This window comes from Xenopus laevis, chromosome 6L (assembly GCF_017654675.1).
Source record: "Xenopus laevis strain J_2021 chromosome 6L, Xenopus_laevis_v10.1, whole genome shotgun sequence".
In the NCBI taxonomy this organism is placed as follows: domain Eukaryota; kingdom Metazoa; phylum Chordata; class Amphibia; order Anura; family Pipidae; genus Xenopus; species Xenopus laevis.
The window spans coordinates 60,253,490-60,394,621 of record NC_054381.1 but is presented as its reverse complement, the minus strand read 5'-3'; the positions used below and the strand labels follow the sequence as shown (position 1 = coordinate 60,394,621).

At 38.4% G+C, this 141,132-nt stretch overlaps 2 protein-coding genes across 3 annotated transcripts; one reads left to right on the top strand and one right to left on the bottom strand.

Moving 5' to 3' along the window:
• Positions 1–28,661: 28,661 nt before the first annotated feature.
• Positions 28,662–105,005, top strand: vopp1.L (VOPP1, WBP1/VOPP1 family member L homeolog). Its single transcript, XM_018267539.2, has 5 exons — positions 28,662–29,283; positions 81,427–81,485; positions 100,267–100,344; positions 103,173–103,309; positions 104,333–105,005. The coding sequence occupies exons 1-5, from the start codon at positions 29,233–29,235 to the stop codon at positions 104,512–104,514; spliced, it is 507 nt and encodes a 168-aa protein (XP_018123028.1). The 5' UTR covers positions 28,662–29,232; the 3' UTR covers positions 104,515–105,005.
• A 3,320-nt stretch (positions 105,006–108,325) lies between these two features.
• Positions 108,326–138,244, bottom strand: lancl2.L (LanC like 2 L homeolog). Of its 2 annotated transcripts, XM_041566092.1 has the most exons (11): positions 138,144–138,244; positions 137,533–137,670; positions 135,297–135,569; positions 131,659–131,776; positions 129,983–130,190; positions 127,597–127,744; positions 123,166–123,312; positions 120,780–120,962; positions 117,782–117,958; positions 111,341–111,413; positions 108,326–110,407 (listed from the first exon to the last, which is right to left on the bottom strand). In XM_041566092.1, exons 3-11 carry the CDS (start codon positions 135,489–135,491, stop codon positions 110,331–110,333), a joined length of 1,326 nt encoding a protein of 441 aa, XP_041422026.1. In that variant the 5' UTR covers positions 135,492–135,569; positions 137,533–137,670; positions 138,144–138,244; the 3' UTR covers positions 108,326–110,330. The 2 variants fall into 2 exon arrangements, with proteins under 2 accessions (XP_041422026.1, XP_018123026.1); XM_018267537.2 differs by lacking the exon at positions 137,533–137,670.
• Between the last annotated feature and the right edge of the window lie 2,888 nt (positions 138,245–141,132).

The following is a 141,132-nucleotide window of genomic DNA, read 5'->3' as shown; positions in this document are numbered from 1 at the left end:
AACAGGATTAATAAATAAAGAAAAAACAAATCCTGATCATGGCAAGAAATTATAATTGAGGAGAAAATCAGTTTAAACAAACTGCAGCAAAACGCAATCTCAAAAATAAATAAACAAGCCCTCACTTATAGTAAATGCTGGCGGGTACATTTTTTTTTTAGGCACCATAATAGTGATGTATATTAGGGATAATATGTTGTAGGGTCTACCTTTTTTTATACACCCCTCCACCCATGTCTTCTGTATATGTAGTATATAAAATATACCCACCCCTCCTTAAAGAAACAAATACATTGATAGAAGTTACTGAGCCTCACAGTCAAATTAAATAAAAGTTTTACAAACATATACTGATACTGAACATCCTGGTGGCCTCTGGGCTCTCTATGTTATGTCTCTAATGTTACACCCATGAATAAATCAAAAGATTTGCCTCATCCTGGCCTCAAAAAAAATGTCAACAAAAACCTGTTTTGTATGCTGTGTTAATAAAGCTGTGTATATAACATAAACCTTTTTAACCCTTTGCTCTTCAAAAGCCAGTGATGTTATAAAACGGAATGGTTTCTTCCCATACTCTCTCACTTGGGCATCACCGTAACAATCCAAAGTTTGTGATATCCAAAATTAGTGTTTGTAGTAACACTGCAATTTTCTATTAAAAAAAAAAAAAGTTTTTTTTTTTAACCCAAACTTAAAAATGTTGTGGTCTAATATTCAACTTGACCTTTTACAATATGACCCAAAATGGGAGAACTTGTATGAAGTGAGGCGATGCAGTGGCCTCTAGTGGACTAATGTAAAAATGAAGTCCAGTTTGTTGTTGCATTTCATTTTCCAGTATTTTGGCTTTATATAAAAATATTTTACACCTAAAAGGGGTAAAGGTAGTGTAAAATACATGATGTATACACATACATTGACTTCATGTGTTGCAATCACAGAGTAGGTATATTTATCAATGCATTTTACGTATTTTACTGCAGACAAATCCAGAAAGTTATGCCTTAATTTTTACTACCTGAGGGACCTGAATAAATTGTGGTCAGTGAATGAAAATTTACACTTCCTCGTGAATCAGGTGAAACTTTCAGTGTTCGGGTTTTAACACTTTGTTGCTCAGCGTCAAAATGATGCCCTTGACGATTTTTTTAGATGCAATTTTGATGCGTATAATGAAGCAAGCCAGGTCTGGGAACCCTGGAACTCACTTTGGAGGTAGCACTAGGGTTTTCCTCATTAGCCGCACTGCACGTGATTCACAAGTGGGGCAGGAAGGACAGAAGTGAATGGAGCACTTTTAAACACATGTACATTTTAAGAATGGGTTTTTTTCCTGCAACAGACTGGGACCTGCTGGACTCTTTCAGGAATAATCTATTTATTTACAAGACATCTCTTGGGGACTTGCTTATGCTCTCTGTATGTTTTTATTTAAAAATAGTTTCTTGCCTTGCACAGCATACACCCAACAACATTCTAATATTGGATCTTTTTTAAAGTAAATGTCTGCCTAATGCTCACCAAAAATACAACCCAAATTAATTTTGGGATGAAAAAATTCATGAGAAAATAACGCCAATGTTTCCCAGAGTGAGACGGAAATGCTACCAACCTGCAGAGTCATTTTTATTTTCACAATAAAGAAGATAAATAAAACCTTAAGGTAAATAGCACCTGAGTGCAATAGTGCAATGGGAACCTCTGCAAATGGAAAACCAATGATCAGATCAGCAGTAGAAACACACAGGCCTAAGTGGCTACTACATCTTTCTCTTTATTGAACATTTAGGGACAGATACTAAGAAAATATATATCTTGCACCAGCCCATTAACTGGGCACATGAGACTCCTATCACTTAGGCGAACGACCTCTGCAAAATCAAAAACTGAGTTAAAAAAGATTCTATGTACAGTCTTTCTTCAAATGTTCGATTTCACATCTTCAGTTCATATTTTACATTTATGTAATAGAATCACTTATGTAATGATTTCCTGATTTCATGTTGAGACCCTTATATGTTTTATGTCTCAGAACTAAAGCTCATTTTATTAACATACTGTATGAAACACTAATATCTCGAGCTTCTTCCAGTACAGGTATGGGATCCGTTATCCGGAAACCCATTATCCGTAAAGCTCCAAATTACGGAAAGGCAATCTCCCATAGACTCCATTTCATCCAAATATTTAACATTTTTAAAAAAAAATATTTCATTTTTCTCTGTAATAATAAAACAGTATCTTGTACTTGATCCCAACTAAGATATAATTAATCCTTATTGGAAGCAAAACCAGCCTATTGGGTTTATTTAATCTTTACATGATTTTCTAGTAGACTTAAGGTATGAAGATCCAAATTACGGAAAGATCAGTTACCTGGAAAACCTCAGGTCCCATGCATTCTGAATAACAGGTCCCATACCTGTACAGATCATTCTGGATAGCAGGTCCCATACCTGTATTTAGGTTTATTCCTTTAGAGAAGCTTGTGGTCTGTTAGTGTAGGAGCCAGTGGGTGCCTAGGCAAGACTAAAGCTAATAGCATACATGGTATTTGCTCCACCAGAGTGAAAACGCCAATCTGCTGCTATCTTTCCACTCACACAGGTTAGTTTTTGGCCAAAAAGAATCTGTATTTTCATGCTGAGATCCACCACATGTGCAGGGCACATGACAGCAGAATAGCTGTTTCATGGGGCCCGTACAGCAAAATGTACTGGGCCCCCTGGTCCCCGTCTACCACTGATCCTGCCCCAAGCGCCACCCCAATTCCCGCCCACCCCACATCACATTAAAAACCCCCTCACAAGTTATAAAAAGCCATTGGTGGACAGGGCCTCCTCTATAAATTAAAAAAAAAACAGTGGTGCCGGGCAACCCATAAAAGTTTTTACAAAAACATTGGTGGTCAGGGCCCCCTACAGGTTTAAAAAAAATCATTGGTGGCCAGGGCCCCCCATAAATTAAAAAATAAAAATTGTGCCAGGGCCCCCCATAAAAGTTTTTACACAAACATTGGTGGTCAGGGGCACGATCGAATATTTTAAAAATCATTGGTGGCCAGGGGTTCAATAAAATTATAAAAAAAAACTTTGGTGTTCAGTGGAACTTGCCTTAGGTTCTTCTTCAGCTTCTTCAGTTTCCTTTGGCTCTTTTCGTAGCTTTGGCTCTTTTTGTAGCTTCGGGTCTTTTCGTGGCTTCGGGTCTTGCTTGGCTTCGGGTCTTCTGCGGTGCAAGAACTTTACAGCACCGCCAGGCCCCCCTTTAGGCCCGGGCCTGGTACAGCTGTACACCCTGTGCCCCCAACTTCCACTGCAAGGCATAATAAGAACCTCTAGTGTCACCTCAGTGACAGCAGCAAACCATCCCTGATATCTTTAAGAGCATCATTTACATTCTTTAACTGTGATTCTGCTGATTTTGTGTAAGAGGGCACAATAGCACTCGCTAAACCAGCCTCGCCTTTTCCCTGTTAGAACACAGGAAATATTAGCACAAATATATGTCTGATTAGCACATATGCATGGTATTTACTGCATCAGGAGTCATAAAGCCAAAAAATGCCCCATGATAAAATGTGTCTGTGAAAATTTGTCATTGATTTTCACCATACAATTGTAATGGTGAACAGAGAAATTTCACCATAGTAAGTATGGTTAAAAAAAGACACATGTCCATCAAGTTCAACCTTTTTTATATATATATATTTTTTTATATATCTGCATTACTGCCAGTTCATCCAGAGGAAGGCAAAAAAAAGCTTCACCAATTTGCCTCAGAGGGGGAAAAAATTCCTTCCTGACTTCAAAATGGCAATCGTACTAGTCCCTGTATCAACTTGTACTATGAGCTATTTCCTATAACCCTGTATTCCCTCACTTGCTAAATAGCCATCCAACCCCTTCTTAAAGCTATCTAATGTATCAGCCTGTACAACTGAACAGGGAGAGAAAACCCCTTCCGAATATTTAGGCGGAACCTCTTTTCCTCTAATCGGAATGGGTGACCTCGTGTCAGCTGGAAAGACCTACTGGTAAATAAAGCATTAGAGAGATTATTATATGATCCCCTTATATATTTATACATAGTTATCACATCACCCCTTAAGCGCCTCTTCTCCAGAGTGAACATCCCCAATTTGGCCAGTCTTTCCTCATTGCTAAGATTTTCCATACCTTTCACCAGCTTAGTTGCCCTTCTCTGTACCCTCTCTAATACAATAATGTCCTGTTTGAGTGATGGAGACCAAAACAGTACGGCATATTCTAGATGGGGCCTTACAAGTGCTCTATACAGTGGAAGAATGACCCCCTCCTCCCGTGACTCTATGCCCCTTTTAATACAGCTCAAGACCTTATTTGCCCTTGATGCTGCTGACTGGCATTGCTTGTTACAGCCAAGTTTATCATCTACAAGGACTCCAAGGTCCTTTTCCATGAAGACATGATGTATTTAGGATATTATTATGGAGGAGGTGACACAGACAATGAGATGCAAAAGTGGCTGCTCTATCTTTATAGCATTTGGCCAGCTTGAACCTGGAGAAGTTTCTCTTGTCGAAAATCCAGTCTTGTGCTATTAGTGCAATTAGTAATGTGGCAAATATTCCCTGGAGAAAATATGCCTGGCAAATAGATTTGAAGAATTTCACCAACATGAACTTGGTTCTCCAAAACATCTCATGCCTTTAACTGATGTTGTGGTGAATTAAATAATTCAATATTCTTACTTCAGTAAATATGCCTCATTGTGTGGGATTAGAACTCCTTAGGCAACACCTGCCTTAGTATAGAGACCATAGCAGATAAGGGAATCTGGCTATATTTACCCCTGAGAGGCTTAAATTACATTTCAACAACAGACACAGTCAGGGCTCAGTTGACAATCTATCAATGCCTTACTACTACTTCTAAGCAGCATGTCAATTGGCCTTCATTTTTTCTTTTGTATAGTTTTTCAATTATTTGCTTTCCTCTTCTGTCCAGATTTTTAATGGGGTGTCACTGACCCCTTTCTAAAAACCAAATGCTCTGTCAGACTACACATTTATTGTTATTGCTATTTTTTCATGTTTTTTACATTCAAGTTTTTTCATAAATTAGAAAACATTTGAGTTGTTTGCTCATTCAAGGTATAGCTCACAAACTTGACCTTTGATAAATAACCCCCTAAAAGTTGATTTAAAGGTGAACATCCTCTTTAACTTCACACTTAAAAGAAAATTTAAATTAACTATCTGGTGCTTTTCATCTGATTTTCATCGACTTCGATTCGAAGTAAAAATCTTTCGAATATTCAACCATTCGATGTCTCTTTAAAAAAACTTTGACTTCAATACTTCACCAAATGAAACCTGCCGAATTGCTATGTTAGCCTATGGGGACCTTCTACAAACTGAGTCTTTACACATAGAATAAAAATCGTTCGATCGTACGCTAAAATCGTTCGAATCATTCAATTCGAACGATTTAATAGTTCGATCGAGCGATTTAACAGAAACGCTATTATAGTTTATATAAACAAGCTGCTGTGTAGCAATGGTAGAAATTGAAAAAAATGCTATATGGCACAGGTTAAATAATGGATAACAGATAACACCATTATGTTCTACAGAGTTTATCTGCTGTGTAACCTGAGCCTTTTCTCCTTTGGATGGCTGCACCCATGACTACACAGCATCTTATTTCTCTAAACAATTGAAGTGTTTCTGAAGCAAACACAGCCGTTCTACATTACATTTGTATTACTTAAAAACACTTTCATTTTTTGATGTTACTATTCCTTTAAAACCTTTAGCTTTAGTTTATAACTAGATTACAGATATGTAGGAAAACAAAAGCCATGGTTTCAAGGTTTGATGGTTTCTAGGACAGCAGATCAATGCTTAACACAAATCTCACACATACTGTCCTTTAAGATGAACTTGAACTTATGTACAGGAGAGCAAATTTGACCCAAATTGTATTCAAACTGCATGTTCGTTTCAAAAGTATAGGTTTTAGTACAGTAGTTTAGCATAGATTCAGTGTGCACTATATGCTGCTAAATGCAGTGCTCATTTCCATATCTCATACTTGATGTTGCTCATCCCCATACATTGTGTCTTAACCCCTTTTCCTTTTAGATTGTAAACTTTTTTGTAAGTATTGTATGTCTTGTATATTTAATGTATATGCCCATTTATCATACAACATGAACATTTCAGCACAATCATTGGTTCTTCTTGTATTTTGTTATGGCCTAGTAGTGTATTGCACAGTGGCAAATAACTGTGGAATGGCATAGGTTTTATTACTGAACTTCCTTTACTAAAGAAGCCAGTGTGAACGAGGCCTTGCGTTCCTGCTACAAAGACAACAATTTTGTATAAATCTGCTAGTGTTCAAAAGGTTGGAATCTCTAAAAAAAAAAAGCTTGTTTTTTTACAGTCTCATACCAACCTCTCCGATCAGTAATTGCCATAATTCTAAGCTGTACAAAACCTATTTGGGGAATGATCAGGAACCCAGAGTCTTTGATGGACTGGCCAGAACAATCACCAGACCTCAATACGATCAAACTAGAGAAAAAATGCCATACAAGCCAATGACATAAATAGCTTCAAAAACTGGCAGCTAGAATGCCATAGATTTGAACTGCTGCAATTGTGACCAATGTAAAATTCAATGAATGGAAAATGTATACAAAATAAAAAGTATATTATAACTTCAATGCACTGATCAATTACAGTGTCAATAACATCAAAATTGCTGCCTAGTTTAAAACTTCTGAACACTATTGTATCTTTTAATTTGACGGCTAACAAGCAAAGTGAAGTATGTTTCCGCAACATGAGGAATTTTCAGTCTGTTTTTTGCCTCCTAATTTCTATTTAGGTACTTAATCACAGTTCACTAAAACATTGCTTTTGTCAGATACATAACGACACTTCCAACACATGTGAGCTATGTCTAAAGTCTTTCTAAAAACTCCCACTGAGCATTTAAAGTTCTTCTTAAATGCCTTTCAAATACCCCTTTCCTGAAAATGTGAATGTGTTTGTTTTAGTACTTATTATCACTGGATCTCTGTACTGTATGAGGCATAATAATAATAATAACTAGCTTCTAAGGCTCTGTTCACCTATTTGATAACAGGCCTCCTTAATAGCTTTCTTTGTGTGGGAGGCAAGTTAAAGATGACTAAATGCTCACCAGGAAAGTTTTGCTGCACAAAACAAAGTCTCTAGTTAAAATTGGTTTCAAAGTATATTCTGGCACAAGAAATGACCGAATAAAAGCAGTGTTTAGAAATGTGCTACATTTCTGGAAAAAAAAGAATAACGTTTTAAATTAATCTTTATTAAGAAGTTCCAATTTTGATATGGCAACAATTGTATCCCTTTCTGAAATGTGAAATAATTACAAACTTGTAATAAAACATTTCCTATGGAAATACTGCACTGACTATACAGTAATATTCATGTGCTTCACAAATAATTTACCAATAAGCATAACAATATGAATGAGAAGGAGTGGACGGAGAATGATGGAGAAAATGTGATTTATAGAGGGCTCAGTGCAAGTGCAGGAGAGGTAAGGCCACAAAATAGCGGCCTTTAGAGCTGTATGTGTAAAGTCCTAGCTCTTTGCCTTTCCAGTGCCATGATTCACCCTTCTGAGAGCACAAGAAGCTGTGCTTGTGTGATATAAATTCCATGGCTGCACCTTGCCCCTTTTTTGAAAATGAAGGACGCAATCATTTACTCATTATAGCATGTGAATTGCCTTTGTTATCAATTTTGAGAACACAATAATTGTACCCATTTTAATAAATGTAAGAAAAGCCTTGGGCTGCCATGTATATTTATCCATCTTTATCTATTGTAGAGGCAGTCTACCCTTTCTTTTGGCGTGCTGCCATTGAATCAAAGTTTCTTCGACTCCAAATTCCATCTTCCTTTTCCTAGTCTTGCCTTGACTACTGAATTTACTGTATTTGTCTGTGGCCTGCAAGTTAACTGGCTGCCATGGTTTAATGACTTTTATTCAACATTGCAACTGTTTACATTTGCAATTCCTCTCCCACCCTACCTGCCAATTTGCTTACTTCTATAGGACCTTCTGGATTTTTAAACAGTTAAGACCTGGGAGCACTCAAGTATCTAAGGGTCAGATCTAAGGAAAAAAGTAGAAAAAGTTTAATGCTAGAATAAATATACTAATTTGGAATTATATTGTCAAAGAAATCTGGCTCCAAAGGAGTGCACAGTATACATAAATGAAACACATTCTTTAATAATCATCAGCATTGTTTCATTTAAATTATGTTATAATGACAGTACAACAGAAAAAGTTCATCTTTGCGTTTATTTATATCATCCTTTGTTCTTCTTCTGACTCAATGAGTGTTAGCAAAAAGAATATTATTTTATCTACTTCTGGATAGAAATTATTTCCCTATTGTATACAAACAATGTAATTCATTACAAGAATATCATCTAAGCACAAACCCGACTGATTGTCATTCATTACAAGTAAATCAATGAGGTTTGGTTGTATCAAACCACACAGTAGTTGAAAAGACTTGAGTGACAGACATCTATTGTTCTTCCTTTAAACAAAACAAATTGCAACATGTTGCTTTTATTTCAAACAAACAGATTAGTGGCTACACATTGTAACTGTCTAAAAAAGGGCTTAATTGTTTTCTGTAGGACAAGTGGGGATAAGGGAATATGTTTTAGCGACCTACAAGTGGGAGCTTATATTGTGTTCATTACAATAGTATTACCAGGGCACACACATGTTCATTTTAAAGCATAAATTCTATCGAGTCTTAGGTTTCGATATGGGCATGATTTAAAGGGAGTTTATATATTCTTCTGATACGGTTGTGTGTGTAAATGTGATCGGGACCTTATATTGTAACTTCACTGGAGCAGGGATTTATGTGAATAATGTATAGTTTCTGTCAGTGCTATATAAATAAAGAATGATGATAATCATAATAATAATTAAAAGCATAAAACTCAGTTTTACCACATTTAAAGAAAGCCAGAAATACTTGGAATTTGGGGTCCATTTACTAAAATGCGGTAAATCCGACTATAAGTTTCCGCATGTTATCGCTGAGAATATTTTTCCACCAGAATATTCGCAGTGACTAAGTTTACTAAACAGCGATGCGTTCAGAAGTCATTGCGATCACTTGCGGTAACTACATTAATTAAATGTGATGTAGCCCGCTCGCACAACCCTGACCTTCAGCAGTTCAGCGCCTGGTGCACGGTGTTGGAGGGATCGGCACCCTCGTCAGCAGACTATCCAAGAAAACACTGGCACTCAAAGGCAAGTAACAGCAGGGTTATACCCTTGCGTATTTATTCTGCAAACGTGCACTACATTAATGAACCAGTTTACGTTATCGGTAATTTTAGCCAGTTGCGAATTTTCTGGCGACAAATTAAGTTTTTGCAAATATTTATGCTATAAAATAGTCTTGTTTTATGGCGGTTATTATGGCAATTTTTACTGTGACATTTATGGCCAGAAATGCATCTACAAAACTCATAAACTTTATTGACTGATGATTATACCATCCAACAACATCACCAGAGTAACACCAATCAAACATGTCTGCATCATACTGTATAAACCCTTCTACCAATAGAATCATAGGAACAAGAAATCATACCAGTCAATCTCTTTGCTTCATATAAATGCACAGTTTAATGTAGCGAATCACAATGAAACCAAAAAAGTGTAGAGGCTGACGAATTCTTGGACTGTGATGCCGCTGTCAATAATACACTCTGAGCTGAAACTGCTGCTGTTGCAACAGATAGAAGCAGAAGCCAAAACATCTTATCAGCAATAGCTACAGATCTGTCTCCTGTCAGCAAAGAATGATGGGTAAAAAAAAACACTATTATGGGATATTTCCTGCACCTTGAGAATTTTCTGGCGAAAAAAATACTTTCATGCCACTACATAGGTGGCGGTAAATTTTTGCGAATATTATGGCGTTAATTTTGTCTTTAGCACATTTCGCTGTTTAGTAAACCTGGTGTACGTAGTGTTATTTTCAGCGAATGCGATAACTGGCGAACAATTATTCTTGCGCAAGAAAATTCGCAAATTTATATTTACCGCAGGTTAGTAAACTGGCGATAACATATTTGGCGAAAATTCTGTCTATATATTGTGCAAATATTTTTAACGCAAATTAGTAAACGGACCCCTTAGTGCCTAAAATTTGAATCCAAAAATATTCCCTTGCAAAACAAACCTTCCCTGATCAATTCCCCATGTAAGTGAATATGCAAGATTGATAACCATAGTGTCATGATGACAAATATTATGTTTAATCCTAGCCATATGCAAAGCCAAGAGATTTCCATCCCCTTTATGCACCTTAAATCTCAAATGTGATCAAATGTGATGGGAAGAAAATCTCTTGGCTTTGCATATGGCTAGGATCAATTAAATACTTGTGGATATTGGGTTAGACGACCTATATTACATGCTGCCATGAATGAAATGTTGTATAGGCCATTAACTTCTGACCCTACAGATTTTGTCTATATTGACTGGTTTGATTGAATTGGGTGTTCAGCATGGTCGGTTGACTAAGGATGAAGCTGATTTTCTAATAGCATCTGTGCTTTTCTATATTGTTAGTAGCAGGATATTGTTAGATCATTACACACCTGTACCTACTGTATGTGAGAAGCCCTAATCAATTGTTCGAGCATTTACATTTATTACATATGAAAGGTAATATGTCATTACGTTTCCAAGGGATTTGCATTCCCCGTTTCACTTGGTTGTTCCTTCTAATGAGCACTAAATGATTTATAAACATGCAGGCAATAAATATAGAATACTGGTTTCTTCTTTAACTCAGATGAAATGGTGAATTTAAATTCTGGAATTTATAGAACAAAAGATTATAGTTCACAACATTTTGCTTTTCTTTTTTATGGCCATTTCTTTGGCCATTTGATTAATTTTGACAACCATCTGTCCAAAAGTGCTCAGACAATACCAGCACCGATAAAGGACAGCATGAAAGCAGGTAAGAAAACTCAGGGGTCTCTCTCTCGCTCTCTCTCTCTCTATAGATATAGATAGATAGATAGATAGATAGATAGATAGATAGATAGATAGATAGATAGATAGATAGATAGATTTGGTCTTGTATTGTGCTTATATTTGCTCCATTAGTAAATAGTTAAAATAGTTAGATGATGTTGTTCTGTACTGGTGTTTCCCAGCTGTCTCGAGTCAGTAAAAAAGTGTGATGTCATGATATCTGTTCTCTTTAATTGCTACCTGCCTGTCTGTATCAGTTGGTGTGTACATTGGCACAAGACATTTGCACAACAAAAGCTCCATTAGTGGTTTCTCTGCTTACTTCATGAGCTAATGTGAATGTTTGTATTTAGATCTCTTGGCATCTGCAATGTGTCTTACCCTGTGTGACTCCAAGCCATCTGGAACATGCTGCAAGCAGAATGTCAATTTACTTGGACACATTGGCTGAACATTGTAAATGCTGTAAATCTTTCTGAAGGCACAGGACTCTGCAGTTTCAGTCTTAATATGCTACCGAGCCCTTGGGGGCTGTAGAAGTGCAAACATATTCTTTTCCTATGCTTCACTGTAATACAATAAGAATGATAGCAATCCAAGGAAAACACAGAAACAGTAATTTTCATGGTAAATTCAGACAATATTTTCATGCAAGGGAAAATCAATTCCTTAATTATCAGAGCCATAGTTGTGGCAGAAAATTATATAATTTGTGACAAAACATGGACCCATATAGGGACAAGGATATTTGAAACTCATTTAATGATGTACCCACTACTTGTTTGTGTAATCAAAGCAATTAATGTATTTATTTTTATAATTAAATAATATATATCAAATATATAAAATAGTCCAAATGGTGCACACCATATGCAGCAAAAAAACATGGGTGCTAGTACAAAAAATACACGTGACTAAGGACATTTTTGTTTGCCAACCAACCAGAACAAAAACGTTGAGTAATAAACCTTTGTTTTTGTGCATTTACATTTTTTGTTTGGTAATTTTTTAAATCAAAGGAGTGCTGTCCTTGGTCCTGTATATTTTTGTACATATATCAAATATTTAAATGTTGTATTTTCCCACAGCCCACACATTATTCTGTAGACCAGCAATATAAACACAGTGAATGTAATCTACAAACAATATTGCAGTGGAACCAAATGGGGCATGTGTTCCTGCACATCACATTACCTCCAAATAGACAAAAGACAGCACAGTCCAGTGAAATAAAGGCATATTGTATCTTCTCTGCCTAATTCATTGCCAGCCAAACTGTGGAATAATTGATTGGCTCATTTATTTTGTAGAACATGGAGATTCTTTTTCATGGTCTGTAAAGCTTAAAAATGTTTTAAATAGTCTGTTTAGAAGCAAAACTGAATAGATGAGGCACAAATCAATATTACTGCGAAATGCTTTCTTGATTTACTTTGAAATGCCACTGATCACCATGAAACAGCTGAAGATTCAGCAGCGCTCTAAAACATAGCTGTGTACTTGCTGCACATCATTAAGACTGAATGTTATAGCTCTGTTTAATCCTATTCAGATTTTATTAAAATAATTTATCAGTGCTGATGGAAAAAAAACCTTATGCTCTCTTCATAAATAGACATATGGATGCTCCCTACAAGAAATGTAATTAGCAAAATAAATAAATACATAGATATGATCACTGTGTATGGAAACACAACATTTCTGAGCCTCTGGTTCCCCTTAAATCCTGTAGCAGGAAACCAAACAATTCTTTATTCCTGGCCTGTGTGTGTAGCGATGGGAATGAAGGTGATCTGTCACTGAGCACAAGGGGTGGATTTTTTTAGCACTGTGGGGGCAGTGACAGAAATCACAGTCATTCGTGTGTCTGGACACACAGTTCAGGTGGGAATAGTCTTTTCTCCACCAATGTTTTTACGTCTTCATAAAAATCACATATTGTTCCATAGACAGTATAGACTGCCAATGCCTTCCAATTGCTGTTAACTAGCCATGCATATAATTTGATCTGTTGATTAGGCCCCTTAAAATCTAGTTTGCAGCTTCTCTACCCTCCATAACAGATACTTGGATTAAAACCGGCCAGATATCTTATGGTCAGGTTTCAAAATATTGTCAGATGAGGACTGCATATGCGTTTTATTGCAGTCCTCTCCCAATGGTTTTGCATGGGCTGCTCTTAAAATCCAATCGTTCACCCAGGGGCCAAACAATTGGATCAGCCCAATTTGGCCCTGTGCATATGTGGCCGAATTGGGCAAAGATCCTCTCACTTGGTGATCTTGCTAAAAAAAAGCTGATTTTGATGCATATGGTCAGCTTTAGTCGCTAGATATGTCTAACATAGATTTATTTGTCACTTCCATGTTAACCCTTTAAGTGCCACAGATTATAGTATCTATGATCTGTGGATAAAAGGACTCAAATGCCATAAATCCAAGATGCTACTATTTGCAGCACTTCCAGGTTGGAGAGAAGCAACAAGCAGAAGCAAGGTAGCAGCAGACATGTGGAATCTACGTGTCCTGCTGCTGCCCGCACTTCCTGGATCCCCAGCGATGCCCCCCCTCCACCGGATCCTGGGCAAAGACTTCTTCTTCGTGGGACCCCTCAGCTCCCTCAGATGGATTTTCAGCCTCTACCCCAAGTTAGTGTTACACACACACACAAACACACACTAATTACACTAATAAACACTTACATTCACACTTACACATACACAAATACATTAATGGGGGATCAGGTGGGTCACATTCATTCACACACATTATTGGGGGATCAGGGGGGTCACACAGCATTCACACACACTTGCACAAGCACACACATGCACATAACTCACAATTTGCCAAGTGTAGACACGCATATGCATGCACACAATTTAGTTTTATTGCCATTGTGAAATAGCAAATTCACTAACCACACTGTGCAATGCCTTTTGTATTTTAATTCAGTGATTATATTACAATTTTGGTGATGTTGGTGGATTTTTAGCCATTTTATTGCATTGTTAGCAATTTTATTGTTTTTTCTGCTATACATACGTTTTGTTCAATTGTTTCTGTCTGTAAATCCTTTAGTCAAGCTAAAATATTCAAACTGTGATTCTGACATCTGATTACACTAGACGAAAAAAACAAAGCTTTGATTTAAGTGGTTTTGTTAGATTTTAGTGATTTTATTTCATTTTGCACTGTTGTTTGTTACTTGTTTTTGCCCATGGAAATTTTGCCTGCTATATATCAATTTGGGTGCCTCTGTATGCCATATAGTTTGGTAAATCGATGCATATAGAGCATCAAACTGTTCGATAGACCCCTGGCGTTCATATTTAGAATTTCTTTTGGTACGTTACGAAATGTGGGGCATGTAATGGGGTAAAATGTAAGCTTTGTGACTATTTTCAGAAATTTCAGAAAAACCGCAATGTTCTGCATAGCTTTGCAGTTTGGTAGAAAAATGTATTTACCCATTTGGATTCATATTCATTTTTTTCTGCAAATATATGGTTTTCTAGGGTCTCCATATTGTTAAGGGGTCTTATGGCATACACCGGGTCAGGGCCGCCATTAGAAATCACGGGGCCCCGTACAACAAAATTTTTGGGGCCCCCTGGGCCCCGCCCACACTGACGACCAAGCTCCGCCCCATATCCCGCCCACATCGCAGTTAAAGGACCACACAGACATCAGCGCTAAAAAAGTAACCCCCCCCCCACACAAGTTGTAAAAAGCTATTGATGGTCAGGGCCCCCTTAAAAAAAAAATTGGGGCCCCAAAAAAAAAAAAATTAAAAATTTTTTTTTTAAAAAAAACATTGGTGGCAGGGGCCCCCTTTTAAAAAAAACTTGGGGCCCCAACAAAAAAAAATTTAAAAAAAACTAAAAAATAAACAAACATTGGTGGCAGGGGCCCCCTTCTAAGTTAAAAACAAATTGGGGCCCCAAAAAAAATTTGAAAAAAAATAAATTTTTTTTTTGAAAAAAAAAAAAAACATTGGCGGCAGGGGCCCCCTTATAAGTTAAAAACAAATTGGGGCCCCAAAAAAAAATTTGAAAAAAAATTAATTTTTTTTTGAAAAAAAAAAAAAACATTGGCGGCAGGGGCCCCCTTATAAGTTAAAAACAAATTGGGGCCCCAAAAAAAAAATTTGGAGAAAAAAAAATTTTTTTGAAAAAAAAAAAATGGTGGCAGGGGCCCCCTTACAAGTTAAAAACAAATTGGGGCCCCCAAAAAAATTTAAAAAAAAAATGGTGGCAGGGGCCCCCTTACAAGTTAAAAAAATTTGGGGCCACCAAAAAGAAAATTAATTTTTTTTTTAAAAAAAAAAAACCCAAAAAAAAACAATGGTGGTAGCAAGGGGCCCCTTACGAGTTAAAAAAAAATTGGGGCCCCAAAAACAAAAGTTTTAAAAAAAAGATTGGTGGCAGGGGCCTATAGAATATTAAAATAATACATTGGTGGCCAGGGGATTAAAAAAAAAAAACACAAACTGGTGTTCAGTAGAATTGAACTCATGGCTTCAGTACTTCAACTTCGCCTCCTTTCGTGACTTCGGGTCTTTTCACCGCTTCAGGACTTCGGCTTCGGCTGTTTTCGTGACTTCGGGTCTTTGCGCTGCTTCAGGACTTCGGCTTCGGCTGTTTTCGTGACTTCGGGTCTTTTCGGCGCTTCGTGACTTCGGGACTTCGGCTTTTTCCGTGACTTCGGGTCTTTTCGTCGCATCGGCTTCGGCTTTTCGGCACTTCCGCATTTGGCACTGAAGAGGCAAGACGTATGGCTCGGGCGCTCGTAAGGGGGGCCCGGATCTTCAAAAAAATGCAGCGCTGCCGGGCCCCCCTTCATGCCCGGGCCCGGTACGCTTGTCCCCCCTGTCCCCCCCTGATGGCGGCCCTGCACCGGGTGTTAATATTGCAGCAACACATATTTTGGTAAAAATGCATATTGGGCATTAAAGTGTTCAGTATAACCCTGGCGTTCATATTTAGGACATTTTATGCTGATATGTTACAAAATGTGGAGGGAATACAATGGGGTAAAATGCAATGGCCATTGTTAGAAATTTCCTTAAAAATGCTATGTTTTGCATTTCTTTGCAGTTTCGTAGTTTGCAGAAGAAAAATGTATTTACCCATTCAGCAGAATGTGTACTTTCTGAAAATATATGATTTTCTAGAGTCTCTGTACTGTGTTTTTTTCTTGGTAACTTATTCTATATGGGAGATAAGATGCTAGAAAGTGCAAGCTTTGAGGTGTTTTTCAGGTATTTAACCAACAATTTTGGTAAAGCACTAGAAAGTTTGGAGTAGAAAGACATGCTTACCCATTTTGGATTTGCTCGAATGTGTATTTTCCAAAATTATATGATTTGGGGGAATTAATGAATACAGTATTTCTGTGTTTCTACCCCTGCAAAAATGCAGTAAACGTGTTGTTTTTTCAGTAGCTGAAGTGACTTCCGGAACAATTTGTATGCACTGACTTCATTTTGGGGTCTCTAAAAGCCAGATACTTTGATAATCCTAGGCACAATGAGTATCAAACTATTCAGTGAACTCCTGAAATTCATATTTATCGTGTTTTTATTGGTACCTTATGCTATGTGGGAGACAAGATGCTAGAAACTGGAAACTTTGAGGCGATTTTTAGGTTTTTCATCAAAACCGACAATTTTGGCAAAGCATTGTAACTCAGTAGTTTGGAGTAGAAAGGCATGGTTACCCATTTTGTATTCATCTGAATGTGGCATTTCCAAAAATGTATGATTTGGGGAGGTCAACAACTTTTTTGATGTTTTTACCCTGCATAAAATGCAGTAAATGTATTTGGAAGCTTTGAGGCATTTTTAGGTATTTTCAAAAATATATGCTTTGAGGCATTTTTAGGTATTTTCAAAAATATATGATTGTGGGGGGGGGGGTCAACTTATATTTCTGTTTCTTCCCTGCAAAGAATGCAGTAAATGTGTCGATAATTCAGCAGCTGAAGTGACTTTCGGGACAATTTGTATGTGCAGACTTAATTTTGCGGTCTCTAAATGCCAGATACATTGGTAATCCTATGCAGAATGGGCATCAAACTGTTCAGTGGACCCCTGGCATTTAAATTTAGGATGTTTTCTCATGTTACCTAATGCTATGTGGGAGATACAAACTTGCAAAGCTAAAGTTTTGAGGTGATTTTTCAGAATTTTCAAATAGTTTTATAGAAACTGCACACAGCAAAGCTTTGATGTTTGTTAATTAGGGGTAAAAAGACACGGTTACCTATTTTGAATTCAGCAGAATGTGTACTTTTTCAAAATATATGGTTTCCTAGGGGAAACCTACTGTTCCAAGATTTTTTTGCTTTGGACTCTAAAGTATGCCGTATTCTACGTTAGTGCTTTGAAATTCAGCAAGTTACTGCTGGGAGTTTTTTTATCTATAAAATTCAGAAATCTCCATGAAACTATACATATCTGGTATTGGCATGTTCAAGAAACTTGATTCCTTCCAAACCAGCTGCATTTTTGTGCATAAAATATTTTTCTGGTATAAATCCCTGCATCATGAAAAATAGCATTTTTTTGGTATTTAGAGTTCCAAATCTTGTTCCATAAATGGAAATACACAGGTTCTTCTGGAAAAAAAAAACAAAAACAGTGTTTAGTTTTCCTAGGTAGACTAAAAATCCCCCCAGAAAATGAGAGAGCACATGTAGTATAAATGAAATGCAAAATTATGCTGGCACTTAAAAGGTTAATCAGGATTAGAATAACAGTTATCCCCCTAAAATGATGATGTATCTGACTTATCAGTCCTGTGGGGTGTTAATGACATGGTGGGCCCCTAGGCTACATCCACACAGGCCATCCCTTCTAGGCCACTGCTGGGTCCAAATGCATGCCAGGCACGTGCACCCATGCTCTCTACACCAGGTCCAGTAAGAGTGTCTGCCTTCTTCTCCCAGCAGGTGTGTCGGACCAAACCCAGAAACGCAAATAAAAATAAATATTAAAAGAAAATAGAAATAATAATTGAAAAAGTTAGATGGGCCCCTGATCACACTGGGCCCCTAGGTTATAGCCTAGAGTGGCCTGTGCATTAGTCCACCCCTGTATCAGTTTGTGGCTTAAAGGAAAACTATACCCCCAAAATGAATACTTAAGCAACAAATCACGTCATATTAAGTGGCATATTAAAGAATCTTACCAAACTGGTCTATATATTTAAATAAATCCTGCTCTTTTACATCTCTTGCCTTGAGTCACCATTTGTGATGGTCTCTGTGCTGCCTGAGAGATCACCTGACCAGAAATACTACAACACTAAGGGGCAGATTTACAAAGCTCGAGTGAAGGATTCGAATTAAAAAAACTTCGAATTTCGAAGTGTTTTTTTGGCTACTTCGACCATCGAATGGGCTAGTTCGACCTTCGACTACGACTTCGACTACGAATCGAACGATTCGAACTAAAAATCGTTCGACTATTCGACCATTCGATAATCGAAGTACTGTCTCTTTAAGAAAAACTTCGACCCCCTAGTTCGGCAGCTAAAAGCTACCGAACTCAATGTTAGCCTATGGGGAAGGTCCCCATAGGCTTGCCTGTGTTTTTTTGATCGAAGGATATTCCTTCGATCGTTGGATTAAAATCCTTCGAATCGTTCGATTCGAAGGATTTAATCGAATAATCCTTCGATCGTATGATCGTACGATTAGCGCTAAATCGTTCGACTTCGATATTCGAAGTCGAACGATTTCAGTTCCTAGTCGAATATCGAGGGTTAATTAACCCTCGATATTCGACCCTTAGTAAATCTGCCCCTAACTGTAACAGGAAGAAGTGCTGAAGCAAAAGACACAACTCTGTCTGTTAATTGGCTCATGTGACCTAACAAGTATAGTTTGTTGGTATGTTTGTGTGCACAGTGAATCATACTATCCCAGGGGGCAGCCCTTATTTTTTAAAATGGCAATTTTCTATTTATGATTACCCAATGACACATACTACTAAAAAAGTATATTATTATGAAAATGGTTTATTTATATGAAGCAGGGTTTTACATATGAGCTGTTTTATGCAATATCTTTTTATAGAGACCTACATTGTTTGGGGGTATAGTTTTCCTTTAATAAATGGGACAGTGTGTTGCTAATTTCATTGCACTAGTAGATTTTAGACTGTCTGTCTTCTTTATTGTAAGCAGATGCAGTATAACCAAGCAGATAAACATCAGGAGATACTTTTCTCCCAGCAGTAACTTAACCTTCTGAGGGCTGCCGGCCAGCCAGACAAACAAAAAATTCATGATACAGGTAGTAGAAAAAATATATATATTTTAAAGCACTCATAACATAACAATGTTATATTTTTTGTTTTGGTTGTGTATAATTTCTATTTTATGTTCCAGAGGAGCGTTAGACCTCAGCCCTGCCACTTACCTCTGACATACCATTGAAATGAATGTGCTCAGTTGCTAAAAGCAGTTAAATACATTCAGACAAACTGACACTTTCATCTTGGTTGATAAATGTGTTAGTTTGTTTCCTTTCCAGTTGGGAAGAATACTAAACTGCTGGAAATCCATAGTTTGATATTACATAACTCTTCACCAAAAGTGTATTTTAAGGAAAACTACCCCTTTAAGACAATCTGCTTAGTCAGGGGACAGACCCTACACATCATTATAGTTTTATCTTTATCACACAAAAAGGAGAGCGAAAACACTTGAAGTATCAATAAAGCTGACAAATATAAGGCATAAATCAGTAGTGCAAATTGTATTAGAATTATTTGTTGTCATTCTGTGGAAAAACGTACAGTAGAAACAGCCAATCTTAGTCATAATAGGAAATCTAAATCAGATTCTCTAGGGTATAGTAAATGTCAATACATAAAGCATGTCAGAAGATGTGATGCTTCAGCAAAAGTATAAGCCATCATGTGAAAAGACACAAATGCACAGAACAGATATAGGAAGACACAATAGAAGGCTTTTTCAAGCAGCTTAAAAATGGTAATTTTACAGAATAGGTTTTGTAATATACAGTCTTAGTAACACATAGCTGCTTGTTTGTAAACAACTTCTCAAGTAAACGCTGCCTGCTGATTGGCCGCCATGACCAGCAGCCTTATTATACTGGTCTAGGTCAGAAATGTGCAGAATCACATGTAGCTGTGTTTAGGTGAGAAGGAATGAGTTAAAGGAGAACTAAACCCCTTTGGCACTAAAATCCCTCCCCCCTCCCCTGTGTTGCCCCCCTTCCTCCTCCCCCCCTGGCCTACCTCCACCCAGGCAAATGCCCGTAAGTTGCTACTTACCCCTTGGTGCAGAGTTCACAGGCGCCATCTTCTCCCGTGCAGTCTACTTCCTGGATTGCCCGTGTTTGGCGGCACATGCGCAGTAGGAGTATTTGCCTTTTCAGCTCTACTGCAGCTCTATGTGCCGAAAGTCACAAAGTTTTCCGATTTCTTTTTTCGGAAACTCCATGACTTTCGGCTCATGCTCAGTAGAACTGAACTGACAAATGCTCCTACTGCGCATGCACCGTCAAACGCCGGGCAATCCAGGAAGAAGACAGCACCAGAGAAGATGGCGCCTGTGAACTCCATGGACAGGATACACTTTCTTTTGTTAGCCCAGCTCCTCACTTGTCCTTATCTTTTTCAGATGGGTGCACACCACTCCATGTGTTCACCTACACATGTTGTGCAAAGTATAATATAAAGAATTGGCAGCACTCCCAGGCCTTGTATAAAACCACCTTTATTCTTTCATGTATAGCAGCAGCTATACATGAAAGCTATACATGAAAGAATAAAGGCGGTTTTATACAAGGCCTGGGAGTGCTGCCAATTCTTTATATTATAACTCCATGGACAGGACCTGCGCTGAGGGGTAAGTAGCAACTTAGGGGCATTTGCCCGGGGGAGGTAGGCAAGGCGGGTGGAGGTAGGGGGGCAACACAGGGGAGGGAGGAGGGATTTAAGAGCTGAAGGGGTTGACTTCTTCTTTAAAGGAGAAGGAAAGGTTAAAACGAAGTAAGCCTTATCAGAAAGGTCCATCTAAATATACCAGTAAACCTCCAAAGTAATGCTTCTCTGAGTCCTCTGTCAAAAGAAACACAGCATTTCTTTCCTTCTATTGTGTACACATGGGCTTCTGTATCAGACTTCCTGCTATCAGCTTAAACCTCATTGCCCTGGGCAAGAGCATGCTCAGTTTGCTCCTCTTCCCCCACCCCCCCCACCCTTCTCTACTGTAATCTGAGCCCAGAGCAGGGAGAGACTCAGGCAGGAAGTAATGTCACACCATGTTAATACTGCAGCTCCTATTCTAAACAAACAGAGAGTTTCTAGAGCTTTTTACTCAGGTATGGTAAAACATTCTACAGAATAAATATAGCATTCTAGCTTGCACTATTGCAGCTAATCTATTGGCAATAAAATGCCTCTGTAGCTTTCCTTCTCCTTTAAAGCAGGAGATGGCCAGGCCCAGGGGTGGAGTAAGCGAGGGATGTGATGTCAGGGAAAGAAGCAGTTCACTTCCTTATCTTCTGAGCAGGTAGAAACATCCCACCCTCCCCCATTTTGCAAATTTTGTGAAATGTCAGGCGTTTTCTACTTTATGTTTCCATATTATCTATTAATAACTGAATATGGATGTTTTTATCAAAGCGCTGTTTGTTATTTTGTGGTTTCTGTATCTTTACACATTATAATTGTGAGAGTCTGTATTGTATTTATTTATGTTAAATTAATGCGAATCACTTGATCCAGGGAATGTTTCTGATCGCCATTGGGGTCAGGAAGGAATTTTTTCCCTCTTGAAGCATAATTGGCACTGGCTTCGGGCTGGGTTTTTTGCCTTCCTCTGGATCAAAACAGTGCACATATGATATTATATAAGTTTTATTTGTCACGGCAGCGGTAGGACCTTGACAGAGTACTGCACAGGTAAGTTTAGAAGAGGGAAAAAGGAGGTTCTCTCCTGTGACTGCACGGTGGATTGATTGATGCTAGGGGGCAGCCTGCTTGCATTTCCTATCATCGACACACTACAGATGCAGGTCCAGCAGCAGGGCTGCCGAACTTCTCTGATGTTGGCAGCACAGCATAGCAGCGACCTCTTGTTAAATTCTGGCTTTAGAATATTGCCTTGGATTAAGCTGGCAAGGTCCTATTTATTTGATAAAATGTGAATAAATGCTGTGGCCATTTTACGCCCATTTCTGTCTCCTGGTTTCATTAAGGTATGTAATAATGGGGTCCAGTGGGATAACTCAAGGCAAAGGGTCAAATTGAAGAGTCCCCTTGTCATGAGCAACATGCACCTATCTGAGTCAAATGAAGGCATATTTGTATTTAATCACTGGAGCATGTGTTTTGCCCTGATGCTGGGACACTAATGCTAATGACCTTTGTTCCTCCCTGTGGTGACTATGGTGGGCTCTATTAGGGGGACAGTTGTACCTCCTGCTCATCCGGTAGTTACACCTCTGACAAAAGATGAAAGAAACACAGAAATAACTTGAAAACAGAAAACAGGAAATTAATTGGTCTTACATAAGCATGCAAAATGTGATCCTTTTATTCTTACATTTTCTACAGGTTTTTGTTTATTGTATCAATAATGATCTCTATTGAAAATATGAAACTAAGCATAGTTGGTAATCTGATAGTATTATAACACTTGTATGTATAGTGTAGCGTTTGGGCTCAGGCTTCCTTTATACATCAAAGAGGCAATATACAGCTCTTGAATCATAAACAGTTTTCTTTTTATTGTACAATTTCAAAGTGGCTCTCCAGTCTCTTCAATAGTGTTTTTGGTATGCTTGTTTCATTTTTACAGTTTCTAAGGTACAGAGTCATGAAAACAGCTTTCCGCGGATGGATTAATAATGTACTCAAGAAGTTCTAAAAAAGGCCCAGAAATAAAAATAAGGATAAAAAAAGAGACGTAAAAAAATTTTTATGGCAATTAAAATGATTATAATAATGCATAGTAACATTGTGTCAAGGATTAGGTAGGGGGCACTGAAGAGACTAAAGGGAGAAGGCGAGTCCTTTAGGCAGGGACTGGCTGTGTCCACAGCACACAAAGGGAAAGGCAGGAACAGGGAGACAAGGGCGTAGTCGAACTGGAACAGGTAAAGAGTGAAGCAGGATGGAGCGGGCAAAGGTCAGGACCAGACAGGAAGATGAGGGCGTAGATCGTAGATCGGGATACAGAAGGACACTGGAGCAGAAGGAGACTGGATAGCAAGATAGCAGGGGAGGACTGGATAGCAGGGGAGGACTGGATAGCAGGGGAGGACTGGATAGCAGGGAAGGACTGGATAGCAGGGGAGCACTGAAAAGCGAGAGTAGACTGGAGTAGAGGGAATAGCAAGAGGAGCGGTTAACACTGGAGAGTGAGAGACAAGGGAAACTATAAGACAGGGTTCAAGGCAGAACAGGACAGGAAGCAGGAACAGGCAAGGTCAGTACAAGGTGAAGTCAGGGAAAGGTACAAGATGGAATAGGAAATGAGAACAGGCAAGGCAAGGGTCAGCTCAAGGTCAAGGCTGGGAAGGAACAAGGTAGGGTAAAGCAAGATAAGACAAGATAGACAAGGACAGGCAGACCAAGGCAAGGAGGAATAACAAGGAAAAGGGCAAGAGCTTAAACAACCTAGTTAGGGGGCGCTGCCGCAGTACTAGGGAGACCATGTAAGGGCTGGCCTTAAAAAGGGAAGAGTCAGCCCTGATAGGCTGATTGCAACTAATCAGGCAGCAGCTGGGCTGGGGCTGCAGAGGCCAGGTAACATATAGCGAGCAACCCTACAGGCTGCTCATCAAGCCAGAAACCCAAATGTCCCTGGCTTGAATCCCAGCAATACCTGACACACTGAAAGTTAAAATCACCACATGAAGTTTTTTGAAATTATTTTTCCAAAGACAGTCAGAACTTTTCGTGATTTGGTTCTTCATACCTTAAGTCTACTAGAAAATCATGTATATTGAAAAGCTCTGTATGTATTTACCAGTTGTTTCGATACAAGTGCTCGACACTGCAAGCTGCACTCTGTGTCTAATTAAAAATGTGATGTAAATTGCATAATCAGAATTAGGTAAAGGCTCTCTGTTGTCTTGCATCCCATGGCACTCCCCTGTTTGTATTCTCTAAATGTCATACATGTGAGGAGTTCTAACCCCCTGCCCCTTCTTCAAACAGCATTGTCAAAAGTTGGCAGTACTGCATACAGAGTTAGGCACAACTTTTCATTTTCCATTCTAAGAACAAAAGATGGAAACCCAACTGAATGGCTGGACTTAATTATGCCTGTATCTCCCCTCCCCCCTTCCGTCTACATCACTTCCCTGTTATATTTAAAACTCAATAAAAAGATTACCTGTTGAAAAATGGAAACACAAAGGGCAAGACGCAAAGTATTGCCCCCCGGATATTACACCTCGCAACTTGCTCTTTCTTTTTTTTGTAAATGAGGATGGATACTAAAAGGGAAAACCCCATCAGTTTCACAGAAATTAATAACGTGATTTCTTTTCATGCACCACTTAATCAGGAGTTGATGGGCGTCGCTAGATTTATCCACATAGTAAAATAAGTAAAATAATTAGGTGATGACTTTCCTTAAAAAAAGTAATTGCAGTGTTAGTTGCAAAAACATTCTGTATTTCACTTGCCAATTGTGGGAGAGGAGCAAGACAACTCAGACTTTAAACCTGCCATGAAACTGAGGGTTCCCTCTGCTCCCTGTTGCCGCACACATTTGTGTGCTCAGCAAATGTTTCTACATAAAGAATGTAATATAATGCACTCAAATGCTTTTTTTGACACCACTATTGAGCTAATGGGTGCATTGTTGGAATTATGGGGGCATGCTGCATTTTGTGTAAAAAAAAAAAATGGTAAATTGTATGTTTTATTTTGCCGTTTTGTGCACCTTGCCCACATGTAATATATCAGGTCAAGGTCTTAAGCTGGCCATAGATGTAAAGATTTTTAAAAGATCTGATCGTCATCGTGAGACCACGATTTTCTCGGAACGATCATACGATCGTACGAATTGACCATCAACTAAAAAGACCAATAAGCCAGGGGAGCTGCCTGCTTGGCCCTGCAAACATAGATAGATTGCACTGGGACCGACAAAGATTTTTTAACCTGGCCGATCAATTTCCTGACAGAAAAATTGTAAGATGTATGATCGTTCGAATCCCACTAACCGCATGATAATTTCGACGGATTGGTCGGACTTCGCTAAAATCGGTGGTTCGGCAAGAAGAATCGTCGCGTCTATGGAGAGCTTTAATGTCATCCTTTTGCATTCACTAATACTGTATATTGTAGAAGGAGTGAAAGGTTTGGTCCAGCAGCTTCAGCTAATTTCCATAACTTTATCTTTGTAAATTCTGGCTATTACAATCATATGAAGACGTGTTAGTCACTGTTTATTAGAACCTTAATGCATTTATAGCATCTTCTACAGCATAACTCATGCTTGCATTGAGAGCGAGCAGATTAGGACGTAAGAAATAAAATGAAAACTCTGGTTTGGATGTTACCCCAGGTCTCCTTAGGGTTCTTGTTAGTATTAATAATTAATATATCTTTTCTTTCATGTCTTGTTCACAGAATGCAGCACTGCCTGCATCAAACAGAAAATCTAGTTTGGAAAGCTCTTAGGGGCTATCTGTGATACTTTCTGAGCAGACTTTCCCATCTCCTGCTAACCCTACTGGCTGTCGTGTGATCATCCAGCAATGTCTTTTTAGTCAAAGTCTTATCATTTTGTTATTTATGTTTATTTTAATATATGTTGAATTTTAACTGTTACCTGTTTCAAGAAAGATTGACCTTCAATGAAAACGTGTTATATTTAATCTTATTAGCATGTACAGGTATGGGATCTGTAATCCAGTATAATCGGGACCTGGAATTTTCATGATAAGGAATATTTCCATAATGATCACCATCCCTGTAGGGGGGTATTTATTAAAGTCTGAATAACTATAAAATCTGAATTTTTTTGGGGGGGGGGGACTCGAAAAACAAGATTTATTGTACCCCGAGGATGGAAAAAGTTGGAATCCGAAAATCCAGCATCTCAGACCTACAGAGGTTGTATATAAGTCCATGGGAGAGGCCCCTATCCTATTTAAGTTTCTGTGGCCTGCGCTGGAATTAGACCACAAATCCGACTATTTTGGACTTGCTCTTTTTAATAAATAAGGTCTAATCGTGGATTCTAGTTTGGTCTGAATTTTTAAATTTAAATAGTAAGAAAAATGTGGATTTTGATAAATGTGGCCCTAAAGCTTCTAAAAAATAATTTAAACATTACATAAACCCAATAGGATTGTTTTGTCTCCAAAAATAATTAATTATTTGGGATCAAGTACAAAATACCATTTTAGCATCACAAAGAAAAAAACAAAATATTTAAAAATAAGAATTATTTGATTAAAATGGACTCTATAGGAGATGGTCTTGCTGTAATTCAGAGCTTTCTTGATAATGGGTTTTCGGATAATGGATCCCTGTACTTATTTAATAATGTGTTTTGTTCTGGTACAGTGTATATATATTTCAATTTGTGTTCCTGTGTTCCCCTAGGTAACAAATTAACATAGTGACATAGTAAGTTACATTGAAAAAAGAAACACATTCATTAAGTTCAACCTTTTAAATCTATACAGTCTATATATAACCTGGCTAACTGCTAGCTGATCCAGATCCATAATGCTTTAAATCCAACCCCTTCTTAAATCTATCAAATGTATCAGCCAGTACCACTGATTTAGGAACAGAATTCCACATCTTTCACAGCTCTCACTGTAAAAAAAATCCCTTGCGAATATTTATACGGAACCTCCTTTCTTCTGATCGGAATGGGTGCCCTCTTGTCAGCTGGAAGGACCTAATGGTAATTAAAGCATTAGAGAGGTTATTGTACAATACCACCTCTTCTACAGAATGAACATCCCCAACGTGGCCAGTCTTTCCACACAGCTGAAATTTTCCAAACCTTTTACTATTTTAGTTGCCCTTCTCTGGACCCTCTCTAATTCAATAAAATCCGTTTGAGAACTGGAGACCAAAACTGTACGGCATTTTCTAGATGGGGCCTTACCAGTGCTCTATAAAGTGGAATCTATGCCCCTTTTAATACAGCTCAAGACCTTATTTGCCCTTGATGCTGCTGACTGCCATTGCTTGCTACAGCCATGTTTATCATCTACAAGGACTCCAAGGTCCTTTTCCATTATGGATTTGCCTAGTGCAGTCCCATTAAGGGTATAAGTGGCTTGGATATTTTTACATCCCAGGTGCATGACTTTACATTTATCAACATTGAATCTCATTTGCCACTTAGCTGCCCAGATTGCCAGTTTGTCAAGATCCTGTTGCAAGGATGCCACATCATGGATGGAATTAATCAGGCTGGATAGTTTTGTGTCTTCTGCAAACACTACTTTACTACATTACTTACAATACCCTCCCCTAAGTCATTAATGAACAAGTTAAATAAATGTGGGCCCAATACTGACCCCCGAGGGACCCCACTAAGAACCTATTAAAATATATTAGAAATCTATTGACAGCCCTGAGGATTACATCCATAAGTCTCTGTACTGAGGTGGGCATCACACCCCGTACAAGAGATAATTGGCGTTCAAGCCAGCAGTAGGCACCACTTGCTCCACATCTTACCCTTTTCTCACCTCAAAAAACATATACTGAACTGCACGAGAGATAAATGTCCCTGTAAGCAGAACCCCTTCCACCACAGAAGACTCTTGCAGTGACCATTGTTTCCACTAATATTTTATGTAAACTGAGAGTTGCAGTTTAAAACCTGGATAACGGAGTTATACCAAAAATATGTACTAATTGTTACAAAATGTTGCTGAGTCAAAAAAAAAAAAAAAAAATCCACATTTATTATAGATTTTCCTGTGCAGGAATAGAATGAATTCATCAAGTTACACCTGTAATTGTGTGTGCACCTGCAGGAAGAATACAGTGTCAGTTATATGATTGTGCTTGGTTCAGTGGCATTCATTTACTGGGCCTCACAGAAAATTAATTTTAGAACTCCCAACATATCCAGAGGTTATCCATTTTACCACTATATGTTGAAATTGTTCATTAATTAGGGCTTCATGGGGCCCCTTATACCACCTGGGCCCCCTGCAGCCGCAGGGTCTTCTTCCTCTGTATTTACACCCCTGGCTTGGTTATTATGAGACATGTATTTGTTGGTGTGATTACAGACAATTGTATGGAAGAGGAAATGAATGCTCTGGGTAATGTAGAGTTAATTCCATAACTAGTGGGCAAATTGTGTCATTTCTTTCCCTAGAAATTCTGAATGAGAGAATAAAGTGACAGGGCTGAAGACTGACAGACAAGCTACACATTTTAAAGCAGAGATTTGACAGGCTGGCAGCCAGAGGGTTAACAGTGATATTCATTTGAATTGTGAGGCATCCCTCCCTGTCCCTTTCTGACCCTCTGTACACAAAGCTGTGACCAAGCACATTTCAGCCCGTTTGTGAAGTAAATAAAGAGGGTAAGAAATAGCCTGCATGCTGCTGAAGAGGAAAGGGAACGTGAGATTCTCCTCCTCCCAACAATCTCCTCCTCGCACTCTGATCTCAGCCTATAACCTCTCCATTTCCAGCTATGAAATCCTTCTCCATGAGGCAGGGACACGGATGAATATAATCTCCTCCCTCCCTGTTCCAGTGCAATCCCTTTCTCTCCCCTTTTTCTCTTCTCTTTCTCTCATCTCTCCCATATGATCAACCATCATCTCCTCCTCGGGCTCGAACAGCGGATGGAAACAGCGAAGGGAAACACCCACCTCTCTGTCAGATCTGCTGGGGATGAGATGATAAGGAGCCTGGGGTTTCCCTGATCAATCTCATTTACTCTCACCTAGGATCAATACACTAATTACCAGATTGGAGCATGTCAGTTTGCAGGAAAAGGACAAAAAACTGAAGGAGACGGCTCACTGATCACTGGGATTTTTATACTGCATATATTACATCGCCTCTACTGTGTTTCTACTGCAATTTGGATGGGAAACAGGAATTGCTGGAGCTACAGATGCATGTATTGTGAATAAAGGGTATTTCCTACAAGAGGTGAAAAGATGAAGAGTTTGCACTGTGTGGGATTGTACCTGCTGTCACTGCTGTACCAGGTAAGTCTCAGTCTCACAACATTATGCAGAATAGTTCTACTTCATACAGGGCTCTCTGAGAAACCAAGCATAATAATAATAGCTGACGCCTCATCTGTTGTAACTAGAGAATTCTAAAAAAAAAGTGTTTCACCCTCATTTTAACCAGACTTACAGCTGTTGTTGTACTACAACTATTAACATTTGCTGTGATACTTAGACAATAATGGGTGCTGAGAGATGTACAGTAGTTCAGTTGCTGCGGCTCACAGGTTTGGTATCCACATATACAGATTGCTGAAATTCTATTGTTATGATAATGATTCCCTAAAATGATGGATATCAATGCCGATTGTGTACAGACATGACTGAACCTCTTTTGTTTTCAGCATTTTGCTTTCCTTTCTCTGTAATGGTTTTGTTTCCTGGTTCTTCCACTTTCTTATCCATGGTAATAATGAACTGATTCTGCACAAAAGAACACCTCTGTATTTATATAGACTGTTTACAGTTTCATATAAGAGAGTAATAGAGTAGTAGAAAAAAGTGAGTCATAGAACCTTATACTGGCTAGTTAACCCTTATAAAGGTACAGTAGAAACCCACCCATAATGCAGATAATAACTGTACCATAAGTGTAGTCTACTCTACTTTAATATAGATCCAGTCACACAATAGTGTGTAGATACAATAGGTCTAGTCTGCCCTTAGGTACAGACAGTAAGTCTTGCCTGCTCTTATGAACATAAAGCCTGCTCTTATGAACATAATAATAAGCATGCCTCTGTGTTTATTACACTGTATATCAGATTTCTGCACTTCTTGCTTAGCCTCAGCTGCTAGTCATAGCTCAGAATTCTGGCCTTTACATTTCTAAAGCCTGCTAATTCTCTCTCAACTGAAAATTAAGATCTGTTTCAATCCACATCTGGAATTAAAGATTTGCATGTGAGCATGACAAAGGCTCAGGCCTTTTCTCTGATACTGTCTCTGCCACATTCTTTTAAAGTAGATAGATATTTATTGTTCTCCTGCAGTCAGTTTGGCCAGGTTTCCAAGCAAAAAAAAATGGGACAACACAATGGGTGAAGTATGTTCCATGATCCAGCTGCTTTTGTTTGAAACTTGCATGATCTAGGTCTTGTTTGTCTCTAAGTATACTTTAACTGCATATGCTCTGTACATTCTGTTTGAGCTGCTTGATGATTGGTGCATACATGTATAATTTTACTTCAGATTATATTGAACGGACTGATATTTCATACCAAGCAGGAATGCAGAGACACACTGTGTGCGTTTTGTCTCAGGCTGCAGCTAAACAAGCTGTACATGATCTGAATTGGCTTGTTTAGCTCACATGCCTTTGTTCTGCAAGCCAATATCCTGATAGATCAGTTGATAAACAATTTTTGTCAATCTATGCAAATGAAGTCAGAAGATAAAAAGTAGCTGCATGGCAGCCACAACCCCCCCCCCTACTTACAGTAGTTTTTGCCAGGCTTTGATATTCAACATCTGCCCTGCACAGACATAGAAATACCCACGAGTTTGGGGTTATTGTACACTTTATGATGAAACTTGAAAAGGGGTCTCCAATAAGTAAAGTTAGAACTCACCAAATTAGGGAAGTGGTCCAGGTGCACCACCCTGAGCCCTCAGCATAGGGAGTGGACAAACCGAAAAGTACTGTTGAGCAGGCACCCAAATAAGGCAATCTTCCACCAGGTTGTTGCAGCAAAGAAAAAAGGATTTATTGTGTCCACGGCCTTACACGTTTCATGTTACAAACACTTAGTCATAGGCAAACTAAGTGTTTGTAACACGAAATGCGTAAGGCTGTGGACACATTAAATCCTTTGCTGCAACAACCTGGTGGAAGTATCATATAAGTAATTTAAAACAACTGGACTTGCTGAGTAATTATTGAAGACGATTCACTACTCATCCGAGCAGCTTCTTTAGTTCAAATGACTGGAGTTCAACTGACTGGTGTGGGAAGTTCTCTGCATATAGACTCTTCCACTTATCCAATCACAATGGCACATTGTAACTCTTCAGAGAGGTGACATCTGAAATTCAGAGAGTTGTTGATTCTGTGTAGTTACTATGATAGGATTACCGATGTGTCAGGCAACTCCTAGAAACAGGTGTTACTTGTGAGAGTTGCATGAATGGATGTGTGAAGTGTTCTGCAAATCAGGATTCCGATTCGGCCAGGCAGATGGATTCGGCCAAATCGGAATCCTGCTGAAAAAGGCCGAATCCTGGCCGAATCCCGAACCGAATCCTGGATTCGGTGCATCCCTATTTGTGTTCAAGCAGATGGTGGGAATCGAACAACAGATATTGATCTGTATGAGTGGGTTTCCTGTATACTTCTGTTTTCAAGTTACCCCCCTCTTGGATGCATATCAAACAGTCCAAAAAGGCAAGTTTGTTCCCGTGGACATCTTCCCTTGTGAACCTGATGTTATTGTCCACTAAGTTAATGTGTTCTGTAAAGGCTGCTACTTCATTGGATCTGATTTTAACCCAAGTGTCATCCACATACCTGAACCAGTGACTCGGGTAGTTCCTTTCCACTTCCTCCATGTACAAGTTAGCTACAATGGGGAGACTGGAGAACACATTGCACAGCCATGTTTCTGTCTATAAAAAAAGGTCCTTGTACTTGCTGCAAGTGGAGACAGTGTAATGTCAGCATTGCTGTTGGGTGTGGGTTCACCACAGAACTGGGCATTCACAAATAACTCAAATAATAAAACCATTGATATTTTTTAATTGTTATTTTTTTTGTGCACATTTCTTTGAATGGAAGATCTTTGTTGAATGACATCACTCCAGTGCTTTGCCATTTATATTGTCCCAATAATTACAAGCGTATGATGTATCACTTAACAATGCTTGCTGGGAATGTTCTTAAGAATATCTTCAGGCAATACAGAAGCATAGAAGGGTAACTAGTATAAAAATCTCCCCCTAGCAAACTGAGAAAACTACAAGGCTTATGGCACATGTAATACTTTTCAGCCAGCTAAAAAGGGTACAAACTTGGCACCTGCAACTCCACTTTACTTCTATCTGGTTGGATATATTATCTGCCCTGCTGGCTCTGGCAACTGGTTAATGTAATAGAAGCCAGCTGAGTATCCTGGAGGAGAACTTGCTTCTGTTACATTGTAATTAGATTACAGGTAATTGATTTGTAATTCAATTAGATTTACAGGTAAAACCAATGGAATAGTTTAAATCAACATATACTGTACCTGTATTGTGTGTTTATAATTATATTTCCTTTCATTATACAAAAAAAACGTTTTTGAGTGGAAACCCCCTTAAAAGCACCCAGCATTTGTGAAGGTCTGTTGCAAAGATGAGTTCATTAAGGACTTCTGGAAAATAAGATGAAGTATTGTTAATCAATGCTTTGAAACAGTCCTTTAAAGAGATTACCTGGTTTAAAATAGTCTTGGACATAAATATGAAGCCTGTGCTTTGTTCTATTCCTGAAGGCTAGCTCAAACAACTCTGGAGCATGGCACAGCCTTGCAGTTTGTACATGTGTTTTGAATATTGCAATCGCACTTTGCCTTCCATATTGTGTCATGCCACAATTAATAACTGAATATGTGAAAGCAGAGCTTGCTTAATGTGGCATGATCCCTTGGTTACTTGTTTCAGCTAAGGTCTGAAGCTGAATTAGAATTCTCTAAAGTAGTTACTGGCAGGAAGCATTTACAACAACTGAATACTGCTGAATCCCTTGGGGTACCTCAAACATAGTTAGGTCAGCAGATGGCATAGTCTTAAAGAACAAGGAAAGGCTTATTCACTGGGGTGTCAATTTGTTAGGCACCTCCCAGTGATTACAACTGCTTATTGCAGATACTGGACAACATTACTTTTTGATGCAAACACATCAGCACAGGATACAGTTCTAGTGAGTGATATGCTGCCATCTTGTTTTCTGTCCCCAGGATCCTTGATGCTGCTGCACATGTGGAGTAGAGCAAAAGTTTGTACACATGCTACTGTGATGTACTAAAATAAATAACTGGCAATTTTTGCACCATTGATGTTCCCCTTTAACTTGCACATGATAGACAAATGTGCTTTTTATCTATCAATTATGTAATGAGTAAAGAAAGCAGGTATAACATAAAAATAATTCTCCCAGTATGATTTATAGTGTTCTATAGCCAATGATGTACCCTGGAACCCCACCACCTACACATGCAGACCTACCTTACCCCTTTCCACCCTCACCAGCTATAGATGTAAAAGCATGTGGGGTTTGAGGGTTCAGAAAAGAAACTAAATGCTATTGAGAAAGGGGGTGGAGTAGGGATTTTCCTCAGCGGTCTAGACCTATGTGGGGGAGGCATACAGGGGGTCATCATGAATCACCCTCTATTGAATATTGAGCCTGGTTTCTGGCAGCCCTTTGGTCAGATTAAATGCAGTAGACTGTAATGAGTATGATAGATGAAAATTGAGGTATATAGTAGAGATAAAGTAAAGTTTTGAAGGCATAAAGATGCTCTTTTGGGAGCAAATTGTAGAAACAATATGGTGGGTGGGTGTCAGGTACATATTGATGTATCATAAAGTGACATATTGTAATAAGGGCAACTTGGGTAGCCTTCAAGGGTCCATGGCTGAGGGGTGGTCCAAAGACACATAAATGGCCAGTAATATTTGTATTCCACTAACTAGTTATACTAGTCCTGTCTTGTGCATACATTCTACCTGGTAGCTCAGTAAACATCCGGGCTGGCCCTGCATTTTCCTGCTTATCTGTTGCATCCATCTGTCTTTTACTTGACAATCAACAAGTTTTACAGGACAGCGTAAAGTCTATAACATGCACATTATAATATCAAGCTCATGTTACAGTAGTCAGAAGTGGGAGGGTAGGTGATGCTTATGGGAGGGAGGCCCATATCATGATAACATGACTGTAATCAGACTTTATCAGGACAGGCGGTTACCTCCCAAAGATCTTCTCCCACAGCCAGTGGGTTGGGTTTCTGTGTGTGGTTGTAATTGTGTGTGACCCAGAGCGTGGCCTAAATTGGCCCTTTTTAAAGTATGCAGATATAGTTTTGCTTAGGTGCTTATTGCTGGATAAAAATGTATATGTCTGCTGGTGATAACTGTATAAAACTAAGAAGAAAGTTCAAAAAGTAAACAGCTGGCAGGATTTTCAATGAAGGATCCCTTGGTGGATTTAATGCAATTCCATTCATGCTAATACACCATGGAATCTTGTTGTGGAATGCTGGAGTTCTGTGTTTTTAGGGTGAGCAACACCAAGGCCGATTCAGTTGCACCTCAGGTGGCCTGGTCAATGCTGCACATTGTTAAGAGAGTACAATGGTGCACAAACCCCATTTCCAAAAAAGTTGCGACACTTTGTAAAATGTAAATATTCAATGATTTGCAAAAGATCCCATTCTCTCATACTTCCCAACTTTTTTGTGGTTCAGTCCCATTTTGACAGATCAGATCGCAGTCTGGGATTCTTACTGAAATGTTCGGCATTTATATTTGCACTGACATCAGAAAAAGATACAATTTTTCTCAGACTTAATTAGATAAGGTTTTTGGCAAAGAGTCCAGAATACTAAGCAACAAGGAGCCAAAATTTTAGAAATGACTGTATTTCTATGTCTCACAGCTCTTACAATACTATATATTGGCTAGGAAAAGGCAAAGAGGAGAAAAAGATTGAATGCTTTCGATTTTTCGGAACAATCTCTACTCCTCTGTATGTGCCTGCATGCAAGTGGAAGCTGTACTTTTCAGTGTAGATCAAAGGAGCTGAGGCATGGAGTGGATCAGCTGCACTCAGGAAGCAGATCTGCCCTATACCTCAGCTCCATGTGCCCAAGGCCTTATTGTATAATACCGTGTAATGTGCTGGAATACAATTTTTCTTTACTCTTACTGAGTAATATGCTGGGGATCACTTTGCCCATTGCTCCCATTGAATAATATGCTAGCATTTCAATTGCTCTCAGTGTGCAATATGATGGTGATGCCAGCAGACCCTGCTGTAACTGTAAGTGCTTGGAATATACTTGCATTATAATGTGCCAATTTCTAGTAGCCACCTTCTGTATAGATCATTAAATATTCTCTGATAGGTTTTTGCAGCTAAACTTAGTATTCCTTTGACTTTTTGCTACATTGTTTTTTTTGCTGTTGGCAGCTACAATTTAGCACCTGTGTTTGTAAACCAGCCCCAGAAAGTTTAACATGAGTTTACAGATTTTCTTCTTTCTTATTGTGTTGCACAGATATTACAAGCAATCTAACCTAGGCGCAGAGATAAAAAATAGGTCAAAAAATTATCTTTTGTGTTTTCTTTCTTGTTTGGATAATACTGTGCAGCCCCCACTAAAACATTAATTATGAAGCAGTCATTGTGTGACCTAAATCCCTCAGTCAATAGGACATTGCTGATAATGATAACCCTTTCAGAGACAGAGCAATTTGCAGTTGTGCAAAAGCACATGGTTCTGATTAGACTTGTATGTCATGTTTTGAACCTAATTCTCCCTTGAGATGAAAGGAACTGTGCATATGCAATTAAATATTGATGCTTTTACTGTGACAGAAAGAATTGGGCATTTAAATTTGATTTATATGTCCCCCCCAGGGTTTAACATCGTAAAATATTAACATAGTAAGACAGACGTCCATCAAGTTCAAACTTTTTCTAACTTTTGTTTCACCAGCCTAACTGCCAGTTGATCCAGAGGAAGGCAAAAAAAACCATCTGAAGCCTCTCCAATTTGCCTCAGAGGGGAAAAAATTCCTTCCTGATTCCAAACTGGCAATCGGACTAGTCTCTGGATCTATGAGCTATCTTCCATACCCCTGTATTCCCTCACTTGCCAAATAGCCATCCTGTCCCTTCTTAAAGCTATCTAATGTATCAGCCTGTACCTTTTGTACCTTTTATACCACCAGGTACTGGTCCGGTATTTCACTGGCCTAGCTGTCCATCTGCCCCTGGTCAACCTATCCGCTCTGAGCTCCCAAAGTGACCAAAATGCCTCTCAGTTAGGCCCTTGATATGATGACTCTGCCCCTTCATGTCACAACTCCTTCTCATCATATCTCCAGCATCTCATAGGCCCAAGCAGCCCCTACTAGTAAATGCCAATTAGTGATGCATGGACTGGCCCAAAACCCAAGCGAGTTCAGGCAGACTTCCAGAGAAAATTGCCTGGTCGCTGGAAGGCTCGGGTTTCTCCACATTCCTTTTCTGGATACCCTGAATGATAGGAATCCATATTGGTAGCAGAACATTTCTGTTGGTTTTATTAAATGTGTAAAATGATTGTTAGCATAGCACATATGATCCAAATTATGTAAAGATCCTGCAACGAATCCTCGGGTCGGTGGCCAGTGGGAGAGGCATGTGATTAGCAACACCCCCAAAACCGTTGTGCCCTACACAAATGATTCTTCTGCAAGCCACTAGTTTCAGCCCTGGCCTGACACCTCTTACATTTAGCCCATCTAATTTATCACAAAGATGCACCCCACCTGCCTTTAAATACTTGATTAGAATAGAAATTGTGCATATTGTTGCATGGACAGATCATAAGAGGCAAAAGTAACTACACATCTTGGTTCTGGAGAGCTAGCATGCCAAGTGTGAGAGATTTTGCTAATCGGAAGACAAATCTGGCCTTTTCTCTGCAAAAACAATGCAGCAAATATCCATGAGACTGCACGAAACTTGGCATAATCAGTTTGTAAAGCATTTGTGTCACTAATAAATAACAATGCATATAGCAAGATTTTTTTTGTATAAACAGTAAACCGTTGTGGCTTGTTTTCCTGCTAAAGGATGCTGGGCCATAGATAATGCAATGACTTGAACTGTGGGCGGGGGGAGGATTTTACAACAATGGACACCTATTGATTTTTGTCTAACACTGTTAATGAATTTGTCACTAGTGAATAAAACATTAACTTGGGTTGTAGGGCAAACAGTTCTGGCATCCTGCTGGGCTTATATAAAAATGTATATTTGTGTTTTCAGTCAAACACTTAAAGTAGCAGGAAAGAGAGAGCTACAGTATAAATCAGCTAGCACTCCTTTTCCAAATACTATGGACATAGCTAGGGCATGGAGAAACACAGAAGATAAGTTGGAGAGTCTCTACTGACCCTGGGGGTTTGCAGTGCAGCTCTGTTCCCTAATCTTAATTTCAGTGGATGAATTTCCTGGGTTTTCGCAGTGTTTTAACAATTAGTTCATCCAATGTTGCTTAATAACACCTATAAAATACTTTACATTTAACCATATCTGAATTTGTTTTTTTTTTTCACAGTCCACACCAATTCTACCGTCAAACCTCTATTACCAGCATTCAAATAAGTATGCCACATTCTCTCAAATTGTATAGCTTGATCTTCACAGGTTTAGCGTTTTATCAGACTTCACTTTTACTGCTTTCACCTTGTTAGAAACAGAAGTGTAATCCCTCACAAAGCTCTGCAACACATCTCTAGTCTAGTGAAAGGACAGAATGTAAAACACATAGGGAAAGTGACAATAAACTGAACTGTGGCAGATCATGTGAAGGAAAGAATTGACTAAATATATTTTATAGCTGCACGTAGATAACCAAGGAACAAGCATGTAGAAAAAAGATATTGCCAAGATATGTGGGGAAGTTCATAAAGCAAAAATAAACTACGTACTAGGAACTGTGTTCAAGATGGTTTTCTGTTTGTAAAGCAGATGTTTTACATCCTACTGGAAACTTTATGAAGCTAGTAAAGACCAAAACTTCAGAAATAAATAACATGCCGTGCTATTTCATGGAGAAGTTGAGAATGAAATGTATATGGCTAAACTGCATGGGTGAACCAGCAGTTTCCAAAATAAGCAATATTGCATCAGTATCATGAGACAATGTGGCTCATTTAATTTCCTGGTCAAAGAAAATTCTGTTGTATTTGAGATAATTGCCCCATAAACATTGTGTCTGTCTATCTGGGCTGTAAAATTTTGCGCTGGTTGTGTGTCCGCAATGGCACATGATTTTATGGACCCATTGGCGTAACTAAATATTACTGGGCCCCACATGCAAAGTGAAACCTTCTGAAATCAGAAGGTTTTTACTTGTCTCATGCCATACACACAGCACTGCATATATACCAAAATAAGAGTTGTAATTCTTCCATAAGGCATCATGGGCGGAGACATGCAAATCACTCCTTTATGTCCCTTTGGCCAACTATGCATCCAGAACCGCTGGTTTATAGCACAGATACAGCCTACTGGTTCAGAGCCATATATCCAAACTTGCAGACAGCCTGTTTCGATCTTGTTTGATCTCATCAGTGCAAGTTATTGGAATATGGCTTCTGCCAGCAAATTAATTTTAGAGCTCCCAACATATCCGGAGGTTGTCCTGTTCTACCAATAGATATTGAAATTGCTCATTATTTGGGTCTCATGGGGCCCCTAAACCTCCTGGGCCCCCTGCAACTGTAGGGTCTGCTTCCTCTGTATTAACTCCCCTGTATGGGCCCTTAATATTAATGCATAAAGGGAGCCATGTGCTTACCAATGTACTATATTAGAGGGAAATTGTGGAAGCACTCAAGGCTAAATCAAAATATATTTAAATATAATGGAAGTGCTACTTACAATGCACTTCCCTGGGCCCCTGTCTCATAAATATTCAGTATAAATGCAAGTGCATGTTTACAAAACAGGGGTTTTTAGTTACCAAAGTTATGATCATAAAATTGAAAAGCCACCATACCACGTCAAGGTAAACCCCATATGGCGGTCCCTAACTTACTTATTAAAAAGAAATATTTCTCTGTATAATAGCATTACCTGTGTTCAATGTATGTTGAGCATTGGTTTCAATTTGAAGGCTGAATCCTCCCCCGCCAGTAAAGGCTTTTAAGAGAGAGTGATTGCCCAAACCAACGCCCACATTTAAAAGCGTAGGACCACCATTAGTTTTAAGGGGTGGGTATGGGGTGCTATTGAAAAACCACATGAAGCTATGCCACAGCTTCAGACCAATGTACTGCCTGGTCAATAGCAGGTTTTGCTTGACATTAATCCTCAATAACATTAATGTGTGAATGTGTAAATTTACTCACGTGGCTTCTGTTTGTGCCCACAATAGTAATTTAATCCTGACAGTTTTTTTGAAATGTGATATACATACTTCAGTTCATTATAATGGATTTTTTTGGATTTTTTTGGTCCTTTTTCCGTATTTCTTGCTGCATTTTTTCCTCGCTGTTGTGTGTTAAATAATAGGATCTCAAAATAGCACCGTTGTTTACCCATGAAAGTTAGAACTATTTTCCACATTCAATTTGCAAATGAATGAAATCACCTATATAGTTCAATATTGTTAATCATCTTGTGACTTTATGACCAGTTTATTCATGATCCCAAAAAATCCCAATCCCAATTTTCACTTCTTCATCCTGCTAAAGAGATACTAGCAGCGAGGAAGCTTTTAGGGTTATATAATCTTTTGATCTTTGAATCAATGCTGCTAAGAACATCAGAAGCCTATGGACTTCTTGACTGGAGAGGAGTGAAATTCATTCCCTGTACTTTGCATAAATGACTAGCTGTGCTACTTATTTAAAGGAAAACTATACCCCCCAAACAATGTAGGTAGGCAGCACAGAGACCATCACAAAATGGTGGCTCAAGGCAAGAGATGTAAAAGGACAATATTTATTTAAATATATAGGCCAGTTTAATATGCCACTTAATATGATGTAAACTATCTGTTGCTTTAGTGTTCATTTTGGGGGTATAGTTTTCCTTTAAAAGATCTGCTATGGTGGTACCAGTAATTCAATGCATGAAATTGAGATAATAAAACACTTGCCAATCAAAATCAGACTGAAAGTTGCAGTAATTGTTTAATCTGAATTGCCTTGGTATCAACTTAAAACATAGTTAAAATATGCTTAACATTTTTTATTATAATAATCGCGAAAATGGAAATTTTATATAAGCTTCATCATACTGAATTGAGAAACCTTTTAAATACAAGCCATTAAAAAGTCTGCATTATTTCTGAAATAATCAAGTTTATCTTCACTATTATGCTTTCAGCATCTGCTTCTCTTCATTGTCTCTTCATGTAGGAGTTGGGTGTTAGATATTCATTGACAGTTAGACCCAATATATTTTATAGACGGGGCTCCCTTTCAAAGTATTAGTGCTAACTCAAATAACCCATTTGTGGTGTTTATACAAAGGGCCTGTAGATGTCACTATGTTCAGACATACTGTGTATACTTCCTGTCATCTTAAAAAGTGAAAGTTACTGTTGTGTAATGGCTGCATGAGAGCCTGCTAATAAAGCACTGTTATACTCTCCTCATCCTCGGCTACCCAAAACATAACACTATTCCAGTACAAATAAAATCATTCCAGTACAAATAAAATCTAACACAATAACGGACTTTGACACAAATTCTGCATGTAGAGAGACAGGATTTCTAATCATTTTAATAGAGGGAGCTCTAATACATCTTCTGCATGAATGAAGAATGAAGAGAAACAGATGCTGACAGGGGGATAGGGAAGAGTAACTTGAATATATTAGAAACAGTCCAGAATTTCTAATGTATTATATATAGAAAGTTTGTATTGAATTTTAATTTTCGCAAAAGTTCCCCTTTAAGGTGAGTACATCTAAAGGGTCATTTGTTAAAATAAATACTGGTAGTAATAGCACAAGTGCAGTTGCCCATAGCAACCAACCAGCAGTTAGATTTGATCAGCCTACTACCAGTTAGAAAATGGTACATTGATCTTATAAATCGGCAATGGGTAATTTCAGACCTATATTATTAGCCCCAGAATGTTTTACATACATATTGTTTTTGCTTTTTTTTGTATTTATTATGAGAGCATTTTTGCAAATAATATGGTTTTTAACAGTAGCAATTTCCTTTATTCAGTCGTTACAAGCTGCTAATATTGGCTTGGTCATATCCCATCCTCTAATATTATCTTGGTAATCTCCCATTCTCTTATATTGGCATGGCTAGCACCCTTCCTTTAATATTAACTTTGTCAATTCACTATAATATTGGCTTGATAACCTTTTTCTATATCAGCATGGTCCTTTCCTTTCCTCTAATAAGAAAACAATGAAATAAGGGCCTCAGGGCAAGAGTTTGTATTTATTTAAAACTAAATTTAAAACACGTTTACATTTTATTTTCAGTCACGAGCTAGCTGGGCCGGCCTTAAACTGTAGATAAAGACCCAGAGCAAGTAAGATAAAAAAAGTACCTTGGGCATTAGCAGTTAGTTCGATGACAATGAGAAATACATGGCTTTTCCTTAGCACCACTCTGAGACAATAATGGTTCCATCTCCCTATTTGTAAAGGCACCGGTAGTGGATTTCCATTACCAGATATAGAGCACAATTGTCAGTGTGGGAAGTATATATATTACAGTGACTTATCTCACTGTGTCTTGATACCAATTGCTAAATGCAACAGGCAAATAAAAATGTAATTAAAGCTACAGTAATGGTATTCCCTATCTGGAAACCAATAATCAAGAAAGCTCAGAAATACAGGAAGGCCATCTCCCAGTCAATTTTAAGCAAATGATTCTTATCCTTTACACTGCAATAATAAAACAGTACCTTATACATGATGGTAATAACTAAGCTGCATTAATAGAAGAAAATCCTAATAAGTTTATTTAACGTTTAAATGATTTTTAGTCTTAAGTTTTGGAGATTCATATTACACAAAGATCCTTTATCTGGAAAACCCCAGGTCCCAAGCATTACGGATAAACATTTCTGTACTAGTCGAACATATGGATAAATATTCAGGTACTTGAATATACTAATACATATTTACAATGATTGCACAACAACTATATTTACAACAATACCAACTGAAAGTATAAAAAGCCCATGCCTTATGGAAGTCAATTAAAATATTGTGCAGTTCATACGTGCTTCAGTGCATATTCATAATATAAAACAAATATATACATACACTTCTCTCCTAGTTGAATAGATTGACATTTGTATCAGGTATTATATCTTGATTCTTCATCCCTAGACGAGTGTTGCATAACATTGATTGGTATAACTCTACTACTCACTGTGCAGACCTAATCTTTGATGATACAAATAGCTGTTTTGATTCCCACCAGTTTGTCATTATTATGAGCCTGACAGCTTATTTTTTTAATGCAAAGCATTTTCTTGTACAGATACTGTAAGCATTTTAAATAATTCACTGAACTATACTGGATGTCTAGCAAATTTATGTTACATACATGTTTAACAATTTTTTGGGGGAGTTCCACAACCAAACTTTTTACTGGCTGCAAAAAATAACATGTTCATGCTGTGAGTCATTGACAGATTTCATTCTTCTCTAACTGGCTGATTCCTACATAAGCAATTTGCAATGCACCACTGATAAGTAGCATGGTTGCGGAAGGAAAAAATGTTGGGTTGAGGATGCACCCAATAACCCATATTTATCTAATAGATGGTCAAAAAAACAATGAACCCTGTTTGTGAAAATAGTTATCAGGAATCTGCTACAGTTTAGCCATATGTTTATGTCAGTGATAGTTTCTCAAACCGTGGCAAATCAAAGAAGGGCTCTAAGGGATTTCTATAAGTTTTTCAGGCATAAGAAAGCTGAGACCTAAAGGGGATCTAAGAAGAGACTGGAAAAGGCAGACAAAGCAAATATCTGGGGAGACTGGAATAGGACAGACTGAAGCAGAATGGAGCAGGAGTAGAACAGGACAGACTGGAGCAGAACTTTAGCAGGATACAATAATAAAAAGGGGAGGCAGGACTATCTATTTAAGTTTGAAAATGCAGAGTTCCAAAAGACCAAGCTCCACAGTAAAGGATTCACAGATTAGAAAAGGCAAGAGTTCGCAGCCAAGGCATGACAGAATTGCAAATGTTAGGCAACAGTAATCAGGCTACACAGGAGTGGCAAGAGCTAGGGACTCAACCTCGGGGAAGGCAGATGAGCCCAATTTCACTAAGCTGCCTTCCTGGCCCAGTAGTTAGAGAAAGGTAGCCACTGGTTTAAATCACAGCTGAGTCTCACAGTCAAGGTATATGCAATATGTTTGTTTCCTAGTAGGTCTTAGAAGGAGGGGTGTATTGTAACTGCTCCAGTAAAAAGTATTTGTTGTCTCTGCTTTCATTACACTTTTGACCACCACACAGCACCAGGCCAAGTTCTTCTGGCGCCCAAGGACCATTGTCACTTGCTCTACAACTTCCCTGTGCCCATGACTAACTTATTAACCTCCTCCAACCCTGCCATCACGTGTATACATATGATGATGGGGAAGAGATTCTTACAGAACTTTCTCCTTTCCACCCCCACAGACTTGGGGTCTAGCCTATTGCATAGTTGTAATGTTTGTATACAGGCAGTGTCAAGATAATCATAAGTGCTAGCATCTTATTTACTATCTATTGCTGTAGCTTGTGTTTAGAATAGAGAAAGATAAACATAACCTGTAATGGGCTAAACACAATTATTAAATACACCCAGCATACAGAGAAAGGGAAGAACCAATACTGGAGAGAAAAAGATCTAAAAAAGTGACCTTTCTGCACAGTCGTAAGTGGGATTGTTCCTCTTCACCCCAACAAAACCCTTTTGAATGTCTTAGTCAATCCAAAAATTCTTGATGTGGAACTAAATGTGAAACATCAACCACGATATAGTGATTCCCTTAGCTGTGGTCATTACATATCATCCGTTACAGAGTATAGAAAACTGCCATTGGCCAAGGAAATTGGATTGAAACTGCTTATTATAAACATGTCATGTAGCCAATATGGATTTCAAATTGAAATCGGGTAGATTGCTTAAGTGCTGATAGAGCTCATGTGATTATATATACCTAAGGATGGCGCGGTAAATACACAGTAGTTATTGTTAGTTTTCAAAAAACAGCTTATAGCCACAATAAACGGCTCATTTGGGTGCATTTCTTATAATGAATTGCTACATTCCCAATACTTTTTTACCTCCTGAAGAAAAAAATCTGTCAAAGTCAGTGGTGCACAGTCCTGTCTTTGACACCTGAAGATCTTGAGAGCATTTTACAAGTGCTAAAGCTCAAGCTTTAGACAGTCGTTATTTTAAGGTTATCCTCAAAGGAGCACAGATGGATATGTCAGAATACTTGAGCCTATTATAGAGAACAGATTAAACTAAGACCTTCACTCTTGTCTACCTGAAATTGGTAACTGTCATACTAAATTGGAACTGTCACAGCTAGGGCTTCATTTACAACTATTTTAATTGCAAAATACTGCATGCAATAACACTTCCCGAAATGTCAAAATCTGGATATTATTGTTTTTATATTGCTGTAAGCATGCATTTACAATTTAACATTAAATTAGTGAGTCAAGCCACACTTGACTCATGAAAATAGATATTAATAGAAAGAGGTAGGCAGATATACAGTATAAAGTAGTTAGATAGAATACATAGATTATAGAAGAATTCAAAATATATAGTTAGATTTGTTGAGGAATATCACTATGTTTTGCTGTAGAGATTGTCTCACTGTGATTTAGATGGATAAAGGCATGGTGTTTGCAAAAAACAAGCTGACTGCCAAAGCCTTCACTTACCCCAAAATGCTGTGTGAACTACACCTTGCAGCGCCTATCTGTATAGCAAGCCCCAAAATGTGGGCACATCAATAACTTTAAAAAGGAGAACGTAACCTCCCAATAAGAAAAGCCCCTTCCTACTACCCCAGATAGCCCTTTCTCCCTGCTCCCCCGCATAGTTCATCACCCCTGAAAGTGTCCCTAACACAGTACTCATGTATAGATGCAGAGTAAGCGCAGCAGAGCTCATGAGCACCTTTCTTCAGGTTCTGTCTGACACTGGCCACATAGTTTCATAACAGCATCCCTGATTAAAGCATTTTCTCACTACAGATATCTGCTGGAAATGATATGTTATAAAATTTAAGCTGGCTATAAAGACCTTTGGAATTTATCACTTAATATATGAAACATATACTTTCTTCTTCAGAGTGTGAACATATTATTTATGATAATTAAGTTAAATGTGATCTTGTTATTCAAAAGCTCAGTGTGACTTTGTCACAGTGACAAGGAGGTGCTGTTTGTGAGAATTCAAACAAATATTTTACTGGGTATTAAAATCATATTGCTAAGATGATATATAAGCACTCGACAATGAGGAACTTTCATCTATCTTCTGAGTGGTTTAATGACACCTATAAGCACAAATTGAAGACAGAATTGCACATTTAGGAACATTTAGAAGCTGCATAAATGTTATGCAGAAGCAGAGGTAAATAGAAAAGCATTTATTTTTCTAGAGGTCCAGCAAACCCACCAGAAAGCATACACGCATACAAATAAAGATGAAATAATAAAAAAGATTGTCTGTTATTATTTTTCTATACCCTCTCTTGGCCGTGTGGGTGATAATATGAACTAAGGAGTTAAGTACACAAATGGGACCTGTTATCCTGAATGTTTGGATCTGGGACCTCGGAACTGGGGTTTTATAGATAGATAGGCTGTGTAAAATAAAAAATGTTTCTAATATAGTTAGTTAGCCAAAAATTTAATGTATAAAGGCTGGAATGATTTGATGTATAACATGTCAGTCAGAACACTACTTCCTGCTTTTCAGCTCTCTTGGTTTACACTGACTGGTTACCCTGGTTACCAAGCAGTAACCAATCAGAGACTTCAGGGGGAGCCACATGGGTCATATCTGTTGCTTTTGAATCTGAGCTGAATGCTGAGGGTCAATTACAAACTCACTGAACAGAAATGTTCCATGTGGCCCCCCTTCAAGTCGCTGACTAACTCAGAGTTATAGAGCTGAAAATCAGGAAGTTGGATTCTGGCTGTTTTATTAGACATCTGTTCACTCCAGCCTTTATATATTAAATTTTTGGCTAACTAACTATATTAGAAACATTTTTTATTTTGCACAGCCTATCTATTTACACAGTTTTTATTTTCACACTGAACTGTTCCTTTAAGTCTACTAAAAAATCATTTAAACATTAAAAAAAACCAATTAGAACTATTATATCTTATTTTGGATCAGGTACAATGTACTGTTTCATTATTACAGAAAAAACTTAAATCATTTTTAAAAATTAGATGTATTTGTTTAAAATTGACTATATCGGAGATGAGCTTCATCTAATTCAGAGGTTTCTCGATATTGGCTTTCCAGATAACAGATCCCATACCTGTACAGGGTTCCAGATCACCTTGTACCCTGGGGTGTCAGTGGACCCATAGTGAGGGTCAAGAAACATCATCCATAACACCTAATACTTACAGTAACTTAAAGTAGCTGGAAAATCACCATGATCACTACAAAATAAGCCTAGCAACCTACTTATATTTTTAACCAGTGAAAATGAACTGTATTACAGAAAAAAAAATACAGTCATAGCATTAAAACCATAAAGGAAAACAACTTTGCTAAGAGGCAAATGTATGGTGTACTGTGGGTTGACCTAACTCTCTGCCACACTATTTTTAAGTGTAGCTGAGTTTTAATGAGCTATCAATATTAGCAAAATCCCCATACATTACTGCCAAACAGTGTGATGGCTGAAACCCACACAGAAGATACGAGAGAGAGAGAGAGAGAGAGAGAGAGAGAGAGAGAGAGAGAGAGAGAGAGAGAGAGAATAATGCATAACTAATGGATATGTGAGTGTATGTATCTATCTATGTATCTGTATGTATGTATCTACTAGAGATTGTAGTTTTGAAAACTCATTCAAATTTCGGAAGCAGAGGAGGAACAGCAGCCCCAACTTTCCCAATTTAAGCAGTAACTTTTCAGAATCTTAGTTTATTCAGTATAAGTGACATAGGATGACTGATGTGTAAAATTGTTTTTCTATTTCTTTCATGGACTGAATAACTTGTCATGCCTTGCAATAGGCCAGGTGAAACGTAAAACACAAACTATGTAACTGTGTTCAACCTGAATATACCTGTATACACATACCTTTGCTCAAAATGAGCACACCAAATATGACGTGATGTATTATTTGTATTTTTGTCATAATTTTTTCTATTATGAAAGACTAATGGGAAGTTGTTTTGGTCTCTAAACTCTCCCCTTCTCACCCCTCTAAATAGGATAACCCCCTTGAGCTGCAGCCTTTGTAATCCTTGAGATAAGGAGATAAGGAGCAGCTTATTGTATAGAAGGCTTATTTGTAGATTGATCATTTGATTTACTTACTTACTTGCTCACAACTTACTAGTGACTTTGGAGAATCAGGAACTGGTTTATTTTCAGGAACTTTTAAAGTGGTTTTAGTTTTCTGGTGCAAATCAAAAACCATAGATATTTCTTATTTAAAACCATATGAAAAAAACGACCTCATCTGAAGCCCAATCATTATTGAGCTCATGGTGAAAAAGGGGTGTATTTCCCCTTTGAGTAAGTAATTTTACAGTTCTGATTTCTAATGAGGAAAAAAATCTTATAATCTTATACTTTCTAAGGATACTTTAGTCACATATAGTTAAGAGGAAAATTTTGACGCCTGCGTCAATTCTGACGCTCACGTAAATTGATGGTGGCGTTAAAGTCAATGGGCGTCTGAATAATGTTGATGTGCACCGGTTTTGACGCAGGCAACTTTTTCGATGCACCAGTGCAGCTACCAATAGCAGCCAATAAGCAATTACTATAGTTCTGCTAAGTCTATAAAAATCTGAAAATACATTTTCCTTAACTCAAACTTGGCATTGATGAATGTATTACAATTTAAATGTGGCGGACATTATCGTGGGAAAAAGGGTTTAGTTAAGTTAAAGTTACATTTTTAGGAGAATTGTGGCCTGCAAGTAGCATGGATTTACAACGGACATCAGATCTCCTTGTCTGCCATTGCCCTTACAGGAAGAATAAATCCATTTAGCAGTGTTTTGATAATCTACAGAAGGAGACTTCCATATCCCTTTGGTATTCAGTGTACAGCCATTATAGCAGCCATACAAAATGAGGATACACCAGTTGACAATTGGACCTAAATATCTCACACCTTGGAACAACAGCAGGGTAAAGAGAAGACGCTCTTGGTTCCAAAATGTTGGTTAACAGAAAAATGGTGGGGCTTCTCTGGATATGGCTTCTGGATCTGTGTATTTACATAGGATGAACATTAGGTAGAGAACTGTGGCTCTTACAGTAGATGATTCTATTTTAGCAGTTTTGTTAATGAATTATATTGGCTAACAGCTTAAGACATTTAAATAGTGTTAAATGTTTTGTTAGGCATAATGTAATGTTGGTTTAAGATTTTGGATCTGAAAATGACATCATTATTACTTGACATTAAAACAATGGCACCCAACAGGATGCCCTTCTAAGCTCATTAGGGTATATTTCTTCTTTAAAGAGGTTCAGGTATGAGACCTGTTATCTAGAATGTTTGGGACCTGAGGTTTTCCGGATAACGGATCTTTCCATAATTTGGCTCTTCATCTCTTGTCTACTATAAAATCATTTAAACATTAAATATACTCGATAGGCTGGTTTTGCTTCCAATAAGGATTAATAGTTTGGATCAAGTACAAGGTATTGTTTTATTGTAAGAGAGAAACAAAGAAAATAATTTTTAAAAATTAGGATAAAATTAGGAAAAATTTGGATATAATGGGAGACTATGCCATTCTGTAATTCAGAGCTTTCTTGATAACAGGTTTCCGGAAATCGGGTACCATCCCTGTATTATACTGCTCTGTCACCAATAAGAAATGTAATGTGTGTTTTTTTGAGTAGTCGGAAGTGATGCTTCTGAGATCCTGAATGCCCCTACTATATAGTATATAGTATGATACCATATAGAAGGTCTTTCTGCTTTTCTGCTGTTTTTGTTTTACAGGTATAGGGTCTGTTATCTGGTTGCTAGGGTGAAAATTACTTAAGCAACCATGCACTGATTTGAATAAGAGACTGGAATATGAATAGGAGAGGGTCTGAATAGCAAGATGATTAATCAAAACTAGAAATAACAATGCATTTGTAGCATTACAGAGCATCTGTTTTTACAGTAGATGGGGTCCAGGGCCGCCGTTAGAAATCACAGGGCTCCGTACAACAAAAATTCTCGGGGCCCTTTGGGCCCCGTGCACCCCGGCCCCTGAGCCCCGCCCCAGATCCCACCCATTCGTGGCTTCAGGACTTCAATTTTCGGATGTTTCCTTGACTTCGAGTATTTTCAGCACTTCAGGACTTCAATTTCGGCCACTTCGGGACTTCGGCTGTTTGGCTTTTTTGTCACTTCTGCACTTCGCTGTTTGGGACTTCAAAGGAGGCGGCACGGCTTTGCCGCTGTCAAGGGGGGCCCGGCTCTTTCAAAAAGATCAGCACTGCCGGGCCCGGTACACTTGTACACCCTGTGTCTCCCTGATGGCAGCCCTGATGGGGTCAGTGACCCTTATTTGAGAGCTGCAAATAGTCAAAAGAAGAAGGCAAATAATTGAATTTAACACTTCTTAGGATACGATACAAAACTAGAACTTATATATAATAAATATATGTGTACATGGAAAGGAGTCATCTTATGGCTCCCTGTAAATATCATGTATTTTGATATATGCGTTTTCTGATTGATAAGCACTCCTATAACTTATAAGCCGTTTGTACGAGTGGGAAATCAGTATTTATCCAAATTGTGTTGCCATAACAAAACCTCAGTTTTCTAAATCTGTAGTTAGAGTTATCTGTCATTAAGCTAAATAAATAAGTATTATGCAGTATTTATACCTAAATGCATCTTTCAAGAACCATCTGTAGTTCTGTCTTTCTGATAAAAGGACTACACAATTCATTTATTTTATAGCCACACCACTAAACACATTTGGTTCTAACTTATATACACATTGATGATGAACCAGTCGATCTCCTGGTGGGCACCAGAATTGGAAGGTTTTCATCAGCTTTTATTTCAACCACAGGCCAATATAACATCTATATAAATGAACACATATGTTGCCAAATGTTTGTAAGGGTGGGACCTGTATATCACTTTCTCTGGTAAACCCAAGGATGCACATCCAACACTGGCCTCTACTCTCCTTGTTTACTTTTTTCTGGAAATTGAAATAGAACGATTATCATTATTAATATGTATTTATACAGCACCGATATATTCTGCAGCCCTTGAATATGACATTAGGTGATTGAATTTTTTTTACCACCAGCAATTCTTTTCTCTGCAATTGAAAGTATTTCATTAGCTTTGTTGTCTACAGGAAGCGCAGCTTCTCCACAGGCAACAAAGAACCTCATCTGACAGTGCCCTATAGCCAGAGAAAAACTCACTTATCTGCATAGCTCAGGCAGAGACTCTACTGTAATCAATTACGTCTATGCTTTCCTGTCAATAAATTGTGCCTTGCAACCCACTCCCCACTATGCCAGTGAAATAAATGAATTACAAGTGCAGCATTTAGAAAATGAAGTTAGTGTTAACAATTTGATGAGCCATTTTATTTTGGCGGTGCTGCTCCTAGTTACCAAGAGAATACGGGAAATAGCAAATCTGGCACTTTGCTACACAAGTGGAGCAACATCTGTGGCTCAGACAAGCTGAGAAATTATGGGGGTGTGAAGTGTTGGCATGTAACAAAAGCAATATAATGGGAGGTATATAAAGATAAAGACTACAGCAAAGTATGTCAAAAATAAAAACATTATTTTATTAAAATGAGCTACACGCAAATTCAAGATCAAACTGAGCAGAAGTTAAGACAAACTCTCTTCTGGACTCACTGAACCCTAAAGGTGGTTTGCCCTTAACGTAACTTTTAGGGGACCATTTATGAAACCTCGATTTTTTATAGTTCAGGTTTTTAGAGGGAAAAATTTTCATGGGGAAAAAAACCTCGAATTTTTAGAGATTTATCATACTCCAAAGATGCTAAACATCCAGATCCAAAAATTCGCCATCTCAAACCTGTCAAGTCAATGGCAGATGTCCCTGAAGTTGTTTTTTGACATTGTGATCTGCACTTGATTCAGGGTTCGATAATCCCTAAAATATGCATTTTCGCCGCCAAAACTCGATAAAATCATATGTTATGAATTGATGCTCAATTTTGTTGTAACGTTTTGTCACTTCAATTTTTTCTATGAAAAATTATTAATTAATGAGTTGAAATCTTGGAAAGGAGTTAAAGGAATAGTAATGTCAAAAAATAAAAGTGTTTTAAAGTAATAAAAATATAATGTACTGTTGCCCTGCACTGGTAAAACTACTGTGTTAGCTTCAGAAACACTACTATTGTTTATATAAATAAGCTGCTGTGTAGCAATGGGGGCAGACATTCAAAGGAGAAAAAGCTCAGGTTACACAGCAGATAGAAAATTAGGGAAGATTGTAACATACTTACCGTGATCTTCCTTTCCTGTACGAACTCCATGTCAGTACTTACTGGGTTAGCCCCTCCCCCATGCTCCCATCAGAAGGACCCTCCCCAAGTCTTTAAAGACCGGCCACACCCACCTACCGGCGTCTTTGTAACAAGCTTCTAAAATCACTTGAAAAAGGGCGGGCCGTACTGACATGGAGTTCGTACAGGAAAGGAAGATCACGGTAAGTATGTTACAATCTTCCCTATTCCCTTTACGAACTCCATGTCAGTACTTACTGGGACGTAGCAAGCTAGTATTTTCCCAGTGGGAGGGTATTAGGCTCTTAACAAGAATCTGTAGCCATAGATGGCAAGACTTTGAAGAGACCAATCATGCAACTTCTATAAGTGAATGTTAAGATTCCCGGTGAAAGCTCAAGAATAAGTGACAGGGATAAGAATAGTCTTATATCATAGGCTCTATACCCCAGAAAAAGAGACGTTAGCCCAGCGTCAGTGTGAGGAAAAGATGAATTCCATAACAGCTTGACTCTTCCAGAAGAAAAAGAGAGAGAGGGATGAAGACCTCCCTTCACCTGGCAAACTCAACAGTTTAAAATACTTACTCTCCTACTCACCAGAAAGCATCCATCACATGTATGCTTAGTTTCAGTGCAGATTTGTAAAGCACCTGTAAAAAACACTTGGTAGGAGTTAGAATCCCAAACAGACCCCTTTGTATGTGTGGCCTGTTTAGAATATAAACAAAAGTGCCGGGCATAAAATGCACAATGAGGCATACTTGAGGCATGTACTTGATGTACTTGAGGCATGTACTTACTCTCCTACTCACCAGAAAGCATCCATCACATGTATGCTTAATTTCAGTGCAGATTTGTAAAGCACCTGTAAAAAAACACTTGGTAGGAGTTAGAATCCCAAACAGACCCCTATGTATGTGTGGCCTGTTTAGAATATAAACAAAAGTGCCGGGCATAAAATGCACAATGAGGCATACTTGAGGCATGTACTATAATGCCTAACTATCTGATTGGCTAGCAATTAGATCTGCTCTAACTGGAAAGCAAACCCAGAGAACAGGGACATGGGAACCTGAAACTTATCTGGGGTGAGAATTACTTACTCCGTGTATGATCCTTACGATGGAAACACTGGTACCAACCTCTAGAAGATAATGCCAGATGGAGACAGGGCAATTACCTGAAGAATAAAACCCCAGTTGGATCGCAGAGCATAGCCTTGTGAGACATAGAACTGGTAACCCCTAGAGGATTTCGGAGTCAGAATAAAATAACCCAAGCAATACTATGATAGCCACAAGACTCACATAGGCAGGTTGTAGAGTAACCTGGAGAGATGCTCAGAGTCTCATGAGACCAATCAGATTTCCTCCTTCCAGCAAAGGAACATGTGTAGATGTAGGAAATTCAACCATCCTATATCATGCGAACTTCCTCAATGTTCTGCATTATTAAAATGGCAGGGGTTAGCCCTGCAGCCATATGTCTTTTGTGTCAGTGTGTTCCTCACATTGACTATATTTGAGGTAGCTGAATCCTCTTACCTTGAGTACCAGGCTGCCCACCATTGGGCATGCAGAGGATGTGCGTAGGCATCAATTGCTCAAGTACTTAGGACTGGACTGATCATAAGGATGTTTGAGTAACATCAGAAGGCTTCCAATCCACCAGACTAGACCTACTGTGTTAGATGAATGAACCTCCTGTCAGATGACAGAGACTTGCCGGGTCAGATACTAGGTCCAGTAAACTAGACCTAATGGGATAGGTGAACCAGACCTACAAGGAAAGGTGAACCATCCTACCGAGAAAGGTGAACCATCTTACCGGGAAAGGTGAACCATCCTACCGGGAAAGGTGAACCATCCTACCGGGAAAGGTGAAACATGCAGACTGTGAACTATGCCCACTGGGTCAGGTGAACTATACACGCTGAACTGGGACAATTTCGGTACCGATGACTTAATTTCCCCAGTTATGCACCAATGAAATAGAAGTAAGAGAAGCACACACCTCAAGAAATGCAAGACTGATATAATCTTTAAGACAGTCTTTAAGATGTTCTGTTGTGAGGCAATAAAATGGGTAGAACCTGTAGGTATGTAACCGTGACGATGCAGATTCCATACTGGTGGTTCAGGAGGACACCGATATAAAGAGAGGGAAGAATCAACACTCACTAGATGCTTCCATCATTTGCAGTCTAAATCAGTACCCATATGGTATGCAGAACAGCTAGCCTCAAAACATGGATACTCCATTTTTTTTTTTATCTAGGAGACTAGACAAACAAATGGACAACTGACTAAGTCTGTCTTCTAGACACAGAGCAGAAACCTGGCTTTTGGGCCACAGAGATGTTCTGTTTTGCTGGTAGTATGATTTAAACCACAACAGCGATGTTCAGCCTGTATCATATTTTATACCACGGCAATCTAACTGCCAGGAGAGCTTATATAGGTAAGATTTAATAACAATTAAACTTAGTTATGCAACCCTAGTGACTGAACAAAGGTCATCTCCGAGGGGTGTGATGTGTGTGTTATGACAGTAGGTTTATTAGTAGTATGTGCCAATGCATAATTCTGTGTGGCAGTCACCACCTACGGCCCTTAGGAGGGACTAAGGAGCTATCCAGCTAAGGGCACAATCGGGTCTGGACCTCCAGGTACAGACATGGACGTAACTACTGAAGAAGCAGACCCCGCGGCTGCAGGGAGCCCAGGAGGCATAGGGGCTAGAGATGTCGCGAACTGTTCGCCGGCGAACTTGTTCGCGCGAACATTGGGTGTTCGCGCTCGCCGGAAGTTCGCGAACGTCGCGCGACGTTCGCCATTTTGGGTTCGCCATTGTTGGCGCTTTTTTTTGCCCTCTCACCCCAGACCAGCAGGTACATGGCAGCCAATCAGGAAGCTCTCCCCTGGACCACTCCCCTTCCCTATAAAAACCGAAGCCCTGCAGCGTTTTTTCACTCTGCCTGTGTGTGCTGAAGAGATAGTGTAGGGAGAGAGCTGCTGCCTGTTAGTGATTTCAGGGACAGTTGAAAGTTTGCTGGCTAGTAATCGTTTTGATACTGCTCTGTTATTGGAGGGACTTGCTCTCCAGTATTGCTCTCCTGGAACCAGTAGCCCTTATGAATACATCCCTGGGCTGGCGGCTAGGCTCTGATATACTGTATGCTTGCTCTAAACAGCAGCTAATTCAAACTATGTATAACATGTTGCTGTGATTGTATCTTTGCTTTGCAGGATCTAATACACTTACATCTGAATGTCTTATAATACAATGCATTCTTCTATGTTAAGGTATTATTTAATTCAATTAAACACGGAATTGTATCAGGTTGATGTTCTCCCTGTGCTAGGTGAGTTTACATATTGTTTCTGATATACACAGCAGGAACGGCTAAGCCTGTCTGCTATATGGATTACAGGTATTAATTGTACAACACAATGTTTGGGGCCCTTCTCTGCAAGTTTTTCCCTGTTTTGTGTTGCAATTCACTGTCGGCATTACTGGAGGGCCAAGGCAGTTTGCTCCTTATTCCGGTCAAATAGGCAGTATTATTCAATATCCATAGCTGGAGCTCTGGGTTTGGTCAGTATACTCTCAGAGAGCAGTATCTCTAGGTCCTCAACAGAGGCCTATGTAATAATCTGCCATTACAATACATGTGGCTTAATACATGCTAGCACCATGGCTCTACACCCTGTTGGTGGTCTCTAAAGGATCACTTATGGTGGCTTTATATAAGACTAAGTCGTCTAATCATCCGAGAAGTATGCTTATCCTAAGAAAGCCAATACCTTCAGAATGAATGCATTTTTGCTGCCCCTGGTACCTAGCGGGGTGCTGCCACCTGAGGCGACAGCCTCAATTTGCCTCATTGGCGAAGCACCCCTGGGTTTACTTATATAAACTAAAAAACAACAAAGAATAAAAAATGAACTCCAACTGCAACTTGTTTAAATTAGTAATTCTCAATAATAAAAAATGCATTTCAGTGTAAACTACCCTCTAGATTGCACAAAATGCATTCACCACCCTTAGGGGCCCATTTACTAACAATCAAATTCTGATTTTTTTCCATGAATCTCTAAAATTTGTGGTTTTTCTATTTTTTAAAATAAAAACATTTTAGTTTTATAAAGCTACGACGAAAACCACTAATACACAACTTCGCCAGGTAAAAGTTGTCAAGGTCCTATTAAGTCAATGGGATCTGTGCTGATCCTATTGGACCATTTTAAATCAATTCAGACTTTTACAGGTTTTGGGGGTTTTTTTGTTGCTAGGATTGTCCAAAAAACTTTAAAAAAAACTCTAAAAATATTTAGAGTCATTCATATTGTTTAGCACCGCGTTCAGCAGAATTTTCTTACTGCTTTTTATTTCGGATCTTTTAATAAATCTCATGACATTTGTAGTTTTAGAGTTTGTGAGTTTAGTCATGGTTTCAAAAAAAATCCGACCTTTGTAAATAGGCCCTTTAGTCCCTTGTGGTTCTATAGAAAATGGATAAATGATCAGGAATATATAGGGCCAATAAAGATGTAAATAAGGTACCTCTGAAAAGGCTGCAGCTATGGACTTGGAGATTCAGCATGTTTGCAAACACTTCCAGAGGTACATGCCCAAGTGATTTCATGCCAGATCTTTTATGGACTTGGACTATAAATCATACCTTGGACAGAAATAAAATACATAGCTGTCTGTGATGGATCTGTTTATTATCATGGAAACTGTACAGCGCAGTTATGATGTGTTAAAAACAAATCCTATTTTCTCTTTGCCGTCTCCAGGGTATTCTCAGCAACAATTAGAAACTGTGTTTGAAATTAGACAGATAGCTTTGCCTTGAAAAGACATGCAACAGATTTCCTTTACAGCCTGAGAAGCAGGAATGCACTTGGGGTTGGTAACTCACAATGCATGTTGACCCCAGTAATATATAAAGACTCTGGACACAAGGTGAGGTGGTGAAAACTGGTAAATTGTACCATAACTTGTAAATATAATTTCTCCTCCATACAAGCTGTGACAACCACAAGTTTTTTTTTTATATTTATTTATTTATTTTTTTACATTTTTAATGTTTTTTAATGTATTTTTTTTTACATTTTTTTAAAATTTTTAAATTTTTTTAATGTAAATATTAAATTCAGGGTGGGTGGGTGGGACAAGCACAGCCCGCCCTGCCTGCTCGGCTCGTCGCTGGAAAAGGAAGGGGGGTAAGCCTGCTTTTAACCCCTCGGCTGCTGCGCCGCCACTGTACCACCAATGATAAACTTCCTTAAGTGGCGACGCAGGCAGCCAGCCCATTGGAGGGGGGGGGTTGCACCGGACCCGACCAGCTCACACCAACCCCATTGGATCACAGGGGGTATTAACTCCCTGCTCCCTACTAATCTAATACAGCTGCTGGGGTTTAGCATTTACGGGGGTTCTGTAGCCACACAGCTCTCTCTCTCTTTGTGAGGAGTCCTCTTAGCACACTAGTGTAACTCTCACACAGTTTAAGGAATACTTGTCCCAACCCACGTACAGTAACAGTGATGATGTCACAATCAAACATGTTTTTAATAAAAATTAAATAATTCAGAATACTTTCTGGTTATTGGGGTCATTGACCCTGGGGACCAAAAGACACATTCTTTAGGGGGCTGCAGGATTATCATCATTTCTTATCTTTGAGGCCCTCTGCTATTCATTTTTTTCTGACTTCCAACATGCTGCCTGGTTGGGAACCCTGTTAGCTATGGACATTGAGAACTGCAGAACAAAACATTAAATAATTTGACTTCAAAAAAATTGCAATTTATCTTATAATACCTTTGCCTATATCACAGTAAAAGTTATCTGAAAGTGAACTACCTCTTTAACCTGGGCTTTAGTTGATCTTCCAAGTTTTTTTTATAAATTAACCTTTAGTATGTTCTACATCTACATGGTTATATAGTCTACTCTACACCATACTAGACGTTTTAGCTTTATTTATGTTTTTGCTCTGCTGGAATTTAAACTGCCATCTTGTTGCTAAGACTTAATTACCCTAGTAAGCTGGCAGGAGTTTGAAATGCAGTGATACAGGATGCATCACAGTAAAACAATGCAAAATAAAAAGGAATACAGGTATGGGATCTGTTATCCAGATTGCGCTGGTGGTTTTACAGGTAAGGGGTCTCTATGTAATTTGGATCAACATACTTTAGTCGACAAATTATTTCATGTATAAACATGTATAAACTTAATAGAATTGTTTTGCCTCCAGTACGGCTTAATTATATCTTAGTTGGGATCAAGTACAGTCTCACTTAAAGGGGTGGTTCACCTTTAAAGGAAAACTATACCCCCCCCGAACAATGTAGGTCTCTATAAAAAGATATTGAGTAAAACAGCTCTTGTGTAAAACCCTGCTTCATGTAAATAAATAAAATAAATAAATAAACCATTTTCATAATAATATACTTTTTTAGTAGTATGTGCCATTGATCATAAATAGAAAATTGCCATTTTAAAAAATAAGGGCCGCCCCCTGGGATTGTATGATTCCCTGTGCACACAAACATACCAACAAACTATCCTTGTTAGGTCACATGAGCCAATTAACAGACAGAGTTGTGTCTTTTGCTTCCACACTTCTTCCTGTTACAGTTGGCTACTTCTAAGTAACTAAATTGGCCTTCACTCTTTCTTTTTGATAGTTTTTTTTTTATTTGCCTTCTTTTTCTGACTCTTTCCAGCTTTCAAATGGGGGTCACTCACCCCATCTAAAAAACAAATATTCTATAAGGATACGCATTTATTGTTATTGTTATTTTTTATTACTCATCTTTATATCCAGGCCCTCTCCTAGTCAGAAAAAGGAAATGTAAACCCCTAAAGCAAATAAAAATAAACTTGCTCAGAATGCACTTCTAAGCACTACTGCAATGTATATATATTTTTCTCTAGTTTCCAAGATATCTAGTTTCCAAGCACCTGTGGTAATATACTATAGAATTATCATCAATGTAACACATTTATCACATTTTTTCAAATCTATGTTTAGGCCTTATCTTCACACAGTACATCCCTGCATCTCTAACTAACTGTCACATCACAATTACATTGCGTGTTTCCTTGACAAAGTGATCCATTTTCTGAGCACCGGTGCTGACATTTGTTTCCAGTGTGGTCTTGCCTGCAGTCTCCATGGACCAACCTTGACTTTAGTTTTAGCTTCGCTCTGACAACAGCTTTTCATGTTTATGTCAGGAGCTTGTGCTGCTTTCCCCTGAGATTGATCAAACAGCTGGAGTACTGACATTATCACACTGAACAGGAATTCCTTTTAATACCCAGTTTATTGGAGCCATTTGTCTATAATATCCCATCTAAATGTTTGAGATGAATGCATTCAATTTTAGTGTAGAAAAACCGCAGTAAAAAAGTAGTAAACCCTGCTTCCTAAATTCTGTTCTCCTTGCATTCCTCTGGATTTATTAGTTCTTCTAATTAGAAAACAGCATGGGCATACTTAGTTACATAGTTAAATCAAGTTGAAAAAAGGCAAAGGCCATCAAGTTCAACCCCTCCAAATGAAAACCCAGCATCCATACACACACCCCTCCCTACTTTCACATAAATTATATATACCCATACCTATACTAACTATAGAGTTTAGTATCACAATTTGATATTATGTCTGTCCAAGAAATCATCCAAGCCATTCTTAAAGGCATTAACAGAATCAGCCATCGCAACATCACCCGGCAGTGCATTCCACTACCTCACTGTAAAGAACCCCCTACGTTGCTTCAAATGAAAGTTCTTTTCTTCTAGTCTGAAGGGGTGGCCTCTGGTACGGTGATCCTTTTTATGGGTAAAAAGGTCCCCTGCTATTTGTCTATAATGTCCTCTAATGTACTTGTAAAGTGTAATCGTGTCCCCTCGCAAGCTCCTTTTTTCCAGAGAAAACAACCCCAACCTTGACAGTCTACCCTCATAATTTAAGTCTTCCATCCCTCTAACCAGTTTAGTTGCATGTCTCTGTACTCTCTCCTGCTCATTTATATCCCTCTTAAGGACTGGAGTCCAAAACTGCACTGCATACTCCAGATGAGGCCTTACCAGGGACCTATAAAGAGGCATAATTATGTTTTCATCCCTTGAGTTAATGCCCTTTTTTATGCAAGACAGAACTTTATTTGCTTTAGTAGCCACATAATGACACTGCCCAGAATTAGACAATGTGCTATCTACAAAAACTAGTGATGGGCGAATTTGTCCCATTTCTTGCAAAATTTGCAAAACGGGCGACAATTCGCCTGCGTCAAAATGGGCGCCGGTGGCAAAAAAACTTTGACGCCAGTGAATTTTCATGGCAAATTCACAAATTTATTCGCCGGCGGTGAAACATGGAAATTCGCCGCAAATTTGCACCTGGCGAATAAATTTGCCCATCACTAACAAAAAACCCTAGATCCTTCTCGTTTAAGGAAACTCCCAACACTGCCATTTAGTGTATAACTTGCATTTATATTATTTTTGCCAAAGTGCATAACCTTGCATTTATCAACATTGAACCTCATTTTCCAGTTTGCTGCCCAGTTTTCCAACTTAGAAAAATCATTCTGCAAAGTGGCAGCATCCTGCATGGAACCTATAGTTCTGCACAATTTAGTATCATCTGCAAAAATAGAAACAGTACTTTCAATGCCCACCTCCAGGTCATTAATAAACAAATTGAAAAGCAAATGACCTAGTACAGAGCCCTGCGGGATTCTAACACTAACTAACTGGCCCACTAACAATACTGGTCCAATTAATAAATGTTCAATTTACCACCACTCTTTGTAGCCTAACTTTAAGCCAGTTCTCTATCCAGGTACAAATACTATGTTCCAGGCCAACATTCCTTAATTTAACCAGTTACCTTCTGTGTGGCACTGTATCAAATGCTTTAGCAAAGTCTAAGTAAATCACATCCACTGCCATCCTAGAATCAAGGTCCCTGCTCACCTTCTCTTAAAAAGAAATGAAGTTAGTCTGGCAAGATCTATTACGCATAAAACCATGCTGCACAAACTCATAGTATTATGATTTGCTATGAAGTCCAGTATCTTTATTAACCCTTCGAAAAGCATTCCTACCATGGACGTCAGACTAACTGGCCTATAGTTTTGAGGCTGAGAATGGGATCCCTTTTTGAATAGCGGCACCACATTAGCAATTTGCCAGTCTCTCTGCATTATGCCAGACCTGGCATAATGTAAAATTAAACAAGAGTAAAGAGGTTTGGCAAACAGAGAGCTAAGCTCGCTAAGTGCCCTGGGATGAATACCATCTGGACCTGGACCTTTGTTTATCTTATGTTTGTAAGCTGCGTCCTTACATCATTGTCAACCTATTTGTGGAATAAGCATGTTGACTTTCATCTTATGAAAGACACTGTATTACTTCTTGGATAAGGATAATTGGAGATCAGTAGATGAGGTAACTAACTTATTTAAGAGCATTAAGTGGAGTGATGCGGCTCGGCAAGTAATGTAGTCGTTTGTATGCGATTTCATGTAAATACCAAACTGTTGGGCACATGTTTGCTGAGCATTCACTTATGTTCTGAACTAGGATTAAACTCAAACTAATAGTGAGTATGACTCAGATAGATTGTTTGTGTAGTTTACATAGAGCTTGTGTGCAATTACAATTATACTCCTCTATTCATAGTATAGGTATATGTCTGGGATCAGTTATCCAGAAACCTGTTATCTAGAAAAAATGAAATGTTATTGTTAGTAAAAAGGTCCCCAGGTCCCAGCATCCTGGATAACAGATCCCATACCTGTACAAGTAAGGTTTTAGCAAAAGGTGAATTGTGGGGTACAAATTGTGCTCTGCAGCTGCAAGTTATTATTTCCATCTAGTATAATGCTCTTGACGCACCAATATTAATACAATGTGTACCTTTATTTAGTTGGACCTTGTTACAGTGATTTGCCTTCCCTTTTAAGAGAGTCATGGACAGAAAATTAGACGGTGGTTATAGTTATCTCTATAAATATATGGGGGAATACCAGTCTAAACTTCATAAGTGCTTTCAAAATGTATCTCCTTTTTTTAAATTTTGTTTTGTGAAACCAAAATAGTAACATGCCTTGAGTAGTCAACAGCAGATGTCAAATCTTGTTTATGGCTCTCTGTATACCAATGTAGGGGATCAGACAAATCCTTCCCCTGTTTTTCTGTCTGTGAAATCATCCAGCCCCAGTTACAGGCTGGAGAGCCATCTGATTGTCTGGGCGCCCCAGTGCATCCTTGGGAGAGAGTGTGCCTCTTTGGAGCCAAATGCACAGGGTCTCCAACAGAGCTTAACAGGGGTTCTATGCTGGAGCAGCTAGAGAGATGCAGATCTGTGGTGTGTGACAGTGCTGCTTAAAAAGGAGTTCCAAGAAGAAGTAAAAGAAAAGGATGCATTTTGCTCTGCTGGATAAAGTGTGTGAGCATCAGAAAATTGCTATTTAAAGAGACAGTAACCAAATTAGGGTTATACCATAAAGAAAGATTTTACTTCTAAATACAGGACATAAATAAAGTATTTTAAAAAAGATTTCAATTTATGGTGGTACATTCAATATCAGAGTTAACAAAATGAAACATCATTTTCCCCTGCAGAAAGGCCTATTTATAAATACAAATTAACTAGCAATAGACTATATGCCTAGTTCTATAAGCAACAGAGAGTGCATCGGGTTTTCACTGTCTCACTGGCTATCAATACTGCTGGATCAGCTTGTCTGTATCTGTGCAATTAAGTTCAGCATCCCTCTGAGAGACATAATTATACTTGCTGCTGTATCATCTCACTTACTGCAGAAAAAAAAAAACAGAAAGAGAACTCTTGACTAATGCACTCTGAAAACCTGTGCCCGCATTCATCTATTCAGTTAATGTTCTGTTTTCCCTCTATACAGTATATATATAGTTACTCCTGTTGTTTTCACAATCAACGGCTTACTAATGACAATGCATGTTCTGTTAAAAGCAATTTAGCCAGCAGCAGCATTTTGTTTTTTCTTTTCAAGGCAGTGTTTGTGTTTTTGTTCCCATGAGGTCAATTTAAAAAGTGGTAGAATCAGAATCTCCTACTGAGAGGTCATTAGAGCTGTTGTGTGCATTCCACTGGTATACCAGCTCCAAGTTCCCTATTCCAATTATTGAAGGGCCATATCTGGCAGTTCTTGAAAAATCCAGAATTTGGTCTTTAAAGGAACAGTTCAATGTACAAATAAAAACTGGGTAAATAGATAGGATGTGCAAAATAAAAAATGTTTCTAATATAGTTAGTTAACCAAAAATGTAATGTATAAAGGCTGGAGTGACTGGATGTCTAACATAATAGCCAGAAGTCCAACCAATCCTGCGAAATTAACGTGTGATTAGTGGTATTCGAACGATCGTACATTTTACAATTTTTTGTCCCACATCTGTCAGGAAATTGATCGGCCAGGTTAAAAATCTTTGTCGGTCCCAGTGCAATCTATCTATGTTTGCAGGGCTAAGCAGGCAGCTCCCCTTTGTTTTCCTGGCAAATTGGTCTTTTTAGTTCATGGTCAATTCGTACGATTGTACGATCGTTCCTAGAAAATCGTGGTCTCACAATGAGGATTGGATCTTTTTAAAATCTCAACATCTATGGCCAGCTTAAGTCAGCGAATTTAAGGGGGGTCACATGGGACATACATGTTCAGCGAGTTTGCAATTGATCCTTAGCATTTAGATCAGATTTAAAAGTAACATTTCTGACCCATGTGGCCCCCTAAAGTCAATAATTGGTTACTGTCTGGTAACCAATTAGTGTAAACCAAGAGAGCTGAAAGTAGTGTTCTGGTTATTATGTTAGACATCCAGTCACTCCAGCCTTAATACATTACATTTTTGGCTAACTAACTATATTGAAATCTTTTTATTTTCTATTTTCCCAGTTTTTATTTTTATATTGAACAATTCTATATTCTGTATACTGTATAAATTCTATATTTTTTTCAAGCGACTTCAAATAAAATGAGAGCAATTCTCCCTCTCTGCGCACATGTACAAAGCAAATGTAATTTTTAAAATAAAAAGAAAAAATATATGTCTATGATCTTGAGTGCGTGTGGTTTAAATGGAGAGTGATGGAAACAGTTAGCATATTACATGCCCATTCCTCCCTCTTTAGTGTCGGATTTCCCTCCTGAAATTCTGGCAATCAAAAGGTTTTTTCAAAATATTAAGTGAGTAGAATGTAAAGATGTCATATATTAGGCAGAGTATGAGCAGAATAAATGGACAGAAAGTTTTTCTTAATCTGTCACCTGCAGTCTAGGATCACTGTGCTTGTCTTCCTGTGATTGAGGTAGTGCTGAATAAGACTGACTATAATTTAATTCAATTATATGATTGAGTCACATTTATAGCCATCAAAACTTAGGCTGACCATAAACCCATTTGGCAAGGTCTCCCGAAATGCCCACATTGAGCTGGAAGCAATATCGAGTGTGGCCCTTGGGCCAATAATTGGAATAGTGTAAAGATAAATGCAGGCCGTTACAAGAGGACTGATCAATGAGCTGATGCTGAGCCACCCTGATGGGAAAATCAAACCTGCCTGATTCTTTCTTATTCTGGAGCAAGTAAGCAGCTTTGATCAGTCTATGTAAGACCACCTTAAAGCTGCACATTTAGGTTCTTTTCAAACTTCTGCTGGGGGTTAAGCAAAAATACCATAGTGATGCATAATCCTTGCAGCCTACATAAAAATATTGCCTTACTTCTCAAAACAAACATTGTAAACATACAGTATCTTATGTTAATTTTGTAGCACAAGATGAGAAAAACATTTATGACAGAAGCTGCAGAACTGATTCAACATAATGTTATTACATGCAAAAACATTTCAAAAACTCTTATTTTTGCCTCTTTATTGCTGATGAATTTTGTTCTTGATAAAAGGCCACATTAAGGCCTGAAAAATTGCTGGCCGGGTTCTGCCAGTGGCGGAACTACCGGGGGAGCAGGGGCCCCCCGGCAGCCCGCTCGCCACTGAAATTTGAATAAAGGCATTTTTAAACAATTTGGTGCTGTACAAAGATTTTTCTCGTTATGGAATCTGGTGGAGGATGGACCACTGATGGTACGTGCACCTATTTCCGTTAAAGTTGGGAGATTTGCTTCTAGATGAATTTTGTTCTCGGAAACAGTACAGAGTATTTATTTACTTGATAATTTACATCAATTCTTGGTTCAGAGAAAAACAGATCTATAAAATGTTGTCCATAATTAAATACCAAAATTATTTATGTCTTTAAAGGGGACCCTAATAAATAATTCCAAATTATTTGCTATCATGTTAGTTGAGCAAAATAAACTTTACTCTACCTTACACTATATATATATATATATATATATATATATATATATATATATATTTATATATATATATATATATATATATATATATATATACTCTATATATATACTCTATATATTTATTATTTACTGCAAGCAGACAGGAACCATTTTGTGGGCACTGTAAGTAGGACAAGTTGTGTATCACCACAAAATCTTGTGTATGCTCCAGAACGGGGGACCTAATGCCCATGCTAATGCCCCACACAATTATAGAGCATGAAGAGGAATGTGATATCTAGGAAGTCCTGAATGGAAATTGAAAGTGATTGACTGTCCCCCTCTATTCCTTTGATTGACAACTCGCATATTTAAACACCTTTATAACAGGTATGGATATTTTAATGAAAAATAGAATTTAGGTTTCATGTTTGCAAATGACTTTCATTATATAGCTTTATATGTGTGGGTGACAGGTCCACTTTAATGTTTTGTAATGTCTCTTTTAATGTCTTCTGCAATGTGCCTTCCCATACCTATTTTATTTGGGTTCCTCGAGGGTCTGCCCAAGGCCCATTATTATTCTCATTATTTACAGGTATGGGATCTGTTATCCGGAAACCCGTTATCCAGAAAGTTCAAAGTTACAGAAAGACCCATAGACTCCATTTTATTCAAATATTCGAAATGTTTAAAAAAAATGTTTACATGATTTTCTAGTAGACTTAAGGTACAAAGATCCAAATTATGGAAAGTTCCCTTATCCAGAAAACCCCAGGTCCCGAGCATTCCGGATAACAGGTCCCATACCTGTACTTCCTACCATAGCCAACTATTCCATCTTTTTTTTTTTTTTTTTTTTTTTTTTTTAATATCACCCTTATGCTGATGATAACTAAATGCATTTCTCCTCTGTTATTCCTAGATCTCTTATCTTTGGTATCTTCTTTGTTGTTAGCCATTTCTACTTGGATGTCCAACACAATTAAAATTTCTACAAGATAGATATGTTTCTGTTACCTCCTCCAACACCAATATCATCCCAGAAGTCTCTAATACTATCACCCCCTCTCCTCAGGCCAGGTGCCATGGAGTTATCTTTGATTCTGCCATGTCCTTAAGTCATATCAAATCATTACCTCATTCATATCACTCAAACCTTTGGGATATTTCTGATTTCTTTGTGACCTTTAAAGGAGACATTTTATGTAAAAAACAAGAATTTACCTTTGCATTTTCTCATTTAGAAATAGAACCCTACTAGTTCTGCCCATCTTTTCCACTACCTGCTGCCTCCTTTCCCAGGCTGTGCAGGGGAGCCAGCGGCACTCAGCACACTGCACTGTAGGATAGGAACCAATCAGCAGCTAGGCTTACCTGATAGAGAACTGAACTGAAACTTGCTTGTGTGACTGCAAGACTGTGATTGGCTGTTCCCCTCCTACTGTGCTTCTGGTAGGGAGCATTAGGACACGCCGACCCCTCATTTGAAACAAGGGCAGGGATCAGAGAACATATATAGGGAACTCCAGTACAGGGTCCATTTTTAAAGACAATATTAATTTACACCAAAAGTAAAACCAGCACCATATAATATACATCATTGCCTACAAAATTTAGTTTTTTTTTATTTATCCTATATGTCTTCTTTAAAATATTGCAAATTACATACTACATTCTGTTTTACATTGTAGCTGCATTTACTTTTTTTCTGCCTTCAATTTTCACAATAAAAGAGAAAATATGTTTTTAATGTCTTCACTCCCTGACCCAAATACTTATAATACTTATAAGATCAGCTTATAGGATTTACTGCCAGTTTACAGATCGTCAGAATAAAATGAAAAATGTGTCAGTATTAGGTGCATGAATACCAATAGGTTAAACAATGATTGGATAAATGTCAGCATACTGTAGGTCAGTGGGGATTTCTTGGGGGAAAAATAACATATTTGAAAACTGAAATAACTGATCATGTTTTGCAGCAGTAAAGCAGAGTATCCTTTGCAATTCAGTATAACAATGCTGAACCCCTCATTGTATCTTACTGTGAGTTCTAGGGAGCACAAGTATAAGGATACAGGCTATACAAACTTCAAACCAAAAAAATTCTATTAATACATCAAGTCTATAGCAATATGGGGTTTTAGATGTGATCAATATTAGAAAAAAAACAAGGAAACCTACTGGAAGGAAAACTGGGTCACTGGTTTTTGGTTTCATGTACAAATCTGCTGTGAGCCATTATACTGTAGGTTTAGGAAAGGCAAAGTAATCCCCTCTGCATTTTTAAAATTCAGCTTTTATGATTTTTTTTAAAGTTTTTATTTATTTGTTTGAACCACAACATACATGCAGATGAATTCAATAAAACATTACTTATTTATACATGTGTTTGGACCATCCATTGTGCATTTTCTTGTTCTTGTAAATGATTTTAATTTTAGTATAACAAAACACACTACAAATAGGCGGGAGAGGGGGGTTAGGCTGTGAAGATTTCCCAGTTTATGTAGACGTTCCTACCCTTAGAGGTGGTTTAAATATTTTCCTGTGCTGTAGCTCAGTCCAAATTGTCAGCCCACGGGCCCCAGACTTTGTTAAATTTGTCTGTGCTTATATATGTCAGCTTGTAGAGGGGGAGAGCCTCATTTAGTAGAGATTTCCATTGTTTTAAGGTGGGTAGGTTGGGCAGCTTCCACGATAGAATCAGGTCCGAAATGAGAATTAAAATAGGCCCTGGCATTACAGGTACACAGAGGCCCAATCTGCCCACACAGAGGCCCAATCAACCCCAACCAGCCCACTAAATACTGACTTTCTGTGGCACCTTATAGCAGCCCCTCTGGCATTTGCCAGAACCCACGGATTGCCAGTCCGGGCCTGGAGAGAATAATCGTTTCCTAGCGTAGACATACAAGAGTCTCAGTTGAGAACGCCAGTGCTTATCAGGTATTATATTTTCCTCCAGTCCCAGGAGGCATGCTTATCAATTTGTTAATTTTGCCCAAAATGTATCGATCAGCGTGCAAGTCCAGAAAGCATGTATGAATGTGCCCGGACTGACTCCACATTTAAAACATAAGTTATTTGGCACAAGACCCATGGAATGTAACCTCGCTGGTGTGAGATACCTGTATAACTACTTGATTTAATATAAAGCCATCATCTAATTTCTTACTCATAAGCAACCTTGTGATGTAGCGTTTGGCTACATTTAAATCAGTATTTATTTCTGTGAACTTGCAGACTAGGTTGATTGAGTGCATGGAATCCCAAGCTTGTAACATACTGTAAAATACATTTTAAAAAGCTTCTTGTTCAAGACCAAAGAAACAAATGTCCATATGGCTCACTAAATACAAAGAAACACTGATCATTCTAGATTTAATAGTTTTTTTTCCAGGATGGAAGCAGACTGTATGAGCGCAGGAGTTAGATTACGTATCCCCAAGGATTTTTCGTTTGCTCAGTTCATTAAATGACATAATTCCACTGATCTCATCATATTACAGCACTCACGTTACTCGGTTAATCACTGTCATACATGTTCCCTAGGTGAGAAAAGGAAAGTAGTACATATATTCCCACTTTAGCCATTTTCTCAATTCGTACATATAGCGGGCCAAAGGCCCCCAGCTGCTAGTATTGTTGTGACTAACCCAGAAAGGCCTGATACTCAATATATACAGGATATTAAGTTTCCATTTTTCAGAGTCAAGCACGCATATGCAGAAACTCACCAGGGGTGAATAGAATTCGATCCGGGACAGAAAAGGAGTCAACTGTACCAGGCAAAGAGTAAATATTTGTTCCTGGGAGTATTGCATGCATGCTGTGGGCATTTTTATTCATCTCATCATACAGCCTTCTGGGATGAGATTACTGCCCTTTCAAAACAATAAATTCTGGACTCTTTTTTTGTTGATAATCTTTGTACTAGTGCTTTTTCTTATATTGTTACAAAAAAATTCAAATTATGAAAATAAATAAATACAATTTAAGCTGATTTTTCTGTGAATCAACATTTTAGGAAACAGCCTTTCACGGTTACACAATCTCTAGGGATATGGAGGCAGACCTTGGAATATATTCTGAGCATCTGCGAGCAAAACCATGCACAGAGCAGTCAGAGGGAAGAAGCAGAGACCATATGGTCACAGAGTGTGTTGACTTTGATTATTCAATATGTCATATGTAGTGTAAACGCCTCAATTAGAAGCACTGGATTCTCAGATTCAGTTTTCCAGCTTCTCTTTCATAACAAGATAAAAACTAACAATAAATATTACACCATTTCATGTTGCCTCTTTTTGTAAGAGACTCGTAAAATTTTTATTCTTATGATGTAACATTCTGTCTCATATCAAAATCTAGACCAGGGGTTTCCAACCTTTTTCAACCCGTAAGCAACATTCAGACTTAAAAAGAGTTGGGGAGCAACACAAGCAAGAAAATATTCCTGGGTGGTGCCAAATAAGGGCTGTGATTGGCTATTTGTAGCCCCTATATGGACTGACAGCCTACAGGAGGCTCTGTTTGGAAGTACATCTGGTTTTTAAGCAACCACTGGGAGCAACATCCAAGGGGTTGGAGAGCAACATGTTGCTCACGAGCTACTGGTTGGGGATCACTGATCTAGACTATATATGTATCACCAATGTCTGGAAACATCAAATGCAAAGCCACCTGTGGTTCATAGGGGATATCCATTTTAAGGTCTGCTGTAATTATATGGTATATTGATTTCCAAATTTGTTGTGAGAGTGGGCAGTCCCACCACATGTGCAACAGTGTCCCGTTCATAATGGAGAGTGTTAATCCGAGATTTTGTGTAGAGATGTTGGTGTCATGTGCCACCTATATATCAATTTTTTATGGGATTCAATATGGTTTGTACATCTCGTAGTTCCAGATAGCACTTGAATAGCATTACACCACTGTTCAGAGGTTAAAGTCATTTTAAGGTCTCGCTCCCATTTGATCATATAAGGGTATTTGTATTCCGGAGGATCTGTAATAAAAAGTTTATAGCATCTGGAAAGTGTACCTATCAGGTTCTGCAAGATGGTACTTATTCTGTAGTTCTGGAAATGTTAAGTACGTGCGTATTCTATATAAGTCCGTGATTGTATTCACACCATTATTTATCCAGGTTTGAAGTGGTAAATCCTGTAGGATGTATTGAAGACTGCGTAATGGTGTTCTAGGGGAGAATAGCTTAATTTAAATAGCCAAATTTTCATCACTGTTAAAGTTGTGGGTAGTAATGTAGATCGCTTTGGCCTGTATTGCGGTGGTATCCATAAAAGTTGGGAGATGCTATCTATCGACATGTTTCCAGATCCAGCCATTGTCTACAACAGGGGTGCCCAAACTTTATGCAACGAGGGCCAAATTTGGTGAGGTGAAAATGTGTGGGGGTCGACCATTCAGCCTGACATTCTTTGAACCATTAACATTTAATTACAGGAATCAAGTAATCATTAAATCCAAAAGAGATGTGAGGACCTCCAGTAATAAAGAAACAATTATGTATAAAAAATATGAAAAAATGTATTAGGACATAAAAACCTAACGCGTTTCGTACCTGTTGGGGCACTTATTCATAGGCTAAAAGGCACACCCCTGTACACCTGTTATAAAGGGTCTGTGATCATAGTAATCATAGCAGTAATATTTGGGCACATTAGTGAAATGATCTGCCACTTGGTCTATACTGCTGTCTGTGTGCTGAATGTGTTAGCAATAGACACGTACTGGAACGTAGTGACGCCATACTTCTTTAGTTTACTGTACTCGCACGTCAGTACGTCTATTGACACCTTCAGGCATAAAGAAGTATGTGAAAACAGCGCGTCTCTACGTGCCAGTATGTGTCTATTGCTAGCACCTTCAGCACACAGGCAGCAGTATAGACCAAGTGGCAGATCATTTCACTAATGTGCCCAAATATTACTGCTATGGGATTCCTGATCACACTGTGCTGGGGGGCCACTGGTTGTTGCAACACTTTAGCAGCTGTACAAGGTCTTTTCCCACCCCATATAAACTCATTCATATGCTTTTGTAATGACTTAATGTATCGTGGCAGGAGATCTATCTGTATAGTTCTAAATTTTTGGCAGGATATTAATTTTGCAGCATTTATTCTGCCTAACCATGACATGTACATAGGTTTCCATTGGAGGTAATTATCCTGGATAGTTTTTTGCAGAGGAATATAGTTGTATTTATACAGTAGTTTGGGGTCTTTTGTTAGTTTAACTCCTAAGTAATATATACTATATATATATATATATATATATATATATATATATATATATATATATATATATATATATATATGAGATATATATATATATATGAGATATATATATATATATATATATATATATATATATATATATCTCTCCACTAAAACGAGTAATTGCCTTTAAGTTGTAGTATTTCATGTTCAGAGATATTAATTGGTAAAGCCTGTATTTTATGTGAGTTGATCTTGTACCAAGAAACATGGTAAAAAGACTGCAGTTCCTGAAAAACGTTGGGTAGTGTTATGTGTGGGTTAGTTAGGGAGAGAATGATATCGTCAGCAAATAAGCCTATTGTGCTGTGTCCTGCCTTTGTGGGAAACCCTCTTATATCTGGTTTTTGCCGAAGCCTAATAGCAAGTGGTTCACCCATAAGAGCAAATATCAGGGGGACAAAGGGCACCCCTGTCTAGTACCATTAGAGATGCTGAAGGCGCTCGACAGGACCCCCGAAGCTAAGACTTTGGTGGAAGGCTTAGAGTAGAGTGGGGTAAGCACCTTTAAAAAGGGGCCGCCCAATCCAAACTTAGTGAGAGTTTGTGTCATGTATCCCCAGTCAAACGCCTTCTCTGCATCCAGGGATAATAATAGGGCCGGGATGATATGTAATAAACTGTGAAATCTCCTAGTGTTGTCAGGGGCTTGTCGTCCAGGCACAAATCCCACCTGATCAAAGTGAATAAGAGACGGCCAATGTCAAGAGGGTCACAGCAGAATACATTAACTTGACTGTCATGCTAAATGCTTGAAATTTATGAGAACTGATGTACATACAGGTAAGGGATCCATTATCCGGAAACCCAGAAAGCTCCAATTTACGAGAAGCTCATCTCCAATAAACTCCATTTTAATAATGTAACACCCTCTTGGCGACCCCCCTGGTGCCAAGGTTGTACCAGCTTACCAACTCGGGTCCTGAGTTCCCTTTGCAAGTTGAAAGGTACTGGGAAAACTCTTCTCTGGCAGTGCCTCCACCTAATGGGGTCCTGGAATACTCCTGAAGATATTCCCATTAGGAAACAAATCACCCACACACTTTATTATATAACAATATAACTTTATATAAAACAAGTGTACTATTAAAGGGGAAGTAAAACACATTCACATCATATAAAATGACCCACTCCCATGGGAACCTATGCAAGTCCAATCCCGACACCTCCTTGCCAGGCAAAGTCCCCCACTACTCCTTTTGGCAGCCCAAGAGTTCCATCCCTTGTCCCCAAAAGAGTACACTTGGTCCCAGGTAGTGCTACAGCCCAAAATACCTTTCCCTCCGGTTAGGTACTGGCTCCCTCGTGGCAGGCATCAACAACAGCCTGTGTCATAAACAGAAACCATCCTGGATCCTCTCTTTATCTACCCTCCCCATGGCACACATTACCCTTGGGATTCACACAGATGGGTAGGCTCATCCAGAGCTGGAGCAGGCATCCACAGCGATGAATCCATTCCATGAAACACATGCAGCTTGTTTGATCCTACATTCATAGCTCCCAGCACTGTCTATAGCGCGAGCACAAATTGACATCATTGCTGAACTGCATCTCTCACCCATCTCCAAAAGGTGAATACAGAAATCCGGCATCCAAACGCCAAACCATCTTAGTTGAGTTATCCAGGCACTGGAGGATCCTGCCCAGCCTTTGGCAGGCCTATCATACTCCATTAAAGGCCTACATTTTGCCGGTGTTGTCACTATATCCCAAGTGAAACAAATATCTGCAGCAGTCACTGTAACCTGAACTGTAACATGAACTGTAATGGCTGACAGAGCACATGGCATAATCTTTTATAGGATTGCACAGCACCACCTTGTGGTTCCCTTTGGGATCAGCCATGTGCACCAATCCAAAGGCTCTGCCCCTGGAAAATTCAGGCAGAAAACCCATATCTCAAGCCATGAGGCTCAAGGGAGGGCCCCTAACCCTTTAAACCGTGGATTAACTCTACGGGTCCCTACAATAATATAATTAAAATGTTTAAATATTCTTTGTAATAATAAAAAAGTACATTGTACTTGATCTCAGCTAAGATATAATTAATTTTTATTAGAGGCAAGACAATCTTATTGGCTTTAATTAATGTTTAAATGATTTTTTAGTAGGCTTAAAGTAGGGAGATCCAAATTATGGAAAGCCCACTTATGGAGAAAACGCCAGTTCTCGAACACTCTAGATAACAGGTCCCATACATGTATATTTTTTTCAAAACAAGTTATGATATAAAGGTCTTAAATCCAATATATTACAGTTAACTACATTAGCTGATATGTTACTTGCATGCCACTCTTCACCTGGCAACAAGCAATGCTTTGTTCTGCAGACAAAATAACAAATGTGTGTAATGAAATAACTTTTGAGTAAAACAAGTGCACAAAATGAGTAAAACAAGTGCACAAAATGAGTAAAACAAGTGCACAAAATGGCTAAAATCATGAGCCATCTAGATGCTGGGATTTCTTCTTCACATGATGTGGTGGACATGATATGATATGTAGACTAAACATAGTCATTAATATAAACATTTCTCATATGTACTCTAGCGTTAAGACAAAATTATAGTCAAAATAAATTGATTGATAACAGAGAGTCTACAATTCTCAGATGGCAGATTCCAATTTGAAAGGCTTATAAAAGGCTGCATATCTGGTCCCTAGACTCCCTACAGGAAGGTGATAACATTTTGTTTCACACAGCAGTGATTTTTCCACTTTTGATTTCATGAGCGAAATGGGAAATCTCCCCATGGGAAGTCTTCTGTAGATATCAGATGGCAGTGGAGTGCTAAGGATGAAATGCAAGCTATTAAATGATGGGAAATATACTCATATTCATTAGAAGTCATTAGTGCAACTGTTTCCTATTATACCCTTTTCATACTGTCTAATAAGAACATAGGGGCATGTTAATTATTCTAAATATACTAAATATGCATATTTCCATCTTTTAGGAAATTATGAAAATTATTTGTGATACTTCTGGACAGATCTGAAGTTTTACTGTCAAGGGACAATTGCAAGTGACTTAAAGGCAAGTAGGCAAGAGACAGAAACAGTAGTGAAATGTTGGTAAACATGCAGTGAGAGAAGGAAAGGCAGATAATAGGGGAGCAAATATATTGGGGTACTGAAGGCTGTGATGGGAAGGATTATATTGGGGAACTGAAGGCTGTGATGGGAAGGATTTCAGGAAAGAGGTATATATAATGATTGCAATATGCAATAATATTATGGAAAGTTCAGGGTTGAAATGGGAACAATGCTGCATGAGGGTAGGGAGAAAACAATGGCATATTGGAAGAAAGTTGTAAAATAATTCACAAGGGCTAAAGTTAAGAAAATGGCTCATATAGGGATGTCAATGGCATATGGGAAGAGATAGAAGGAGTGGGCATGTGAGAAAGGAGGAGAGAATGGCACATGGAAAGGGGCAGATTAACGGCTAGGCTATCCTAAGCTATAGCCTGGGGCCCATAAGTGGTAGGGGCCCATGGGTTTCTTACTGTAAATTTTTTTTTTAATTAAAGAAAAAAACAAAAAAAAAACTCACCAGGTCCGGGGTCTTTAGCTTCATGATTTTTTTTAAAACGTTATTTATTTTTTTCCACACCGCACCATCAGGAAATTGCTTGATAGGTAGAAGGCAGAGGAGAGTGCAAGAAGGAGGAAGCCCAGTGATGGAAGTTGCTCAACTACCGGGGTGCAGGGCTCGCACCCTCTCAGGCCGCACCCCCTAAGGCCCGCTGGCGGTATGGCAGTGCTGCTCCAATCACTCTCACACCCCGGTGTGTATGCAGGGATGTGTGTTCATTCTGACTCAGGCTGAAAACGAAGGCAGCCTGGCAAGTGCAGCAACAACAGAAAAACTTGTGTGTGGTGTGTGGACCTCTCTACTTCTCACCTCACCTCTACCTGGTACGTAGAACCCCATAGTAATCTCCAACCCGCAGCCCTCCTGCTACTAGTTCTGCGTTTTGGAGGGCCTGCAGGATGGACATCCCTGTCATGTACACTGGCTAAAGTGACACATTATGGGGGGGGGTATTTATATATGAAATTGCCCCTGTGCCATCTTACTTTTAATTCTGTGGATATTTATACATTAAATTGCCCTTATGCCATCCTACTTTGACTTCTGGGGGTATTTATACATGATATCGACCCTGTGCCATCCTACTTTTAATTCTGTGGATATTTATACATTAAATTGCCCCTATGCCATTCTAATTTGAATTCTGGGGGTATTTGTACATGAAATTGCCCCTATGCCATCCTACTTTGAATTCTGAGGGTATTTATACATTAAATTGCCCCTCTGCCATCATGCAATGATTTCTGGGGTTATTTATTCATGGAACTGCTACTGTATTCATCCTTCAGGTTTTATAGTTTTTAATTTATTTGCCTTTTTCTTCTGACCTGGCTTTCAAATGGGGGTCACACAGTAGTCCCCAGGTAGCCCATAATCCATTGTGCATTGGTCTGTATTGTTACAAGATTAATTTTGTTATTTGTATGTATTACTGATATTTAGGTATCTCCTACTCATACTCCAGTTTCTCATTGAAACCACTACCTGGTTGGTAGGGTCAATTTGCTGTTCAAATTGCAAACTGGAGAGCTGCTGAATAAAAAGCTATATAATTAAAAGACACAAATAATAAAAAATGAAAACCAATTGCAAATTGTTTCAGAATTCTCTACATAGCTAAAAGTTATTTTAAAGGTGAATGAACAGGGAGCTCCACTTCCAAAGTTTTACTACTTAATCAGATTTATGTTTTCTCAGAGTTGCTTCTCTTGACTCTGCCTTACTGACAATCTGCCACAAGCAGACAAGGAGACTTTCTGTTCGTTGGCCATGTTTTTAGTCATCTTACTTACTTGTCTGGAATAAATGGAGTGCTCATTGGCTATTTCTACAGTGATTATACTGGTTAATATGCTAATTATCCATTTTTTTGTAGTAAATGTAGTATACTGTCAGATCTGTGTATAATATTCTGATTTTCCATTTAATACTGGCAGGACAGAATAATGTTTTTTTTAATGGGTGTGGTATTTAGGGGTGTGGCTAAAAAAAGGCGTGGTTTAAAAAATATTTGGCGCGCTGTATGGCCATGGGTTTACGTTCGCTACCATAGAAGGGGGCCCTGTGGAAAGTGTAGCCTAGGGGTCTGACATGTCCTTAATCCACCACAGCACAGGGAGAATGGGCAAAAGGACGGAGAAAATGGTAAAGTGTAGAGAGTGTCTGTTGTTGGACAATCATGTATGGGGTATTTCATATATATATTGTATATATTATGTTATTATAAAAATTACTTAGTGATGTGCTCTGTGCACTACTGATGCCCCCCCCCCCCACCCCCAGCAGATTTTCTCTTTGAGATATCCAAGTGAATGCATTTGCTGTATATAAAGTCTGGGTTGGATTACAGCACAGATTTCCTTTCTGATTGACACTTGGAAGTATTGAGCTTTTATTTACAAGTGTTTTATTGATGCAGCTCCTTTGTATAAAATACATTGATTTATTTCAGCTTCTCTCCAGGAAGTTTTCTTTTCCACTGGTGACATTCTTGAATACAAATAAATACCTTGCCTAATTTTATTTTCCTAATCTTGCAGTCTGTAAACAATCCTGCTGTCTGGACAGAGACAGAACGATATCACAGCTTATCTTCCTTACAAAAGGAAAATTGTGCTTGCATTAACTTCACCGCTTCTCATCCATTTTCCAGTACGGAGTACTGAGTAGGTGACTGCTTTGCATACTGAACAATGCTTTCTATACCCTGTATTTTGTGGATGAAAAGAAGTACCTTTTAGTCGCTGAGTGGGAACAAGGTTGTTCTTTCTTTAAGTGCAACAATTATAAATCACCTCTGCACTTAGTTTTCCATCACTTGTGAACATTAAAAGTTTGAGGGTATGCAAGCTAAACCATTATGTCTGATATTGACTCCATTGTGTATTTTTGATATGATTCTGAAACAGCAAAGACAATTATCGTGGCATAAATTGGTCATAACATCCAATTGGCCTGATGGGAATTCCAGTTCTGCTATTTGAAAGCAAACATCTAATTGGCTACTTGGGCTTAATATACCTGGAACAAAGTTTGCTTCTGTGGGAGGCAGGGGCGTAACTATAGAGGAAGCAGACCACGCCACTGGTGGAAGGCCATCTTGGTAATTGTAAATATAACAGAAGTGGTACCGGTATGGGATCTGTTATCCAGAATGCTCGGGAACTGGGGTTTTTGGATAACTAGGATTTCAATACCTTAAATCTACTAAAAATCATTTAAACATTAATCAAACCCAATAGGATTCTTTTTCCTCCAATAAGGATTAATTGTATATTAGTTAAGATCAATCACAAGGTAATGTTTTATGATTACAAAGAAAAAGGAAAATGATTTTCAGAAAATGAAAATTATTTGATTAAAATGGACTCTATGGGAGATTGCCTTTCTATAATTCTTACTGGATAACGGATCCCATACCTGTCTATAACATATATTATGTTATATATATTAGATATATATATAACTCAACACATAATATATGTTATAGATTTGCGCCCTTCTAGGTTTGCCTAAGATCAGTACAGGTATGGAATCCGTTATCCAGTAAGTCTATATTATCCAGTAAGTCTATATTATCCAGTATATATATATATATATATATATATATATATATTCTGGGTTATTTTAGAGAGCATACACATTATAGAGGAGCTACATACTCATTGATGATCAAAGAAAATACTAGACCACCACGCTATAAGGGAAAAGAGGGGGATATTAATAATTAAGATCCTGCAGAGCAATGAGTAGCATTGTACTATTGTCTATTCACTCTGTTATCCATGAATACAGAAGATCCCCCTCCAAAGACATTTTAATAGACCTGTATTTATGGCATTTATGGAATCACCTGGCTCTTATGCAACTATATGGCAAAAGCTTAGAATCTACCGGAATAGGTGTTTTTCAATTCAGTGTTGTTGTGATATCAGTCAAGTGCTGTGATTTCAATGTAACATTGGAATATCATTAGGAGAGGGTGTAAAAAAAATATAGCCTCACAATCAGTTTGTTTTCTTGTTGTTAGGGTCACTGGCCCTCAAAACAAATTATTCTCTGGAATTCCTGATGAAGAATCACAGAAAAGTAAAGCAAATAATGATTACTGAAATACTTTAGTTGCATCTTGTACATTTACAGAATGGTAAAAAAAACAAGATACAGTTCCCCTTAAAGAAAGCAATGTTTATTTGATTGTACCTTTAATTTAATTGGATCTGCAAGCCTTTTCATTAAATAACCTATGTACCATTACATCAATATTATTCTGTGATGCCAACGTGAAAACGGGAATTCTCCTTTTTATGTATAGCTTCAGTAGATGTATTAAGTGCAAAGAAGTGAACTTCTCATTAAGGTCCATAGAAACCTCTTGGCACTTGAGATCAGTCCAAATCACAACAAGGGACTCATCTCCTCACGGCCACCCTTCTCATTGCCAGTCCTCAGAAAAAATAACACTTAACACAGCTGAACTTTATTTTCTCTTTGTCAGGACTGCAGCTCATTATTGTTATCATCGTTATAGTGTCTAATTAGCATCCAGTGGCGTGGGAGTTACTTGTTAAAAGACCTTGTACATTCCATGCACTTGGATTGACTTGAACTGCGTTGCTACAGAGCAGCAAGTGTGATCAGCGTGGCATGTTCTCTGAAAGTAACGGTCTGGAAAATATCAGACAAGATAATACACCAGTGCGATAATATTTTCTATTTTCCCCAGTCCTGCACTTTTTTATTCATGCAGTTGTTTAAATAAGGGGTAGGCTTTGAGTTTCTCACCATTACTTTTTTTGTGGCTGCAAACAACAAAATTGTGCTGTGTTTTGCTAAGAAAAGTCACCCAGTCAAACAGATTAGAGTTGTTTGCTGTAATAAGAAAGTGTTAGGTTGATGAAATAGAATTATTAAGCATCTACTACACTACAATATAGCATATTTATGAATACATCAGATCATGAAGCCTAATGTAACTAAAAACACATAAGAACACAACAAGAAAGTCCGTACAGGATTTTGCATGAACTAGGCACTGTGTACATACTTCAATTGCCATAAAAGCCACAGATAGTCCATAGTAAAAACAAAAAGATGCAGCAAATAGCCAACATTTTGCCTTGGCAATTATCAATATTGCCAAAATGAATTTGATAAACATACTTCATATTGTCCATTTTGCCCCAAGTGAGTATTAGCTAGCTCTTAATTTTCATAAAATGTGTTCAGTAAGCTCCAGTATATATAACATGCACCAAATAACCCACAATAACACTAATATAAAACTGCATCATAATGCAAAGGTAACATAAATAGCCCATAATGATCTTTAAAAGTTAGCCCCTAATACACTCAAGTCATCAGATGGCCAATAGTATCCCAAAGTCCATCAAAGAGACCATTCTCATTATTCAAATGCATAACCTACAATGTACTCTCTACTTACTATACTTAGCTGGCCAGGGATTAAATATTTCTCTAGGGACTGATAGTATGAGCTGAGTGTCTGATTCTGAGACCACCTGAGTCCCTGGTTAATGATGACGCTTCCCTCCTCTGAGTACTGATATGCTGGTCTATGTTTGAGGACCAAGACTTTTGGTTTATTTGCATTTTTATGTAAACAATTTGGATGCAATTTGGATGCATTTAGCTAATGCTAAACTATTTAAACCATAAAACTGGGATCTTTCTGTCCTAATCGGTAAATACAAATCAGTCACATAATCTCTGGATCACGTGTAGCAGTTAAAAGAAGCCACAGCGAAGGATTCAGGGCATGGGTTTAATTTCAAACGAAGGGTTTGGGGCATGGGCACCCGAACCAACATTGGAATTTGATGTTTTAAATTATTTTCTGTATCTTAAATGTGAATATGTGGTTAATCTGAATTGAACTCAAGTTGGAAGTTTTTTTTATTTCTGCACAAAACAATATTGCCGGACTCAAATATGTATGCTTTTTTATTGATTCTAGGGAGCCTAAAACGAGATCAACCTTTAGATTTTCTTTGCGTAGAAAGTGCTTCTTATTAGTTCCCTCTTTAATTCGTGTTAAAATTAACATTTCAACCCTTGGGAATGTAGTCAGGCTGCCCCCAGCTTGTCTCAAGATATGGTCTGTATTGTAACGCGTGTACTTTATGATATTCTTACGGAAAATTGCTATGAATCGTTAGAGATAAATTCAGTGGCATTTAAGAGTCGCTAAGCAGCAGCAGCAATAGCTTGGTATTTCGGTAAGGTAAATGTGACCTTAACTTTATAAAGCACTTCTTGCTTAGAAAATCTTTATTATTATAAGATTTAAAAGTGCTACTTATGCGATATGACCTTTCTTTATATCAAAGACATAGCTTTAAAGAGAGGTTGTCAGACTTTCTGGTCCCATCATTTCTCAGTCCTTTGTCAGGGACTCCATCATCCATGGCTGTGGCATTACCTTGGAGGTAGAGCAATTCATAGTTTGGGAATCTTTGCCTTAAACTGTTCCATTCTTTAACCATTTTACTGGCCATTTACCACAAATGCACATAGTTTGCTTCTATCTTATAAACCCTCAAACGTCCAGGTTCATGCAGTTGCTTCCTGAACTCATTTGAGTTTTCTCTAGTCAGTTGCTTTGGCTTGCTTCTGAACTGAATTTAAAATAATAGTTAAATAAAGGTTCTTGCCACAAAGAAAAAGCTTGCCAGGGTTTAGGTAGCAAGGTTGTTATCTTTGCTAAAACTAAACCCAGCTCGTTGGAATAATAAAATTATTGTATGGTACAACCACATTTGAAAACCTTACTTAGCCAAATAAGTAGATAATTGTCAAACTGAAATATATTGTATTGCATATAAGCAACTTATGCGTGTATATTGACATGTAACATGTTTAATTTGTTCTCCCAGGTTACAGAGGCCAAAAAGCACTGCTGGTACTTTGAAGGATTGTATCCTACATATTACATGTAAGTATTTATTACTTCTTCTTGTAAAACCTGTATCGTGTAGCATCATTACTAATGCATCCATTCTTCTGCTAAAGTGAATGTTGCTCCATGATTCAGCTCAATTAAAGGACTCTGTTCATCAAGGGAATAAAAGGAGCACACGTCATAGTTCTCAAATAAACAATTACCTCATTGAGGAAATACATTCCAAACCAAAGACATTTTTTCCCCAGAACTCTTGAAATTAGAAATCTTCCTGAATAATCACACAAGGCATATACTCAACATTTTTTACCAGTTGGATGTATTCCACGAAATTTCTTTCATGGCTGATGTAAGGACAAATGTGGGGGGGGGGCATTTAGAATGATTTAGAAATAATACCAGATAGGATATTAACATTTCCAATAAAAGATTCAAATTGGCCACATCAATTTTAATTACCAATGTCAACATCATAGTATTATGTGTATTAAAAAAATAATACCAATAATAATTAGGGATGCACGGAATCCAGAATTTGGTTCGGGAATTATCCAAGATTGGCCAAATTCAAGTGCCTGACTGAACCAAATCCAAAAAATTAAGTGACCAAGTCCAAATTTTTTTAAGCACGAGCATGCACGGTTCTCTTTCCCCCCTTTCTCCCTAATTGACATATGCAAATTAGGGGCAAGATTTAGTACAGTATTTGGCTGAATCTTTCACAAAGGATTTAGGGTTCTGCCGAATCATTAAATAGTGGATTCGGTGCATCTCTAACAATAATTAATAATACTGTATATTCTGGCACCATTCTGTTATTCACAACTAAGCAACTGTACCCAATTCCAGCTGCTGCCCAGTATCCTCCAGAGTAGTCAGTACATTGACCGGCCATCTTATTCAATGCAGGAAATCTTCCAGGTATATTAATCACTCAGACACGATCCAGTATCCATTGTGACCATTCAGTAGAATAATTGTTACTAATATTGATAAATCTATTTTCCATTTGTTAGGGCTCCCAAGACAGTATGTGGATTTGACCCTCTAAATCTATAAACGCTTACAATGCTATCTCAAGACTCTTACTAAACACATAGGGGCACATTTACTTACCTGGAAATTTTTGCTTCGGAAGTCTGCGCCATACTTTGCGCAACTACATCAGACGTTATTTTGTGATGAATACGCATACTCATCAGAATGAGCAATTACGTCTCTGCATAAGAACGTTGGCGTACTTTCGTCAGTGATAATTCGTTGTTGCAAAAATTTCATGACAAATTTTCTCTAGCATTACTTTCTTCCTAGTAAAACTTAGTTAACTTACTTACGCTTACATCAGTTTACATTCAGTGGGTATATAAAGGTCATATGTATGTATTTATTAGTGATGTTGGTGAAATTGCTGAAAGTAGCCACTTTTTTAATGTCCAAGGAAGCAAAAGGAAGACAGAGATCCTCTATAGTCCTAGGCCATGAGCCCATCCTAAAAAAACGTGGCATGACCTTCAAATGTTTAAAAAAAAATAAGATGTGTTTAACAGTTACAACTTGTAAATATAATGCCACTTTAAATATAAGAAAATGCCAGAATTTAGATTTTTGCTTATGACTTTTTTTGGAATACAGGATATGTTGTCACTGACTTAATAATGTTGAGGAGGAGTATTAATTTGCTAGTCAGAACCTGGCAAATAGATTTTGGTGAAAAGGATAACAAAATTATATTTTCACACTTTGATAAATTAGCGGATTTACAATCATTCACCTGAGTGAAAATTTGTTTGGCGAAACGCAGCGAAAGTTCATCAGTGACAAGGTAATCCACTAGTGAAGTCTTTTTAGCGAAAATTCGTCAGAAAAACATAAATCGCTCTTTAGTAAATGTGCCCCATAGCTACTGTACATAGTTAAAAATATCCAAACCTAAATCATTCAAGAGGCCGCCTTCATTCTTGAAATAACTTTTGCTCTTTTTCAGCAACAAATCTCTGAAACTGCACAGGATACAACCTCATGATGGAAAATGTTGAAACCTTTCCTTTATAACCAACAATCACAATGCTCAATATACTCTGCATATGGATACAAGTGATCCTTTGCCATACTAACTCATTCCCCCACTCTGAAAACCCTCTAAAAGCCATGGAGAAAGCAAATTTACATTATTACTTATTGTTGTCTGCCAATCATTACAGAAAGGGTATGTACCTAGCACCCCACTACCACTGTTGTGTCTACCCCTAGTTCTGGCCCTGACTTTTACCACTTACCTGATGATAAAACCTTTAATAAAACACTTGAAAATAAAAAGACTTAATTATATGCTGCTGTCTCTGTATAACACATATTTACAGTTCAAGCAGTTCTCTCCAAAACAGTGACAATATTACTGAGTGGCTTGAGGCAACAAGCCATTTACATCACACAGCTGGCTAATTGGTTAATCATCTACAAATGTTCAGACATGCTACTCGTTACATTTACCCAAGGGCACACTCCTTAAAATGCTACATGTACGTAAAACCAAGATATTATGTTAGTTTCGCCATCCTTTGCCTTAACTAGATGTTATGACAACATTGATGTCATGTGGATTATTTTGCCATCAACATGGATAAATCCTAGTTTAGTAATTATATAGTACATGGTTATGGCCTATTATTTATCAGAAAAAAATGAAGGATTGTAGGACGCTATAGGGAATAGCTTTTTCTTTATATCGGAGCTAGCTTTCCAGAATAGGGATACCATAGAAATATTACAAAGGTCATGTTTCTATTTTTGTGTTGAGTTGTTTCTTTTATGCAATAGGACAGAAGTAACTCAAAAATTAATTAATTAATGTTAATAAATGTTGTTTCATGTTGCTGTTCTTTGTTCAATCACCACTTTTGAAAAGCTTTCCAGGTTCACCTATAACGGGAAGGTGGATTCTTTTATGTAGTGCTGTAAAAGCCTCTTGTTGATCTGAGGCTGAATAAGCTGCTAAGATAGCATTTTCAACCCAAGAAGCACTTGTTAGCTTTACTGCCTAGAGAAAAGAACAAATAATTGTTATAATTGCCTAAATCACTTGGATGTCTTAATATCAACCTTGAGTACATCCATATTGCATAGTGTTTCTTCTACTGCATTAGTAGTTTTTGCAGAATCTGGGAAAATAATATGCCAATTGATATTTCCTGTAAATGGAACTTTTGACTGAAAGAAGGGTAGAGTCCTCATAACTACTTTATCCAGAAAGCAATGTCGTTTTTAGCTGATTTAAATCAACTAAACTGAAGGAACAATCCAAAGACTTGAGATTTTTGTTTCATTGGATTTGCATTTGGAGTGGATGTCCTCACCCATGAAACAGCTTCTATGAATGCAGTTACCAATCCCAAGATTTTCATTGTCTGATGAAAAGATACTTATTGGTCTTTCACTGAGTTCGCTCACATCCAAACAAAGAGTCTGGAGCTTATCCTGGAGTAGATACACTTTAATTTCTACTGTATTCAAAATAAGCCCCACAAACCTGATGTGGATAGAAGGCAGCAGATTGGACTTGTTTCATTTAAAATCCAATCACGAGTAAATAGAATTGAAATGGTTAACGTTAGATGTTCTAGTAGTTTGGATAGGGAGGTCAGATATCTAGGCATGAACATACCCTGTTGAATTAGAGCTGCTGTAAAAAGCATAGTGACTTTTGTGAACAGCCTTGAAGCAGGGACTGAAGACGAAGAGTTGGACAGCAGCAGATTTAAACTCCCCTGAGAGCATATTTTTAAGTCATCAACCTTGAATTAATCCTGTTTATTTTGGGTTGGGGCACATGATTGACACAAAGTTTTATTCTAATCCTCAGGGAGAGGTTGATCACAGCCTGAACATATGGTGTGCTTTGACTTTCTTTTTCTCTTTTTAGCTCTATTTTCAGCCATCTAGGGAGAGAGACAAAGAAAATAAATCAGTGTTTTTTGTTTTTTATTGCGCTAAACAGGGCAAACAGGGAAATTGAAACGACTCCATGTTTAGTCCTTGTAAAGTAGATAATTACCAGCACACAGATAATAACAGACTCTTGCAAGGAACACAACTACCTATCAAAGAAAATGATCTTGGTACTGTATGCTACAAGGCACTCAGCATAAGGACCTGGAGGTGGTCATTGAAAGTACTGTATTTTTGCTGATAATACTTAAATATGCAAAACATTAAGTTCACAAGTACATTAGACAGAATTATAGACAGATGGTGGGGGATCTTTTTTCATGTAGAAAAGATCAATGCACCAGAGGCCACCCCTTCACATTGGTGGAACAGAACTTTCATTTGAAACAACGTAGGTGGTTATTTATAGTGAGGACAGTGAGGTTGTGGAATGCACTGCCGGGTGATGGCTGATTCTGTTAATGTCTTTAAGAATGGCTTGGATGATTTCTTGAACAAACATAACATCCAAGTCTAATGAGATCTTAAGAGCTGCAGCTGGTTAGTATAGATATTGGTACATATATTTATATATGTGAGTATATAGATTTGTCTGAATAGGGATGTGTGCACTGGGCTTCATTTGGAGGGGTTAAACTTAAGGGACTTTGGTCTTTTTTTAACAACTTAACTATGTAACTTTCTAAGCAAGGACCAAAACATTTTGTTGGTGCTGAGGAGGCTATGTCTCCTATATGAACCTCTGTTTATATTCACGCAGGTGAATACTAAATATGCCAGATATTGTACTTCTGTTTTCTTTTACACAATATTAGATATTTTTTGTGTTTTCTAACCTAGACAGTTAGAAACCACCTACTGCATTGAATATAACATTACAATATGTAACTGTGTCAGACTGATGGCCAGTACCTTCTCCTAATACTGAACATACCCAGAAGAATACGGCAAATCAGAAAATGCTATGGGCCAGTTGTCAAACAATTTAGTCTGATTTTGTCTAAGCATTTGTGCTGCCCCATGCAGTAATACCAAATCAATATTTCACCATTTTACCTCATTCGTGTAAATGAGTCAAAATGGTGAAATATATACAGTATTGTGAAAAATGTTACACCTTCTTTCAATTCACGAAGGCGAGGTAAACCTGCGACACTCCATGGTGTACTTGAAAGTGGAAAATGTTGCTTTTAAAGGGATTTTAAATATGTATCATATTAGAGAGTTAAGATTTAACTTTATAAATTTCTTTAAAGGGGTGGGTCACCTTTAAGTTATTGTTTAGTATGTCACAGAATGGCCAATTCTAAGCAACTTTTTAATTGGTCTTCATTATTTATTTTAGAACTATTAACCTTTTTCTTCTGACTCTTTCCAGCTTTCAAAAAGGGGTCACTGACCCCATCTAAAAGCAAATGCTCCATAAGGTATATGCATTTATTGTCATTGATACTTTTTATTACTCCTCTTTCTGTTTCTCACGCCCTATCCTATTTATATTCCAGTCTCTTATTCAAATCAATGCTTGGTTGCTAGGGTAATGTAGGTCCTAGCAGCCAGATTGCAGAAACTGCAAATTGGAGAGCTGCTGCATATCTAAATAACCTAAAAACCACAAATAATAAAAATGAAAAGCAACTGGAAATTATCCCTAACCCATGTTGATCTGGTATGGGCCACCCAGGATTGCTCAGACTATGCTCCAATTATGTTAATTTCCAGTTCTATGAAACCAAAAGCTGTGGTGGCTCAGCCTTATATGGCTGTTTAATTTTTATAAACTGCCAATATAGTAAATTTTGTGACAGCAGCATCAACTGCTGGGCAGTGCCTTTAACTGTACAGTCAGAGAGATATACTGTAGGTTCAGAAGGAAAGTAGAGAAGTGTTCTTATGTTGGTCAGCTTAGAAAAGAGATCAGAGTACTCAGATGCCTCCCATCTATATCCCGAGCAAAGCAACATCAGAACCATTTTTTGTTTTCCTTCTGAAGGATCTCTCTCTGACTGTACTATTACATAAACTGACCCACAGATGTTGTTACAAAATGCATTATAATGGGCAAATAATAAAAAACGTAAAAAGCTCTGAACCCAGAAAAAAAAAATTATTTCAATTGCAAAACTATTTAGGAAAGCACCCTAATAATTATACACAACATTTTTTATGTAGTTTTTTTTTAAAGTTTACATATCTACATAAGAATTAAAGCTAAGAAATTCTGCAGTTATGTTTTGAAATTCTGTACCAGCCCTTTAGCAGGATAGAAAACTCCAAAAATGCCTATCTTCTTTTCTCTGCTGCTATCACTTACTAAGCTTAGACACCAGATCACAAAATACTGTATTTATAGTAAAAAAAAGCCACAATACAAGGCTGATTAGTAATTCAGATTCTAAATACATGCCACCAACTTCAAGCTTAGTTTCTCAACAGCTGCCCAGACCACAATGTGTATGCGCAGGTTTACTCCTAACAAATTCCAAGATGGAGACCTCCTGTGCACAATTTGATGGTCTGGATCATTCCTGTTATAGGGATTTTTAAATTTAGTTGTTGGAGTAAGATGCGTTTATAAAATATGGCATTGGTTTTACGGTGTAGTTCTCCTTTAAACACAATGTTTAATGGCTATTCTATACTACTTTGAACAGAGAATGTGGGCACATATTAGGTTCTAAACGAAGTCATCAGCATACACACCACAGCAACATGCCAAGCTGTTCTTATCATTAGTTACACACTAGAGATCTTAAAAGTGTAAACTAAGCAGCTTCTTTGAATAAAGCACATTAAAGGCAGAATCTAAATTATGGGACCGAATACATTAGACACCCAGAAGACGTGCAGGCTATCCATTTGCAAGATAAGCTACCTTTTATTACATTTCAACTAGACTTTTTTTTCTTTTTTTTCTAAAGTATCATTTCAATCCAGTAAAAAAATACTAAATGTTACACTTTTATGGAGCTGAATTTAGAATATGAACACTTTGGGAGATTTATTAATACTTTTGTAAGGCTACAAAATGATTGTTATTGCTACTTTTTATTACTTTCATTACCTGTTATTACTTGTCTTTCTATTCAAGACCTCTCCTATTAATATCACAGTCTCTTATTCAAATCAGTGCATGGTTGCTAGGGCAATTTGTACCCTAGGAAACAGAAGTAGAAAGCTGATGAAGAAAAAATATCTAGATCACTAAAAGTTAATTTAAAGGTGAACAATACCTTTAACTGAATTGTTAAGTAACAAAGATTAAAAGCTGTTTTTGTGCATTATCACATGAGTGCACGATGCATTGTACAATTAAATAAATATACTAAAATGCCGGATTTTACTTTTCACCTTCACCACAAAAAGGTCCAATCAGAGCTTAGAAAAATTTGGATTACCCCATGAAGGGCCTTTCTTTTCTACAGTTTCCCTACATTTATATATTTATAATCTTTGTGTAATGCAAGAACATGACAGCTAGTGATGGGTGAATGTATTCATCAGTCGCAAATTTGCTGTGAATTTCTGCATTTCGCCACTGGAGAATAGATTTGCGAAATTATAGTTAAAATTAGTAAACGGATGCCCATTGACTTTAATATGTGTCAAAATTGGCAAATTTTACGGGAAAGCAAATGAGACAAATTAGCCCATCACTAATGACAGCTTGTCTCTGGCTATAAACTAAAAGTAAATCAGAAATCAGTTTGTGAGAACATTTTTAGAGTATGAGCTCCTTTATTTGATGGAGAAGAGAAGGTCTGTGTATCAGGAATAGTGCTAGCTAGAACCAATGTATTATACTGTAAATTCAACAATACACTCTTGACTAAGGGATAGGGAACTAGCACTAAGGGGTCCATTCAAATGATCCCAAACCTGTCAAGGTCATGTAGAAGTCAATGTCAGATGTCCCTGAAGTTGTTTCTTGACATTGTGATCTGCTCTGGATAATCAGATAAAGCTGGGATTTTCATCCAATAAACTCAAGCTTTCGCAGCAACAATTCAATAAAATTGAGTTTTCGGAGCATCAATTGTACGATATGAATTGACGCTCGGTATTGACGCAGTGTTTTTTCGCTTTATCGAGAAAAATTCATGATAAATGAGTTAAATTCTTGGAAGGGAGTTAGGTCGAGTTTTAGTAAATAGGCCCCTAATATGACTATGATTACTCAGCAAGTCCAGATTTTTTAGATTTACCTATACTAGATATAGGCCCCTAATAGAATACTCAATGCAACTCATAATTGAATAAATTCCAATGAACCCTATTTCTTCTCCATCCCTATGCAACAAAATATGGTTCATGTATTATCTGGGAATGCTCTTGAAAGTTTCTGATCAATAACCTCCAGCTTTTGTTCCTTTACAAGCTATGTTCTGACACACAGAGATTGGCTTAGGTAGATTGCACCTATCTTTGCTGCATTGCTAAACAGCCCTTGTACAGTTTGTATCTCCTCCTGAACGTAACTCATTTTGCTGGTGAATTTTCTGACAGAGATTAATCTCAGTAAGTGAATGGAAAGATACATGACAGCAATTCCTCACTTGCTGCTAATTGGTATTGGGTATTGATATCTCTACATTAGCTTAATATTTATCATTGCTGACAAGTAATTTCAAGCAGGAGCTGTTAAAGCTGCAATATGATTTTTCTGCATTTGTTATATCAATGCAGAATACGTGTACTCTTCCATTTACCTGTGATGCCATTAGTGTCTAGATTTTATAGCATATTTTATAATTTTAAACAGTATTTTGAAAAAAAATATATAAGCTTATTTTGCTAAAAAAATGCAATGTTTGGGAGAAACCAGTATTTACAAAATACTTACGTAAACTGAACAATGACGGGTTTGGGCAAAGACTTAACAGGCTGATGCTATACAATCTCTAAGAAGTAATGGAGTAGGGTTGGGCAAGTGCAAGATTATATATATAATATAGCTCCTTCTCGACCCCCTGCAATCTGGCTTCCACCCATCACACTCAACTGAAACTGCACTCACAAAAGTAACCAATGATCTTCTACTGGCAAAGTCTAAAGATCACTATTCAAAACTAATCCTTCTAGATCTCTCTGCAGCCTTTGACACAGTTGACCATCCACTCCTCCTAGACATTCTATACTCAGCTGGCATTTGTGACACTGCTCTTTCAGGGTTTACATCTTATCTGTCTGACAGTTCCTTTAAAGTTGCTTTCTCTAACTCTACTTTTACTACATTCCATCTCTCTGTCAGAGTTCCTTAGGGCTCTGTTCTAGGCCCCCTGCTATTCTCGCTCTATACAACTTCGCAAGGAAAACGTATTTAGTTGTTTGGACTTCAGTATCACCTTTATGCTGATGACACCAAACTCTACTTGTCTACTCCGGATCTTTCTAATTCTGTCCTTTCCCAGTCTGTAGACTGTTTCTCTGCTGTCTCCTGCTGGATGTCACAGCGCCACCTGAAACTGAACCTTTCTAAAACAGAACTCATTATATTTCCTCCAAGATCTTCCCCTGTCCCTCAGATATCACTTACGGAAAAACAACACCACCTTTCATTGCACCACACAGGCACGCTGCCTAGGAGTTATACTAGACTCACATCAGTCTTTTTCACCACACATTCAACTGCGCAACATTGCCCGAATATGACCATGTCTCCGTTCAGAATCAACCAAAACACTTATTCAGTCTCTTATCATCTTCCGCCTTGATTACTGCAACCTACTCATTGCAGGTATTGTAATAAGTCACCTTTCACAATCTGTTCTAAATGCGGCCGCTAGACTCATTCATCTATCTCACCACTCAACATCAGCTGCTCCCATATGTATGTCCCTTCACTGGCTCCCAATCTCCTCTAGAATCAAATTCAAATTACTAACACACACATTCAAGGCCCTTAACAGTGAAGCCCCTCCCTGATCTCCAAATACATTCCTTCATGCAACCTTCGCTCTGCTTCTGATCTTCAACTAGCGTCTCCTCTCATCACTTCTGCCCATTCTCTCCTGTAATTACTTTACAGGCTGCTTAGTAGTTCTTTTGGAGGCATGAAATAACAACTCTGCACCTTAAAGGGGTTGTACGCCTTAACATTAACTTTTAATATGCTGTGGGAGTAATATTCTGAGACAATTTGCAGTTGGTTCTAATTTTTTATTATTTGTGGTTTTTGAGTTATTTAGCTTTTTATTCAGCAGCTCAACCAGGTTGTCTCAGCTTTAATCAAATAAAGATGTATTTAAGTATTCCCAGAAATTATTTTGTTATGATTTACCTCAAGGATTATTGTTTGGGTATTATGATTCACTGGTAGTACCATTCACAGTAGGAGGTTTTCCCTGTCTAGCAGATATGAATAATTTAATAGTATGAAAAGCACTAGGCAGATTCATTAGTCATATTGGAGGCAGCTGCACATACAATTCTGTAATTATCCCACTACTATCTATCAGGTACTATCCGGCCCGGATTTGGGGAAAGGCCACCAAGGCCCGGGCCTGGGGCAGCAGGATTTTAGGGGGCGGCATGCTACCCAACCACACCCACATTGGTTTAGAATCACTGGGAATGCACATATGATAAAATAGTTTTGATAAATGATAAAATACTGTATGCAAAACAATCCCATTAAGTTTAAATGATGTAGCAGCGGTAAGGTATGGAGATACAAATTACACAAAGATTCCTTAACCAGAAACCTCCAGATCCAAAACATTCTGGATAATTGATCCTATACGTGTACACACAGTCTGTGTCATTGACCCTGACTAATAAAGGCATTTCACACTAGATTGTTACTCCCTTACATACTGCACAGTGAGTAACTGCAAGAATACCTGCCACAAATGTCTTCCTAAAATGTCTCTGCGCAAATGTACAATATATTTATGTTATATGATTGCTAATCACAAAATATATATTCTATTCAATGGCCATGAATAACCTTATCTGTTGTGAGGAAGTTTGTTTATTCAGTAACACCTTCTCCCACAAGGTTACATGTAAGCAGCTGTATGTGTGGTAGAAAACAGGCTCACTGGCATTTCAGAACAGTCAAGTAAATTGTGTTTTTGAACGGATGGTATCTTGATTATCATTTAAATGAGAAAGAAAATCACTGGGGTGCCAAATGTAGTAATCACTTGCCTGATAGTACTCCTGGAAGGGCCTAAGAGGGCCTGGAGGGTGCCTAACATTTCTCCTTTACGGCTTTTGCCAATACTAAATTTAATAAGCGTTTTATCTGCCTGCTTGATAGGCTGCTGTTTTGCATTAGAATATATGCAGAAATGATCATGCTTTTTAAAGCTAAAAATAACCAGTTTTTCAAAAAAGTTTGGAGTTTTTCCCGCACAGATGTTATTTTTTTCAGTATGTAGTGTGTTGTTACTGAGGCCTTTTCATTTATATTTTACTTCTACTCATTGTATTTGCACAGAACTGAACCCAGATTTGTAAAGCACAAAACTGCTAAACAAATGTTCTGATCTAAAGCCTTTGCCTTCATAACTGGTGGGACTGCTGGCAGGTCTAAGTGCAATATGATCGATTACATTCAATCTTAGAGAGCCAGTGCATAATTCCATTTGTATTGTGTTAAAGTTACCATGGCCTGATGGATGAAAAGCTAAGAATAAGCAGGTTTTTATATATAGGCACTCATAGGCCCATACCTATGGTGTCAGCTTTTGTGGGGTGGCCCACAGGTACAAGAGGGGGGTTGTGGGTGCACTCCTAAGGCCATATAAAAAAATATATAAATACAATAATCCCCTGTCTAAAAAAAGAAAAACAGGGTTTTTTGTTACAAAGTTATGATCATAAAATTGGTAAGCCGCCATACCACGTCAAGGTAAACCCCATACGGCGGTCCCTAACCTGTTTACCTGTGATCAAAATTTAAAACCTTGGTTTCAATCTGGACTAGATCCTCCCCCGCCACCTGCATATGCGGCTTTTGAAGGGGAGACTGCCCAGACCAACGCCCATTAAAAAAAAAAAATGTGATTGTGAAGAGACTACAATGAAGGAAAAGTAAAGTTGCACAAATAAGTGCACACCCGTGTGTGTATGTGTGTGAGCACAAGTATAAGTACAGGTGTGAGTATAGATTTAGAGGGAGATGAAAAAGGAAAAGCTAAATGTGGAGTGTAATAGATGTAATGTGTGTGGGTCTGTGCAAGTGTTACCTAGTGATAAGTGCAGCAAATGTAATGGGTGTCTCACAGGCGTTGGTAATAAAAAGGCCAAAGCCTCCCCAGCCGCTAGCATTTGTGGCTTTTAAGGGAGAGAAATTGCCCAAACCAAGGATTAATAAAAAACAACAAGGACATAGGGCTACCGTTAATTTAAAGGGGTGGGTATGAGGGTGCACTAACCACATGAAGCTCAGCCACAGGTGTCTATATGTAAAAAAAAAAAAAGAATCAGTATAAAAAGTTCTCCCTGCCACCACTTGACATTGCAGCTTTTTGGGTTATTTTTTATTCCTCAGCTCTCCTCAGCTCTCCAGTTTAGCTCTCCAAATTACCCTAGCAACCATGCACTGATCTGAATAAGAGACTGGAATATGAATAGGAGAGGCCTGAATAGAAAGATGAGTAATAAAAAGCAATACCAATACATCTGTAGCCTTACAGAGCCTTGTTTTTTTGGATAGGGACAGTGACGCACATTTGAAAGCTGCAAAAAAAGAAAAAAAAAAGCGAATTAAAAAATAACAATAAAAAAATAAATAATAAAGAACAATTCAAAAGTTGCTAAGAATTGGGCAATTTATAACATACTTAGGGGCCGATTCACTAAATTCGAGTGAAGGATTCGAAGTAAAAAAACTTCGAATTTCGAAGTATTTTTTGGGCTACTTCGACCATCGAATGGGCTACTTCGAACTTCGACTACGACTTCGAATCGAAGGATTCGAACTAAAAATCGTTCGACTATTCGACCATTCAATAGTCGAAGTACTGCCTCTTTAAAAAAAACTTCGACCCCCTAGTTCGGCAGCTAAAAGCTACCGAAGTCAATGTTAGCCTATGGGGAAGGTCCCCATAAGCTTTCCTAAGTTTTTTTATTCGAAGGATATTCCTTCGATCGTTGGATTAAAATCCTTCGAATCGTTCGATTCGAAGGATTTAATCGTTCGATTCGAAGGATTTAATCGTTCGATCTAAGGAATAATCCTTCGATCGTACGATCGCAGTATTTGCGCTAAATCCTTCGACTTCGATATTCGAAGTCGAAGGATTTCAATTCCTAGTCGAATATCGAGGGTTAATTAACCCTCGATATTCGACCCTTAATGAATCAGCCCCTAAGAGTTAGCTTAAAGGTGAACCGATTAAATCAGACATTTGTGAAGGTAAAAGGGTTCTCCTAGCACATGCCACACATCATTTTTCCTTAAACCAAAAACTAGAATCACTTTTTAATCACGATTTTACTTCCCTTCAACCAAAAGCCACATCTGGGACCCCAGATTTACTTGAGCAGATATAGCAAAAAAATCAGAGTCATGTCTACAGCCTTGCATGTGGCCTGATCAGTGGCATAAGTTTGCGTGCCTTGGCTCCCTTCAAAAATGTTTTTTTCTAGGCCCCCTTCCAGGTCATCACAAGTCACCCATGATGAATGCAAAGTCTTGGTTCACCCACAATCCCCAGTCATGGGTTCCCCGTATAGCGGCAGCAGACCAGGGTCCTGATTTAGTTTTGTTAGTAAATTAGTGCACAAAAAAGCAGCATGTTGCATTAAAAAAATTAATAAAACACAAATAGGCAAAATGTGATGTAAAACATCATTGTATAGGGCTCATGCTCATTTACAAACACCCCTGCCTCAAATCCAGGAGCGCTAAGATGGTGCAAAAGTTTATTGTGTCTAGTTCTGCACAAACCTGCAGCTCAAATGCACAAAGAAAGCCATATGATAGATCCCTAATACATTTTATCCCATCATGCCAAAGTGAATGACAGCTATTCTCATTCCACACAATGAAATGTTCGAGTTTACGTTTGTTTATGAAAGCACACAGCTCTCATATATCTCCTATAAAAACACTTGATGGATGTAGTGGATGAAAGCCCATTGATGGAGTTTAGAAAGTGCTTTGTATTGCATCAGAAGTGACTGTATAGAGAATTGTATAAACACAATTCATTTGCCTGGGAATATGATGTTCTGTGTGGTAATGAGTTGAAATGATCATTCTCTCGAGCCGTGTTTTCCTACCGAGGCTTCTAAGATACGTTTGGCAATCTGGAACAATTTGCTTATGAACCCTTGGAAGTTTGAACTCATTCCAGTAAACAAAACACAAGTGAATAGTCTCTGCTTGCTGTGATTACTGATGGTAAGGTTTAATTTAAAGGGCAATCAAAGCCTAACATAAGAATTAAACAGTTACCTTCAGAGAAGCTGCTGTGCAGTGCCTTATGTGTAGCAGACCAAGATTCTATTGCTGTGTAACCTAAGTGCCTTATTTAACATTCAGCCATCAGCCCCTCTCTCTCTTTGCTTGGTATGGAGGCATACATATTTCAGTTATTCTTTGTTCCACTAAACATATAAATCATTCCTATCTACAGAGCAATAGGGTCCTGACTTTCTCGCCGTTTTGAACATATTTTAGTACATTGGTTGTTGTTATCTAATAAGCACAGGAATGCTCTGTTTAGCTTATGTATGTACTATAGCTTGATCCTCACCACTACCTAAAAAAATAATTGCATCAAATGACTAAATGTGTCATATACTCCTAGCATAAGGCTAAAGACAAACATTTATTCTTATTTTCATAATGTTATTTATTTTGTCTGCCATTTACCATTGCTTTGGTCCCAAACCAATTAACTAGTAGACTATACAGACTCTGTACAGGCCAAAAGCACTCGCACAAGCTTTTCTGCTCAAAATGTGCCGCGCGTGTGTGTGTGTGTGTGACATGTGGTTAACATTCATATCCCTGGAGTTTTCCAGTACTGGCAGTTTCAGAGTCCACAGGGAAAATGCATGGTTATTTTTGGATGCACTGGCAGAAGTACATTTGCACCTCCTTCACCTCTTAAAGAACTGGAGGCTTTTGACATGAAGAATGAAGAATGGTTCACTTTCCCATTAGTGGATGCAGTGTTGGACTAGAGACCCTAGCATCTGGCCTTCAGTGCTACAGAACTATTGATACCTTCATGCACACTGAAAGTTACCCAAATTTTGGCAGACTCCCATGGTCTCCATCACTATTCAACATTACTCTGATTTTATATAGAGGATTTGTACGATTTTCGGACCACGTGTGGAGAGTCCCGATATTTTTACGTCTATGGTCAGCTTTAGGGAACTGCTGTCTGGTTATCTTCACATTCGTCTGTTGTTAGGCTGCTGTTGGGGGAAGGGAGGGGGGTGATATCACTCCAACTTGCAGTACAGCAGTAAACAGTGAATGAAGTTTATCAGTGCACGTCACATGACTGGGGCAGCTGGGAACCTGAAAATACATCTAGCCCCATGTCAGATTTCAAAATTATATATAAAAAAAACTGTTTGCTCTTTTGAGAAATTGATTTTAGTGCAGAATTCTGCTGGAGCAGCACTATTAATGATGTGCCACTTTGGCCAGATCAGTAGCATTTCCATTGTATTTATACAGTTTTACTTAGCCTTAGAGTGCTCCCACAACCTCCCTTTTTGCATATATATATATATATATATATATATATATTCATATATAGAGATCACTATAATGTATCACTATAACACAAAAGATTGGTACACATTACATTGTTTGCCTCCTGATCACAAAACAAATGCCCAAAATGGACATAACTCAAAAAATAAAATCAACTTTGTAATATACATTCATTACAAAGACAAGGCAGCTGATTAACAGAGCTGCATTTGATGTGGAACCAAGACTTTTGCAACATTGCTTAAAAAGTAACAACCAGTAGTTAAGCAAATACTGCTTTCAATAGCAATTGTTTTTGCAAATAACTTTAAAATGACTAACAACTTTTAATACATTCATATTGGATAGTTGCTTATAATTAAGTTTTCTTTTATTAGGCAAAAAATATTTTGGGGGTTGACATGTTCTTTAACAGTTTTAAGCACTGTGCCAGGATTTGTTCCACTTCTAAAGCATTCAATGACCAACATATGTATGACTGTGTGTGGAAGACCACAAACTCTGTAAATAATTGCCTATTAAGGTTGTTTACCATTTGCTTCCTTGGTTACACATAAAGCTGTACTGTTCAGACTGCTTTTTAATAGGCATCAAATGAGTAGAAAAATATTTGTGAAAAGGAACCAATTAATTTGTCTGATTTTTTTTGTAAAGAGACAGTAGCTTCCAGTTGGTCCATGCTAAAGAAACCCCGGTTTTCACTTGAAAAATGGCCCAATGTTGCAGCATTGTCTTGAAACTAGCTACAGGGAAAACCTGCCTTTATTTTTGATGGACTCTGCAGATATCTATAGTGTCTACAGAAATGTCCCAAGCATCTGAACCAACCGTAAGACTGCATCGCAGGAAACTATCCACATCTCAATTTGTGTTTAAATCACAAAAATTGCGTTTTAATGAATGAAATGCAATAGCCGCAGTTGCAAATCTATGCACTGCCATAATTACATAGGCATTGTGGGTAAAGACATTGCATCTGACATTGCACTTGCACTTGTAGAGTAAAAAAAATGTACCTTTTGCCTAGATGTATTGCTCACTATTTTAAAATCACAGGAAATCCTGTCTCTCTTGCATGCAGGATTTGTGCTGGAGTCAATTTTATGAGATTTTGTTTGTGCTGGAATCAGTTATTTGCGGGAGTGCTGCCACACATCTGCTAGGAAAATATGCCCCCCCTTAAAGATATATTAGACCCTGTCTGCATGAAGAGAGATTTTAATAGATTGTGTTTAAAAAGATTCTTATTTCCATAAAATTAAGCAGCTTATATTACTTTTTGATTTTTGTGATAATTCCCCTTTACCCTGACTGATTTATTCTTGTTAGGATGCTATGCTATTGAATGTTATATAAATAAAGAAGTAGGGATAACTTATTAGTATCATTTAGTTCAATAGGATCTATAAATCGGTTATTTTATGGAACAAAGGCTCTTTCTGTTACAAACAACTGACTGTGATTACAAAGGTAATTGCAAGACCAAGAGAGAAGAGTTCCCCATTGTCTGTGTATTTATCTGTAGGTGTGTATATGATCATAAGGTGACATTGTGAAGCATTCTAGAAATGGAAATGTAGAACACAAAATTCTTAAGCTGGCCATAGACGCAAAGATCTGATCGTACGAATCGAGGATTCGTACGATTTTCGGACCGTGTGTGGAGAGTCCCGACATTTTTCGTCCGGCGGAGATCGGTCGTTTGGTCGATCGGACAGGTTAGAAAATTTCTGTCGGCTGCCGATAATATCTCTGCGTGTATTGCCGATCGTACGATTTTCAGTGGGAGACTGTCACTAGCTTTGGTTGGACATAGATATCGTACGGTTGCTGTCAGGGGCAGAACATGCTGATCTGTTCTTTAACTAATCTGACTGGTAAGACTTTGATCTGAATGGTTAGTGGCGGGTCGGGAGATGGGAAAGTCCGATCGTACGATGATTCGTACGATCGGATCTTTGCATCTATGGCCAGCTTAAGGGGCAGATTTACTACGCAGCGACTAACTCTGGCGACGATTCTCCAGCGTTACAGCCCGCAGGGACTTGACGATTTGCTAACGGGCGCCGGCGCCACTTCGCTAGCGAAGGAGATAGATGGTAGCAGTGATTCGCACTCGATCAGCAGGCGACTTTTCAATCTGGAGAATTGACGTTACTCCGCAAATTCACGGCAGACTTGCCTTCGCCAGCTCAGACGAAGTGCATTTTAGTGCCTAGAACGTCCTCAATACTCCTTTTTTCATGGTGATAGGCTGCAAAAGTCCTAAAAAAATATTTTTGTATAACCGGTTTCCCCCTTAGTAAATTTACCCTTAATGCTCAAAACTGCTAACTGGTTTCTCTGATCCGCTATCTTCCTCTGCCCAAATGACTGTATGCTGACAGACCTAGGGGTATATTTATCAAAGAGTGAAGTTAGAGATGGTCAATGTCCACTATCGTGAAATACCGCTTCTCTCCATTCATTTATATGTGATTTTTAAAGGGGTATTTCACGCATGCAGACTGTGGTGATCTCTAACTTCACTCTTTGATAAATATACCCCATGGGATCATGGAAAAATGTTCCACTGCATTATTCTCTTTTAAATATAGAAGGAACAGGGTCGGACTGGGCCAGCGGGTTCTAGTGGGCCCTGCCGGCCCAGGCCCGCTCCCTGCACATCATCGCCCTGCGACAGCAGCCCTGGCGGGCCCCTCAGTCCGACCCTGGGAAGGAACGTGCTTAAAAATGTAGTGTTTAAGGTTGATTTATTGAAAATTTCTCCTTATACACTACTAGTCCCGCCCATCTGTTCCACTTCCTGTTCCTTCCTTTCCCAGGCTGTGCAGGTGAGTCAACAGCAATCAGCAGCTAGGCTGACCAGATAGGGAACTGAAGCCTGTGTTTGTTTGTGTAACTGCAGTGCTACTAATCCTAATGTGCTTTTGGACACACCCACCTCTCATTTGAAACATGGGCTGGGACCACAACAGATCTATAAGGAGCTCCAACACAAGGGCCGTTTTTTAAAGATAAAGATAATTTTTAGCCCACAGTGAAACCAGCATCATATATTATGCACTATTGCTTACAAGATTAAGGTTTTTTTTATGTACCCTATATGTCTCCTTTAATAAGGCCCTTGCTTGCTGCCTGAGTGACTTGCAATGAAACCTTTGTTCCTCTTTACAGATGTCGCGCATATGAAGACTGCTGTGGTTCCAGATGCTGCGTACGAGCTCTCTCTATTCAGAGGCTATGGTACTTTTGGTAGGTAGCCCTATGGGCAATGAAACACCTTGCTTCACCCTCTATAAACTTTATACTGTATAAATGATAAATGTATTTTTTTTTCAATATTTCTACATTTTCCAGCTATTGATCAAAATCATTGTGACAACCTTGTTCATCTGCACTGCAAAAATTAAAAAAAATAATAGTCCATGGTGAAATACTTCAGTACTGCATTAACAGAATTTATTGCTAATGATAAACCTTTAGTTTAGTGAATGTATGAGGTTCAAAACAGAAAACCGACGAGGATAGCTGCTACAGATATGTTTGGTTAAATGGATAGGAGATGAATAAGTGCAATACTACTGGAAGAGATTTCTATTTAACAACAGGGGGTACATTTTATAATTATAATAAACAAGTTTCAGTAAATCATGTGACATAAATTACATCATGAAACACTGCTTATGTTAATGAATAACGTACACCCTATTGTAAAATTTAAGGATATTATAAGTTACCGAGGAGTTCCATGACCATATAAGAACTCCGAAGTTACTTCTAATATACACAAATTTTCCTACGAGGGTACTATTTATTATAATACCCAAGTTTTAGTGCGTCATGTGACTAAAATGACATCACTAGTCACCGTTTATAAGGATTTAATTTACAGGATATCTTTTGTGTATTATAAACATACAGGAGATGCAGAGGTTGAGCATGTATTGCAGAAAATGCAAATTATCATTATCAAAGTATCATTAAATCGTGTAGTATCATATAGTGCACCATTTTCACCAATTCAGGCTACTGCTTTTGTCAAATTACAATGTGAAGGAATCCAGGAATTAGATGTAGGTCCAAAATAAAACCGTTATTAGGATTAATAACATCCAGTGTCGGACTGGAACAACAGGGGCCCACCCAAAAACCTTTGACCAGCGGCCCACCAATTAATCTTAGACCAGGGCCCCACTCTTAGTACTATTTTTCTTCCTCTCCTCACTCAACCTCTATTCTCCTAGTCTCTTTACTTTACATACTATAATCTATTTTTCCATCTGTTTAGCCTCTTTGTTCTCAAAGAAATAGGGGATGGCCATGAAATAGGCCACATGTTTAACAGCATGAGGGCCCACTGACACCTGGGCCCACCGGGACTTTTCCTGGTATCCCTGTGGGCCAGTCCGACACTGATAACATGAATAGTCAAAATGCTTTATCTGACAAAACCCAAAATGGTCTATTGCAGTGATCCCAAACCTTTTTTTACGCACAAGCAATATTCAGGTGTAAAAGAAATTGGGGAGCAAAACATGTTCTTGGGAAGCCACGTAAGGGCTATTTGGTAGCCATTGTGTGGACTGACAGCCTGCAATAGGTTCTGTTTGGCAGAACACCTGTTTTTTATACAACCAAAACTTGCCTTCAAGCCAGGAATTTTTAATAAGCATCTGCTTTGAGGCCACTGAGAGCAAAATCCAAGGTTGGTGAGCAACATGTTGCTTCCAAGCCACTGGTTGGGGACCCCTGGACTATTGTATTCAATGCATTTTCCTGTCCAGCCAAATAAAAACCTGAAAATGAAACTGGAGACATTTGTAAATATCATGCATTGCTCAGTGAATTTTTGAGTATAATGTAAATAAACATTATAGAAGCGGGCCGGCACTGTGACGCTAGTTTAAAGGTAAAAGATGGTTTGGGGAGGCGGAATATGATGCAGCAGACTCCGCAGTCTTGCCCCCCCCTGTTGCTCGGGCCCCCCCGTGGCTGCGTGGCTGTTATATAGGTAGTTATGCCAGTGCCCATATTGCACCTATAGAAATAACCCTTGCCGAACAGAGCTGCTCCTGTTTATGCTTGCAGCACTGGCAGAACCTGCATAATATATTGGCTGTGTGTGGGCACATCCTTTAGGACAAAATGTTTAATCCAATTTTGCATCTCTAAGCACTCCAGCACTTGTGCCTGCAGCATTAGTAAGTGTGTGTAAATGCATGGGGTATATTCATTACTGACCTTTAGTGATGGGCGAATTTACACACACTTACTAATGCTGCAGGCACAAGTGCTGGAGTGCTTAGAGATGCAAAATTGGATTAAACATTTTGTCCTAAAGGATGTGCCCACACACAGCAAATATATTATGCAGGTTCTGCCAGTGCTGCAAGCATAAACAGGAGCAGCTCTGTTCGGCAAGGGTTATTTCTATAGGTGCAATATGGGCACTGGCATAACTACCTATATAACAGCCATGCAGCCACGTGGGGGCCCGAGCAACAGGGGGGGGGGCAAGACTGCGGAGTCTGCTGCATCATATTCCGCCTCCCCAAACCATCTTTTACCTTTAAACTAGCGTCACAGTGCCGGCCCGCTTCTATAATGTTTATTTACATTATACTCAAAAATTCACTGAGCAATGCATGATATTTACAAATGTCTCCAGTTTCATTTTCAGGTTTTTATTTGGCTGGACAGGAAAATTCATTGAATGCAATAGTCCAGGGGTCCCCAACCAGTGGCTTGGAAGCAACATGTTGCTCACCAACCTTGGATTTTGCTCTCAGTGGCCTCAAAGCAGATGCTTATTAAAAAATTCCTGGCTTGAAGGCAACAGGTGTTCTGCCAAAAAGAACCTATTGTAGGCTGTCAGTCCACACTTTGGCTACCAAATAGCCCTTACGTGGCTTCCCAAGAACATGTTTTGCTCCCCAATTTCTTTTACACCTGAATGCAAATTTGCCCATCACTACTGACCTTGTTTTCCTTTCCATTTCTTTACTATTACATTTCAGTAACACTGTGAAGCTTTCCTTGCTAGCAGTCCAGACAGGTGATACCTTCTCACTTCTCTTTAGGTTCCTCTTGATGATGGGTGTGCTGTTTTGCTGTGGGGCTGGATTTTTTATCAGGAGAAGGATTTACCCACCTTTGCTTGTTGATGAACCTACATTTAATGTGTCATACACCAGGCAACCTGCAGGGCCTGTGGGAGGTTAGTGAACTGTAATATTGCATTGCATTTCTTCTGGCAGAAACTTTAAGATAAAGTTAATGGTGAGGTTTACGGGATCATTCACAAAGGGCCTGCCAACAAAGAGTCTGAATGATGCTCAAGTTAGGGGGTGGTATGTCTGCAATAGGACGGGTGGTAAGGAGACAGCTTCTTCCAGAGTGACCCTGCCAAACTGCATTTATATAGGACATTCTGGGGCAGATTCACTAAAGGGCGAAGTGACTAATGCTGGCGAAAATTCACCAGCATGGCGTCATTTCGGCACTTCGCCAACGGTAGCTGGCGTAATTTTGCCATGGAGATAGATTCTGGCGCAACTTCGCACTCTAACGCCAGGCGAATTTACGGTCTGGCGAAAGAGCGTAACTACGCAAATTCAGTTAGTTTTTGATTTTACTGACCCTTACCTCTATCGCCAGACTTGCCTTCGCCACCTCAGACCATGCTAAGTGCAATAGAGTAGATAGGAGTTCCTCAAAAAAAAGTTTAACATTTTTCTAAGTCCCAAAAAACGCTGGCGTTTTTTCCTATTTAAAGGGTGATAGACTGAAAAAGATCGTCAATTTTTTTTTCGGGTATCCTCCTTCCCCCCCTACATTTGCTAACATATGGCACCTAAACTATACTGTGGGCACATGTGTAGGGCAATATAACAACTTTTATATAATGTTATTAAGGTTCCCTGGCCTTGTGTAGTGTAATGTATTTGCTGCAGCATATACGGCCATTGTACTTTAACTGCACGCCGTATGCTAATTAGCCAACGATAGCGTAACTTCGAACTGCTGAGCGTAATTTCGCCAGCGTTCGGTATCCTGTGCGCAACTTCGGATCTTCGTAAATTAGCATTGTCCAGGCGAATTTACGCCTGGCGAAGTGTTGCGATGTGCGCTGGCGAATTTTCGCCTGTTAGTGAATTTGCCCCTCTGCTCTTTATATTGGTGCTTATGTATGTCCCCTAACAATGTATTGGAATAAATGAATACATGCATTTTTTTGCAGGACCCCAGCAACCAGGAATGCCATATTACTCTGATCCAGGAGGAGCTATGGGAAATCCAATGACTCCATCCTTTCATGTTCAGCCAATCTCTCCACAAAGCAATCCACCATTCCCTCCTCCACCTTCTTACTGCAACACACCTCCGCCTCCTTATGAGCAAGTGGTGAAATCCAGCAAATGAACCCTCAGCAGTTTCCTTAAAGCTGACTATTGACAACTGCTTTACTTTACCACAGGGAGGACTCTTTCCCTTGGCTCTGCACTAGCTCAGCTGGCACAGAAATACTGCTAGCCTCTATACTGGCTTGCCCAATGGAATGAATGTCTTGTTTTTATGGAAAGTGGTTACAATTCTGCCAATGTCTGTAACTAGTGTAACTCTTTACCTTTCCAGCACCTGGCTGGGGTGGAACGAGGGTTTAATTGTCCCAGGTCTCCATTCTGGTGCTGAAGAGGCCTAATTTTTTAAATCACTCTTTCATAGTATGTAGTTACTCCAATGTACGTATGTTTCTCAGCTGGTGATGTACATTACATATCGTTGCCTCATGGTCCCAAGAGTGCTAGCAGATCATGCAATATCTTCAGTAAAAGGCATGCTCTTGACTGAAACCTTATTTGAATAAGTGTGTTTTTAATCCCAATCAATAAAAACTAATTTTATTGTCAGAATTGTTAATATTCCCGTCTTTTTTGTACAGAAATCAGATTTTTGTCATCTATAGACCAGGGCTTTAGCTATCATGGCAGGGAATTGCTGAGACAGGCAGAAAGTCAAGAGAAGTCATGCAGTGCGGAACAGGCCCAATGTGCACACATAAAAACTGTAGGATTTGGGAAGGGTTTGGATTTGTTTGTAAACACATTTAAAGGAAACATTGTTATGTTTACAGGAAACAGTTTTGCACGTTGCCCATTTGGGGACTTATTACCAGGATAGATTTACAAAGACCGGTTGCTATAGGCAACTCCACTCGTTTAGTTTGCCACCTATCTTTGTAAATCGGTTCCTAGGATTGGAGAATGAATGTGTGGAGAATCAAAAGGACAGCAAGAAAACGACAACATTATATGGAACAAACTACTGCGAAAATGAAAATGTAATGTAATTTTCATTATATTGAAATAAGAAACTTTCTAAATACAATCAATTAAATATTCTGCATAGTTTTTGAAATAAACAAGTTTATCTTCACTATCCCTCTCTCAGCATCTCTCTTCATTCTGTCTTCATTCAGGAGTTGGGTGTCAGATATTCATTGACAGTTAGATACAATATATCTAATGGGGGGAGGGGCTAATAAAGTGAGCTCTAATAAATCTTCTAGGCAAAAGGAGCCCCCTATAAGATATATCTAACTGTCAATGATTATCTGACCCAACTATTATCTACCCAAAAACCCAGTGCAGATCACAATATCTTGTAAAAGGGACATCTGCCATTGACTTCTATATGATCTCAGCAGATTTGAGATGGAAGATTTTGAGTATAATAAATCGAGTTTTTTCTTTCTTAAGCCCCAAACACCTCGACCAGAAAAAATCGAGCATTAGTAAATAACCCCCTTAGTGTTCATATTACTTGCTGGTGTCTTGTATTGGGGTGGTGAAAATTTATGAAACCGATTTGGCAAAGTTAAGTTTTATTCAATACTTTGTTTAAATAACCTGAATTCAAAAGCAAAAATTCCAAGTGTTTTAAAATGTTGGCAACTATAGAATCGGGTTAAAAGGGGGTAATGAAAATAGTAAGGCAGTGTTTTTGGAGTTTTTCTGCACCTCTCATTAAAGCCTAACGATCAGGCAAAGGCATCCATTAGCTCATAGTAAGGTTATTAATGCAATTCTTGCTAGCATTTTTTATTCTGGCTGCAACCAACACACTAATGCTGTGAGTCACTGACAGATCTCACCTGCTTTAATGGGCTGATCCTGGCATGAGGCAGCAATTTGCAATGCAGATCAGTTAGGAACCTGTGCAGAATGTGTCAAATGTGTCCCTTTGTCACCATAACCTTTTCCATTAATCAGCTCGACATTCAATAATAGCTCTGCTATTTTAGGTTGGGATTGTACAGTTACCAGTGCATCTAACTGAACCATAGTGCAGCCTTGCTCAGTCTGGCCTGTGCATATTCCTGATTAACTTTGCATTTTAGCAAAACCTTGCTCATATCACCAAATCGCTTTATGTATTCTTAAAGGGGAACTAACGTTTAACAAAGAATTAAGCTAGAACTACTACAATTGTGTTTTGGAGTTGTTCCCAGCCCAAGGCAGCCCTTTAGCACCCGCACTTCAAATAATACCCCCAGTAGACCCCATACCTTCTTTTCTGTGGATTTGCTGAACCTTTAGGTTAGTGCAGAAAGAGTATAAAATACAACAATTCTAGCCATATTTATCTTTATGGATTAGTTTTCGTAAACTAAGTAAGCCTTATCAGAAAGGTCCACCTAATTATACCAGTGAATCCTCAAAGTAATGTTGCTCTGAATCCTCTGTCAAAAGAAACACTGTATTTCTTTCCTTCTATTGTGCACACAAGGGCTTCTGTATCAGACTTCCTGTTTTCAATTTAAACCTCCAGGGCTAGGGCTTGAGCATGCTCAGTTTGCTCCTCTCTCCCTTTTCCCCCCTCCCTCCTCCTCGCCCTGCTGTAATCTGAGCCCAGAGCAATGAGTGAGCAGGGAGAGACTCAGGCAGGAAGTGATGTCACAGCAAGCTAATATAACAGCTACTATCCTAAACAATCAGAGAGAGATTTTACAGCTGTTTACTCAGGTATAGTAAAGTATTCTGCAGAATAAATATAGTTTTAAAGCTTTCACTATTTTGGCTAATCTATTGGCAATAAACTGCTTTGGTGGCTTTCCTTCTCCTTTAACAATTTATGGGTGTTTTGGAGTGTTTGACACTGGTTTTTGCTAATAAATTCAATAAATTCAAGGTATTTAAGATTCTAAACTATATAAATTTGAGCTATTCATAAAAACTCCGATTTTTTTTTGTTTCATTATTAGTAAATTAGCCAAATTCGCAGATGGGAGTTAAGTTGAGTTTGTTGCTGGTGAAACATGAGAAACAAAACGAGTTTTGCTAAATAATCCCCTAAATCTACCTAAAATTAAACATTAAATAAACCCAATAGGATTTTTGCTTTAAATAAGCATTCACTATATCTTAGTTTGCATCAAGTACAAGGTACTGCTTCTTCATAACAGAGAAAAGTAAATTAATTTTATAAATCTGAAACAGCTTTCCCATAATTCATAGCTTTCTGGATTGTGGGTTTCCAGATAATTTGTCACATACCTGTAGTTCTTAAACTTTTCGTATGTTACTGAATGGCCAGTTCTAAGCATCTTTACCATTAGTTTTCATGATTTATTTTCTACAGTTTTATAATTATTAACATTTTTCTACTGACTCGCTGACCCCCATCTAAAAAACAAATGCTCTGTAAGGCTACAAATTTATTGTTATTGCTAACTTTTATCTCTCATCTTTCTAGCAAGGTTGTCTCCTATTCATATTCCAGTCGTTTATTCAAATCAATGCATGGTTGCTAGGGTAAGTTGGACCCAAGTTACCTTATAATGAAAATTGAAGAGCTGCTGAATAAAAAGCTAAATAACGCAAAAACCTTAAATAATAAAAAATTAAAACCAATTGCAAATTGTCTCAGAATATCACTTTCTACATCATAATAAAAGTTAACTTTAAGGTGAACAACCACGAGCTCATGCAAAATGTTTCTATGGGTCCTATTTGTATTATTAAAATTTTAATACTGTGCACACAGGTGCAGATATTACTGGTTAAACCGGTGCTTCAATAACAGGATCCAAGGCAAATATACAAGCAATACAGTTATTATATCATCCACCTTCACAAATACTCAACATGAGCATTACACCTTCACATGGGAAACATATTCTATAGAACTATGCGTTTTTAAAGAGATTTGTGAAAAGAATACAGTTGGCAAAAACATTTAGACATTTTAATAATTTGTCTAGCGCTGGTGGTAAAACAGGAAAAGAAACGTTGTTGCACAAGTTGAAAATACATGTAAGACAATGAAATGGCAATGCCGTTTGTGTAGCAGTATAAATATACCTGTCATTTCATTCATTCAAAGTGATCAGCAACCAGATCTTGCAAACGGAGACAAGCAGAACCATTCTTACACACAGGGTGCTCTCACACCTAGTCAGCAATACAAAACAAAGGGGAACGGATTTAAGGGAAATAAAGCCAATATCTGTAAAGCAGATTTTATGTTACAGTTAATCTAGAAAACAAAGGATGTGCTCATTGTGTATACACAACATTACTACTGTGTGTATTTATTTTTTGTGATTATAAACCAATATTTGTCAGCATTTGCAGGTATAAATTGTCATGTCTTGTGTTTGTATGCCTTAACTCTGTAAAGCAATGCGGGAGACGATGGTCCTATAGAAATGTTAATAATAAGCATATACTGCATGCCTCAGCTAATGCATCTTACCTTCATGAACAGGAATAACCAGAGAGACCCTATCAATGCCAGAGAGTTGCTGTTGTTATGGAAAAAGCCTTGGTGATGGCAAGAGGTAAAGTATAGCAGATGCAAGTATACAGAAAAGGATTATTTTGTGTACACTTTATGCTGTCATTAAATAGGATCTATTTATAATGTCACTATATAGGATCTATTTATAATGCCATTATATAGGATCTATTTATAATGCCACTATATAGGATCTATTTATAATGTCATTATATAGGATCTATTTATAATGTCACTATATAGGATCTATTTATAATGTCATTATATAGGATCTATTTATAATGTCACTATATAGGATCTATTTATAATGCCACTATATAGGATCTATTTATAAAGTCATTATATAGGATCTATTTATAATGTCATTATATAGGATCTATTTATAATGTCATTAAATAGGATCTATTTATAATGTCATTATATAGGATCTATTTATAATGTCACTATATAGGATCTATTTATAATGTCACTATATAGGATCTATTTATAATGTCATTATATAGGATCTATTTATAATGTCATTATATAGGATATTCCATTAAAAGGCAGACGTATGGAAGGAATACCTTACCTACAAACAGGTGACATTTTGTTCTTTAAACCCCAATTCATTTGATGCAAAATGAACATTGGTCAGAGTCTACAAATGGATAACTCTAACCAGTAATTAGAATATAACAAGCCACTGTGAATACCAAATGAGCTCCGGAACACTAGTAATTTACACAGCTAGCATGAAATGCACAATAAAAAGAAGGAAAAGAAAAACAGATGTAATGTTAACTTTTTTTTTCTTAAAAAGACCCTTATATAAGGGGTTTTTTTTTCCACAAATTAATTAGGGATGCACCAAATCCAATTTTTTTTAAGCTTGTTCGTGTGAAAAGTTGCATGATTTTAAAGATACGGTTCAGCCAGGCACTTGGATTTGACCGAATCTGAATACTCCTGATAAAGGCATCCCTAAAATCAAGTGTTAATCTGTATAAGAAAACCCATTGCTAAAAAAATTGAATGTGCTGGTAAATTGCTGGCTGGAGCATTTGTAATGTGAACAGTGAAAGAAAAATGTATTCCATATGAACAGAAATTGCCTATATCCGAAGGAGATGCGACTGCTAATCCTGTACAGTTTGCACCTCTTAGACTACAGGCAAGCCCACACTAACTGTATTAAACACAGACATGGATGAGAAAGCATGTGCAGCAAGCATGGAAACGGAATCCTCTTTTGGGATATCATAGGGTAGGTTACATAGGGTATCCCAACATGTGCAATGATGTTCATTGCAAGTCACAACATAAAATTCACCCGAAGGTGGAGACGTTTAGAGTTGACACAGTGTGTTGTAGGCACTCAGCATAATGGCGTGCCTTTATTCCTTGCCTCCTGGAATGGCACATAAACGTATCCCTCGGTTTTGTCTACCTCCAAGAGATCAGAGTTCAAATGCTGGGAAGCGGGAGGTCTCGGGTGCCAACATGTCCGAAAGGAAGTGGATTGCACCGGCCATTCCTAAAAAGAAGCATTCTGCATTTATCAGTCCCTCTCATAAGGCAAAAAATAAAACACAAAGGGGCTTTTACTAACATAACAACATTTGCACCAGTGAATAAACAACCACAATCCACTATGCTCGGTAAATGGATACTGAGGGTATTAATAATGAGCCCTGTGCTTCCTCGATGTTATTCTATTCAGCTGTTTAGCAGATCTTGATATTATGACATTGACAGAATGTAATATATGTAATGTAATAAAAAGTACAACATTTCCCTAAGTATCTCAAGCTACAGACACATGTCACATGCTTTGTTTTCAAGTAAATGCTATCTGCTGATAGGTTGCTATGGGTTACGGGACCAGTTGCACCTTTTATTTTATTATCTAGTTGCCTGGGTCCTGCTTTCTCTACTAACCACACAATGGATACAATAACAGGCTGGAAGGTGAGTAGCAGGTGAGCTGAATAAATCAATAATTACAAAAATAATTTAGCATTAGAATGAATCTTTTTCAGGCAAGAACTATCACCAGCATGGGTGCTTTCAAGCTATTCTCATTGAGACCAAGGATGTGATGGGGGAAAGCCTGCTGTCAGCCAGGCTGACTTTACAAAAGACACATTTATGAACTCTTATAAACCCTACCAGAAAAACTAAAGGCATTTTCAAATACAAATATCATGCTTTCTAGAAATGGCCCCATGTTACAGTCACTTGTAAATCAAGTGAAAATCATCTATATAACAGCAGAGGCATCCTTCAAGCTTGTCTCTCCCTAGGACTGTTCCAGCTGCCTAATGTAAATTGTGGCATTTAAAATTATTTGCATTCGCCTAGCAACTGCCCATAGATGCATAAGAATCGTGTTTTAATTGCATAGATGGTATAGGAAAACAAAGAAGAGGCACAGAAGCTGGGGAAGGAGACTTTAAGAAAAGTTTACCTTCAAAAAGTGAATATGGTCTATCTGGGATGCGGCATCCATGTTTTCCGTACTCTAAGCACCACTCAGCAAACTGTGGACAGAAGATAAACTGTATTCAAATATGTCTGACATAGAGATGCAAAAAATACAAAATTCCACTTAAATGTGTAAAGTTAAGGTTATCAGAGTACAGGTATATGACCTGTTATCCAGAATGCTCAGGACCTAGATTTTTCGGTAATTTTGATATTCATAACTTAAATCTATAAGGAATCATTAAAACATTAATTAAACCAAATAGAATTGTTTGGCTTCCAGAAAGGACGGATTATATTTTAGCTGGGATCAAGTACAAGGTACTGTTTTATTATTACAGAGAAAAAAGGAAATCATTATCAAAATTTTGAATTATTTCATTAAAATAAAGTCTATAAGAGATGGCCTTTCCGTATTTTGAAGCTTTTGGGATAACAGGTTTCTGGATAACAGATCCCATACGTGTACTGTTATTGAATAAAAAGATCCATTGCATTATTAGGTTACTGCTGCACCGCTGTGGACAAATGAGTGTGGTACATGATAATGAGTATTTTATTCAACCTCTAGAATATAGGATACTATGAGCTGTAGTATAACATCTAGTTAAGAGACAATGAAATAGAGACTGTGTAAAACCCAATCAATCAAGTTTGCTTAATAAAATGAAATGTAGTTCTAATTAAACTCCTGTTTCTGACTTTTGAAACAATACAGCAGAAGCAAGCAAATCAATTAGGAATGCCCTTTAGAATTGCATTTTCTTTCATTTTTATTACACATGTACCCCCCACCCCCCTAAAATGTATATTATATAGGTGCTGGTGCAGTCTTATAGTCTGCAATGGAAGTAATCTGGAGTCAATAAAAATGCGACATGATACAGATGCATAACCCATCATCGCATGCAGATGGATCACTTGTACTCATTGGCGGTTTACTAGTTTGCTTACAGTATATACAGTATATATGTGCTAATATCTCTATTGATGCAACAGTGCTTATAATGAATGCTCAGTCTGTGTAAACTGTATATTTCCACTAGTTATCTAATTCAGAAGAAGAACTGGCCATGCTGTTAAAGAGATGGTTAACCTTTAAGTTAACTTTTAGTATGTTAAAGAATGACTAATTCTAAGCAACTTTTCAACTGGTCTTAATTTTTTTTTTTTTTTTTACAGTTTATTAATTATTTGCCTCTTTCTTCGGATTCTATCCAGCTTTCAAATGGGGGTCACTGACCCCATCTAAAAAACATTCTCTGTAAAGCTAAAAATGTATTGTTATGGCTACTTTATATTACTCAACTTTTTATTCAGGCCTCTCCAGTTCATAGTCCAGTCTCTAATTGTAATCAATGCATGGTTGCTAGGGTAATTTGGATTGTTGAAATTGCCAACTGGAGAGCTGCTGAATAAAAAGCTCAAAAAACAAATAATTAAAAATGAACATTAATTGTCTCAGAATTAGGGATGCACCGAATCCACTTTTTTGGATTCGGCCGAACCCCCGGAATCCTTCATGAAAGATTCCGAACCGAATCCGAATTTGCATATGCAATGGGGAAAAATATTATGTTACTTCCTTGTTTTGCGGCAAAAAGTCACATGATTTCCCTCCCGCCCCTAATTTGCATATGCAAATTAGGATTCAGTTCGGCCGGGCAGAAGGATTCGGCTGAATCCTTCTTAAAAAGGGCCAATCCTGCCCGAATTGCGAACCGAATCCTGGATTCGGTGCATTCCTACTCAGAACATCACTCTCTACATCATACTAAAAGTTACAACAAAGTTGAGCAACCCCTTTATATAATTAAATTTTAATGCCAGATCCCAGGCTAGAGGTCCTTGTTTTAATTCCCTTGGCAGCTCACTGTAACTATAGACAAGTCAGTTAGTTATGGGCTTTAAGAAGTAGAGACCCATGAGTGAAACAATCTTTTTATTTGGTAATATTAGTTAGCAATGAACTCTGTACTGGGCCTGCTATTTAGGTATTTGTTTCTTCTTCCCTCTCCCAGATCATTGTAGCATCTTACTTAGTAGTGAGATCATGCTCAATACAGAACCATTGCTATATAAATACACAGCACTTAAAGGCAGCCTGGTGCAGGGCTGGTCCTATCAAATGTGGGGCCCAATTGGGACCATGTTGGCGGGGCCCCTAGACAAAGTGTTGCTGGCTACTGACACACCAAGTATTTAGGAAAATAAGGGCATACAGGCACAAAATAGAAAGGAAAGGGGCAGACAAGGTAACATAATAGGGGCACACAGGGTAAGAGAGAGAGGGAGGAAATAGGAGAGTGGACTGGGCCAATTAGTTTGGGGCTGGGCCGATTCAGTTTGGGAGCAGGCTTGGTTGGATTGGGGGCAGGCAGGGCCTATCAAGGTTGGAGGAAAGCTGGGCCTATGAGAGTTGGGGGCAGGCTAGACCTATGGATTTGGGGATGGGCTGGACTCTCAAAGTTGGGGGCAGGCCAGGCAGCATCATGTGCTGAGGGAAATATTATCTGTGCTGCCCTGTGGTGCGGGGCCCCCCAGAGGTGCGGGGCCCAATTGGGCCCAATTGGTCCAATTGGCCTAAGGCCGGCCCTGGCCTGGTGCCTGCCCCACGTTATTCCCGGCAAAGATCCCTCCTGCCTTATATTATTCTCTTGCCTGATAAAGAACATCAAGATGCCAATATAGCAGACGGTGTTAAGAAGGGGTTGAAAGTCTATTTCACAGAGTGACTAGAGAAGCAGCTTCTTGTACTATAAAAGTTGAGCAAGTCCCAAAAGGGATATTTGCTTGACCATGGAATACATCATCTATGCTCTGAGAAGCCACTTAAATGTGTCAAGCAGCAGTAGAATGCAATTGTACAAGTAAACATTTAGAGACACAGTCTCTCTCTTCAGATGACATTTATTCCTCTAGAGAGGCCAAACTGCAGGTCAACTAGATCTCAATTTGAAATCAGCAAAATGAAGAGGGTGTAATTGTAGCTTTAGAAAGAACTGGTTGGCTTAGCACTGTATATGGAAAACAGGGTATAACGAACAAGACTGTCCTGCTCACATCATATGGGTTGCTTCATGCACTTTAAAATAATTTTCGTTATTATATATTTACACAACAGGGCTACTTTACATTGCAACAGCATGGTTACCCATAGCAACCAATCAGGTCTTAGTTTTTATTTTGTAATTTGTAGCAGACAGATCAAAACGACTTGATGACTGGCATCTATAGATAATTGCACTGGGGCTATTTAGCACATATACACATTAGGACAGGGCTATGAAGTGCATTTACTGAAAGCATTAAATCTGGCCATAGAGGCAAAGATCCGATCATACGAATCATCGTACGACCGGACTTTCCCATCTCCCGACCTGCCACTAACCATTCCGATCAAATAAAGTAGAAAAGAACAGATCAGCTGATGTTCTGCCCCTGACAGCAATCGTACGAAAGTTATGTCCGACCAAAGCTGGTGACAGTCTCCCTCTGAAAATCGTACAATCGGCAATACATGCAGAGATATTATCGGCAGCCGACAGAAATCTTTTTGAACCTGTCAGATCGACCAAACGACCGATTTCCGCCGGACGAAAAATGTCGGGACTCTCCACACACGTTCCGAAAATCAGATCTTTGCGTCTATGGCCAGCTTTAGACCTAATCATCCTTGTTTTGCCTTTTCTGTCCACCCCTCTGTCTCTCTCCATCCTTTACTGTTCTGTTTTCATCCCTGCTGTGGTCTTCATTTTTAATTTTATTTTCTTATAATATTGGAATTATTAGCCTTCCTATTCTGCCTCTTTCTGGCCATGCTATGCTAGACTGACTTTGAGGCTTCAGTTTTGTTGTTACACTGTTTGTGTCTTATATTTAGTTCAGTATCTCTTGATTCATCTTTTGTCTAGATTCCAAATTTGCAAACAGAAAATGTGAATATTTAAAAAACCATTAAAGAAATAACGACTTTTTCCAATGATATTCTCTTTTCTATATGTGACGGTTTTTCTAATATTGAAGTGTAAAGTGTCATTTCTCTCCCTCTGAAGCAGCTCTGGGAGGGGGGGGGGGTTGCCGATCCTGTAAACTGTTCTAAATTGATATATTTAGTCAATACATTTCTTGTCTTTGTCCCTGTCCCTTACAGGCAGCTGTTAGACTTGATACAATTGTTGCTAATACTCCAGAGATGCTGCTGAGAAATGTATCAACTCAATGTTGCAAAATTGTAACAGTTCAGTCTGCACCTGAATTACTGAGCTGCCAGACTGAAACATCAGAGACACGAACATTCACCTTTAAACTTCGATTTTGGAAAAAACGTAAAAATAAATAATGGAAAGTAATTGAAAAAAGTCTTTTTTTCTGGGGAACAATCTAAAAACAACTGAATTGAAAAAAGTGTTTGGAAGGTGAACAACCCCTTAAACAAAACACCATTCACAAACTGTCTTACAATACCATTGTTATGTTAAAAGTTAATTGGGTTGTTCACCTTCCAACACTTTTTTTCAATTCAGTTGGTTTCAGAAATAAAGACTTTTTCCAATTGCTTTCTATTTTCTATTTGTGGCCATTTTTCTAATATTGAAATGTAAAGTTTCATTTTTCACCTTCTAAAGCAGCTCGGGGGGGAGGGGGGTTGCCGACCTTGTAAACTGTTCTAAATGGATACATTTAGTCAATACATTTCTTGTCTTTGTCCCTTACAGGCAGCTATTAGAATTGATACAATAGTTGCTAATACTACAGAGATGCTGCTGAGAAATGTATCAACTAAATGTTGCAAAATTGTAACAGTTCAGAGTCTGCACCTGAATTACTGAGCTGACAGACAAACACCAGAGACAGGGAAATTAAACTGTATACTTATTTCTGGGGAACAATCTGAAAACAACTGAACTGAAAAAAGTGTTTGGAAGGTGAACAACCGCTTTAATTGTAAAATTTTGCATATAAAAGATATAAAGATAACAACATCTGATCTATATTTTTAGTATGGATGCACCGAATCCAGGATTTGGTTCGCGATTCTGCCTTTTTCAGCAGGATTCGGATTCGGCCAAATCCTTCTGCCCGGCCGAACTGAACCCTAATTTGTATATGCGCAAATTAGGGTCGGGGAGGGAAATCGCGTGACTTTTTGTTACAAAACAAGGAAGTAAAAATGTTTTTCCCCTTCCCATCCCTAATTTGCATTTGCAAATTAGGATTCGGATTTGGTATTCGGCCTAATCTTTCGGAAAGGTTTCGGGGGTTCGGCCAAATCCAAAAAAGTGGATTTGGGGCATCCCTAATATTCAGAGATATTGTTTCAAAGCACCAAACAAGAATGCCCCTCCTCAGTTACTGAAAGTTTTAGGGTGAAAAAAAGCTATGTCAGATTGATCCAAAGAAAATAAAATGTTGTCAGATTATTTAGGGGTACTTCCTCTAGACTAGTCTCACACTGAACAGAACAGTAATTTTGCCTAATCTCCAGAGGTTTCCATAATTTAGCCTTATTGTAGCTTTGAAAGAACAGTAAAGAAAGGAAGCTGCTCAGCTTGCAGGAACGGTCTTACAATTATGCACATTAGGTAACTTCAATATAAAAAATGCTATAAACACACTGATGTGCTTTCAGCGGTTCATTAAGGGCCTGGGGACACCAGGGTTATTTCACACTCTTGTCAACCGAAACTTAACCCTGGTGATACAGACATCAAAGACACGAGTAAGAGACTGGTTTAGTTCCCTTTTAATTAGACAGTCTAAGGTTTTGGACAACCGAGTAAATTTTAGTTAAAGTTGGGACACAGTTTCCATTTCCTGGGTTCAAATATTCACCTGGCAGTTCTATAACTGGCCAGGAGATGTCACTGTTCTGTTGTATAAAAGGGGAAGCACATGTGCTCGCTCTCTTTCTTCCTGGATTCCACCTGGGCAGGCAGGTGGGAGAAGATATTCTAATTGGTTATAGCTTGCCCTAGGAATGAGTAGGATAGCTAGTGAGCTCTAAAGAGGAGGTTATTAAGGATTGGAGTCCTGGATGTAATAACAAAATGCAGGGATTCATTTAGATTTCACTAAGGAGCAAATAACACTTTCAAGCTGACTATTCATAGTCTGAGCCGCATTCACTTCTGTGTGTTGTCAGTATATGGTTAGCAACTTTGCTATATTCATCTGTATCTCCAAATGCTCTTGATGTATTACAGCCAATAAACAGTCATCGCCTGTTTTAAGAACCACTGGTCCCCTTTTATTAAACTGTACTCCAGAAGTGTAGTTCAGCAACACGCTGCCTCTGACATATGAGAGGGGTCAACTCCTGTGAGTTAAGAGTCCCATGCAAGTTATTAGAAGTTTCTACAGTAGGGTACCTATCTATATCCCTGAACATGTAATTAAACCTCATGAAAATACTTCACTTTACCTTGCATGCTCGATACAGATATTTCTTGTCTTGGGTGTGGTTGTAGAGAGATAGGAAAGCGTATCCATTGCCAGATGTTCCGTGACAGATTCCATAGCCCTTTCTCAGAAGGCCTCTTTGCCAGATGACATCACTGCATTCAATGGCATCTTTCAAGTATTTATCCTCTTTAAAAACCTGAAGTATAACCAGGGTTTTACTTTTATGGTTTTACTATCAGGCAAACGATGTGATTCAAAGAGAAAATTATCAATTTTGAGGGGCCACAACACATACCTCAATGATACAGATGTAGAAATGACAGATAACAGATAGACTTACCGCAGACGGCATTAAAGGGGCAATATACCTCCTCTCAAAATCACTTAAATGAATAGGGCTAGCATTCACATATTTGTCTATTGTATTAAGTATGAAGTATGAAAAATAAAAGCACATTCTTTTTTCCTGTTCATGTGAACTTAACCAAAACAAATCAGTAGTCGACTGAGAAGCATCTGTATAAACAAATCCCTCCCTTTCCAAGCTGAAGCCTTTGTTACAGTTTGAGATTAGGCGAAACTGGGTATACGGAAACTTCTCGGATCTGCGGATGTGTAGCCAGACAAACTAGGAAGTAGAATGGGACTACTTTCAATATATATTTTGCCCTGTTCAGAGCAACTTAAAGTTTATAGTGTAGAAGAATGACTCTAGAATTTACAGAAATTTTATATGATTGAGCAGCATCCTTTTAAGAGCATTTAATAAAATGTGATTTCTTTAGATTAAAAGAAAATAAGGTGGTGGAGGAACCAGTGAATTAGGAGTCCCATGCCCCCTGTACATGCCAATATCTGAGTTAACCTTAGTGCATATACTTGCCTTAGAGAAGGTGTTTAATAGAGGAACTATCAAAGTATTGACAGCTAATTCTAATTCTGTTTCCTAATTCAAATTCATTTTCTACTATGTCTGATAATTATCTGCCAGGTTGCACTACCTTCTTACTGTCACAGATGCTTTATAGAACAAATCCTAAAAGGTATTTGACAGGCACATTAGCAATCTGGTACGCAAACATGCGTTTGTATAAAGTGAGTTAATTGCTTGCTCCAAAGCAACATGAAGATGATGGGAAGATAATTACAGTCTTCATGGCAGCAGCTAATGAACAAAATGTGGGTCACAAATCTCCACTTAGATCTTATCACACGGGGAGGCACATTTATCAAAGGTTGGATTTCGAATACATGCAAATTTTTTTAAATTCGAATATACTCATAATTCGACTGGGAGTTTATTTAAGAAAAAAATTGAATGTCTGATATTTGATTGTATGCTCCTGAGCCGAAAATTCAAATTGTATTAGATTCGTATTCTATTCGTGCAAATCGTACAAAAACGTCAATGTGCTCCAATGTCAGGAAGGCTACTAACATCTCTAAATGGCTCAACGGACCTCTGCCATTGACTTTACATGAACCCGGCAGGTTTTATCTGGTGAATATTCTACTGTTTCCATGGTCGAGGTTGCTAAATTTCACATCCGAATTTACATTCGAACAGGGGGATTTAAATTTGAATGTGGGAATTTTGACACTCGAAAAATTTTAATTGAAATTTGCTATTCGACCCTTAATAAATCTGCCCAATAGTGTCAAAGCAGCATCAGGCATATTAGTAATAAATCTGCCCAATAGTGTCAAAGCAGCATCAGGCATATTAGTAATAAATCTGCCCAATAGTGTCAAAGCAGCATCAGGCATATTAGTAACTGTTCAATTTCAAATTTTAGAGGACTAGGTAAAGCCAATGTAGGAAAATATATGTAATAGGCAATTTTTACTGTTTTTCCATAGAGGTCTTATTTTTACTGTTACAGGTATGGGATCTGTTATCCAGAAAGCTCTGAATTATGGATAGACTCCATTTTATCCGAATATTTAAAAATTATTTGCTTTTTCTCTTTAATAATAAAACAGTACCATGCATTTGATCCAAACCAAGATATAATGAATCCTTTAGCAAAACCAGCCTATTTGGGTTTGTTTAATGTTTAAATGATTTTCAAGTAGACTTAAGTTATGAAAATCCAAATTACGGAAAGATAGGTTATCTGGAAAACCCCAGACCCTGAACATTCTGGATAACAGGTCCCATACCTGTATAATTAAATAATAATTATATTATAAACATATTCCTGAATATCATTTTTCAGCACACTATGAAAGATCTCTTTTACTAAAAGAGTCCAAATGTAAGTTTTTTTGTTTGCAAGTTATAGTTTCCTGTATGTGCAAAGGACAAAGAGAAGCAGTACTAAATTATTTCCTGCATTAAATTGTGTATTTAAAGGAGAAGGAAAGGTTAAAACTAAGTAAGCCTTATCAGAAAGGTCCATCTAAATATACCAGTAAACCCCCAAAGTAGTGTTGCTCTGAGTCCCCTGTCAAAAGAAACACAGCATTTCTTTCCTTCTATTGTGTACACATGGGCTTCTGTATCAGACTTCCTGCCTTCAGCTTAAACCTCATTGCCCTGGGCAAAAGCATGCTCAGTTGGCTCCTCTCCCCCCACCCCTCCCTTCTCTGCTGTAATCTGAGCCCAGAGCAGGGAGAGACTCAGACAGGAAGTGATGTCACACCATGTTAATCCTGCAGCTCCTATCCTAAACAAACAGAGAGTTTCTACAGCTTTTTACTCAGGTATGGTAAAACATTCTACAGAATAAATATAGCATTCTAGCTTGCACTATTGCGGCTAATCTATTGGCAATAAAATGCCTCAGTAGCTTTCCTTCTCCTTTAATGCAGGAAGTTCAGCTACAATATCCACCTTCAGCAGATCATCTGAATTCTGGTGTATATAATAACAGAAGAGAAGTAACACAGTAAAGAAAGAATAGTTTGTGGATTTACATGGGATCATTTGCCAATGGTTTGTCAAAACATTTAGGGAGTCAAACCTGACTTCTTTTTGAAAAAGACAGTATGCAGGAGGATGTACAAGAACTTACTTTGTGTGCTTGGAGAAGCATGTGAATAACTCCAGGTGCTCCGTGGCACCAGTGCACCAGCCGGTCGCTTTCATTGCTTAAAGAGGATGGGTAATTGCCAGACCTGAATTTTTTGTGACGCACATAGTCTATGCATGGCTTTACCAGGTCACTTAGTGTTTCTACATCCACTTTTGACAAAGGCTGAACAAGAAAGCAACAAGACAAAATTATTTCATGGAGTTGCAGAAAAACATTGCAGGATGGTATTCCAAATACATTACATTTCATACACACCATCACACCAAGCTCAGTTGGGTTAATACAATTGACCAGTTTACTTCACTGTAGCCTAATGTAATATCTAATTTTTACAACCTTTCAGCAGAAGGTGTATCATTCAAGACTTTATCACCCATTCCGTTTAGAAGAAAAAAGAGGTTCCACCTAAATATTCGGAAGGGGTTTTTTACAGTGAGAGCTGTGAAGATGTGGAATTCTCTCGCCGTTCAGTTGTACTGATACATTAGATAGCTTTAAGAAGGGGTTGGATGGCTTTTTAGCAAGTGAGGGAATACAGGAGAAGATAGCTCATAGTACAAGTTGATCCAGGGACTAGTCTGATTTTGGAGTCTGGAAGGATTTGTTTCCCCCTTTGAGGCAAATTGGAGAGGCTTCAGATGGGGTTTTTTGCCTTCCTCTGGATCAATTGGCAGTTAGGCAGGTTAAAAAAGTGTCTTTTTTCAACCTAACTTACTATGTTACTATGTATTAATAAAGCTGCTTCACTCAGGGTTACAAAATGGATCATTTAGGCATGTGCACTAGTCAATTCCACCAGCCAATTGCAAACGGTAAGTGCATGGGGGAAAATGGGGCGTAATCTGCAAACTAGGGATGCACCAAATCCAGGATTCGGTTCGGGATTCGGCCAGGATTCGGCCTTTTTCAGCAGGATTCAGATTCGGCTGAATCCTTCTGCCCAGCCGAACCAAATCCTAATTTGCATATGCAAATCAGGGGCAGGGAGGGAAATCGTGTGACTTTTAGTCACAAAACAAGGAAGTAAAAAATGTTTCTCATTCCCACCCCTAATTAGCATATGCAAATTAGGGTTTGGATTCGGTATTTGGCTGAAACTTTCGCGAAGGATTCGTGGGTTCAGCCGAATCCAAAATAGTGGATTCATCCCTACTGCAAACCAAAAACATCTTTATGTAAGAAATATAGCTACCAGCGATTCCAATACAGGTGTGGGAACAAGGATATAACTGAAGTGTTGCTTTTAATTTTGCCAATTTTTTTTAGATGTTGGTGTTAAACTACTCCTAAGTAACTGTACAAAATGAATGCATAAGAATACATGTAGTGAATATAAACTGCACTTTAATTATAAAGCGGGAAGGCTCCTTGTTTTTATTGGATCTGAAATCCATAGATACTTACAACGTACCACATAGAATTGATTTTACTTTTTTATTTTTAGCTAAAACCCCCTTGACAAAATGCTGACAATTTTCTCAGAAAAAAAGTCTATTAAATGCGGGGGCTTATTGTCCCAAATCAAGCCTCTATGGCTTTTGACAAGATATCAATCATGCAGTATGTGCCACAACTTTGGGTCATGTAATTTTATATCTGAGAAAGAATTTTCAGCAATTGTAGGTATCACGGTTATTAACTGGTATTTATAAAGTGTAAAGATATTACACCATTTTTAAATACACATACCCTCCCCCAAATTGCCAAACACAGTTCAGAGTTTCCAAATAATTTCACAGGCAAATGACTGAAACATTTGAGTGATATATCAGTGTAACTTCTCCTGATTAGCAACTGGCAAACTGCAGTGAAATTAATAAGTCCGCCCTATATATCTGAAAACATTTGTGTGTGTCAAGCTGCTATTGACTTTTTGTCCTTAACACACACACACAAAATAGCAAGCCTTAAAATATGTGTTAACTGTCAAGATACTTTTTGCACATGACTTTGTTCGGCGTACAGTGCTTTTAAAATTTACTATGGTTTCTTTCTACACTGCAGAAACATACAAGCAGGTTGTGTTGTGTGTGTGTGGCAGGACCTTAGGGTGCAAGCACCCTTGTTTCCTCTCCGATATGGGAGTCATTGCTGAGGAAACATACACGGCATGGATATTTTCTGAATTAGCCAGAAGTTTCGGCATGAGGAAACTTTGGGCAACTTCATGCCTAGTATATTTCCCAAGTGGCGATTCCCACATTAGCGGCTGGAGAGGAAACATTAGTCATTTTATTGCCTGCTGTACCCATAATAAATAGCGGATGGCAAAACATCCCATCTGTCATTGCCCTAAACCGCTGTGAAATATTATATAAATAAAAGATATTATGATTTATCCCAATGGATACAGTACACAGTATACCTGCATAAGCATGTAGTAGATTCCAGCTAGGCCATGTGCTGCCCCCACATACTGCTTCTTGTGCCACTGGTACAATAGAGGGCAGCGTTCTGTTTTGTGCTCTTCTTTTGACAAACTTTTTCCAGATTCAATGATGGCATCTACAACCTAATATAATAATAATGGCATAGGAAAGAAAAACATTGGTGACTGATCAGCACTGGAGATCCATACATACTCTATTTACATTACAGGTATAGGATCCCTTATCCGGAAACCCGATATCCAGAAAGCTCTGAATTACGGAATGGTTGTCTCCCATAGACTCCATTTTATCCAAATAATCCCAATTTTTAAAAATGATTTCCTTTTTCTCTGTAATAATAAAACAGTAGCTTGTACTTGATCCCAACTAAGATATAATTAATCCTTATTGGAAGCAAAACCAGCCTATTGGGTTTATTTAATGTTTAAATGAATTTCTCGTAGACTTAAGGCATGAAGATCCAAATTATGGAAAGATCCATTATCCGGAAAACCCCAGGTCCTCAGCATTCTGGATAACAGGTCCCATACCTGTATTACACTTAGAATGGCATTCTGTCTATTAATATCCCAACTAAACCTGCACTCAATGTAAGGAAAGTGTGTTCTGCTATTATTTTAATTTAAAAGAGCAGCATTTTATCCTAACATGACCAGATAACTTGGATAATACCACATAACCCACTAGAGATATGATAGTCAACTAAATGTAAATATACAGTCTATTTTTTGTGGGGCATAAAAATTTGAATTTTGTAGTTTAAAAATGTCACCATTCACCCTTACTCTCAAATACTTTACTGCCAGCGCAATGGCTTGACTTTTTTTTTTAATCTATTTTTGAACGTGTTGTCATAAAAATGATTGATCTTGTCATCTTATTTTTATCGTTGGTTTTGATGGGTATAAGGTGAAGCCCAGAGCAGAAAGAATACGATTTCACAATTTTAGCAGGTTGTCAGATCATTCCTCTTAAAGGGATACTGTCATGGGGAAAAATTTTTTTTTCAAAATGAATCAGTTAATAGTGCTGCTCCAGCAGAATTCTGCACTGAAATCCATTTCTCAAAAGAGAAAACAGATTTTTTTATATTCAATTTTGAAATCTGACATGGGGCTAGACATTTTGTCAATTTCCCAGCTGCCCCTGGTCATGTGACTTGTGCCTGCACTTTAGGAGAGCAATGCTTTCTGGCAGGCTGCTGTTTTTTCTTCACAATGTAACTGAATGTGTCTCAGTGAGACATGGGTTTTTACTATTGAGTATTGTTCTTAGATGTACCAGGCAGCTGTTATCTTGTGTTAGGGAGCTGCTATCTGGTTACCTTCCCATTGTTCTTTTGTTTGGCTGTTGGGGGGAAAAAGGGAGGGGGGTGATATCACTCCAGCTTGCAGTACAGCAGTAAAGAGTGATTGAAGTTTATCAGAGCACAAGTCACATGACTTGGGGCAGCTGGGAAATTGACAATATGTCTAGCCCCATGTCAGATTTCAAAATTGAATATAAAAAAATCTGTTTGCTCTTTTGAGAAATGGATTTCAGTGCAGAATTCTGCTGGAGCAGCACTATTAACTGATTCATTTTGAAAAAATTTTTTCCCCATGACAGTATCCCTTTAAATATGTCAACCTGAACACCCCTTTAACTGAGGCCAAACATAAAAAGATGTTGCAATTCACTAACTCTTTCCCTGCCAGCATCTTTGAAAACTGGATATCCACAAATAACACTACACAGAATATCCCTTTAGGCCAATGATGATCATGATGTGGCTCCTATTCACATAATTGGAAACAGAGCTACAGATGTGAAAGCTACATGCTGCCTCTCTCTACAAGCAATAACTAAAATAAGACCACATAATATACAAATTTGCAGAGTTACATGATTGTGCAATAAGACTGAATGTGTACATTTTACTTTAATTAAATTCATGATGCTAAAGCACCATCCAAGTTCATTTCCCTTTAAACCAAAAGTTGGCAGTAACATGCCAAATGAGTATTTCACTTAAATGTGGATCCTAACCACATACTCTTGGTCCAAAACCTCAAATAACTATAAGTTAACATCAGTTTGCAAATGTCAAAGCAATTTCCTGTTTGTGATAGAAAGGCTTTCTAAATCAGATGTTGCTGTGTTGTTTATTGTTGTCTTAAAATGTCAGAGACCTTGGTTGACTGGTAGAGACGCTGGGAGTCTTGAACTGACAAGGTGTCCTATTAAAAGGGATGATAAACTTTTGCGAACATCTCCCTGTGTTGTCCATAATGGCAAATTAAGATTTCTGGCACTAAGATACCTCTGTAAAAAATGAATATCCAATCTGGGGGTTTGTTCTGTCTCCCTGGAAGAGGGGGCTCTACTACAGAAGAATTCTGGACAGTCAAGAGACCATGCCCCAGCCCTTTCTTGCTCATTTGCAATATAATAAAGTACAAGGAAATCCTCAGTGACACATGTGACTAGTCTGTAGGCTACGGCATACCTAAGGCATAACTAAAGGATAGCTGTGAGGGCTTGGGAATGGGAAGTTTTCAGAACACTACCCAGGGCCAGTGTACGTCTTCAAGAACAGAAGTGCAGGCTCAGCATAGAATTTGCACCCTCCCACTAGTGACTGAGGCTTTTCTTGCCCTTCAAACTAATTGTCAATATCAATGTTGCTAAAGTGAAGAACAGTGGCATGTGCAGTAGTTGATGCTTGTGCTGCCCAGACTTCTTGGCAGCATCACTAGGACATTACTTAACCCAACATTTGGTAAGCTCCTGCTCTATTAGAAAGTTTTTTTTTGCAAGTCTCTACGGCTGTAATAAAATGATAGAAAGTACAAATGCTTTTGGCTATAGGGACAGCAAGAAACATATTCCTAAAAGGTAAACACCCTTTAAAGACATCTATATCCTTTATTATGAAAATATACCTATAGATCTATATTCTTTAACAGTTAACTACATTTTAGAAAGGTAGGATATACAGGTAATGCTACACATTATGTTTTGGGGTTGTATACCAGCCGACGGGGACTACAGAGCCCTTTAGCTCTAAATGTAGCACAGCGTGCCCATCTTACCTGCAATTCCCTCTCTCTTGTAGACTTGGATTTGCGCAGAAGATTATGACTAAGATGTAAGTATATTGTGTATACAAAAATCTAAGTCTATCTTATAAACTTTCCTTGTCCTTTATGCCCTTCCACTAAATTCAAATAAATTGCTCACCTAAAAGTCTTACAGCGCTAGCCATAAAGCAGAGAATAACCTAAACAACCAATAAGTCATCAGGAATTCATAGTGCAGCTCAATGGAGGCTATAAGTTGTATATTATATACACTGTACATTACTAAATCTGTTAGAAATAATAAAATGGCTACTATACCTAAATGATTGTACAGGCAAAAAGTAATTAATACATGGCTCCTAGTTGGTCGTTTATAGCAAGACATCATTATGGAATCCACAATGAGATTCCTACTGGCTGAGAGGATGAGTGAATATTTATAATCAGATTTACATAAAATATACCTTCAAAACTCGGCTATCTTTTAGCAGATACAATTTTGTTAAGTATAACTGGTCACATTGCATGTAACGTTGCCAGCTCTAGCTGGTTCCCACTAAAAACTGTGAGAAAAACGAACCCTATCCTATCAGGGCACCAACTGCTCCAGCTAGGCAAAAACCTCTTGCCCAGCAGGAACTAAATTTCCAAGATCTGGTTACAGAACTTTACAAAGTGTCACTCCCAGTAGCTGTGCAAGATTATAAAGTGGTGCCACTCCCTTTTACTTGAAGCCAGTTCTTAAATTATTTATTCACACATTTATTCATACTGCTTCAATGTTTCAGGTCTGAGTACCTATGTCATGCTACACTGTGTGAGTGTAAGACAGAATAAAAAGTTACAGTACCCTGCTCCAGGCATCAGAGGCTTAATTTACAAGTTCTGGTTACATACTGAACTTCTAACTGTCCAGGATGATAAGGTATCTTCCCTTAACACATTCAAAGTACTGTGGACAGAAAGTCCCTCAGCAGAGTACAGTAGCGAGCCTCCAGTTTCATTATTTGATTTCAAATATAGCATTGTTATATTTGTGTCCCAACACACGGTCAGCAACTACGAAGAATGACACCCTGCACAACATCCCTGTAAACTGATGAAAGTGGAGACCCACAATAGGAATTTCCTAAACATTATAATTTGTAAAGAGAATTCAGTTCATCTTAGTGCATTGCTCCTTAACAAGCAAATTTGAGTTGCTGCAGTTTGGTTTCCCTTACTAAGCATACAGTTAACCCTTACCTCACCCTACATTTTGCATGACAGAAAATTTACTAGTGTAAAATAAATATACATTCTGTTACATGCATACAAATAACTGCAAAGGGTTAATCCACTAACCTCTTTGATAGAAGCCTGTGGTACTGTGTCTTGACTTATCTCATTATTGACATAGAGCAGAGCATACAGGTAACCAGCTCTACCATACAGTAATTCATCTGGAAGGTCTGTTTCTGTGCTCACCACTCCTCTCTGAAGCTGCAGCAGCCTGAGGACAAACAAACAATAATGAAGGAAAATAACATGCACATTATACAATGGGATTATAAATCATTACTGCTGGATGAGAATTTGACACTGGTACAAGGAGAAAGTAGGTGTGCTTCATAATGTATCTAACTAGAGCATTCGTGCTATTGTTCAAATGCTGTGTGAATATGAATAGCAATGCAACAACAAGGTCAGCTGTTTGCTTCATTGGCTCAAACTTGTGGATGTTAAATAAGGAAACGAGAGAAAATTTGGGTGCCTTTGGGCAGCTGTGCAGGCATGGTACTTAGAAGCCACTGTTATCAGGAGGGTTCACAAAGCTATAGTGTATAGGTAAGAATTAAGCTGACTTTACTGAGCACAAGAATGTGCCTGTGTCCAAAGAATAAATCCAATTATAAATGGCCAAATGCTGCTTGTTTATATTGTATGAGCATGTAAAAGCAAATGGTGCTCTTTGGCACCAACTTACATACATAGAATTTAACCGGAAATCTTTGGAAATGAACTTTGCTCTGAGGGATTCATTATTTGGCTGCAATGCAATGCAAAACAATCAACATTTAAATCACTTAGGATTTGCCAACAAACGTGTTATTGCCTGCAGCAGCCCCCCTACAGTTTTCACTGCATCTCATCTAGTGCTCAGAGAATGGGTGCCATAGGGGGTAAACGTTTGATACAGAATGCTGGCTTTATGAATTGGTAGCAAACATGTATCAAACAAGGAAGATCCAGCAATCTGTGGTTGGTATATGCTCTTTGGCAGCCACTAACCAAACGCCCGCCAAAAACCAAAGTGGGTGCTGGGGCAGCCAAAATGTCACACACGTCAACACGATTTTCCACAATACATGGATTTATACGTTGAGCATACAGATTTAAATACAAAAATAATGAATAACCAATACAAAAAGGTAAAGGGGGTCCTGTCCAAAAAAACAATCTACTAGAGAACTTTAAATGTCAGAAATGCCCTACATTCCACATTAGCAGCTTTATAACCACTTTGTTTTGATTAACATACTGTGTTTTGTCTTTTATTAAAGTTTCCTTACACCATATCTGCTATATGAAGCACACCCATTTAATTGTAATTTCCAGTTAATAGTGCCACTCCAGAAGACTTCTGCACTGAAATCCAATTCTCAAAAGAGCAAACAGATTTTTTTACATTCAATTTTGAAATCTGACATGGGGCTAGACATATTGTCAGTTTCCCAGCTGCCCCCAGTCATGTGACTTGTGCCTGTACACTAAGATGGAACTACTTTCTGGCAGGCTGTTATTTCTCCTACTTAGGGTTAGTTCACACGAGGAGATTCGGGGAGATTTTGTCGCCTGGCGACTAATCGCCTCGTCTTCTGAGCGACAATCTCCCCTAACTGCCTCAGCGTGTTTTCCCATAGGCTATAATGAAAAGATCTCCTCGTGTGAACTAACCCTAAGGGCTGGGACACACTGGGCGATTTGGGGAGATTTAGTCGCCTGGCGACTAATCGCAGTGACTTTTCTCCCCGAATGCCTCCCCTCGCTCTGCGCCTGGATAAAATGAAAAGTCGCCGGCGCTAATCACACACGGCGATTCGTTTTCCGAAGTCGCCTCACGAGGAAACTTCGGGCGACTTCGGAAAACGAATCGCCGCATGTGATTAGCGCAGGCGATTTTTTATTTTAGCCAGGTGCAGAGCGAGGGGAGGCATTCGGGGAAGATTGGTCGTGGAAAGTCGCGGCAATTAGTCGCCAGGCGACTAAATCTCCCCAAATCGCGCAGTGTGTCCCAGCCCTAAATGTAATTGAATCAGTCTCAGTGGGACTTGGCTTTTACTATTGAGTGCTGTTCTTATATCTACAAGGGAGCTGTTATCTTGTGTTAGGGAGCTGTTATCTGGTTACCTTTCCATTGTTCTTTTGTTAGGCTGCTGGGGGGGGGGAGGGAGGGGGTGGTATCACTCCAACTTCCAGTCACATGACTGGGGGCAGCTGGGAAACTGACAATATGTCTAGCCCCATGTCAGATTTTAAAACTGAATATAAAAAATCTGTTTGCTCTTTTGAAAAATGGATTTCAGTGCAGAATTCTGCTGGTGCAGCACAATTAACTGATGTGTTTTGAAAAAAACATGCTTTCCCATGACAGTATCCCTTTAAGGTTTAATTTTGTCATGCTCTGACAGTTTTGGATATACTTAATGGGCCTGTATTTCTCTTGAACCTCACCCACTATATAACTTACTTTGCAATACATTCCTTTGACTCAGCCTCATTTTGCAGCTTGTGGTGCACAACAGCACTCACAGCTAAGGGACCAGCATCACCACACAGGAAGCTGATCCTCCTTCCGTTCAGGTTCCGAAGTATTCGTTTCACGTAGTCAAGTGAGCGTTGCAAATGGCTCTGTTCCTTTGTAACTCGGTACAACTGTAAGTAGAGCAGGGCTATGCCTACAATAAGATGCGTGCAGGTAAAATTCTGGTTAATTACCAAGAGAAAGAACATTTGCTTACTATCCCGCATTAAGAGTTTAGCATTTCCTAGATATATTTTATATACTGGATCTACACAATACTTAGTGACCTGGGATCCTTCTCTCTGCTTATGCCACTTATGCCAGGTTATGCCCTCAAAACTGTCAGACAGGCTTTCAAAGAAGAAATAGATGGATTTGGTACAAAGATAGGATTACTGACTCTAAGAAAGGACTTATTAAAAATGTAAGTTGTTCTAAGTAAACTTTTAAAAAAAAGTGAATGTAAAATTGCAGTGAGCTATTCTAAGCACATTTTCAATTTACATTCATTATTTTTTTATAATTCCAAAATATTATGGGATTCGTGTTCTGTTAATATGAATTAATTGTGTTACAATAGTGCCACCTGCTGGTCAGTTTATGACCATGAAGTGGTCGATGAAGTTGTCAAGAGAAAGAAAGAAGTCTGGTCTGATGTTCTCCTGGTTAGCAAAAACATTAGAAGGCTTAGATTACTTTAAATATCATTATATAATGATCTTATTGCACTAGCCTAAAGTTTCAGCTTCTCAATAGCAGCAATGATCCAGGATTTTAAACCTGTCACAGGGGGTCACCATCTTGGAAAGTGTCCTCAACACTCACATGCTCAGTGGGCTTTGAGCAGCTGTTGAGAAGCTAAGCTTAGGAGTTGTCGCAAATTATCAAACAGAAAATGAGGTTTGTCTGTAATATAAGATGATGCTACAGGTTGATTATTATATTCTGATGCTAATTGCACTGGTTTCTGTGCTGCCATGTAGTAATTATCTGTATTTATTCCTAATCAGCCTTATATTGTGACATTTCTATTCTATGTGTACTGTATATTGTGAGTGGGTCCCTAAGCACAGTAAGTGACAGCAGCACAGAGCATGTGCAGTGAATCAACAGAAAAGAAGATGGGAGCTACTGTGGCATCTTTGGAGACACAGATCTTTTCTGCTAAGTGTTGTGGTTGCCTTGGGCTGGTACAGTAACCCAAAACATAATGAACAACATTTCTAACTACTTCTTTAATTAGGGTTTAATTCTCCTTTAATAACCAGACGAACACCTTTCTTTCTCCTGACAACTTCCTTGAACACATCATGGTCAGACACTTAACAGTACATGTATCCCTGAATATCTTGGAATCAAAAACAAAAAATAACGAATGAATATAAATTGCAAAAGTGCTTAGTGCGCTCTAATCAATTTTACATTCACTTATTTGAAAGGTTTACTTATCCTATAAAAAGGCTGCATTTGCCCCTTATGGTTTTCATTTCCTGAATAAGAATGTCATGGTCAGTAAACTCTCAAACGTAAGTGCTGCTTCTGACATCAAATTCCAATGCATTCAATGCAAGTTCCTAAAGATTTCCCTAGTGCAGTTCATAATTTGGCTTTGTGGTTCTCACCTGTATATCCTGTATAAGCAGAGCAGTCATGTGGGTCAGCAGTCTTCAGGCCTTCTTCCATTTGCTGAAGTAAATCGCTGATTTTTGTCTCCAAGCGGCATGAAAATCTACTTCTGATCTACAGGACAGCAAAAAAAGGTAAAGTAAGGATCAAGCTTCACATTAGTCTACTTTTCATCACTTGCACAAATGAAATGCTCAGGAATGTCAGCAGAAACAATATTGTAGCCTGAAATTGGTCTCTCAACAAGACAGCACCTTCAAATAAAAGCTTAAGTACAATGACCATGTTAGGTGCTTAACCATGTCTAGGCAATTGTTTAGAAAAAAACATCAGCAATGGCCTCAGACTAAAAGAAAATATTTAAATGATTCATTCCTCTCCTTCCATAAAATGTCTTTCAGAAAGTACACAGACTTACATCACTTACAATGCAATTTAAATCTTTAAATATTGCATGGGGCAGGATCTCATTTTGCTGAAACATGCAGCTTGCTGGAAGAAACAGAAAAAATGCAGAAGTACACAGCAATGAGCAATGAACTGCTTGGTTTTTACAAGCCTGATAATCTTAAAGGGGTGTTTCACCTTTAAGCTAACTTTTACTATGTTGTAGAATCGACAATTGTTATCAACGTTTCAATTGGTCTTATTTGTTTTCTATAGTTTTTGAATTATTTGCCTTCTTCTTCTGACTCTTTCCAGTTTTCAAATGGGGGTTACTGACCCCATCCAAAAACAGATGCTATGGATGGCTCTGTTTTATTGCTATTTTTATCAATCATTTTCTATTCAGGTCCTCTCCTATTCATATTCCAGTCTCTTATTCAAATAAATGTATGGTTGCTAGGGTCTTTTGGATCCTAACAACCAGATTGTTGAAAATACAAACTGGAGAGCTGATAATAAAAAGCGAAATAACTCGAATATCACAAACATAAAAAAAATTAAAACCAATTGCAAATTGTCTCTCAATCCCATACTAACTGAAAGGTGAACAACCAATTTAATAACCCTTTACTGTAAAGTTGTAGGTGCCAGTCACTCCCAGATAATAAAAATATTCTTCTTCTTTTATTTGCTTCTATAGAAAGCCATAGAGCCACATGGGTCATAACTGTTTGCTTTTAAATCTGAGCTGCAAGCTGAGGATCAATTGCAAACTCACTGAACAGTTATGTCCCCATGTGGGCCCCCTTCAAGTCGGTGACTAACTCAGAGTTAGAGAGCTGAAAAGCAGGAAGTAGTGTTCTGGCTATTATGTTACACATCCAGTCACTCCACCCTTTATACGTTACATTTTTGGTTAACTATATTGAAAACTATATTGTGTAAAACTCTTGTGCTGCAAAATCTTGGAATTAGAGCTTTTGTATTTGACATTTGCTTCCCGCATTCTATGTTTTCTTACATTTTACACCATCTTTTCCCCTCCTATTTAAATGCATTCTAATTGGTTCCTTTTGTGGAATATAAACCTTGCTGTTTGAATTTTGCGAATTCCAGTTACTTTGCATCCCCATGCCAGTGCTGTCCAACATCTTTGTTATCGAGGGCCGGAATATTTGTGGTCTCTGTGGTGAAGGGCCAATAATGGAAGCCAGTGTTAGCCACTCTCCCTTTTTAAACCACACCCATTTTAAAGGAGAACTAAAAAGTATGCTAGAAATGTTGTACATCATATTTGGGGCTTCTGTACCAGCCCAAAGAAACCACAACCCTTTTGCAGTGAATATCTGTGTTTCCAAAGATGCCCCAGTAGCACCTCATCTTATTATCTGCTGATTCACTGGACATGCTCTGTCACTTACTGAGCTTATGGACCAACTCACAATATACAGTACACATAGAATATAAATGTCACAAGATAAGGATGATACCCACATTAATGGTGGTAGCACACCAAAAACGAAATAGTTGCTGCTCACTGCAGAAATTTCACTCATCACTCATGTGAAAAAAGTTTTTTCAAGTCATATTAAGACATACCGTTAAATCCATATGCCTCATACTCCTCTGTGAATAACACAGCAACCCCCAGCACATGATTAAACACCTTGGGGACCCTCTTAACAGGTATTTACAAATGCTAACAAAGCCCCACAAGGTTCACCTCCCACAGGCAGACCATGGCACACACAGGGAGCAAAGGCCAGGCAGAGTATAGCAAATAAAGTACAAGGAATATAGGACAGGCAGAGTATGGCACACACAGGGAACATAGGGTAGGCAGAGTATGGAACACACAGGGAGCATAGAGCAGACAGAGTATGGCACACACAGGGAGCATAGGACAGGCAGAGTATGGCACACACAAGAAGCATAGGACAGGCAGAGTATGGGACACACAGGGAGCATAGGACAGGTAGAGTATGGCACACACAAGGAGCATAGGGCAGACAAAGTATGACACACACAGGGAGCAAAGAGCAGGCAGAGTGCCGCACACACACGTAGATTTTTGGATGCTGTTGGTTACTGGCCCAAGACAATTTATTAGCCATTTTACTGTAAAACCCCTTAGTACTCTTTGAGTCGCTTGGTCACCTCTTTGAGGTCTTTGTTTTCAGAGAGAGAATGAAAGCTCAGGGGGTGGAGCTTCATGCTAGACAAGGAAGAAACTAAAAGAGCTGCAGTTCAGCTGCTTGTATTAGAGAAACCAAATAAAAGTAAATAGAGGTTGAATGTTAATCTGGCGTCTGTTTACAGTCACTTTAGAGAGAGAATAAAAAAATGTTTAGTTATTCTTCAAGCTTCTGCTGTAAGCAGGGGCTGATGGGTGCCTATATAAAAACAGAGCACTGATTGAGGTCCAGTCTGATGGAAATTCCAATGTTCCTTTGCAGCCATGGACACAAACGCGCACATACGACAGAGCTGCAGCTGCTGATGGCCGCATTGCTTTTTTTCAAAATGTATTGTACAACATGGAGGCGATTTTTATTGGTGATTTTTAAGCTAAACCCAAGGTAAATATAAAACATGCAGTAGGATATGGGTATAATTTGGAGGGTATAGTTTTGATTTTTTAAATAAAAAAGAATTGGTGTTACTGGTCCTTTAACACATCAGAGAAGGCTAAGAGTATGTAAGGGGGCTCACCACAAATTACAACAGATCTGTTTTCAATGTGAGTTTGCTCAGAACTTCTGCACACACAGAAAATCTATCCAATTGAATTGCTCAAAGGGGCAACTCATTTCTACTGAAGTCATTCGTGATCTCTGAAAATCAGATCAAACATCTAGCTGGCAGATCTGGGATAATTCAGCCTGCTTGTGGTTGATATATAAATATATATATATAGATATATATATATATAGATATATATAGATATATATAGATATATATAGATATATATAGATAGATATAGATATATATATATATATATATATATATATATATATATATATATATATATATATATATATATAGATGGTGCAATAACCAGTTGTTATATATAACAAATATACAGTGTTCTGCTCTCCACCTGCTGCTGCTGTTGTTGCACGGTTAGTCCCAGGAGCAGCACCTCATGCTCTGCCAATTGCAATATTAGTTGGAAGCTTCCGCATTAAATAGTATCGCTTACTATCAATTATACAACATGTAACGAGGGATAGAGAGACGCACTAACCTTCCCATCACTGTCAAAAGGCAGATCCAGCTCCCCCAGGTCTTCATCTTCTTCCTTTGTTTCTTGCTCCCCCCCGGCGCTGAGTGCAGGTTGTGGCGGCCGATAGTCCGGGTAGGGGTTGACGAAGGAGCGTTCCTCCATCTCCGCCTCCCCACCGAGCTGCAGCCTCAGCCTCTTTGACATGCCCTCTCCCATCTCCCCCACGGAGAGCCGGCAGGGACAAAATACCAGGCAGTCGCTGTCAATTACCGCAACGCGTCCAGTTTTCCTCTACTGTATGAAGACAAGACGCCTGACAGTGACACGCAGTCACACTCGGTGCCCCCACCCACCTTTATGTTCCAGTCACACACACACAACAGCCCCTTCCTGGGAATCCTGTCACCGCCTGTCACATAAATAAAATGCCTCCAAACAACCTACCAATGCATTATAATGCATAATAATACCTGGACATTAGCCCACTTTATGAATGGTACAGAGAAGCATAATTACATAGTTAATATGTGAAGCCAGATTTGTAAATAATGGAAAGCAAACAACCACACACACCACAAAGTCTACTGTTCTCTAGCTCAATGCTGCTGTTGCTCCTTGCTCTTCCTATATAACATATACTTCTGTTCATTCAAATTCACTTCCAGTTTCTAAATTCAAATTATTCAAACCAACAGCTGACAAGTAAAGCTTATGTGTAAGCCTAACACAAGCAGCTTGTTTTGTATTATAGGTGCCACCTCTGCCTGGCGCCAGTAGGCATTGTACAGTAGGCCCTAACAAGAAATCCATGTGTACTCAAGAAAAAAATGTCTGTGGGTGGGCGGGGCATGAACAGTGAGGCTGTCATATAGTGAAAAAACTACCTCCACAGGGGCTGCTTCGGGGCCCCCGCCTCAGCGGCAAAGAAACCTCAGGCCCCCCCGCGTGGCAACTCCCTTTCCTTGCACCTACCTTTTTTTCCTGTAAACTGGGGCCAGAAGGGAATTCAGGGAGAACTGCTAATAGCGGGTCTGCCGGCCTAGACTGACCCTGACTACCCCCTCTTGTAAAATATAAGGATAAGTACCCAACAGTGTCGGGCTGGCACACCGGGATACCAGGAAAACTCACAGTGGGTCCAGGGGTCAGTGGGCTTCTTGCTTCTAACCATTTGGCTTTTTTCATGGTCATTTCCTATTTCTTTATGAGAACAAAGAGCCTTAATAATGGAAGAATAGAGAATGTATGTAGAGAAAAGAGACTAGGAGAATAAAGAGGTTGAGTCAGGAGAGGAGGTATAAAAGTTTGGAAAGTGGGCCCTCAGCCTAAGGTTTTCTGGTGGGCCCCTGGCATCTCAGTCCGACACTGGTACCCGAGGAGTTCCATGACCATATAAAAACAAGAGGCTGAAGATGGAGAGTTTTTATACAGGTCATGGAACAATGACTTCTAATATCCTCATATTTTGCAACAGGGGGTACTTTTTTTTTATTATCATACACAAGTTTCAGTGAGTCGGGTGACAGAAATGACATCACTAAGCTCCGATTATAACCAATGGAATCAAGCATCGTTTATATAGTGAATAAAGTATCCCCTCTTGTAAAATATAATAAAAAGATATTATAAGTTACCGAGGAGTTTCATGACCATATAAAACACGAGGCCGAAGGTCATGGAACTCTGACGTAACTTCTAATATCCTCATATTTTGCAACTGGGGGTACTTTATTTATTATAATACACAAATTTCAGTGAGTCATGTGACAGAAATGACATCAGAACTCACCGTTTATAACTGATGACATCCGAACTCACCATTTATAAGGGTATAATTTACAGGACATTCATGGCTTTTGTGTATTATAAGAATATAATTTACAGGATATTCATGGCTCATGGGCATATCTCAGGGTCTCATACGGCAGCATTTTATCAGTGAGGGGCTGCACCAGCTACTCTACCGTATCATTACCCTTTGGGTCTAGCAGCAAAAATTCAAAGCTGAAAAGGTGTGCCTATTAATGCTTCATATTTTGTACTTTGTAAATCGAATATATCTGTATATACTGGTCAATAAAATGACTAACCTATCTAGTAAAGAAGCACAATACATTTACATTTATTGAAGATGAACAGAAAAGCAGAACTGTATCTTTAGGGATGTGTGTGCTGTGTGCATGAGAGGCAGAGTGCATCTTTCACTGTACTGTGACAAAGCTATTGCCTCAATGAACAGCCACATAGTATTCATCACCATTTCCCAGGCAGCTTCTACAATCCTTCCTCCATGACATCCAAGTAAGGAAGCTCTTGCAGGGATGAAAGTGTGTGATTCAGTCCTGTAGAGATGCCACCACGCCTCTTTTTGGGCAGCTCAATTTCATTCTAACGCCTGGGGCATACAAAAAGGGTTGCTGCTTACACAGGTTAAAAGTAGAGCACATATACCTAATGGAAACTGCTAAATTTTGTCTCTTTAGAAAGGTAGAGCATGAAGAAGTCAGTGATTTTATAAGCCACAGTAAAGGGGGAAGCATTATTGATTTTTCTATTCAGCACAATCACACAGTGAAATGATTCCGTAGACAAAATGTCTTTACATTAAAAGAAAAAAAGAGAAATAAATGTGCTACCTCAGATAACTGTGCCCAAGGCTACATTTAAAAATAAAAAAAGCATAACGTAATAACCCCTTTTCAAAGACATTCAGCTCCATTCATTCAGATTTTACCAGCAAACTGGCTACCTGCAGCCCTTCCATTCTCTTTCAGTAAACAGTTGGCAGTGCAAAAAAAAAAAAGACAATCCATACAGAGAGGTAGAAAGCATTTAGACAAGAAAATGTACTTTTCATATAGTAAATACCTGGAAAAGCCAATTTGTAATCCCCCACAGCCTTTGTCTGTGCAGCAGCTGAATTGTTCCCTGTGATCCACTGATGAATTAATGGATAGGACAGACTCAGGGGAGGAGGTTTGCAGCCACACACACACACTACTCCCAATTGTCAACCCAGCCAGCCTTTTACCAGACTGTCAGAAATATCACCCGCAGTACACACACATTCAGCCAACAGGCATGCCAGACAAGATGCTGCTTATGTAGTAATGCTTATATGCTAAAGCAGCTTAACCCCTTCTTCTTTATGATTGCCTTATAATCGCAACATCATATTCAGGATGCTTTCAACCTATGTATTTTGCTTTAGCCTCATTCACAGAGGCTGTAAAGAAAGAGGTGTAGAATGCTTTCTCAGTATTCAGACAATTGGAAGTTAAGCTACGCACCTTGCTCTAGTACCACCCTGTAAAAAACAACTAACCCCACGTACCATTTATTTTCTCCAGAAGAGAATTGCTATATATATTTATATATACATATTAATGGTTATACATATATCTCTATATATATATATATATATATATATATATATATATATATATATATATATATATATATATATATATATATATATATATATATATATATATATATATATCTCTATCTCTATCTCTCTCTCTCTCTCTCTCTCTCTCTCTCTCTCTCTCTCTCTCTCTCTCTCTCTCTCTCTCTCTCTCTCTCTCTCTATATATATATATATATATATATTTATATAGTGTCCAGGTGTGTATCCGCACTCTGACTTGTCCAAATGGGTGCTATATCAAAATATGATAAATAGCGATGAAGAAGATAAGCACTCCAATGTTACTGATCAACAATCATTTATTCCACTGTGCATACCAACGTTTCGGTCCACATTTGGACCTTTATCAAGGATTTTGAGCAAGTGTTTGGTGTGGGCTTAAATACCCAACATACAAAAAAAAGCTTTTGGTGCAATTAGTGACATCAAAATTTGCATACATAAAAAAGCCAATGGCATTACGGTTTCAATTAACACTTTCCATATCCTTTTACTCAAAGTGCATTTCATATGCATATAGTGAACTTACTACTTTACAATCAATGTGTCAGAACATCCGGTGTTAAAGAATAAAATTGAAGATGTGAAAGTCCATTTTGTGATTATTGTGCAGGATATCTACAAAGTAAAAATAAAAAAATAAAACAATTCAGCATGTTTCCATTATTGCTGCGTGTACAAAAACAATAAAGACACATAGTTATACATTATGTTTCTTCATACATACTTTGATACCTTGTAGAAAATTGCCTTGATACTGTTTAGCTACATAGTTTCCTAATCCAGGAAGCAATTCAAAACTAGCTGCTCATTTAGGCCCCGTGGGGTTACACAGTCGAGCTCATGGATCCAGTATGCATCTCTTTGCAACAACCTTTTGTTCTGATCCCCACCTCTCAATGGCTTAGATAACTGCTCTATTGGCATGCATCGAAACGCTGCCGGATCATGTCTAGCTTGTGCCCAATGTCTGGCTACAGCCTGTTGGGCTATATCTTGTTTTTTGTCATGCTTTTTCGAGGCCCTCTCTGGATCCAATGCTGCCCTTATACTCGACCTGTGCATGCCAATGCGTTCTTTAAGCTGCCTTATGGTCTTGCCACAATATAATAGGTCACAAGGGCACTTGATGATGTAAATTACCATGGACGCTGTACATGTCTTTCTCTGCTTGATTGAGTACTTTTTGCCCGTATATGGATGGACAAACTCAGTTCCCAGTATCAAACTATTACACATTACGCAGCCCATACATTTTATATTTATATATATATATATAAAACAAAGCTAGTGCACCTGTCACTATATGTTGATGCCTGGGTGCTGGTTATAAATAGTAATTAATAAGAAAAAAGGAACCGCACACACAGGTCTTTATAGTGCAAAACAAAGAATAGTAGGCTTTATTACGACGTTTCGGCTCCTATACTCGAGCCGTCATCAGGAAGTGAAACCCCACACACAACCAACCCTTTTAAACCCTAAAATGGCGCCAACAATCAGGATGTGACATCATAGAATATGGTATAAAACAATACAATGTGTCGGTGCGCTGGACATAGTGTGTCAAGTTATGTGCCAGTGAATACTATGTGTCCAGGAGCCCAGAAGTGTCCATCTCTGTGAGTATCAAATCAAGCGCCTACGAAATAAACTTAAATAATTCTCCTCTGAGTGCTGCATCCCTTCGTGAGTTTGTGTCCAGCCATTATGCGTGAGGCGCAATATAAAAACCAGGAGACCACTTACCCCATGAGAGGGACCGCACATGTGTAGTACTGATTTCGCCCCTTAATGCAGGCACCGGGCCAACCATCTGTGTCGCTGTAGTAGTCGTGATTCTTCATAGCTCCGAGATGTCGGGGTACCGTCCTAAGCCAAAAGACGGAGGCGTGTGACGTCATTCATAGCGTCAAGAGTATCTCCGTCCTATCGCAAGCTGCCCTTCGTTACCACACCTCCTATTTGTCAACCCAGCCAGGGAATCCCTCAGAGCGAGGGGTACTTTAACCCATTTTGCGCTCCAGATGTTTATCGAACATAACGCCCCGTCCACACCGCTCCATCCAGGTGTGTCAGCGGGAAGCCAGTCACATACCAGCATCACACTCACTCCTTCGTGGGCCGTTATTAGGCTGTGTCTGTTTGACGTGCGAGCTCACTGCTAAATATACTCACGAAACAATGTGGTTTGCTTGCTAGGGAGCAGTTTCTTGTTAGCTATAGTCACACAACGCCTCATATTCACGCTCTATTGAATCAACGACTGTGTACAGGACTGGTTGGTCCGTAGTTCTGCAAGAGGACCGGCCGACGGACTCTGTTGCTAACCCCCTCAACAGGGTGTGGACCTACCTGTAATCATAAAGAACTTAACATAACGTATAAAGCCCAGACCGCATATAGTATTGTACAAAGGTATTAAGA

Coding starts and splice junctions, on each gene's coding strand:
- vopp1.L (XM_018267539.2), top strand. CDS start 29,233: ATGAAGAGTTTGCACTGTGTGGGATTGTACCTGCTGTCACTGCTGTAC. Junction 29,284..81,426: donor TGCTGTCACTGCTGTACCAG/GTAAGTCTCAGT, acceptor TTGTTCTCCCAG/GTTACAGAGGCCAAAAAGCA. Junction 100,345..103,172: donor CAGAGGCTATGGTACTTTTG/GTAGGTAGCCCT, acceptor ACTTCTCTTTAG/GTTCCTCTTGATGATGGGTG.
- lancl2.L (XM_041566092.1), bottom strand. CDS start 135,491: ATGGGAGAGGGCATGTCAAAGAGGCTGAGGCTGCAGCTCGGTGGGGAG. Junction 130,191..131,658: donor TGCTTATACAGGATATACAG/GTGAGAACCACA, acceptor ATCTTATTGTAG/GCATAGCCCTGCTCTACTTA. Junction 123,313..127,596: donor CACAGGCTTCTATCAAAGAG/GTTAGTGGATTA, acceptor TTATTATATTAG/GTTGTAGATGCCATCATTGA.